The sequence below is a fragment of the Mirounga leonina genome, unplaced genomic scaffold (assembly GCF_011800145.1).
Source record: "Mirounga leonina isolate KUSES-001 unplaced genomic scaffold, KU_Mleo_1.0 Mir_127, whole genome shotgun sequence".
NCBI lineage: Eukaryota > Metazoa > Chordata > Mammalia > Carnivora > Phocidae > Mirounga > Mirounga leonina.
Genome location: NW_023270316.1, coordinates 53,098,428 through 53,237,135, shown reverse-complemented (window position 1 = coordinate 53,237,135; position 138,708 = coordinate 53,098,428). Strand labels below are relative to the sequence as shown.

General features: G+C 39.9%; 1 protein-coding gene across 2 annotated transcripts; it reads left to right on the top strand.

Annotated features, from left to right (window-relative positions):
• The first annotated feature begins 26,289 nt into the window (after positions 1 to 26,289).
• EPSTI1 (epithelial stromal interaction 1) lies at positions 26,290 to 113,621 on the top strand. Of its 2 annotated transcripts, XM_035003313.1 has the most exons (11): positions 26,403 to 26,581; positions 44,758 to 44,816; positions 46,823 to 46,906; positions 50,156 to 50,229; positions 50,868 to 50,951; positions 60,622 to 60,695; positions 77,956 to 78,049; positions 88,221 to 88,304; positions 102,649 to 102,722; positions 106,863 to 106,962; positions 113,163 to 113,621. In XM_035003313.1, exons 1-10 carry the CDS (start codon positions 26,403 to 26,405, stop codon positions 106,936 to 106,938), a joined length of 882 nt encoding a protein of 293 aa, XP_034859204.1. In that variant the 3' UTR covers positions 106,939 to 106,962; positions 113,163 to 113,621. The 2 variants fall into 2 exon arrangements, with proteins under 2 accessions (XP_034859205.1, XP_034859204.1); XM_035003314.1 differs by lacking the exon at positions 106,863 to 106,962 and having other exon boundaries at positions 26,290 to 26,581.
• The last annotated feature ends 25,087 nt before the right edge of the window (positions 113,622 to 138,708 follow it).

Below are 138,708 nucleotides of genomic sequence, written 5' to 3'. Positions count from 1 at the left end.
GTAAGCCATTAAAGATGTTATCACTAGTCCTTAATCCATGGTGCTGCCAATAGAGAAGTCAAAAAGATTTAGTTCCTATGGTAAGCTTTTTATAAAAGACCAACCCTAAAAGCCCTCAGTGGCAACGCTGTCGGGACCCCTCTCACTCCTGAAAGCTTTTTTTCCTGTATCCTTGCTTAAAAAAAATCTATCACTTTATTCACTCTCCTTTGTGAGATTCATTCTTCAACTCCGTGAGACAAGAACCTAGCTCTCCCACTTCAATCTTATTACAAAAATTAATTTCATTACACTGATCCACAACTATCAAGGACACTGATGAACTAAGCAAATGAATTAGATTGGGGTCCACAGGTTATTCATTCATTCATCCATTTATTTGTTCAGTAGGTATTTCTAAGCATCTCTTAGGTCTTACACACTAAACTAGGCATTGGGCCTACAGTGTCAAGTAAGCAAATAAGATTACTGATTCCTTGCATTCCACACTATAGGAGGGTTCTGGTGTCCCCTAGCAGCTAGGTCCTCACAGTCACAAGCTACTAGCCTAGAGCAAGACCCAAGTCAGCCCCAGCTCCCCTCAGGGAAGCTGCTGCCTCTGCTCCAGAGCTAGAGGGAAGTTTTCAGAGCAGAAGTCGAGAAAGGAGAGAAAGGAGAATGGGGCAAGGGAGAGAATGGTAGCTTATGGGGAGGTGAGCTCAGCAGGATTGTGCCTCAGCTCAAACCCCAACCTAGTGAAAGCAGATTGCTGACTGCTTGCAGACTTGTCCCAGTCCCACTGCTGACCGGAGCATCTGCTCCTACAGCAGTAGCCAGTTTTAAAGAAAAACCTTCCATAAAGACTATCAGTTCAGAACTTTTGGTTCTTTGCTAAGGTCACCCTCCCCTCCTAAGAAAGGATGGAAACGAGCAATTAAGTCTTCTCTCTCCTCACACAGATCTCATCCTGATTTAGCTAAACTCACTTCTCTGGTCTCCCTGAGAATGAAGAGGAATGCTTTTGTGAAACCAAAAGGGAAGCCACATTAAATTTTCATTAGCCTATTTTTATTAGTTATACCATTTTAGAGACAGGTCACATTAGGCTCAATAGACTTTATGAAAGAAAGGCAGATGTTGGTAATATCTTAGAAACATCTCAGTAAAAGATGTTTTAAACATTTGTTGTTTAAAAAGACTTTTGGTAAAAAAAAAAAAAAAATTGACCTTTGTGTACCTCAGTCTCCTAATCAGGAAAATGGGGGATAATAATGGAACCTTAGTTGTGAGGATTAAATGAGTTGATTTTTGTAAAGCTCTTTTTTTTTTTTTTTGTAAAGCTCTTAAAACAGTGGTGGATACCTTGTAAGTTCTCTGAAAGCATTTGTTATTATTTTCTATATATTACTTCTTTCACCTATTTGTTTCCTATATATTTTCTTATTGCTGCCCCCTGCCAACAGTTGTGTTGGATCCCCAAGTGGTTGTCTTGTTTTTGAAATAATAAAATGTGATTAGACATTATATAGTGATAAAGTGTAATTGTGGGGAGAGAACAAGTTATTTTTATGAAAACTAAATTAAATGCTTTGGAAAGACTTGATAAAAGCAAGTTTTATACACACATACACATATAGTTTAAGAAGTTGTCAAATGGTAGGCATGGGAATAAAATCATAACAATTGAGTGTGATTCTACATTCAGTTTGTTTTTAAAATGTTTTGTTCCCCTTCATTTTAAACAAACCCAAATTAGGAATCATATAGGATAGATTATCAATGTGGAAGAAATCTGAGGCAGAGGACCCACATCCAAATACAAGGCCTTGACCCTATAGACATACATAGAGTACATGAATAGATATAGAGTGTGTCTGTTGTGGTATTAAAACTTCATAGGGAATGGGAGGAAGGGTGTTACCAGAAAATGTCTAAAAGAGCTCCATAGTAATGGGTGCTTGGCTGGCTCAATTGGTAGAGTATGTGACTCTTGATCTCAGGCTTGTGAGTTCAAGCCTTGCACTGGGTATACAGCTTGCTTTAAAAAAGTAATAATAATAAATAAATAACAAAACAAAACAACACTCCTTACTAAGAAACAGTGATTTGTAAGTGATGTTTAAAAAAATAATGTTTAGGGGCACCTGGGTGGCTCAGTTGGTTAAGCGTCTGACTCGGTTTCAGCTCAGGTCATGATCTCAGTCGTAGGATTAAGCCCTGCATTGGGCTCGCATTCAGTGCAGAGTCTGCTTCAGATTCTTTCTCCGTTCCCTTTTGCCCATCCCCACTCTTTCTCTCTCTCAAATAAATAAATAAAATCTTAAAAATATAATGTTTAAAGTATATTTCATTATTGTTATAATCCCCGATTTAAGTAGTTTTTCAGTTAACCCATCAACCACTATCCTGGTCTGATCAGAAAATAGGACTCTCCTGTGTGGAAAGTTCAGTGGGCATAAAGAAGGATGGGCCTGAAAAGAAAGGAAAGGAGTTAGAGAAGATAGCATTCAAGCTAACTGTGGAAGGATGAATACAGATTGGCTGGGTTGATAAGATTGAGGCAGGCTTGGGGGAACAAGGTATGAGAAAGCATGGCATATGAACAGTACTTCAAGTAATTCAGCTTTGCTAAAGCTTAAAGTATAGAGAAGAGAACATAGATAGATGAGAGTGGACAGATAACCAGAAAAGGGCTGGATATTAAACAGCTTTACTTAATAAGAAAAGGCATTTGGAATTGATCTTATAGGTAAAGCCAAGGCATCAAAAATATGTTGAATGTGATAGTGACATGATCAGATCTACATGCTAAGAAGATCATTCTGCTAGTAATGTGGGACTGTTGGGCCAAAACTAAAGGAGGGAATCAGCAAGAAAGTTATTTCAATAGTCTAAATAAGAAATGTTGGGTGCTAAACCAGGACAGTGGCAGGGACATGGCAAGGAGGGGTGTAGTGACATTTATTGATTTCCTCCCCACATTCAATCCCTCTTGGCCCCACCCAACAAGGACCCAAGGATTGACTCTGCCCCTGCTCTCAGGATGGGCTCTGTTAAACTAAGCCAACTAAGGTATCCCATCATTCTAACCATGGTGATTCGTTTCATGGATGGGCACATAGCCCTTCTTGGACATTGGATTACAGAAAATGCTTGCTGGGTGCTTCTGTGGAAGGAGTTTTTCTCTAGGCAGCTGGACAACAGAGAAGCGTGAAGCCCTCATTGTGGTTGGCAATCATTTGACAATCATGGGCTCGGGTGACCATTTAACTTATCTCAAACTAGGTCACAGTTAAATGAACGTCAGTGCTATATCGGGTGCCTGGGTGGCTCAGTTGGTTAAGCGACTGCCTTCGGCTCAGGTCATGATCCTGGAGTCCCGGGATCGAGTCCCACATCGGGCTCCTGGCTCAGCAGGGAGCCTGCTTCTCCCTCTGACCCTCTCCCCTCTCATGCTGTTTCTCTCTCTCAAATAAATAAATAAAATCTTAAAAAAAAAAAAGTTGGTACTATAAATAATTATTAACTTTAGGATGAAGCAAACACCATTGAAAGCCACAAAGAGATTAAAAAGAAATTGAATCCTTAATAATATTAACTAGTATATCAAGCTTCACTTAAAGTCTACCTTATCTCTGAACTTCTTCGTTATGAATTAAAAATTCCCTTTGTTTTAATTTCTCTTTAAGTATTTAAAAAGTATAAAGATAGTATAATGAACCCTCACATTCCAAAATCCAGATTTAACCATTGTCAAGATTCTGCCACAATTCTTCATCTATTTTCCTTTTTTGATGAAGTATTTTCAAGCAAATCAAGATATCCTATCATTTCACTCTGATTATTTCAGCATGTGTTTCAGTATGGGCATTTTCTATCACACCATTGTGAACCTAACAAAAATTATTGATAAGCTTCTGTGTTGTCAGGGAGGAAGGCCATCCTCTGCCTTTCAAGGTCCTTCTAGCTGGACTTAGAATCAAATTGACATGAGACAGATTAACAGGAGAAAATCAAATTTAATAGGCCTAGATATGGGAAGTCCACACAGACATAAAACTCCAAAGACAATGAGGCAACAGAAAGCTTCTATGAGCTAATAAGAGGGATAGAGTCTGAGGATACAAAGCGGAAGAAGGCCATTAGCAGGAAGATGAAAGGAGATGTTTTGAAGCACAAAGTTTGCCCTATCATGCAGGTAAGTATCTTAGGCAAAGGGAAGTCTCTCCTTTCCAATATGAATTTAGGCAACTGAGGACCAGGAAGAGAGCTTTTCCTGCATTTGCTGGGTTTTGATTACTTTTAACTCAAAATAATGTTCATGCCAACGTGGTCCATCTTGGAGCACTCTGCCCTTGTCCCCTACAGTGTCATCTAATATCCAGTTCTTACCCAAATTTCTCTGTTACAAAAAAAACTTTTTTCTCTTTTTTTTAATTTAAATTGAGTTAATTAACATATGATGTATTATTAGTTTCAGAGGAAGAGTTCAGTGACTCGTCAGTCTCATATAGTACCCAGTGCTTATTACATTGATGTGGTTTTGGAATATTGGTGAGGTTTGGTGGGGTGAGGTCCAGACCAAGAAAGAATTCTTGAGACATCTTTGGTGCAAAATGGTGGTTTATTAAAGTACAGGGACAGGATCCCGGGGCAGAAAGATCTGCTGCTCCAGGGTCTTGAGGAGTGGCTGATTATATACTCCAGAGTTGGAGAAGTAAGGAAAAGGGAGGTTTCAAAAGAACTTTCATATGATAAAGAGGACCAACCTACAAGATACCTACAAGATAACCTACAAGATACCCAGGCCTTGCCATTGTCAAGTTAAGGTTGTTTTCCCCTCTAGTAAGGTATTAACATTAAGACAGTTGGGAGATTCCTGGAAGAATGTCACACAAGTCCCACCCAGGAGTGGGGGGTAAAGGGAGGTTATAGGGTGTCAGCTTATGCTTTGTCTTCTGCTCACTCATCAACATCATGAGCCCTCCTTAATGTCCATCACCCCGTGACTTGTTGGAGAGACTGTCACCCTATTTTTAAACCAGGTTTAGTGGGATTTTCTGTATTTGCAACCAAAGTAGTCTTACTAATCCAAGAGGAGAAATCTAAGGGGTGAAGAGATAGTGTCAAGAAGACATGGGGTTGGGCGCCTGGGTGGCTCAGTTGGTTAAGCGACTGCCTTTGACTCAGGTCATGATCCTGGAGTCCCTGGATCGATTCCCGCATCGGGCTCCCTGCTCAGCAGGGAGTCTGCTTCTCCCTCTGACTCTCCCCCATCTCATGTGCTCTCTCTCTCAAATAAATAAATAAAATCTTTTAAAAAAAATTAAAAAAAAGAAGACATGGGGTTGAGCAGATAGAAGGGATAAGGAAAAGGGAAGAATCCAAGAAATCTTAGATTTCTGCCATTGGCAACTACAGAACTAGGAAAAAACATATAGAACAAACAAACAAACAAAAAGATTAGTCTCTGTGCACACTGAGACTCAAGAAGTGGATGGAAGAAAGCGGGAAGAAAAGGGAACACAAATAAGAAGCCAGAGAAGTAAAAGAGGTAGAAGTCAGGAGAGAGCGGGGTCATGGAAAACAATGAAATTTCAAAAAGGATGAAATAGTGAAAAATACCAGATACCTGCAGGTAAACCAAGTAAGATGAGGATAAAATGTGCTCATTGAATTTGACAAGTAGGTATGATATATGCAGGCCAGATTTGAGGACCCAGAAGCAGTCCTGCAGGACCAGCCAAGAGCGTTCTTGGCTTCACACGGGATAGAAACAAACATGAGCCAGAAGGAAGTGAGAGCAGAGTTTACTGAAGATACAGGGAGAACAGATTCAGATCGAGTATCTGGAAGACTCTGAGGGGAGGGTGAGCCTCTCCTTTGCTTGGGGTCTGGGTTTTATTGAGGATTGTGGTCTAGTGTACACGTCCTCTCAGGCACCCAGGAACTGGTTTAAACAAAGACAAGTGTCCAGGTTTCCTCCGTAAGTCATTTATGCCCTGGAGCTAGGGGTCTGTCTTGGTGTCAAGGTGTCTGGAGTCAGTGATCTGGAAAACATACATGATAATCTCACATGGTCACTCCTTAGAAGTTACCTACTGTGCTTGAAGATTCCAAAGAAATCATTAACTCCTTGATTCTTACAAAGAGGATATATTATAAGGCATGTGTAGGGCAGGGGCACAGGTCCTAGCAAAAATAGAATCAGGAAAAGGAGCAAGAAAGCAATTCTTCATGGAGTCCCTTTAGTTTCCCTGTCTCAGGTACTCACTGGTGACCTGAGCAATGTAGTTTCATCCATACTGGGAGAAGTGATCACCACCCATCACACATTCTAGAATATTCTAAAAAATATTCTTTTTAAAAAAAGTATAAGGAGAGCAATGTGGAATCCTATTCTCTTGTGCATTGATATCAGATAGTTTACATAGCACAAAGAGAAGGAAAACTAGCTAATTTGGATTCTATCATCCATCAGATGATTAGTTTTTTAAAATGACTGTCATTCTGATGAGGGAGCAGAAGGCTAGCTGAAGACAGAGCATAAACTGACACCCTGTAAACTCCCCCTACCCCCCACTCCTGGGTGGGACACGTGTGACATTCTTCCAGGAATCTCCCAACTGTCTTAATGTTAATACCTTGTTAGAGGGGAAAACAGCCTTAACTTGACAATGGCAAGGCCTGGGTATCTTGTAGGTTATCTTGTACGTATCTTGTAGGTTATCTTGTACGTATCTTGTAGGTTATCTTGTACTTTCGTCCTCTTTAGCATATGAGAGTTCTTTTGAAACCTCCCTTTTCCTTACTTCCCCCAGCTCCATCCGGAGTATATAATCACCACTCCTCAAGCCCCTGCAGCAGCTCTTTCTGCCCGGGGGTCCTGTCCCCGTATTTTAATAAACCACCATTTTGCACCAAAGACGTCTCAAGAATTCTTTCTTGGCCGGCGGCTCCGGACCTCACCCCACTGAACCTCACCTATATTCCAAAACCACATCAATTCCATGATTGGATAATTGCTAAAATGTTCATCCCTTGGAACTCAAGTAGGAAAACAGTGAAATGTTCTGCCTTCTTCCCCTTCCTAATATTCACTGAACTATCTACAGCAAAGAAATACAGCTGAGGAGTGGTGACAGGACTGTATTTCTAATCTTACAGGAGATGTTAAAAACAAAGAAATAAGCCTAAAGGAAGTCACTAGGGGATAAGCCACACAAAAATGCATTTTCATTTTTTAACTTCAACATGCATTTTCAGTTGACTGGCTGCCAATGGCTGGAAAGCTGGTTTTGGCCTATGTCAAAGGCAGTAAAAAAGTGCCCTTCAGGGAGGTGTCCACTCGTGGAAAATGGGGATCTACATGGTGTGGGTTTGTCTCCTGGTCACCCAGAGCGGCGTCTGCTCTGCAGGTGCCTGCTCGAGATAATCCCATGAAACAAAACCTGGCACAAGCAGACATATGTTATTTTCTGGAGCCAATTTACATTTCGTGCTTTTGTCTTTCTGAGCCAGAACAGCATAAACAATGCCAAACCCGGTTTTCTGATTATTTCCAGGCTGATTGAATCTGGCACATGACATGGTTTTATCTAATTAACCCACATGTGGTACAAAACAAAACAAATTTGAAATGGAAAGCTCTTTCTGCCTTTATGGAAAGACTGAGGTGAATATATAATTATTTTGACCTTGTCTCTCAGCCAGATTTCGAGTTGAGAGAGGAGGGCTTTTTCTACCAGATAGCAAACAAGTTCTTTGTATTACCTGCCTATTATAATTAAAATTTATGGTGTTGTACATTTTCCCAAATCTAGCCCATCCCTTTTCTCTCTCTGTTCCAAAAGAGAAGAAATGTGTGGAAGATGTCTTCCTAATTGTGGTATAATAAGAAATATAGTTGATCTTTGTCCCTGGTTACTGACACAAATCTCCTAAAAACCTCGGAATTTCTTGATTAATAGGAGTGTCTCTTATTATTCATACGGAGCTTTTTGGGAGCAGCCTGAGTTTATGCTAATGAGTGGCTTAGGGTGGGGTCCCTAGATAGCCTCAGGATGGGGCCCATCACAAAAACCAAGTGATTAGAAAGTTGGAACTTTCAACTCCACCCACCAACTTCTGGAAAGGAGAAAGGGGCTGGGGGCTGCGCATTAAACTCCATAAAATAAACTCTGAAACTATGAGATTTGATGAGCTTCCAGGTTGGTGAACTTGGGAGGGTGGTGCACCCCAGTTCTAAGGGGATAGAAACTCCTGTGCTTGGCACTCTTCTGGACTCCATGCTATGTATCTTTTTATGTAGAGGTTCATCTGTATCCTCTATAATATCCTTTATAGTCGAGTGGTAAACAAAAGTAGATGTTTCTTGGGGTGCCTGGGTGGCTCAGTCGTTAAGCGTCTGCCTTCAGCTCAGGTCATGATCCCAGGGTCCCGGGATCAAGCCCCGCGTCGGGCTCCCTGCTCAGCGGAAAGACTGCTTCTCCCTCTCCCACTCCCCCTGCTTGTGTTCCCTCTCTCATTGTGTCTCTCTCTGCCAAATAAATAAATTTAAAAAATCTTTAAAAAAATAAATAAAGAAGTAGATGTTTCTTTGAGTTCTGTAAGTTGTTCTAGTAAATTAATCAAACCTAAGGAGGCAGTCTTGGAAACCCCCCATTTCTAGCCAGTCAGAAGGACGGGTAACAACCTGGATTTGCAATTGGCATCTGAGGTGAGACTGAGGTTGTAGTCCTGTGGGTCTGAGCCCTTAACCTCTGAGATCTAATGCTATCTCCAGGCCATGTCAAAATTGAATTATAGTACACCCAGCTGGTGTTGCAGAATTGCCTGGTGTAGGGAAAGAACACCCCCCCCACCCCCCGCCACACACACACACACATACATTTGGTGACCAGGAGTGTCTGAAGTGTTTAGTGTGAGTAGTAAAGGAGAAACACAGGTGTGTTTTTTCCTTTATACTAATAAACACATGGACTGTTTGTTAAAAAAAAAAAAAAATCTCAAAATTGGATGACAGAGTCTATCTTTTGGGAAAAAAATGTTAGGCAAAGTAAAAGTTCAGCTATCAATTCAGGGCTGTAATTCTTCCATATTTATATTATAAAATGGTAGTCTGAAAGCAGGCATCATATTCCTCGTTTAGAAGTGCTTCAGAACATCTAACACAGCAGTGAGTACTATTGTACTCAGTCAAGGCTGCTTATGTTGATGGCAGCAATAAAGTTGTTAGAATAGGAAGTGGTACCTAACCACCATTTTTTTTTAAAGATTTTTATCTATTTATTTGAGAGAGAGAGAGAAAAAAAAAAAACACATAATTGGGGGGAGGGGCAGAGGGACAAGAAAACTTCCCACTGAGCGGGGAACTCTCTGTGGGGCTCGATCCCAGGACCCTGAGATCATGACCTGAGCCAAAGTCAGACTCTTAATCCACTGAACCACCCAGGTGCACCATAACCACCATTTTTTAAGAGAGAAGAACTGTCTCTAAAATGATGCTAAAAAAAATAAAATATACTTAAACAGAAATCCTCTAGAGTGGAGGGGCAGAGCATAGGCCAAGTGTCGTAACTTGGCTGGCATGGCCCCCATGGATGGTAAGGTCTGGGTTTAGTGTGTATAATGGGGTCCCGGGTGGTAAGAATTCAACCAGTACAACCCCTGTGCTGTGGGGTCAAGGCTGAGTAGATGACCCACAGGTGAAGTGGCTGGTCCACAGGTGAAGCAATTGGTTATATGTAAGGTTATCAAGCAAATAAGTAAATATCTTGAAGATAAGGGGAATTGGTTATTAATTTTTAAAGGTTCAGATATGAAAAAGGGAAAATTAGAAAAAAGCTGTGCAGTATTCAGTTAGAATCAGTGTAAATTCAGTTTTATCTTTAGAACATTGCCTATCTGTATAAGTTTTCTATTGCTACTATAAAGTTACCACAAATTTAGTGGCTTTAAACAATACTCATTTATTAGCTCAGAGTTCTGTAGGTCAGAAATCTAAGGGGGCTCAGTTGGGTTCTGTGCTCAAGGTCTCACAAAACCAAAATCAAGGTGGGGGTTAGGCTAGGCTTTTATCTGGAGGCTCTGGGAAAGAATCTGTTTCAGTCAGGTTGTTGATAGTTATGTTCCTTGCAGTTGTAAGACTGAGGTCCCTGGGGCGCCTGGGTGGCTCAGTTGGTTGAGCGACTGCCTTCGGCTCAGGTCATGATCCTGCAGTCCCGGGATCGAGTCCCGCATCGGGCTCCCTGCTCGGCGGGGAGTCTGCTTCTCCCTCTGACCCTCCTCCCTCTCATGCTCTCTGTCTCTCATTCTCTCTGTCTCAAATAAATAAATAAAAATCTTTATTAAAAAAAAAAGTTAAAAAAAAAAAAGATATAGAAATATTTGCGTGTGTGTGTGATTCCTATACATGTCTTTGGAAAGAGCCTAGAAATAATGATACCCCAGTAAAAATGAGTACACCTTGCACTCAAATGGTTTCTAAATACCATTCCCCACCAAATGGAAATAGGGTTTCTTGGATAATCCTATGGTTGAAGCAGGGAAAGTATGAAAGCCCTTCTTGTAACAGAAAGTAAGGAGTGCTCAAAAAATGATAGGCCGTATCAAAAGGATCAGGGGCCAGCACGAAGGGATTCTCATTGGCCAAATGTGACAATTTAAATAATTATAGTAAGGATTATAACCTATCGAATCAAACAGTTATCCATGAGTCCTTATTTGTATAAATGGATACATAAGGGAAAAGAGGAAAGCTCTTCCTTAAAGCAGAATGTCATCTAATAAAGGTTGAAGAGATGATGGAGTTAGAAATTACTGTCTTGCAATCACAAATGATTCAGGCAAAAAATATCAGTGGGTGCTAAAGCCAGTGTGTAAAAGTCTGATGAGGAATGGGATATTTACATAGCCTCAAAATATCTTCCCACAATTTACATACCAATTGCTTACTAATTATGCATTAACTATACAGTGGAGAAATCAAGCATGTACTATCTTCACCAAGTGATAATAGCATGAGCAATAATGGGACAAACTGCCATTGTATGTTGCCCAATATGATGTACTGAGGAAAACGGACTATCCCTATGGTGGTATTTCTGCTGAAATGCATAGCTTTATTTGAATCTTGAGGAAACATCAGACAAACCTTTGCAAAGAATATTGAAGAATTACTAGGCTGTACTCTTCAAAAAATGTCAAGGTCGCTAGAGACGAGGAAAAATTGGGAACAGTTCCAGCTTGAAAGAGATCAGAGGTATGACAACTAAACGGGTGTAGATTGGATCCTGGATCAAGAAGAAAGGGGGGAAAGGGAAGAAGTTTGCTCTCTGTTTGTTTTTGTTATGAAGGATTTTTTGACACAGTGGCAAAATGTGAATGGAATTTGTGGCCTAGATGGCAGCATGGATCGATGTTAATTTCCTGATTTTTATGTGGATTCTATGGTTATGTAGAAGAGTGTTTCCATTTTTAGGAAATGCACACCTTAGTATTTAGGAGTAACGGGGCTATGTGTCTATAACTTACGCTCAAATATTTCAGCAAAAATAAGTTTTAAAAACTCTGTTGAAGGTTGAATTGTGCCCCCCAAAAAGATAATGTTGAAGATTTAACCTCATCCCTGTGAATGTGTCCTCATTTGGGAGTGGGATTTTTGCAGATGGAATCAAGGTTAAAATAAGGGTATGACGGATTAGGGTAGGCCCTAAATACAATGACTGATGACCTTATAAGGAGAGAGAGATTGGGAGGCACAGGGATATAAGGAAAAAGGCCATGTGATGGTAGAGGCAGAGTTCGGAGTGATGCAGCTATAAACTAAGGATTTCAAACAAACACCAGAAGCTAGGAGACAAGTGTGGAACAGATTCTCCCTCAGAGCCTCCAGAAGGAACCAACTCTGGTCGACACCTTGATTTTGAGCTACCAGCCTCCAGGAGTGTAAGACATTAGTTTTCTGTTGCTTCAAGCCACCCAGTTTGTGGTATTTTGTTATGACAGCCCTAGGAAACTAAGACAGACCAAATTGCTTGCTTGTTATTAACACCAGCATCTTATGCATATGATTTTCTGAATATTTTAAAAGAGCAACTGAAAGAGCAATACAGTAATGTATAGTAATGTATTTCTATGTACACATAAAAAATATTTGTTATTTTTCTATGTGCATAGCTTTCATCCACATACCTATGGGAGTCTTGCATATGATGTCACTGTGTCTGCTATGGTCAGAATATATGTGTTAGGGTCGAAACCATCACCCAAACGTGATGGTATTACTAGGTAGGGGCCTTTGGCAGGCAGTTAGGTCATGTAGGTGTAACCCTCATGAATGGGATTAGTGCTTTTATAAAAGAGGTAGATAGAATTTCCTTAGCTCCTTTTGCCACGTGAGGATACAAAACAAGAAGTCTGTCATCCCCAAGAGGGTCCTCACTTGACCATGCTGGCACCCTGATCTTGGACTTCCAGCCTCTAGAACTGTGAGCAGTACATTTCTGTTTATAAGCCACCCAGTCTGTGGTGTTTTGTTATAGCAGCCCAAATGGACTATGATACCATCTTTTAATTTTTATTTCCTTATTGGATAGTATCTCCTTTAAAATGGCCAATATGATAAAGCAGAGTGAGGCAGTGGAGAGAGTGGTAGAGAATTGGATGAATTAGATCTGAAGCCTGCTTTTGGAACTGACCTGACACAGGTAAAAATGCCTAACAATGTCTGACACACAGTAGCATACATCCAGTAAATGTATATGTAAATGTGTGTGTGTGTGCGTGAGAATTATTATGCAATAATTCTGAGTAGCTTGCTTTAAATTTAAGATCGAGAAACTAACATTCTTCATAGGTTATGTCAGGATAAATAATGAGATAATAAATGTAAAATTTCTTTTTAACCTCTAAACCCTCCTGCAGAGAACATTTACATTATCTATAAAAATGTTACTATCACACTAATACATGCTTACAATTACTATTGCAGATCCAGATGATCGGGTTTGCCATTGTTAACTTGTTAAATAACAACTAGGAAAAAAAAAAAAAAAACCTTTATAATTTCCAGTGTGGCATGATCACATTTGGCCCTGACATCATATAAAGCCAATGGGTAGGAGAGGGAAACAGGTTCAGATGAGTCGTGTAATTCATTCAAGGTTATGTAGCTTTTAAGAAGAGACAATATGGGTAACTTCCTTATTTAAAATTCCTAAAATACTGCTGTCAGTCATCTCTTTAGAACACAGCTTAGCCAGAAGTAAACATCTGGTTTGAAGCATAGATTGTTGATGGTACCTGAGAATTAATCCACCTATTACTATTTATAACAGAATACATTTGATTGCTCTTCATTTATTTTCCCAGTGGGTTGAAAATTCGTCTTGGCATTCCATAGTCCAGGAGCATGTTTTTTCTTGGATTTTAAATACACCCTACAAGGGAATAACAGCATGGTGATCCAAGGTCATCTGTGTCAGAAAAAGCATTGCTGACAAACACAACAAGGAAATAGAAAACACTGGATTTTTGTTGTTGTTGTTGTTTGTTTGGATCTCAACTTTGTTTTTGTGGCAGATTCAGCGTGAATATGTGAGGTTTTGAGACGATGTCTATTGGATTGTTTTAACCTACACCAAGTAGCAAAGAACCTCTATCTAATACTGACAGAGTACAAACTGTACTATTTTGCTTGCATTTTACTTGTTCTTCCTACGTTATAGCTGTGAAAATTTATTGAAAGCAAAAGAGACTAAGAGTGATGTGGGCTTACTCTTCAAAATACTTTTATTTTTCACAACACTGTGCCACAAAACTCGTCTCATTGAGGTGATGTCCCCGTACTCCAGCCCCAAGAGCAGGGTGACCTCTTCTGGGTCAGCTGCATGGGGTCCAAGTAGAACCATACTCTTGACAAACAGACTTACCAGATGTGTGTTCAGAAGGAGTTTTGAAAGCACTGTCTATACATTTAGAAATTTCTTACATCAATAAACAATTTTTATATCCTTACTTTTTCCTCATTCTCCTAAAAAGTGTCAAGTATTGCATTCACTGCCACAGCCTCTGTTTCAGTACATTCTGTGTACATATTTCATTATCCTGTCCCGCTGATGATTCTGCTCTACACTTAACAACACCTACTCTATCACAAACTACAAAAAAAAAAAAAAAAAAAAGCTCAAATTGATGTTTTGCTCGCAGCCAACATTTATTTGGTCTAGACCTAATGTTCTGAGAAATGACCTACTAGAAGCAATGTAAAATTTAAGTTCAAGACTTCTCCCTAGTCTTTGTCTATTTTTCAGCCTTCTAAGCTGTCATTTTATTACAGTTTAGTATCTTTGCTCTAATGTCTGTCTGCACAGAAAGGAAACTAAGAGCTGCTCCTAAAAGAGCTGATAATGCTGACTTATTAACTGTAGTGCTTCATCTATAGTGCTGATGCTCAACCTTGGCTGTACACTGGAATCTCCAGCAAGCATGTGAAATCCCTGTGTCCATGTTGTACCCCAGACCGATTAAATCAGATTTCTGGGCTGGGACCCGAGCCTCAGTGATTCTAAAGCTGCCCCAGTGGTTCCAAAGATAGCCAACATTGAGAACCACTGAGCTAGAATATAAAGAGCTGGTTCACCAGCTGCTAGTCAGTCAATAGCTATTCTACCTTGCCGGTGACTGTGTTCCTGATTTGAGTTTTGTTTGTTCTTATACTCTCAGTGTTGACCCCACACCACCAGAACATTGGCCTGGCTCACTAATGTCCATCCCTGGATACCTATGCATTCTAAATAACTGACCAGCTTGAACCTGGAGTGAGAAGGGAGAGAATTCTACTTCTTCTTCAATATGGTTGCTTCTCTTCTTCTGTAGTGATAAAATTGCTTCTATCATTTAAAGCTAGGGAAAAGGACACCCAAATTCTCTTTTCTGTTTAAACTCCCTTCTTGGGTAATCTCATCCAACCACTTGGTTTTAAATACATTCTATAAGTCAATGAGTTCCAAATGTGTATCTTCAGTTTGGACATCATCTTAGAACCCACAGTTCTACTTTAACAACTTACTCTACTTGGATGTCTAGTAGGCTCTTAAAACTCAACATGTCCAAAAGTGAGCTCATGACAATACCCTTCCTCACCACCAATACCAGAAACAGCCCCCTCGCAGCCTTCCCCAACTTAGTTGATGGTAACTCCATCTTCCAGCAACTAAAGATGAAAACCTTCAAATCATCCCTGACTCTTTCTCTACAAGTCACATTCAATCTGTTTCTGTTCATCCTTCACTTAAAATCCTGTTCATCATACTTTTAAAATATATCGAGAATCTGGGCATTTCTCACCACCTCTACTGTGTGTGTGTGGGGGGGGCGGGTGGGGAGGTTCAAGCTACTACCATTTCTCATCTGGATTATTCCAACTGCCTCTCAACTTGCCTCCTTGCTTCTTTCCTTGCTTTTCTTCAGTCTATTCTCAAAATACCAGCCACAGTGATCTTGTTAAAACATGTTATATCACGTTACTCCCCTGCACCAAATCCTCCAAATACTTTCCATTTCGTGCAGAGTAAAAGCCAAAAGCTTTACTATGACTTAAAGGACCCTATATGGTCTGGCCCCATGTTATGATTCTGTCCTCGTTTCCTACTACTCTCTTCTTCTGCTCACATCAACCTTTTTGTTGTTTATCCAACAGACATTTTCTTACCTCAGGGCATTTGACTCTATTCCGATTGCTCAAGGCTGAAATTCAGCTGGGTTTCAAAATGAGGCCCTAGGGAATGTTTGTGACTTACATTAGTTTTTATTGGTTTGAGCATATGCTGTGACTGGTCAGGGCCTGTGTCATACTGGTTGTTAAATATTTTGAGTATCAACATGCTTCTACTTGAAATGCTCTTCCTGTGCCCTCTCATCCCTGAGATCCCTAATCGGAGGTCACAAGAAGACATTCTCTGGCTGCCCTAATCTAAAATATCATACAAATTTTACTTCCCATTCTCTTTCCACTTTAATTTTTCTCCTCATACTTGTATTAGTTATCCATTGCTGCATCACATATTACCCCAACATACAGTGGCTTAAAACAATATTAAATATTTATTTTCTCCAGCAGTTTCTGTGAGGCAGGAATTCAGGGGCAGCTTAGCTTCGTGGTTCTTGCTCAGGTTGCACCAAGATGTCAGCTAGAGTTATAGTCCTCTTGACAGGGGTTGGAGGTTACATCACACAGTCCTATTCAGAGTCGGAGGAAACTACTTAAGGGCAAGAATAGCAGAACACAAGAATCACTGGAGGCCGCCCTGGAGGGCAGCTACCACAGTATGCCCGCTTGTCCCCACAGGCTCACATGCAAACTATACTCAGCTCCTCCCAAACCTCATCCCATTACAGCATCAGCTCAAAATCTAGAATCTTGTTATCTAAATCAAGTCTGATGCAGATGAGACTCCACACATGTAGTTACTTAGGTATAGCTCCTCCAGTATGGTTTCCCTTGACCTGAAGACTTACGAAGTAAAGGGTCAAGTTATTGGCCACCAATATAGCCCACATAAAATGATGGGATGTGCATAGGAAAAGCAATATAGGTTTGTTCAAAGGGGGAAATGGGAGGAACATGGGTGTCACTGGGCTATAGTGATTCTGAAATTCAACAAGGTACAGGTTGGCACTTCCTTGATTAGGACTCAAGGCATGGGAATAATTGTTTGTGGCATTTGATTACATACTGTGGGCTTTCAGTTCTGCCCTTTGAGTTATCTTCCCTTTTCCATGAAAGGTAGCCCATGTGTGCAGTTGGTAGTTTTCCCAGCCTGATCCCTGTCAGTACGAGCCTTCATTTCATCATGTGTCTGTCCCTTTCAGTCCAAACTGGTGGCATTTATGAAAATAAAATTCTCTTCAAAAGTCTGAAGCAGGAGGGTGCCTGGCTGGCTCAGTCAGTAGAGCATGCGACTCTTGATCTCGGGGTTGTAAGTTCAAGCCCCATATTGGGTGCAGAGATTATTTCTAAATAAATAAATAAATAAATACATAAATACATAAATACATAAATAAATAAATAAATAAATAAGTCTGAGTGTTTTTTACAAATTTCATTTTGGTTTATCCCGTTAGACAAAAATCACACCTTGGCTTTTGTCTACTTTGGGCTTCTGCTATACTGTTTAAGGACAATATTCTTAAGCTTCTAAAAGTTTTATTATTTGATTGAATGGTTCCTAGAGATATTTATTTCTTAGATCATTCTGATGTCTTAACAAAGGAATTAGTAGCCACTCTCTCATGTTCCACTTTAGATCATGATGGTGCTCTGATTTGAACTCTTCCTGGAGCCATTTCTTAGGAAGCCAAACTAAGCCAAATGTTAGCATAGTTTGTTATTTAGAGAGGTTGGGAACTTCCAAAACCAGCAATTCCTAGCTCCTTTTAGGTTAATAACCCTCTGTTTAGGTTCTCTCTCTCTCCCCACACTTTACTATAAGCAGCAAGAATGAAAGAGGCAGGAACTTCCACATTCTGCCTGGATATCTCCTCAGCTGGTTCACTCACTTCATTAGGTATATTTTCTAGTTCCTGCATTATCACAGGTCACAGTGTTGCTATCTACCTCCACACAATAAAGATCCCTTACAGTGCTCCTCAACTTGGGCTGACATTCTCCCCAGAGTCCTTCCTGCTTCTGCCTTCTGACCAGTTTTGAAGCCAAGCCCATATTTTCAGTTTTTGTTAGACTGTGCCACACTTCCAGGTATTATCATCTATATTAGTTGTTAACTTCTGCATTACAATTTATCCCAAACTTGGGGTAGGAAGCAAGAATCACTGGAGGCCATCTTGAAATCTGACTACCTCCGTATTTAACAATATCTAACACACTACATATCTTACTTATCTGCTTTGTTAGTTGTCCATCTAGAATGAAAGCATGTGGCAGAGGGATTTTTGATGGGTTTATTCACTACTATATCCCCAGTGCCTGGTTTACAGTAGGTACTCAATATATATATGTGTTAAATGACTGAAGTAAGACCACATTTCTTGGCTTCTCTTGTAACTAGGTGTGGCTATGCAACTAAATTTGACCAGCAAAATGTGAGCAGAAGTAATGAGTGCAATCTCTAGGTTGTGCATTTAAAGGTAAACTTGCCCTGCCGTTTCTTTTACTCCCTCCTCACTGGCTGGATTATTTATGCATTCGATGTGGGTAAGAGAAACATCCTAGAGAAGGCAGGGCAACACAGTAGAAGCCTGGACCCTTGACACTGTAATAGAGTAACACCTTCACCGTACTAGCCCTGGCCTGCATATACGGGGATTAGTACCTAAGAGCAAATTTCTAAGCTGTTTAAACCGCAGTTATTTTGAGTCTCTACTATTGCAGCTGAGCCTGTAGTTTAACTAATATGTTACATGAGTGAGAGGGGCTAGATAGAAATACAGTCATGCCTGAAAATAGCCTGAGGAAGTAAAATAAATGGCCATCTAGCACTTAGAGAATGACAAATACAAAACTCCTCATATGTAGGATTACATTGTAGGAATATTCCACCATCTATTATTATTTCTTTTTTTTTTTTTTTAAGACTTTATTTATTTGACACAGAGAGACACAACAAGAGAGGAAACACAAGCAGGGGAAGTGGGAGTGGGAGAAGCAGGCTTCCCACCGGGCAGGGAGGGAGCCTGATGCAGGGCTCGATCCCAGAACCCTGGGATCATGACCTGAGCTGAAGGCAGGTGCTTAATGACTGAGCCACCCAGGCACCCCTTTCTATTATTATTTCTTTTCCTTATTTTATTTTTCCCCTAGTTTTAAGATATAACTGATATACACCACTATATAAGTTTAAAGTATACAGCATGATGGTTTGATTTACAATCCATCCATTATTGATAGGTATATAAGTCATTTCTAGTTTTATACTCTTATGAATCATGCTCATTTGAAATTCTTGCACAGGACTTGGTGAACACACGTGCAGTGGAATGGCTAGATAAGAAAATATTCAGCCTTGGTGGCGCCTGGGTGGCTCAGTCATTAAGCATCTGCCTTCGGCTCAGGTCATGATTCTAGGGTCCTGGGATCAAGCCCCGCATCGGGCTCCCTGCTCCTCGGGAAGCCTGCTTCTCCCTCTCCCACTCCCCCTGCTTGTGTTCCCTCTCTTGCTGTGTCTCTCTCTGTCAAATAAATAAACAAAATTTAAAAAAAGAAGAAGAAAAAGAAAATATTCAGCCTTAGAAGATTCTGCCAATTTTCCAAAAAGGTACTAATTTACAAGCCCACTAGTGGGGCATGAGAATTTTGGTTTCACATCCTTACTCATGGTACTTTTTTCCTTTCATTTTAGTAATCCTGTTGAGTGTATGGAGGTATCTTACTATAATTTTAATTTGCATTTCCCCCCTGACAGATGAAGTGGAGCTCCTTTCCATATATTTACTAACCATTTGGATATCTTTTTTATGTAAAGTGCTTGTTCAAGTATTTTGCCCAGCTCACTTTATTTTTTGAGAATTTGGATAGTATTGATCACTATATTTATTGAGTATACTCTGTTGGATACATGGTACTAAGCACTTTATGCTTACCTTATGTATACAACAACAATGTTCAGTAGGTCTATAACTCATTTCCGTTTTATGGTTGAAGAAACTGAAGCCCTGAGATGTTCAGTAGTTCACCCAACGTCTTTCAGTTGTAAGTGGTAGAGTCAAGATCTAAATACAGGTCGATCTAACAAAGCCTGAAGCTTGCATGACAAACCCATGGTGGATAACATGGGAAACCCTCCCTTTCTTCAGACTGCATGTAACGTCATTATTGTAATCATTTTCATCACCCTCCCTTTGTCAGAGATTGTTTTACTGGAACCCCAGGGAGAAGAGCCACATAGTTGACTGGCTCCTGAGGACTATTCAGGAGAGTCTTGAACTCTAACCTCTATGGTATGCCTGTGGGGAATCCCACCCCCAAATCACCCTCCTGGAAGGATACAAGGCCAAGGGAATTTTTAACATGACTCCGTTTTACAAGTCAAGTCAAAGAGGAAAACCTTAGGTTTTATCCACAGAAACGGAGCTCTTGTTGGCTTCCAGAAGGCATTAGGGATGGAACAGTGTCATGAAACGTCTAGGGAGGACTCAAAGCCTTCCAGTTATGCCAACCAAGTTCCACTTCACTGGGGACTGTACTCTTATGCCAGGCATTTATATATTGGTAGGTAAAACTACATACTGCTTCATTTCTATTCCGAAAGGGATTTCAAGATAAAACACACTGAGGATACAGCTCTGTAATGTTTAGCAATTGAGAGCCAAGAGCTGCTGCAACTGAAGTTAAGAACTCTTTGAGGACAAATTTAAGTATTATTAGAAAACATATATAAAGCGCTTGTGCTGACAGCTCAAAAAAAACCCACAACACAACCTTCCATTTATATGGCATCAAGGTGCAATTTAGGAACCACTTTCACATATGTTATCTCATTTGGCCATCACAAACCCCTGAAGGTAGATTGGACAGCTGGTCTTATTTTTTTTTTTTTAAAGATTTTATTTATTTATTTGAGAGAGAGAGTGAGAGAGAGAAAGAGCACAAGAGGGGGAAGCGGGAGAGGGAGAAGCAGACTCCCCGCCGAGCAGGGAGCCCGATGCGGGACTCGATCCTGGGACTCCAGGACCATGACCTGAGCCGAAGGCAGTCGCCCAACTGACTGAGCCACCCAGGTGCCCCGACAGCTGGTCTTATTATGATTAATATTTCCATTTTACAAACGAAGCAACCAAAACTCAGAGAGTTTCAGTATTTGCCTGAGGTCACAAAATTCTTAAATGGCTCTGCCAAGTCTCAAGTTTGGGTCTTCTGCCCCTACGCTACATTTTCTCTTATATATACCTGGCCATATTGACAAAGGATGTGAATACTCAAGGGAGTTGGCTTAGAGTTCAAACATCAGGACAATTAGGAGTTCCCTAAGAGAGGGCATTTTTGGAAAAGACATAGAGGTGGGGTTTAAAATGAGCAGTGCTGTGCAAAGTTTCTGTTTGATTCATTTATCACAGCTAAAGAAACCCTTCAGGGGAATTTCTCTCCCATGCCACAGACAGAGTCTTCAGAACTTTCCCCAGGGAAGGGAAATTCCTTTCATCCTTGCAGCCCCAGAGGTCTTGTGACAGCTACTATGCAGTGTTAGAACCCAGAGACAGAAGCCACTACCCTTTCCTCAGATAGGAGTTTACAAACAAAGAAATGCAGCCACCTTCTAGAAGATAGCAAATATTATTGAAAGCTTATTTCTCCTCATTTCCCCAAGTGACAGTTCTCATTGTCATCAGAAAAATAGAGCGAACAAATTTGCCTCTTTCCGTTGCTAAGTAGAATTCTTTATGCTACACTATAAAGCTCTTTTTTTTTTTTTTAAAGATTTTATTTATTTGACAGAGAGAGATAGCGAGAGCAGGAACACAAGCAGGGGGAGTGGGAGAGGGAGAAGCAGCTTCCTGCGGAGCAGGGAGCCCGATGTGGGACTCGATCCCGGGAGCTCGGGATCATGACCTGAGCCGAAGGCAGATGCTTAACGACTGAGCCACCCAGGCGCCCTAAAGCTCACTATTTTAATGCTGTTAAAGAAAAAGGAATTCTAACCCAAATTTAGCATGTTTGCTATTCATGAAAATTTGACAAGTTGTGTAAAGCACTGTCACTATAAAGACTATTTGACCATGTAATTATAGGGATGAATGTTGGAGTGCAATGGTTTTTATTAATGTTGATTCTAATAGGTTTAGAGACTTTGACATAACTGTTTTTGGAAAAAAATACACAGCTGCTCATGGGGAAAATTAAAACAAATGAAAAGCATTCCAAATTCTGAATTTTGTCAAAAGATATATATTGTCACAATCATCTTCCAAAATGTGGAAAGCTAGACATGAACGCAGAAGACCTAAATTTAAGTTCTGGTTCTGCTGCTAAGTTGTCACACAATACTAGCAAATCACTTGACTTCTCTGAGTTTCTGTTTCCTCCCACCTAAAATGAGGTGGCTAGATGATCTTAAATGTGGAGTTAGCATAACAAGGTTCAGTCTGTTCCCCACTGTAGCTCCTGGGTTTGACAAAGTGAGAAGTTTATGCTTATCATTCAATAAACATCTATTACATGAACTTAAGGTGACTTATAATTGTAGCATTCCATGATTTTATGGCATAAATTTAAAGAATTTCTAAAGAATATGAAATTGCCACAACACAAATCAGCTTATACACACACACACACACTCATGCTTAAAATGAGGAGATGCCTAGTAGTGGGTGAGGTTTACATAGTTCCTTTGTTGAAGAGAGAAATCAAAGCTTTAAAATAACTGCTGTCCTCAATCTATTGGATTAATCTAACTATTTACTGCAGAATCATATTTAAGGAAGTATGCCTTTTTAGAATTTTCAGAAACTAAGATTTTCATTGAGACACTTTCTGACAGGAACCAGCTGAGAATCTCTGTCTCTCTATGTATTTATTCACAATAATGAAAGAGTAATGGAAGGCAACTAATTTAAAATCAGATATATGTTTTCATTTATTTCCTTGGAAGACAAAGGACATACTTGGACATGTTAGCATTAGCCCAAATTGGTGAAGTTCCTTTTTGATTTCACCTTTTTTTTTTAATTTGACAGAGAGAGACACAGTGAGAGAGGGAAAAAAAGCAGGGGGAGTGGGAGAGGGAGAAGCAGGCTTCCTGCCAGGCAGGGAGCCCGACTCAGGGCTTGATCCCAGGACTCTGGGATCATGACCTGAGCCGAAGGCAGACGCTTAATGACTGAGCCACCCAGGCGCCCCTATCTTTAATCTTATCCTAGTGCATTGGACTAAAACTGCTCCTTGCAGTCCCGAATTGCCATTTCCTATTAATGTCTCATTTTACAACATTTTCCTATGTACATCCTTTTGAATCCTCCTTTTCTTTCCACTCAGGTTCCCTCTTCCCCAACCAAAATGTCTTTTGCTTAGATTAAATGCCTTTACCTAAAGGAATGAATAAATGATTATTTCCTGGAGGCTGTTACATTTTAAAAGAAAACCATTTCCTAAAGGAATCTCTAATTGGCCAAATTTCAGGCAATTTAACAATCTCACTGGATTCCAGGGATTCCCCCATAGCCCTTAAAACATACAGGTAATTGTCTAGTACAATGGTTTGTTGAACTTTTAAAGCCATGGAACCCTTGTACAAACAAAATCAGGCAGCAATCTGGTACATGGAAGAAATAAGGGCTCAAATACTCTGGCTGAGGCAGTGGTAGGGATCCTGAACCTTCTCCACTCACCATGCTTCTCTCCACCAGCCATTGCTCAGAGGCACACAACTCTGAGCAACCCTAGTAAAAGGCCAGCCTACATTCTCACACAAATACACATAATGTAAGAGCATATGTGATACACAAGTAGATGACCCACTCTCAAGTATCCTGAAGGAGCCTGTAGATATCTGTTGCAGTAATAAATCATAGTCACATTTTTTAATACTTTGAGAATGTAGCAAAATGAGAAATGAACAGATTAAGCAATTTAGATTTGGCCTATTATCCTCTATTTCTATCTCTTGGTTTTTTGGGTTTTTTTTTAAGATTTTATTTATTTGTCAGAGAGAGAGAGAGAGAGAGCACAAGCAGGGGGAGCGACAGGCAGAGGGAGAAGCAGGTTCCCTGCTGAGCAAGGAGCCCGATGCGGGGCTCAATCCCAGGACCCTGGGATCATGATCTGAGATGAAGGCAGACGCTTAACCTACAGAGCCACCCAAGCGTCCCATCTATCGCATGCTTGAAACTTTGGTGTGCTACATGGTTGGGTTATAAAATAAATAACGGTCAACTAAGTGTATTCTTGAAGTCAGCATTACTATTACTAGCTGCTTTAGAAGAACTGGTTTTCCCTTATTCAATCTTCCATTTGAATCCAATCACCAAAACAATTGCTTTCTTCTCTGAAACAAAAGTTCCAGTGGTATTTTTCCTAGCAGACGACATTCTGAAGCAGATGGCCTCCAGAAAGACCACCCAGATCCACTTTTTGGTGGGCTCCTGAACTGCCTTTCTCACCCTGCAGGCACCTGCAACCCAACAGTTTCCAAATCAAAGTCTTTCACCTTTGCCAAAAACCTGTCCCTCCTCCTGGTTAATGATCAATGATTCTGCCTTCTACCCACACACAAAACTAAAACCTTATAGTAACCATCAATCAGCAACCATTAAATTACTGGGACTCTAAGCTAGGCAAATTACGTAGATCAGGATTTTTCAACCTCAGTGCTATTGACTTTTTGGGCAGGATGATTCTCTGTTCTGGGAGGCTGTCCTGTCCATTACAGGATATTTAACAGCATCCCTGGCCTCCACCCTCTAGATGTCAGGAGATACACCTCAGTCCCCTTCTAGGCTTCACAATAAAAAGTGTCTCCAGGCATTGCCAAATGTCTACTGGAGGCAAAATCAACTCCAACTCTATTTGAGAAGCACTGATGTGGATCATCTCTTTATTCCTTGCAGTACCCCACAAGGTAAGTATTGTAACTTCATTCCACATAGTGTAGATCAGGAAACTGGGCCTCTGGGGAAATCAGTGACTTGTCCTTGGTCATGGGGCTGGTATGTGGCAGAGCTGAGTTTCAGAGTACTGTAAAAACTGTCTCCCCATCTGTCTTTGCTACCTCTGGAGCTCAGTTCCCTTTTGCATCTAGTTGTGTTTGTTTAAGTTTTTTTTTTTTAATTTTATTTTTTTTTAAGTAATCTCTACACCCAATGTGAGGCTCAAACTCACAACCCCAAGATCAAGAGTCGCTCTTTCCACTGAGCCAGCCAGGCGCCCTGCATCTAGTTTTTTATCTAACCATGTTAACCTTTCATTCAGAATGCCTTGATTTTGCTCCCTGCTTCCTGTTTCACTTGCTATTGCCTTAGTTCAGATTCTGTATTTCCTGCCTAGATTATAACAACCAGGCTCTTAATTTATCTCTCAGATTTCAGTCTCTTCATTTTTCAGTCTCCTTTTCACATTGCTGGTAGAACATTCTCAAACATGTTATTACATAACTTCCCTATTGAAAACCCTTCTGTGCCTTCCACATTGCCCACAGTGGCCCTCTCAAAGTCACAAAGGGTGGTCCAAAGACCAGCAGCATTGGTATCTCCAGGAAACTTGTTAGAAATGCAAATCCTGGGGCATCTGGGTGGCTCAGTCGGTTAAGCATCTGCCTTTGGCACAGGTCATGATCCCAGGGTCCTGGGGATGGAGCCCCGCATCGGGCTCCCTGCTCAGCTGGAAGCCTGCTTCTCTCTCTCCCAAACCCTGCTTGTGCTCCCCTCTCTCGCTGTCAAATTAATAAATAAAAATCTTAAAAAAAAAAAAAAAGAAAAAAGAAATGCCAATCCTTGGGCAAGCTGAGCAGTAGGCAGAAATGATTCTCCAGGCAGCCTTGCTAAGTAATTGATCAGACATTCAAGAAATATTGATTACATAGCTGGTCTGTGCAAGACATTCAACTATGGTATAGGGACTTTCTCATATATGGATTTGCAAGACTCTGTATCTCTAGGTCGGGGAGTAAGTCTCAGCATCCATATTTTTAAAGAGCTCCCGTATGATTCTGATGTGCACTGGGTTGATCATGACTGTCATAATGCCGGCTATACAAAAATGAGAGACGTCTCTCGCCTCCCCAGACCTGCATTGTAGGAGACATGTAAGCAAACGCTAATGCCGCCATGGTAACAGGCGAAATAACAGGAGCTCGCTTCTCCTCTTGTGGGTTTCCTGTGGCTTTTGATTTCACTTTAGTTTCCTTAACTTGAAAGTATTTGCACAACAACCAAACGGCAATCATTACTGATAAAGGCAAAATTTTGTTTGGATGATTTTATTTGTTCACCTGATCTCTGGCGTCCGAAGGTTCATATATGGTTCACGGGCTCAGATACCCAGCAGTAACCACAAATTAGGGTTACCTGTTCAACAGTCCCTAAAGTATCTTGCAGGATTCTAGGTCCCTTGCGGCTGCTGCTCGCTCACAAGGTGTCGTTGGCTGATGACAGTTGTCTTTACTATGCTCTAAGGTGGTTGTGGGACCGACTCACTGAGAGCGGCCGAGCCAGCTCCCCTCCGCACCCGGGGCCCGGGCGGCCCGGGCGGCGCAGCGGGAGCTGTTACCGGGGATAAGGTCAGAGGGCGCCTGAGGGGAGCGTCGATGGGGAAGTCCTTTGGGGCGGGCGCAGCTGCAGCGGGTAGCGGGAAATCGAAACTCAAGCAGTTAAAACCGCTGCCCCTGCCCCTCGGAATCGCATCTCGAGACTCGCCGAGCGTCCCAGCCCGCCTCGCTCCCGCAGCGGGCGCCGGGACCCGTGGACCCAGAGCTATGTTCACCCGCACTCGGGTGGTGGGCTCCGGGCTCGGCGCCTCTCCCGCCCCCGGCCCGGCCCGGGACCCCCCTGGGCGGCGCCCGGAGCCAGGCAGGCTGCAAGGTCCCAGACGCGGGGTGGAGGCGGCGCCCCCGAGCCCCGCGCAGGAGAGCCCGGGGCTCGCGGGCCAGCGGCTGTAAGTACTTCACGACCTGTTTTGGGGGCGGGAGCCCAGACCTCAAACATACTCACAAGCACTCTCTTGATCACTGGAGTTTGAAACCCCCGGCGCCCAGGAAGAGGGTTTTTGAGAGACTGCAGCCTCATTTGCCTACACGAAAAGCCTTCAGGAATTACTACCTTATAAACTGAGCGTGCCCGTCTGCGGGTCTTTACTAAATGTCTGAGCTCCAGTTCCTTGCAAGAACACTGCTTTCTTGATTCTTGTGCCTGGCTACAGGATTGAAAAGATGTATGTAGAAATCGCTAAGCTTCTTACTAACTTTTCAGGTATCTCCAGAACTCACACTCTTTAACTAGTATGAATTTTTTTTTTTCCTTCCTGTTTTAAAAAATCCGGGCCCTAAATGATGCCAGGGTAGGGGCGGAGAGGAATGTGTTAGGGGGTAGAGGATCCAAATGCTGCCTCTGGGAGCACGCTTGCATCTCAACAAAGTTCCCAGATAAACCACCTCTTAGGACCAGAGCCGTGAGGCTGGGTGAGGTCGAGAGTGGCTGCAGGGTTTCCTGTCCTGGCGTGGGTAGGTGCTCTATGCAAGAACCGTTACAGGTAACTTTTATCTTGGTCTTCGGTTCAGGGTCTCCAGTTGGTACCTCGAAACATTTTGCTATGCCTTGTCAGTGATCCTCTTTCTTCCCAATGGAAGAAAATTCTTTAACACAATAGTGTGGGGTACACAGTGCTTTGGAAGCCCTGCCTCTGTGAACTGGAATTGTCCTGGTGGTCTCATTTTCATTCCCCCCTGTCCATCAACTCTTAGTCACACGAAAGACAAGCTGGTTGCTAAGGAACCGCATATGACCTTAGGACCGGTAAACAGTAGATTTTCTTTCATCCTTAACTTTTGAAAGAATTCATAAGTACTGGGCTTTTAATATTATCCAGCTTAGGGTTACCTTAGATGGGGTGGGTGACCTGGGTGATTTCAGTTAGAGATTGCTTCATTTCTCTCCTTTGCAGAATGAGAGGTGTCCTGCTACAATAGACATTCATTAGTTTCAAGTCATCTACATCTCAGTAAGCTGTAGCATTTAATGTAGTAGAGATCATGGGCATACAGTCTCATGTTGATGATGAACACTCTTTATATGTCTTTTTCTTCTATTAAAGAGCATCTACTTAGATATAACCATTTAGTTGCAAGCTCTTACCAACTCATAAATATTAGTGGTTGCATCTATCTGTTTTTATTTGACTGTAAGTTACCCCAGAATCTTGCTGGATGAAATTGCTCAGAAAAGGGCAGTTTTCTAATTAATTGTCCAGGCCTCAATACCTGAAGACCTCACTGCATACCATTTTGTGATTTTTAAGATTTGCTAATAGACCATTAGAGAGCACATGGAAGAGTTCAGTTAGTTTTCCTGGAACTGATTTATTTATAAAAGATTTATTTGAGAGAGGGAGAGAGAGAGAGAGCGAGAAGGGCAGGGAGAGGGAGAGAAAGTCTCAAGCAGATTCCACACTGAGTGTGGAGCCAGATGGGGATTTGATCCCAGAACCCTGAGATCATGAACTGAGCTGAAACTAAAAGTCAAACGCTTAACCAGCTAAGCCACCCAGGTGCCCCTATTTATTTATTTTTAAAATTGAACCAGTTGCAATAAGTAGAGCATTATAAGAGACATTCCCTTTTAGGTGTTTATTTTTATTTTTAAAGATTTTATTTACTTATTTGACAGAGAGAGAGACAGCGAGAGAGAGAACACAAACAGGGGAAGTGGGAGAGGGAGAAGCAGGCTTCCCGCTGAGCAGGGAGCCCGATGCGGGGCTTGATCCCAGGACCCTGGGATCATGACCTGAGCTGAAGGCAGACGCTTGACTGAGCCACCCAGGCACCCCATCCCTTTTAGATGTTTAATATCTAAGATCCTGTTTGGACCACTCTGAATTCTTACATCTCCATCAATCACTTCTATTTACTGTTTATTCCCACTTGTCTCCTTTAATGGAACTGGAAAACCAAGGAAAATGGTTGCCTGGTAAATAACATCTTAGTAAAATTCACACATGCACTAAAGCCATTAAGAAGGGGGTTTAATTTGGGGCACCTGGGTGGCTCAGTTGGTTAAGCATCTGCTTTTGGCTCAGGTCATGATCCCAAGGTCCTGGGAGAGTCCCACATTGGGCTCCCTGCCCAGGAGGGAGCCTGCTTCTCCCTCTCCTCCCTGCTCATGCTCTCTCTCACTATCTCTGTCTTTCTCTCTCTCAAATAAATAAATAACATCTTAAAAAAAAGGGGGGGGGGAGTTTAATTTATTCATTTTTTAAATTTTTGGAGCGGAATTACAGCCTTTTCTGATGGGAAATAAAGAAAAAGGACGTATTAAGTGCTTAATAAGCTTCATTTGTTCACTTTCAATATGAGCTTATTTATATGATAAAGGATTGAGATTTAACTTTGTATTGTGTGCATCCTTCCATTAATTCATTAGGGAAGCACCAGTGTAGGCATGGGAGCATGGGCTTTGAGGACAGACGCACTTGGGTCCACATTCTAATTCTGCCATTAATTGCTCTCTGAACGTCAACACGGTGCTTAACTACTTTATGCCTTAGTTTCCTCATTGCTTAAAATGAGATAATACCAACCTCTGAGGGTTTCTTTGTTTTTGCATGTGTGTATGCATAAAATGTAACGTCATGCCTAGCGGAAAGGAAATGTCCAGTTAAGTGCTGGGTGCTGAGAGCCTTGAATTCATTTAACAAATGTTTATTGATCAAGTGCCATGCTGTCACCCTGAAGTGGAGTGTTTGTACCTTGTAAAAATACACTGATTTAAAACACCTGCTTACATATAAATTAGGTTTTAAGGCAATCTTTTACAATTTTAAATGACTTCTGAGACTCTCTAATGGACTCTAAGGCAAGGCTGTGTTCTGACTATATTTGGATTTAAGTATTTATAAGTGCTAATTCATATCGGCTTTCCCAATTATTTTTAGTTGGTGATTTTTCTCTTCTCCCTAAATATCATAAGCCATCTATACAGATTTAAAGAGAAAAAAGCTCATATATACTTCAAATCCAAAGTAACACTTTCCCTTTCAATATTTTGATTTTTTTTGGTAAATATCTCATACTCACTTCTATAATTCTAGATAAGTATAAGAATAAAGCGTGGGATGGGGCGCCTGGGTGGCTCAGTTGGTTAAGCGACTGCCTTCGGCTCAGGTCATGATCCTGGAGTCCTGGGATCGAGTCCCGCATCGGGCTCCCTGCTCTGCAGGGAGTCTGCTTCTCCCTCTGACCCTCCTCCCTCTCATGCTCTGTCTCTCATTGTCTCTCTCGCAAATAAATACAATCTTAAAAAAAAAAAAAAATTTAAAGAATAAAGCGTGGGTTTTTCTGGAAGGGGTTTTCACCTGACTTTACCCACTTCTGGGCAATAGGCTCTTATCTGTGATAGCAACACAGGGTTCACTTCATTCAGAGGCTAGCCTATAATCATACCTGGAAGTGGTCCTTTAGCGTGATGCCGTTTAAAGGAAATGAAAAGATATTCTAAAAATGAACCTGTAATGTGGAATTTTGCTATACAGTTTACATCAGATGAACTGAATTTGTATATAAATTAACATATTTGCAGCCTACTGTACACTAAGAACTGAAAGACTTAAGGATGGGCAATAATAATAGCAAACACACGAAATGCTTAGTATGTGAAAGTGCATTGTGTATATTCTCTCTTTCAGGCCTCACAAGAACCATATAAGAGGATCTCTAGCTTTGGATATTTAATTAAAAATTTAGGAACAAATAACTACTCAACAGAAGATAAGCCCTTAGGTAGCTTATAGTCTAATTGAAGGGGCAGACAGTGATTAGATAATTACAGGAATGACTCTTCATATACACTATAAAGGAAAACCAGAGTCTGAGCTAGTCTTGGGAGCCTGAGAAGTGTTCCCAAGAAGTGATGTTCGAGCTGCAATCTACAGGATAATTGGGAGTTGTGTGTTTTTTTGCTAACATCATACATTATTCCAACACCAACCAACTTCAATTCAGTTCGGACACTACCCCGAGTTAGCACAGACCCCAAGGATTAGGGCCCAGTCTCACAAGACTGCCCCTGTTTCAGACACCAGCCACAAATGGGGTCCCCAAACTACCCACACTTCTGCCTGACCGACTACAAATGTGGGTGTTTCCATGACCTCTCCTCCCCCAGTTTGATAATTCATTAGAACAAATCACAGGGGGCGCCTGGGTGGCTCAGTCGTTAAGGGTCTGCCTTCGGCTCAGGTCATGATTCCAGGGTCCTGGGATCGAGTCCCGCATTGGGCAAGGAGCCTGCTTCTCCCTCTCCCACTCCCACTCCCACTCCCCCTGCTTGTGTTCCCCTCTCTCGCTGTGTCTTTCTCTGTCAAATAAATAAAATCTTTAAAAAAAAAAAAAAATCACAGAAATCATGGGAACTCCTATACTTACGATTACTGTTTTATTATAAAGGGTACAACTTAGGAATAGCCAAATAGAAGAGATGCATAGGGCAAGATATGGGGGTGGGGTGTTGCCCAGAACTGCCATACCCTGTCTGGGTGGGCCACCCTCTCAGCACTTTGATGTGCTCACCAATCTAGAAGGTCCTCAGTCCTTATTCAAGAATATTTATTCCAGCTTCATTACACAGGCATAATTGATTAAAGCATTGGCCACTGAGTTCATCACTGAACTCAATCTCTAGCTCCTCTCCCCTCCCCAGAGCTGTCAGAGGGGCAGACCTGAACGTTGTAACCCTCTAAGCATATGGTTGGTTTTCCTGGCAAATAGCTTCCATCCTAAAGCATTCTGGGGTCATCTCATTAGCATACAATCAACACTCTTATCACTTGGAATCCCAAGGATTTTTGGAGTTCTGTGCCAGGAACCAGGGACAAAGACTAAGTTTTTACATTTTGTGATGCCCCAGGAGTTTATATAGCCTCTGTGGCAGCCAGGGAAACTTGCTCTCCAGATCTCCTTCAAAAGAACTTACTGTGGGAAGCACAGTCCACTGACGGCCCCAGCTGCAACCCCTTTGTCTCTTATACCCGTTGTACTGGGAACACACTGATTCTGCATTCTTCCAGCCAGTGTCTGAACATTCCGGGGTGCTAGTGTCAGCCTAGTCCCGGCCCAGGTGGGACTCCTCTACTGGGCAACTTTGGCCAGAAGATTCCCATAGACACATCACACCCCTGATTACAATAGCTTAGACACTACATCTGTTGAAGTGCTATGTAACTGTACTGGGGAAACCCACTCCTTTTTCTTATTTCCTCCCTTTGGGGCTCCGGTTTCCTTATTTCCCTACTCAAACTTCAAAACTTTTCCCAGTTTGCTGTGCTCCAGGGAAGGGAATAACCCTGGTAACTGATCCTTTTCTTTCCCTTCATCCTCAAAGTCTCAAGGGACAGTGAAGGGAGAATAAAGATGGCTTGGTAAGACCACTTATTAATGGCCAATTCCCAATTTCTCTCTTTTCCTCTTCAAGAACACTGTGTTACATTAGTATTAAGTATTTTATACATAGAAGGTGGGATATAAAGTGGAATATATGATAACATCATTAAGTTATTGTGTTCAATTTCCGTGAACATCACTATGTAATAATCGTTGAGTATATTCTGAGTCCTGAAGTATAATATCTTATGTCCAAGACAGATCATCAAAAACTTCTTAGGTCATTCTTGATTCACCTCATTTCAATCCGAACTAGCCACATAAAATAGTCTTAAATGAAGTGCAAGTTTTTACAAACTTATGAGAGCCTATAAGAACTGCTTTCACTATTTCTTTTTCACTGCAATGCCCCAGAGTTCTCTTCTGAATCCTCATATGAGTGTGAGAAAATAAGCTTTTGCCTATAGATGTTAAATGGCATGAAAGCATCTGGCTATCACTCCTCCCTGGGGCTAGTGAGCTGAATAATGTCGAATTTCCTTTTAGTGCTATAAAATAATAGTACATAGGAAGAGAAAAATCTATGATTGATTCTGATGAGTAATCTTCTTGACAGCTTAATATAGATGGCTATTCATTAGAGGACTATAACTCAATCTTCAGACAAGGCTCATAAGCATTCAGAAAGTCTGTAAAACAACAGATAGTGTTTAACTCTTAATGATAATTATGTGGCTCGATGAGCTTCTTAGGTGTCTCAGTGATTACTATATTCTACTAGCAACCTAATCAGTAGAACTCTGCCTATTTGACTTATTTTTGAAATGAAAAATGTGGCAAAGCATACCAATACTGTAGTAGCTTAAAGTCAATTACTTGTGACCTAGAATAGTCAAACTGGGTACCCCGAGAGAATAAAACCAAAATAACAATCAATAGCTGGAACTCTTACATCTTGGACTCTTAACCATGTGCTAGACCTTGTACTACACATGTCATGTAATTCCTTTTTCTCATCACAATAAACACTTGGCCACTTTACAGTTGAAGAAACTGAGTCTTGAGAGATTAAATGATTTCCCAAGGTCTCACGGCTTTCTTTAAATGCTAGAACCAGCACTCCAACCTAAGTCTATCTACCAAAGTCCAGATCCTGAAATGAGATGGAGCTGGAGGGAGGAAGTGGCAGTATAGCTGGCTCAGTTCCCATCAGTCGTCATTATTTTCACATCAAGAAAATAGAAATTCTATAGGCTAAAGGGAGTGATGCTATAGAAACAGTGATGTGACATTTACAGCTTTAAAATTCTTTGGATAGAGAAGTAGTTTACAAGAGTCAAGTTTCTGTGGGGATTCTCTTGTCTCTGCTGCTTTTCTTTTCTTTTTTTTTTTTTTTAAAGATTTATTTATTTGACAGAGAGAGATAGCGAGAGAAGGAACACAAGCAAGGGGAGTGGGAGAGGGAGAAGCAGGCTTCCTGCAGCGCAGGGAGCCCGATGTGGGGCTCGATCCCAGGACCCTGGGATCATGACCCGAGCCGAAGGCAGACGCTTAACGACTGAGCCACCCAGGTGCCCCTCTGCTGCTTTTCTTAAATGACAGTTTGGCGGGCTTGAACAATTCTCTCACCATCCCCTCACCATCCCTGTTTATGAGCAACCTAAACAACACCCCGCCTCCTGGTGATCTTTCAGACTTCTGACCATAGGCCAGAGTAAGCAATTCATTTCACATTCATGATATTGGACATGTGTGGGTATATATGAGTTTATATATAGCAGAAAAAAAATTCACAGCTCTCACCCTTACTGTGTGTGATGCACTCTGACATTTTCTACTCTCGTTCATTAAAAATAAACCCATTAAATTGGTTTTATGACCCATTAGTGGGTTACATGTATGGTGTGAAAAAACATAGCTCTGTGCATGGCAGAAGAGATTGCTGGAGTGGATGGAAAGAAAAGACATTTTGGTTTGCTTAGGTCGCATTTATCTTCCTGTTTATACAGGAGGGTAGAAATTATGGTTCTGTTTAGAACGAATTTCCAACTTTTCTGTACTAGATTTCACTCCTCTGTATGGAATGCATTTGCAGTTTGCCAAGTCTTAGGGAGCAATCATTTTTGCTCAAATACAATATCAAAAATGAGTGGGCATTTCTCAAAAAGTCTTTGACAGCTGAAACAGTGAAACAATAAATCAACAGGATGATGAAAGCATGAAAAAACATAATACCTATAATAATCAGTAGAAGCATAGCAGAAATGAGAAAAAAGAAACTTAGTTCAATTACCCAGTAAGGTTATTTAATTCAAAGTCAGTAGAGTGCTGTAAGGTTTTACATATTGTTAAGGTTAATTGCATCTATTCCGAATCTATTTGAATCTGAAACAAAAGCTTAACAGGAAAAAAATCATCAAAGGGAGAAGACTGCATTTGAAGGGTCTGTTCTATATCAGAGAATCAGCTAATGATGATCTTCCTTTGTTCTGTAATGTTTGTAATCCCCCCCCCAAAAATGAACACTTAAAAGGCAATCCATTAGAGTCCTATAGAAAAACTAAAGACATTGATCATCATTAAAACTCAAGGGCTAGTATGGCCCAGTGTTTGTTTTACTGTGGCGCCAGAGAGAGTGGAAATCCTGTACTACCTAATCTTGTAAGAAAATCTGAGCCCCTGCTTGAAGTCTTTATTTTAAATATTTCCTCATTAAAAATCTTCAGAATATTTTCCCTGATTGTAAAAGTAAAGTTATATCTGCTTGTTATAAAAACCCAAACATTACAAAAATAATATAGAAAGTAAAAGTCCCCTGCAATTCTAATCCTTAGAAATAAACAGTTCAAATAGTTTGATATGAAGACATCTTTATTTTTAAAGTGTAAATGTGCTCATTGATTCTTTATGCCAAGTAGAAAGTCTTAGAGCCATTATACTTTTTGATTTCAATTGCCAATAGAAGGTGACAGGCAGGAGAAGATATGTTCTTTTTCTAATCTTTATTTTAAAGTGTGATTGCTCGCTATCCTATAGGCAGATACTATTTTCACATTGGTTTATTATTTAACTGTGCAAGGAAACAACTCTTGTTCTAACAGTGGACTCTTAGATAATATCTTTTATGTAGTACTCTTCCCCAGAATATTTGACCTGAACATGTAATCATGAATAAATCATTTTCTCAAATCCAGATTGTGAGGTGTTCTATAAATTCTCTAAGACAATTTACCTGGTGGGGCACCTGGGTGGCTCAGTCGTTGGGCGTCTGCCTTCGGCTCAGGTCATGGTCCCAGGGTCCTGGGATCGAGCCCCGCGTTGGGCTTCCTGCTCCGTGGGAAGCCTGCTTCTCCCTCTCCACTCCCCCTGCTTGTGTTCCCTCTCTCGCTGTGTCTCTCTGTCAAATAAATAAATTCTTTAAAAAAAAAAAAAAAGACAGTTTACCTGGTGTATTGGTCAGGGTTCTCCAGAGAAACAGAACTAAGAGATTATATATTTGTATACAGACCCAAATATATACAATATATATTTGTATATATATAATCTAATATATAATATATATGCATATATAAAAGTACATATTATAAAGAGATTATAATAAATATTATATATAATATTTTAAAATATATATTATAAATCATTTTAGAATTATATAAATATATAGTATATTTTTATATATAAAGAGATTATTATTTCATATATATACATAAAGAAATTTATTTAAGGCTATAAGGTATTGGCTCACATAATTATGAAGGCTGGGAAGTCCCATGATCTGTCATGTGCAAGCTAGAGACCTAGGAAAGCCAGTGTGAAGCTCCAAAGCCTAAAAGCAGGAGAGCCCATGGTGTACCTTCCCTTCTAAGTGTGGAGGCCCGAGAACCAGGAGCACCAAGGGCAGAAGATTGATGTCTCAGGTCAGCCAATCAGGTCAACATTGGTTTCGACCTTCCTCTGCCTCCTTTGTTCTGCTGAGGCCGTCACTGGTTTGGATGATGCCCACCCACAATGGGAAGGGCCACCTGCTTTACTCAGACCATGGATTCTAATGCTTACATTTTTCAGAAACATCCTCACAGATGCACCCAGAAATCACGTTTAGCCAGGGTACCCTGTTGCCTGGTCAGGCTGACCCAGAAATTAACCATCACACCTGGACTCTCCAGAAATGTTAGTCATGAAAGGTAGGAAAAAGTCAAGGAAATGGTCCTGGATCACTGAAGTCTATAGAGACATGTCAAACAACAGGCATGTGTAATCTGTGATTGGATCCAGGATGCGGTCAGGGTAGGGAAGAATATTCTAAACATTGGAACCATTTAGAAATTTGAATATAGAATAAATATATATTAATATATTTATTAATATAATATATTAATAATATATTATGATAGTTTTTTTTTTTAAACCTGTAAGTAGGGGAATGTCTTTGTTCTGTTTTTTTTTTTTAAAGATTATTTACTTGACAGAGACACAGCGAGAGAGGGAACAAAAGCAGGGGGAGTGGGAGAGGGAGAAGCAGGCTTCCTGCTGAGCAGGGAGCCCAATACAGGGCTCGATCCCAGAACCCTGGGACCATTACCTGAGCCGAAGGCAGACGCTTAATGACTGAGCCACCCAGGCGTCCCGGGAATGTCTTTGTTCTTAAGAGATACATGCTGACGTGTTCAGGGTTATGTTACTGACTCTGCAGCTTACTTTCATATGATTCAGAAAAAACAAAGATGAGGAAAGTGAAAGAAGTGTGGCCAACCATTTACCAATTGGTAAATATAGGTAAATAGTATATGGGTTTTCATTTTACTAATATTTTAATTTTGCTTGTAGGCTTAAATTTTAAGATAAAAAATTGGGGAAAAATAATTTCAGATCATATTCTAAAGTTCATTGTGCCTCTCTTTTCCTTTATTCTTTTGGAATCTGGAGAATTTAAAAGGAAGTTTGTCATGGAGCTGTATGCTTAAGATTTGTACAGTTTGTCCTAACTATATTATAGCTCAATAAATAATTTAGGGAAAAAACCTGGGCTCAGAACCTTGTTATCTTTTACAGAAGACTATTTGCTAATCTTTAATGAACTATTTGTCAACACCACTTTGTTTCATGCAGTGGTCTTATTACTCCTAAGACACAGATTGAAGAAAAGAATCAGGAACTAGGATATAGATGTTAGAGAACAATGCCAGAACCAGGGTTGTAAAAAGACAATTAGAAAAACTAAATCGTATACATTGTGGAAGAAGATGGAGCAAAGAAATTCAGTCACAGCATGAAAAAGGAGATGTACTGTGATTTTGGGCTAGGTGTTATTACATATGGTGAAAGAGGTGGCATATATATGTTATACATAATTCTCATATTACAATTACATATAATAGATATCTGCAAATAGGTATCTTAAGCATAGATGGCTTTATTTGTTTCTCACCTATGAAATAAGTCTGAAGGTAGTTAGTCTAGGGGTGATGTAGTACAAATAGCAGGCAACCATAACAGAACATTTATTTTCTAACATTGTTCTTTTTTTTTTTTTAAAGATTTATTTATTGGGGCACCTGGGTGGCTCAGTTGGTTAAGCGACTGCCTTCAGCTCAGGTCATGATCTTGGAGTCCCTGGATCAAGTCCCGCATCAGGCTCTCTGCTTGTCAGGGAGTCTGCTTCTCCCTCTGACCCTCCCCCCTCTCATGTGCTTTCTCTCTCTCTCTCATTCTCTCTCTCTCTCAAATAATGAGAGAGAGAGAAAGTACATGAGGGGGGGAGGGTTAGAGGGAGAAGCAGGCTCCTCGCTGAGCAGGGTGCCCGATGCGGGACTCGATCCAGGGACTCCCAAGATCATGACCTGAGCTGAAGGCAGTTGCTTAACCAACTGAGCCACCCAGGTGCCCCTATTTTCTAACATTGTTCTAAGGACTTTGTATCTGTACTCTAAGATGTAGATAGCTGTTATCCCCATTTCATAGGTGAAAAAATAGAAAAACTTAGTAAGTTGCTCAAAATTGTAGTTAGAAAATAACAGAATTAAGGTTTAAAACCAGGCAACTTGGCAATAGATTACCACTAATGTGGTGGTTTTATAGTCACAGGGCACCAGATGGCTTTTGTCCTTCTGCCATTTCTCACACATGTCTTCTGTATTCAAGTTGCCTCATTGACCAAGATAGCTGCTTGAGCACCAGCTACCACTTCAGTCTTCCACGAAGACTGGAAAGCAACAGAAAAGCCTTTCCTCTCTGTCCCCATCTAAAGGAGCTTTCCTAGAAATCCTTCTATATAGCTTCCACCTACATTTCAATTTCCCAAACTTAATAACACGGTCATACCTAGCTATGAAAAAGGTTGTGGACTGTAGTCTTTTAATTGGGTACATTGTCAACCTGAATAATATAAAGGTGCCATTAGAAGAAGAAGGTGAAAATGAATGGTTGGGTAGAGTCAGCATTTTTCCTAGTTTGAGAATTGAGGAGAGTCAAACATAAGAGCAGACCTTAATCATTCAAACTGTTTCTGGGATTTCAGAAATGCAAATGGGATATCTCAGGAAGAAAAATTTAAATGTAGTCCACATTCCTGTTCAGAGTATTGATTTTAGAGGACTATTAGAGTTATCTTCTGGATAATATTCTGCGCAAAGCTTTATTTTTTTGCTTTGTACATCCTGCAGGTTTGTTTATAATAGTGAACAATTGAAACAACTGAAATAGTTAAGTGAGAGGTTATATTATGCTGCATCCATGTTCTGAAGTATTATGTAGCCATTTAATATTAAGCTTGTTACATGAATAGTTGGGAAAACCACTTATAACTGAAGACATAAAATTGGACTTAAGATATGATTGCAGCAGTGTAATAATAGGTACAGAATATAGATTGGACTGAAATTCACTCAAATAAAAGTAATCGTGGGGGTGCCTGGGTGGCTCAGTCGGTGAAGCATCTGCCTTTGGTGCAGGGTCTTGGGATTGAGCCCCGCATCAGGGTCCTTGCTCCGCGGGGAGCCTTCTTCTCCCTCTCCCTCTGCCTGCTGCTTCCCCTGCTTCTGCTCTCTATCAAATAAATAAATAAAATCCTAAAAAAAAAAAAGTAATTGTGATCTCTGAGGGGTGGTATTATGAGCGACTTTTCAATATTTAAAAAATATATTTTTGTGCATTTTCATCTATAAGCATGTTTCTTTGAAAATCAAAATCAGAAATAAAAGATGAATTTTGTTTTTAAATGTTCTATGCAGAGATTTAGATATAAATCCCTCATGCCTTATATTTCTGGTTTTGTCCTTTAAGTTATAGATAATCTTGAGGAGCAATGCTTAAGACACGTGGACATAATCAGATCTTAGTCTATTAATAATAATAATAGAAAATGGGGACACCTGGATGGCTCAGTCAGTTAAGCATCTGCCTTCGGCTCAGGTCATGATCTCAGGGTCCTGGGATCGAGCCCCACATAGGGCTCCTTGCTCAGTGGGGAGCCTGCTTCTCTCTCTCCCTCTTCCCCTCCCTGCCACTTGTGTATGCTCTCTCTCTCTTTCACAAATAAATAAATAAATAAATAAATAAATAAATAAATAAATAAATAATATATATATATATATATATATATACACACACATATATATAAAGAAAATGTACAACCATTGGTAAATATGTGGGTTTTATGCAAATGCAAATTTCCTTGTCACTAAGCTATTCTTAAAAGAATGTTTATCCTGAATATTCTCTTGTTGGAAAAGACCGTCCTGCTTGGGCCTCTTCCAACTTGTATGTCTTGCTGGGTGTGCCAAGACAGCACACCAGACCATTTTTTCATCTGGACTATTCCTCAAGGTTGGAAACCTTGAGAGATGAGGTAAGCTTTCCCCAGAATGAAGACCAGGCTTGCTTACTACCTGCTGTAAAAATAGTGGATTCCTCAGCTGTGTTCCTCACCTGCCATGCAAACATGCTGTGTGTGCAGCATCTATCATGTTACCTCCAAAAGACATGGGGCCAGAGAGAACAGACGTAAATATACTGATGCTCATGCTATGTGCTGTGCCATGAGTAATAAAGTCTTCGTTTCTGACCCAGGAGTCTCATGGCTTTTGCCAGTATCTATGAAACAGTAACAGGCCCACTATTAGGCTAAGGGTAGCTTGTTAGGTTAAGGTTAGTTTGCAAGTGATAATTTGGAGCTGAAATACATGCCAAACCGTGTGGCCTAGTGTAGGGTTACCTCCACCCGAAAGAAGGGGCACATTTTTCTAATTTGCATAAACTTACCACATCTCACTAAGTCATGAGCCTACATAGGGGTGCTGGGATGGATGGATGTGTTTATATATACCTCTTTAGACTTTCCATGAAGTTATCCTATGAACAAAGGTACTGATGACCTGTGATCCCTTGTTTATCTTTTCCCCCTGGGTGTCTGTTCAGCCCTCGGGGGTTCTATTCAACTGTCCAACAGAAGCTGTGAATTAAAGAACTGACCTGCTTCACATCAGCCTCTTGGATGTGTAGACAATGTTTTGGACTCTGCAGATTCTGCGACCAAAGAGAATCCATGAGCCCTTCCACACTGGAGTTGTGGAATGCTGGGTCAGAGTTGGTGTAATAGGTTTAGTGGTTAAGGATGATTTGCTCAGCCTGATCTTGTCATTTTTTGTTTTTCTTGGGAATATGGTCTGTTTATAAAAGAACTTCTGGCAACCTGAATGCGTCAAAAGTTTTCACTCATTTTGGCTAAAAGCAGTAGGCTTCAGATGTCCATATTAAGGTCATAAAGCAAAAACCAATATGGAAAGCCATAGCTAGAAAATAAATTTCTATCCAGTGCTTTTGATTAACCCCAAAATCCTTGTTTTTCAAATTCATGCAAGGTTAAGATTTTCTTGAACTATGAAAATCTCAAACTAATTTTTTTTTTTTTTGTAGGATGGTAGACTACATGTCTACTATTCTGCTTGGAAAGATCTATTTGTTACTTAATCTTCTACCTCTTTCTGAATTTTTGCTCTTGACTACGTTTCTTTTTCAGTCAAACCACTGTTGTTCCTAATTAGAAATTTAAATTACATCTGCTGCAGTTTGTACACACCAGGGGATATATTTATGTAATACTTTTAGCCAGCCAAGATATTTTTCATAACTTTAGCATAACATTTTTTCATAAAGTGCTTATTGATGAGACGTTGTAAAAATTGTGCAAGAATGGACACAAGAGAAGCAGTTGTGTAGCTCAGGAGAGACCTCACAGGAAAAACATTCCTTAAATATATTTTTCTTTTATATATTTATTTATTTTTTATGGTGCAGGAACACATTTTCTTGCGCTATTCTTTATATATTCTCCCTTAGTATGTCTCATGGGTGTGTGCTGTTGGAAAATGAAAATAATCTTACACATTGTGATATTTCATTAAATTTCAATGAGGCAATTACGGAAACTCATTTTCAAAGATATACATTTATTTCAGTGACTTGAATGTTGCTTAATCAGGAAATGCCCAGAATACTAAATATAGGTAGGTTGGGCTTGTCTAGATCAGCGTCTTTGAGAGTCAGATTGTTGAAAGGGAAGATATGCAGGTTAAAACAGCAGAGGCCCTTGCTGTGGGTGGAAACTAATTGGCTGAAAACATGAATAAATTATACTTGTTATTCATGTCAAGAGCAAGAGAGGAGAGGAGGGACGGATATTTGTATCTACCAAGGCCTTATTTCTGCCACATGATAAAAAAAAAAAAAGATCCTTAGATGTAGGCTCCTCTTCCTATGTAGCAAGTCAGAGGAATAGAAGCTCAATTTCTTGCCATGGCTTTCTTCTGAATATTATGTTTCAGATTTGGCATGTTCAGCCAAGAAAATGTTACTAAGAAGGTTGCTAAGGAATTCTGTAACATGGAACATTTATTCCTCGGACCTCTGTCCTTGAGCCTGGGGTTGTGTTAAAATGCTTTCAATTAAAAGGCTCTGAATTTAGGGTTGGATAGTTCTTTCCCTCTTTTCATGGTCCTTCACTGTGTCTGGGTACTTGTAGGCTACACGTATTACAATAGATTGACTGCAGTTCTAGTCCTAAAACTAAAGATTATGGTATGATGTTATCAGACTTAAACGTCTCCAGATTAGATATTGTAGAGTAAGATCTTTTACAAACGGATTGATGTTTCTTTCCAAATCTTTCACAAAATTTGCATACGGGAGGCCTATGGAACTTGGAAAATTTTCTTTGAAGCATCTGTTAGTAAAGTCCTACCAAAGAAACACTTCTTGTGCCATTTGGGATCCTGTCTTTTAAACTTCAGCTTGCTATACCTCTCTAAAGATTTCTACACCCCTGGGGCCTCTGTGACGCTCCCCCACCTTGGATCTCTACTTAACATCATCCTACTCTGACACTTGTTTGGGTATTCTTTTTTTTTTTTTTAAGATTTTATTTATTTATTTGACAGAGAGAGAGACAGCGAGAGAGGGAACACGAGCAGGAGGAGTGGGAGAGGGAGAAGCAGGCCTCCTGCTGAGCAGGGAGCCCGATGTGGGGCTCGATCCCAGGACCCTGGGATCATGACCTGAGCCGAAGGCAGATGCTTAACGACTGAGCCACCCAGGCGCCCCTTGTTTGGGTATTCTTGTGGGGTGCTCCTGTGGCTTCATAAATTGTTCCAAACTAAAGTCTAAGCTCCGTTAAAGTGGTTGGTGTCTGTTTTTCCGTATTTCCCCTCACTCTTCAAAAGCCCCTTAACACAAGTCCATAAATAGGTGCTCTAGTTAAGTAGATTACTCTGGAAGTCTATCAAGAGGGTGCGATAAATGACAATCATACTGTATGCTTTCTGTATTGAGCCGAAGAGTTAGCCGCAGATGCGCAATAGGTCTAAGACAAAAGTCCTGGGTTTGAGTCTAGCACCATCACTTAATTAACCTCGTGACCTTTGGCAGATGATTTAATGTCTATGTCTTTATCAGCGATTTAATCCCTAAATTCCCTTAAGTCCAAGGGTTTGAGGATAACTTGATTGATCGAGAGCAACGGTTCTCACAGTGTGAGAACAGGGACATTCCCCGGGAACAGTTAAAAATGCAAGTTCTCCAACCCCACCTCAGACCTCCTGAATCAGGAACTCTGCGCTTCAACAGACCCTCCAGGTGATTGAGGCATGCTGAAGTTTGAGAACTAATGATCTTTGTAGAGTCAAATCCCTGGTATGGCGAGAAGCTCTGTATCATAATGTTAGTGGACATTGAGGATTATGCAGTCATGTCACGGCTGGCATTTAAATCTAGTGCCTGTGTTTCATCTTTAAGGCTCTGTACAACGGCTCACCACTGCATCATAGTCAAGTGTGCAGCTATTACCCACAGAATTGCAGCTCCCAAGCTCCTATGAACTGCTGGCAATTGAGGAGTGAAAAATCTTTCTAAGGTGAACAAAGAATATGCAATGGACAAGGGATTAATTTCCAATAGCAGCCTCCTAATTTTGTATTCATAACGTCGTATGCATGGTGAGGCTACCAATGCAATGTCTGTATATCAATACATTAGGTAATTGGGCATCTTGCAGCCCCATTTGCATGCAAAGGTGGTTGTACACTTCCCATTTACAAGTCTAAAATTAAAGCCCAGTTTGAAGCAGGCTGAAGTCTTGCCGCTAGGAAAATAATGAGATAAGGAAGAAATGACTTCTGTTAATCAGCACTTTGGCCTCTACTGTTCAGTCTTTGCTAATTTGTCCTTTGAAATTGTACATTCTGCGTTGAAGAGACAGAATTCTAAGAGTATCTGGGTTTTTTTTTTTTTTTAAACCCTACGTTTATAAGCTGATAGTGTTTATCCATAGCATTTCCCCTAAAACTGGACCCACACATATGTTGCAATCTGTTGCTGCCCTAGATTTCTGCTCTGTGAAGTATTTGTACTCTTGTGGGACTACATGCATCATCTCAAAGAAGAGCAACCCCCCCCCCCACAGATTTACAGACTGGGTCTGTGGCATCATTTCATTTTAGTTCAGCCCACATTCATCAAGCAGCTACTTTGTGCCACGTATCGTGCCAGAGGCTGGGTGTGTACAGATCAGTCAAGTTTCTGGGTTCTCAAAAGCTCACAATATTTTCACAGCTTCCTGGTATCTCAGTGTTGCGTATTTTTGCTTAAACGAAGTCTTCCCAGATCCCCACCCCATGAATTAAAGTGTTTCAAGCATCCTTCTCTGATTATGTTCTACCTGTGTCCCCAGGAGACAAGGGGACCTAGTGGACCCATGCCTGGAAGAGTCAAAGCCCCAAAGCATAAGATTATGGCCAGAGGGCCACTCATGAAGAGAAGGTGGCTGCTTTGCAAATGGCCTATATTTCCAGGTGGCAGGAACAAAGAATGCAGGAGTGTTTTCTGTACCCCAGTGTGGGTCACAATGGCAGAGAATGCCCATCTAAAGCCCTTTCAAAGGGGCTTGCCCACGAATGCCACCTGGAGGAACAATGGATCCCTACAAAGACAGTTTACCAAGAGCCAACTGTGAGGCAGTCACTGTCCGTCTTCACCAGCTGCTTTATATTTCCATTTTTGGCCATGTGCGTTTGTTTTACTTTGTCAACTAGATTCTAAGCTCCCAGAGAACAGAGCTGCGTCTTAAGAAGATTATCTTCCATGGTACCTATTTGATGGTGACGATCATAAATATATAAGCAGGAAGACTGCCTGGAGGTTTATATACATTAGTAGTTTCTCGTGGTAATCAATGTTTTTCTCTTCATTCCAGCCCAGGTGCATATACTGTCATAGCACCAAATGAAAACCGAAGAAATCAGATACAAAGGAGTACGTATATTTATTCAATCGACATTCAGAACTCTTCTCATCTTCTTATAGAGCAGGATTGGTTTACTTAGGTTTGTAGTATTTTTATGTTCTCATTTGTATAGACTTACCAGATCTTATCAAGTTTTTTTTTTCTTTTTTAACTTTAGCTGCTTTAATTATACCTTTTAAAATTATTCTATTGTTGGTGCTTCTAAATTTGTTTCTCTATGTTAATAGCAGAACTCATAGTGCAATTGTAAATCTCAAATTTCCATTGGCCTAAACTTTTTCACATCTATTGTCCATAAATCTATCTAATTCCCAGGAAATTGGCCTGAGTGCAGATACTTTTACAGGACTACGAACACTTGTGGAGCAGATGAATTATATATGAAATAGATCATGACCTAATTTGTCCCTTTCTTGATCTGTCCTGCCCCATCCCTTCTTAATAGAATTTTTCTTTAACTTCTGTGCTCCCGTAATTTTGTAAGTATCAGAGTCTACCCTAAGCTGTTTTTATTTGTGTACCTCAGTTTCCTTGTAAGATTACAAGCTGTTTGAGGGCAGGGACTACACCTTACTCATTTTTGTGTTCCTTGTACCTAGTGGGTGTGTAACATATTTGGCTGAAATTATATGGTAAAATAAATGCTGGCATTTAAAGTTACAGCATTATACCTTAGAGGTGGATGGAGAACTGAAGTTCCACTAGTTCACGAAGAAGTTATGAGGCTTGTTCAAGTCAAACTGTGGGGCTAGCCCTGACGTTCTGTGCTCTCCTTTATTAGATCTTGGTAGGAAATTTAATATTGTGGCTGAGAATGGACCTACAGCCACAACAGGAAAGCAGGTCTCTAAATTAGAGACTTGGGTCTCCAGCAGACAGGTAGCCCCCTGGGTGGTACACCTCCATCAGTGCTGAATACAATAATCACAACTATGCAGAGTGATGGTGGGTACTGCCGCAGGTGACCAGCGGAATCCTTAAAAGATTTTAAGGATTTTAAGCATTTTACAAGCTTTTGATTTAAATACTTTCCAGGAATTTAAGCCTTGGTGTGGTCTGGAATTTTGGGATGTTTCAGAAGTTTTGTTTTTTTTTTCTAATAGTTAAAAACTGCCATATATGGACATTTGAAACAATCAGGTCTAAGGGGTAGATTCAGACGTTCCCTGGAAGAACGGTATTAGTATTTTTTGGCGCCCCCTGCTGTCACACAGAGGGTATATTTGGGGAAATAGCACCGCTCCACCGAGAGGAGGCTTTCTGCCGGGTGGTATCCAGCTCAAGGAACCCACGAACCCTCACGCCTCCTAGTTGCAGTAAGCTTGGGGGACATTTAAAATACAGTTAATATGGGCATCAGAATTCTCTGGGGATATGTTTACTGTGTGTGAAGAGTTCTTACTGACATAAGAATACTCTCGTTTTGGGCGCCTGGGTGGCTCAGTTGGTTAAGCGACTGCCTTCGGCTCAGGTCATGATCCTGGAGTCCCTGGATCGAGTCCCACATCGGGCTCCCTACTCGGCGGGGAGTCTGCTTTGCCCTCTGACCCTATCCCCTCTCATGTGTTCTCTCTCATTCTCTCTCTCTCAAATAAATAAATAAAATTAAACAAAACAAAACAAAAAACACTTAAAAAAAAGAATACTCTCGTTTTGCACACATTCTCTAGAGGAAATTAAAAAAATTAATTTGATGTAGGGTTTTAAAAATGCCAGAATGAGAGGAAAAACGAAACTCCTTTATTTTAGTAGGAGTTCAGGTTTGTTTGTTTGTTTTTCCCCCTCAAATCTGAACCTTCAGTTCATACTCTTGGAGAGAAAGTGCCTCGGAGCGGGGGGCGGCGCGTTGGGCCCAGGGTGACTCCAAGGGGCGGCTTCCTTTCCTGGATATTTTGTCCACTTGTGCTTGCATGTAGTTAATTGCCCTCTGATGTTTGTTCCTTAGGCTTTCAAGGGACCTGTTTCCTTTTCACATTCTAATAATTGATGATTTGACATTTCTCACCTGGCTTAGTTGCTGAGCAAGAGCTACAGAGTCTTGAGAAGTGGAAGGAGCAACATGGAGCGAAGCCCGTTAACCTGGCGCCAAGGCGGTTAGGTAACCCAGCGAGTGCCTGAATTGGGGAGCACGGGGCCACCCAGGGAACCTGTTAGTGCCTTGCCTGTACTTGTCTTTGGACGCAAGTAATAGGTTTTTGGGTCACCGTGCTGCTTGGAATGGAATGCATTTAAAACTGAAACTCTTAGGTAGGCAGGTATGTTACTGTTTCTGATCTTCTGCAAGAAGCAAACGTATGATGCCACAGTTATGTGGGAATAAAGTGATGTCTTAATTGCTGAATAATTTAGAGCCTCTTAGATGATCAGCTCTCAAGAAAGCTTACCTGGGGCGCGGCATATGCCTTGTCAGAGCACTAGGCAAGAGGACAGTAAACGCTAGTACAAGCATATTAATCCCGGCAGTATTAAATGCTAATGGGGGAAAAAAAGTGAACGGCGATTCAATTCTAAAACTAAGATGAGAATGAGCTGGGGACCCGGTGGTGGGTATAAAGAGAACACCACCTGTGTTTTCATTCTACAGACAGAGAGACCTTTGGGCCTCTGGAGTGCATGCTACTGTGATGAATTGTGTGGGCTGCCTTTGCCTGGTGTTTGAATCATTCAACAGGGATGCCACCTAATGGGAATCATTCACGTCCTTTCTTCTCTTTTCTCTTCCAGCAGCATCTGAGAACTGAAAGGTCTGGATACACTGTTCCCACAGATTCAGTTAATACAAATGCCTTAGAGTCAGGGGCTGCTTATTGTCGCAATAGTTTTAGAAAAGTAGTTTTTCCAGGATATAGGTTAAAATAAGCTAATTTGGAAATCATTTAATGGGTGAAAGTAATGGTATTATCACCATCATTCCACTGTATTTCATGAAAGGGGTTAATCTCAAGTGTCACCCTTATGCTGAATAAGCCACATTTGAGGGGTATGACCAAGAAATAGCTTTGTCCTTCCTAATGGGCCCCCTCAAACCGGCTATGTGGGACTAGTTTTTCCCATGCTCTTTGGATGAAATTAGATCTTTTTGGTCTTTCTCAAATGAAAGCTGTCCAGCTAATTCTAGGCATTAAACAGTGTCATTTAGTAATTATCTTCAGTCCCAGGTACTAATCAAAACTCTGTTACTAATGGAGATTAAAGTTTCTTCCCTGCTCCAGCCCAGGCCTATTCTGGGTAGAAAACTAGCAAAGGAATTGGGACATGGCTGAATTTTTCTCTATTGACTCCTCTGTTCCCAGATTCTGACCCCTGCTGGGTCAAAGGAGGAGAGAGGGAGAAGAGCGGTAGGATCTGAACTGCACAGATCCTGGTTTCTGAAAGTCTTGTTGAATCCTTACTGTGCATTCTCACCCCTGGGGTTCTTGGGGTTTTTCAGAGTCCCCTTGCCTACCATTCATCCCTCACTGGATTTCCCTGACATACTTTCCTGCTGGTGTGCTTGGCTTCACCATTGGCTCTTAACTAGGTAGACATCTTTGTAGGGCTCCATTATTCCTCCAGGTGGCCCACATAGGCAAGTCCTTTAAGATGGCTTTAGATTGGTGTTCTCTTTCATGACATCCCAGATTGGGAGCATAGGAGACAGTTATGCATCCTTTCTTCCCCCAAACTCTGGGAGTACAGATTCTTTGCCATGCAGCCACCTCTTCTTGATGACCTGAGTAGCCACCTAATAGCAGCCAGGTGCGTGTAGGCTTTGACTTTTCTAGGTACAGGTCCCCTAGGTACTTCAGTCTCTTGGGGACGAAGATTGCGTTCTCCAAGCGATTTTCATTAAACCTCTTTTGCTCATCTTGACGTCACTATTCCTTCTTCCCCAAATACGCAGAGAAAATGGAATCCACAAAGACCTCTTTTCTCTGATTTCTACCTTCCTTTGACCTATCCAACCTCTTTTATAGGCTGAAGGCGGTTGCTAGTTAAGGTTCCCCAAACTGTTTTTCAGTTACCCCCTTGCAGATCCTGCTGAGGGAGCCAGGCCCCTCACTTTAGAATTTGCAGCAGTTGGTGCCTATTATCTTGGGACCTTAGCCAATATGAGCACGAGTCTCATTGTAGCTTTCTGTTAATGATATATCTAGGAATGGTCAAGGTTCTATGCATGGGAAGAGGCTGGGGGTAAAAAAGAAAAGTCTAGAATGCATTAAACTTTGAGAAGAGTTTTGAACAAAACCTTCAAATTCATAGGCATCTGACTTTCTTTATTTCTATTAATTCTCAAGTCCTCCCCTATTCCTCTACCCTTTAGAATATTGGAATAGTTCCCCGAGATGCCGACAGTGGCTGTAACACTAGATAAAAGCTTCAGTAGCCCTCACTGTTTCTTTCCCATTCCCCAATTCCCCACAACAGAGACTGAAGGGCCCGAACCAAATAGGTCTTACATATCTTTTGGGACTCAGAAGAAATGTCCCTATGGTATTTTTATCAGTTCAATTACAAAAACTACAGTGAATGCAAATTGTTTTAATGCTTCTTCTGTGAGAATGAATCTTGCAGAGAACTGACACTTTTAGTGACCAAAGCACCAGAGAATTATTTCAAAGGAATTTTTATAATACACATACCAAGCTTACATAAACACTGAGAAATCCCTAAGCAGCAATTCTTAGATGATGGTCAAGCTGCAAGGATTTCTGTCCCCAAATGATTAGAGGTTTAGGAGAGAACATGCAGATAATCTAACATCCGTATTTTTCTCTTGAATACCTAAAGAAAGGATAATAAATAGTATGGATTGACAATCAGTTACTAACTAAAATAGTCCCATTGTAATTTTAAAAAACTGGGTTATAAAGACTATGTATTTATCTAGTGGCAAGACTCCTGAGGATTTCCTGCACTTTGCTACTAGAATACGAGGCAGTAGAGTCAAAAGAAGAAAAACAAAGCATCACTGATCATCATCCTTAGTAGGTTAAGGAATGGTTGTACTCAAGCAGGAGGAATGTTCTAGAATTTCTAAGACAGGCAGTATTATTATTTAGCATGGACCTTCAGGTATAATTTCAGTCTAAGTAAAGACTTGAATACCTACATAACTGAAAACCTTAGTGGGATTGTCCTCTTCTTTCAGGAATATGGCACCATATTCTGTCCAGCTCTGTTTCTCTTTTAAGAAATTCCCATTCTCTAATGTCTTAGCAAGAAAACTGGTTATATCCTTATTTCCTGGGATATGAAAATGTTAAAGAAATTCACAGTGTAGACTTATCATGTATTAATTAGTCTTTGAAGGCTGACATTTCAGCTTAATATTCATGTTTCACATTTGTGACTTTTTTTTCCATAGGTGGAAGCCAATCAGAGGCTGAAGTCAGGCAGAAACAACAACTCCAACTGATGCAATCTAAATACCAGCAAAAGGTCAGATTCCATGTTTTTTAGTTTAATTTTGGCAAGGAATTTGAGTACCAGCACTTTCAGTAACCATGGAATAATACAGTAACTTTACCAAAAACATAAAACCTTTAAATCGATTGCAAAAGGAGACTCTCACAATCAAAGAAATTAGGAAGTGAGAAGTGAAGAGACAGATATCTAGAATTCTTATCCAAGGCGTATGTATCAATCAGGAGGACCCTTGATAAAGGGATTTACTGTTTATAGCTTAACTCTACCATGTTTTGAATGTTTTAGTCCAAGAACATGGATTTGTTCACCTAATGCCTGTCATGAAAGTAGTAGAGAAAGATTTAAGATGCCAGTGACTTTTTTTTAAAATAATGAACTCTATGAATTTTATAATAAGGAAATATTATCTGTTCTTTCTCTCCCCGCAACCTGGGCGGGGGGTGGGAAGACAGAGACCAAGGAAAAAACACAAGAGATTAATTTCACGGGCAGGGGATGCAGCCTGACCATCCTCTGTGATCTAAGTAGCTGGAAGTGCCAACCTATAATCATGGTGAGGTGTATGCCTTTCATCATAATTTTGTGTTCCAGAAGTTCAGACTGAAAAATAGTAACTGTGTTTTGTCCTCTGTAATTTCAATACAATTCAGCTAAAAAGAGAAGAATCTGTAAGAATCAGGAAGGAAGCGGAAGAAGCCCAAATGCAAAAAATGAAGGCAATTCAGAGAGAGAAGGTAAGACGGTAGAAAGGATGATGAGCTACCGTTTACGGAAGGCTTACTGCGTGCCAGGTTCTCTTCTCCACACTGCCCACACACAAATTCATTTAATTCTCACAATAACCTTATGAGTATATGTTATTCTTATTACCTAAGTTTACAAACGAGGAAACTGGCAGAGAGGATAGATAACTTGCCCAAGGGCTCATGGCCAGTAAACAGAGGAAGTAGGATTCAAATCCAGGCAGACTGGCCTCCAAGCTAGAGTTCTTAGTGACCACACTGTCTCACTTCCCAGGCAAGTGATCCAAGTAGGGGCTATGTATTTAACCAGAAGGCAAAGTAGTTAGTAACGATAACATTCGGGGCACTGCCATGTTTATATCCAAATATTGAATTTTCTGGGATGAGTGTATAATAGGTGAACATACCTCTCTTCCTGATAAAAGAAAAAGTGTGCATTTGCATTTCAGTATTACTGATAGGATCTATGCAAAATCTCAAAGTGAAAGATGTTTTTCATTTTGATAACTCTTTCTGGGGCTCGGCCAAAAAAATATCTTAAAAATGCTTTTCGGGGTGCCTGGGTGGCTCAGTCGGTTAAGCGGCTGCCTTCGGCTCAGGTCATGATCCTGGGGTCCTGGGATCAAGCCCCACGTCAGGCTCCCTGCTCAGTGGAGAGCCTGCTTCTCCCTCTCCCTCTGCCTGCCACTCTGCCTACTTGTGCTCTCTCTCTATCTCTCTGTCAAATAAATAAATAAAATCTTTAAAAAAAAAATGCTTTTCTGCTACAGAAGAAGGAAGAATGTAGTGTTGTTCTACCCCCACCTCTCCTTCCTCCTCCCATTCTCCACAAAGTCCTAAGCTGTAGTAGGTTTTAAGTACTGGAGGTATGGGGGGGGGGGGGCGCCTGGGCGGCTCAGTCAGTTAAGCGTCTGCCTTCGGCTCAGGTCATGATCTCAGGGTCCTGGGATCGAGCCCCGTGTCGGGCTCCCTGCTCAGTGGGAAGCCTGCTTCTCCCTCTCCCACTCCCCCTGCTTGTGTTCCCTCTCTCACTGTCTCTCTCTGGCAAATAAATAAATAAAATCTTTAAAGAAGAAAACAAAATACTGGAGGTATGGGGACGTTGGCTCATGATACTCACCACTGAGCATGGTACCTGCTGCAAGTATAAGTCATGGAAACACCGTTCCTATTCTTGCTGTCTGCCTGCCTGTCTGTTTGCCTCTTTCTCTCTCCCTCCTTCCCTTTCTTTCTTTTTTTCTTTTAAAGACTGAGTATTGGTCAAAATTTAAGCCTGGTTACCGAGCAATAGATATTTTTACCAGTTGGAGTTAATGAAGCCAAAATGTGATGGCTTATAAAACACATGCGAGTATATGAGTCTTTTCTGCTGTCCACCTGGCTGGTGAGCGGACTGTCTTTCTTGTAAGGTATTTGGTTATGTTGTATGATCTTGGGCAGCTCCCCACCATGCCCCTAAACTAAGCCCCACCTCCTCCTCTTCTCTCGTGGCTGGGAGCATCTGTAGATGGAGATGTGGGCTCTGGCGTGGAGATAAGACTGGACTTCTACATGAGGAACTCTAATGAAATGCTGGAGGTGTAAGAAGAGTATAAGAACTTTTGCTTGCAAAATTTGATTTGGCAATCTGTTTCCAATTGATCAGCTACTACACCTTCACTGAAAAGATTTTTATTACAATAATTCGTTTTTAACCTTTAAAACATTGTTTGTTTGTTTGTTTTTCCACTTCTCTATTCCCTATCCTTTTTCACCCAACTCCCCCCTTTCATTTCTTTTTCTTCAAAGGAATGCTCACACTTTGGTCTTGTGATTGTAGAGAAGGTTTCCCATTTACATAGTCAGTCTGCATTTCGGGGGGGAATTAAGAAGGTCATCCAGCCATCACCAGGAATTGAATTAAGAGGCTTGCAGATCCTGAAGAATTACTGTGTTGCAACTTCTCCTTCTAAAAGCCATGCATTAGTGGTCATTTAATACCCATCATTGGCTGGCTTATGGGTTATTTATAGCTCATTTCTTCCCGGGGTAAAATAATGTACACTATTCAGAAATGCTGGTGGCTGAAGTGGCTTTCTTTCACGTTGAGTAAAAGCAACATTTTTCTCGGGTGCCTGGGTGGCTCAGATGGTTAAGCATCTGCCTTCGGCTCAGGTCACGATCCCAGGGTCCTGGGATCGAGCCCCGCATCGGGCTCTCTGCTCAGCGGGGAGCCTGCCTCTCTATCTCTGTCTCTTATGAATAAATAAATAAAATCTTTAAAAAGAAAAAAGCAACATTTTTCTCTTTCCAAGTTGTACCGTAGCACTAGATGCATCACAATCATTAACTACAGAAATCTTAATTGGGTTGGCTTTTCTAATGTGATAACTGTAATGATTATTGGTATAATTTTGTCCCCAAGTGAAAGATGGGGAGAGAACATTGGTATGTTGATCCTTCCCATTCAAAATGTGTTCCTTGAAGCAGCGACATTGGCATCACTTGTTAGAAATGCAGAATCTTGGGGCGCCTGGGTCGCTCAGTTGTTAAGTGTCTGCCTTTGGCTCAGGTCATGATCCCAGGGTCCTGGGATCGAGCCCCGCATTGGGCTCCCTGCTCAGCAGGAAGCCTGCTTCTCTTTCTCCCTCTGCTGCTCCCTCCTTGCTTGTGTGCTTGCTCTCTCTCTCTGTCAGATAAATAAATAAAATCTTTAAAAAAAAAAAAAAGGGGGCACCTGGGTGGCTCAGTTGGTTAAGCAACTGCCTTCGGCTCAGGTCATGATCCTGGAGTCCCTGGATCGAGTCCCACATCGGGCTCCCTGCTCGGCAGGGGGTCTGCTTCTCCCTCTGACCCTCTTCCCTCTCGTGCTCTCTGTCTCTCATTCTCTCTCTCTCAAATAAATAAAATCTTTAAAAAAAAAAAGAAAAAAAAGAGAAAGAAATGCAGAATCTTGAGACCCCACCTGAGACCTTTTGAACCAGGACCTGCATTTTAATAAGCTCCCCAGTTGATTCTTAGTGCATAGAAAAGTTGAGGAGCATTAATGTAAGCTACTGAACAAGATAAGGAGCAGCCTGCCCTGGTCCTTCCATAGACTTGATTTCTCTGGTTAATTGCCCTGTGCTGCCACCAGGACCTAGCTCTTCCTGTTGGATACACGTCTGTGGCTTTTCCTACTAAATGTGAGCCTATTTAGTAGCTTGTGTCAGATAAAAATGGACATTAGCCTTCTAGAAATGGCATACTTCACATTGCCAGTGTGGAAATGGCCAAGGGAAGCAATAATGGTGATGCTTATGGAGCATTTATTCTTTAAAATGCACAGCAAACACCCATATGGACAGCAGCCTGCAAAATACCATCCTCCTCTCCAGGCAAATGGCTACTGTCCAGGAACTCTGGGTCAAGTAGAAACCAAGCAGCCTATTGCCACCTGAGAGTCCCTAGCTTGGCCTCTGGTCTTAACCCCCCCTGCCCTTCAGTTCTCCCTCTCCCAGGCGGGGTCACCATGGAACACGGGGTCTCTAATTGGTCACCACCTGTGTGTGAGTGAGGGGAGAGTAAACTATATTCCCTGCTAGCACATGTGAGTGGTCTTTGATTTTTAATAAGCACAAGGGTGTGAAAGGCAGCCAGCTCTTTAGCATCTGGTCATGTCAGTGGGTTCAGGGAGAGTTAGTCCTATAGCTGAAGGGGAAATTTGTAAAGGGCACTTGGATACTCCAATCAAACTTTTATTTCCTGTACTAGGGTATGTTGATGTTATGTGTTCTTCCCCTGGTGTGTACTAGAGCTCCTGGACTTCATCTTGGTAACTTGAAACTGACCATTGTGGGAATATTTTCACCCCAGAAATCAGTAAATGCTACAAGTCAACCTTCCCCTCCTCCTCTTTGCTAGAGCTGGTTGCTAAGTTTATCAGCACGCCACTGCTTTAGCCCTAAGTGAAAGAAGGCCTCCCTCACCTTCCCCTACCACACACATTCCAAAGCCAAGCCTCTGAGGGCTAAGAAGGGCAAAGATTTCGTGAAGTATTGGCATATTATATGTCTGACGCTTACCGATATAAAACTAGATTATAACCCATGTAGTAGGCAGAATAATGCCCCATTCCCTGTCCCTCCACATTCTAATCCCTGGAACCAAGGAATATATTATGTTACCTGGCAAAGGGTCGGGGCGGGGGGATTACATTTGCAGGTGGAATTAAGGTTGCTAATCAGCTTACCTTCAAATAGAGAACCTGCATTATCCAGGTGGCTCCAGTGTAATCGAACTGAAAGAGGGAGGCGGGAGATTGAGAGCTGAGGAGGTGGCAGCAGGAGAAAGATCCACCTGCCGCTGTTGGCTTTAAGATGGAGGAAGGGGCCATGAGCCTAGGAGTGGAGGTGGCCTCTAGAAGCTGGAAAAGGCAAGGAAAGGTTCTCCCCTGGGGCCTCCAGAAGACAAGCAGCCCTTCTGACACCTTGATTTTAATCCAATGACCCCGTCTGGGACTTCCGACCTCCAGAGCGGTAAGATTATTAGAGTGAACTTGCATTGTTTGAAGCCAGTAAGTTTTGGCGATTTGTTACAGCAACAATAGGAAGTTAATACAACTCATGTGGTTTTATGATAATGTATTCGCTTCTCTTTCTGGAAATCTGTAAGACAGAGAAAATATCCCTAAACTATTAGAACATCAGAGTGAAAGAAAATGGTTAAACAAAGGCAGCGTACCAGCTGTAAGTACTTCCTTTGCCAACTGGAACTTGCAGGATAAGTACACAGGTTTTCATAAATCCTCACAAGGCCTTGGCCTGAATTTCGTGCTGTGGGAGTAAACCTCCACCATGATTTTCCCTCATAATTACATGGATGGATTAGGTAATAATTCGATTTTTTTCTCCCCCAGGCTTTCCTGATACCCACACACTTGAAACATGAAAATCTTCCAATTCCATGTTAAAAACCCTCCCTGCCTCCTGGATTCCTCTTCTTCTGCCTTTGATCTACTTATGTTTGAAATGATATTACACAGTGGTAAATAGTTTATAAATAATTTCATTTAATACTGAGGACCTTTTGTGGTCTTATAACCTCAGAAAGGGCAGGAAACCAGGCAGAGACCTGGGCGGTATCTGATGACTCTCCTTCTTTCTAGTAAACTCTAAAGTCCTAAAGCTGAGAGTTACTTGGAGCAATGGAGGTCACCATTTTTTATGCAGATGCTGAGAAGCATTGCTAGTTTTAAAGTTTTTTTTAAGTTTAAGTTTTTCTACCCCCACCCCATCTCAGAGGGAATAAGAAAGTGCTTTTCTTTGTCGCTACGATGGATTCTTCTACTTGTGTTTATTATCTCCTCTTCCCTCCCATCTCCTCAGGAACCTTGCTGCTCCATCAGTTAAGCCCCCTTTTTTCTTGTTACTTTCCTGTCCCCCAGCCCCCAACCCCTCTGTCTCTTGGGACATAATCCTACTCAGTTCTCTTAAAAACAAAGGGTCTCTCTCTGTTCTGGTTTGCTTTCAACTCCTCCCTGCCAAGTATCATGGCCCAACTGCTTGAAAGCCTTTCCACCACATTTGGTTCCCAAATGCCAGTCTGTGGACCGACTTCTAGCAATCACCTAAACCAAAGAATCTCTTGCTTTTAAAAATGTCCCTTAGGTGATGCTGAATGCAGCTGGCCCAGGGACCTGCCTTCTTTGAGTTCTCATCTCTATTTGTTCCTTGGTGGGCTGAGTTTGATTTCTGTCTCTGGTACCCCACTGGTACTGATCTAGCTAAGAGCACCAAAGGTGCTCTTAATTTAAAAAACCTAATGGAGACTCTAATTTCTAATTTATTTAAACTCTTTGTAATATTGTAACTATTAAGTACTCTGTCCTTCAAATTCCACCTCTCTGGATTTCCAGATCCTCCACTCACCCCACATGTTTTTCTACTATTGATGTTCTATCTAGGTCCTATCTGTTGGTCTTCTCTCATCCCTGTACCTATCCAACCACAGTCTTGGGTGAAAGTCCTCACATTTCCACATTTAAGGGTTAGTTAATCCTTGTGCTGGTGATTTCTGAAATCTGTATCTCTAGCCCATATTCCTGAATCCCAGAACCACGCATTCTACTGTATGCTTGATATTTCTCTCTAGATGTGCCACAAGTAGATCTCAAATCCAGTAGGTTCAAAACCAAACTTCTGCTCATTCTGATGCTCTTAATGGCCATCCTCTTGTACTATTCCCCCTTGCCTCACTCATCCTTCATTGATATAGTCTACCTCCTATTATTTCTTTTTTCCCCTCTATTATTTCTGTTCCCTGCATTTTTCTAGAGTTTGCCCATCCTTCTCTGTCCCCGTTGCCTTAATTTGGGACTCATAATTTATGGCCTGGATTATTGTGAGAATCACTCCATTGGTTTTTATATTTGTGGTCCTTCCTGCAGTTTATTCTCCACATTGCTTTCAGAGTGAGCTGCTTACTGTCCTGCTTAAAATAACATAATGGCTCATCATTGCCTTTAATGAAGTCCAAACTCCTTTACTTGGCATATAAATTCCTCTCTAACCACCCTTTCCCATTTCTTCAACCTTATCTTCACTACAAACACATTTCAATTTATCCATGAGCTTCTCAGAGTTCCCTAAACAGGCTTATTCTCTCATGTCTTTGTTTACTGAAAATATTGTAAGTTATGGGAATATCCCTTTCCTATAGGTCCCAACTATAGCCCATCATTGCCTTTGTGCAAATTAGAAGCAGATTCTTCATGCAGGCCGTCAGTTCTGTGGGTGCTCAGGTTGGTGGCTGGTAGTACTCTTGTGGGACATAGAAAAAGATACCTGTGCTGTGCTGAGACACCCCGTGCTGGGATATTGGGCTTGGTGAGCTGAATGCCAGCCCTCTTTTAGCCTCCCCAACCCCTTTCCTGGCCCCCCTGAGTAGTGAGCAACCTGTGTAATGGAGTGAAGTAGCCCTGCTCCCATCAGCTCCTCCTCCTGGAAAACTTGCTAAGATTGATATCTGTCTCGAATTTAGATCATGGTTCTTATCCTTTAATTTGGTCATCAGGCCCTTGGTGCATCTGAAGAAAGCTATGGATGAACCCACTCTCCGTAAAAATGAGCATCCTCTTAACACAGAGTTTACTCATGAACCCAAGGTTAGAAACCACATTCTGAATGTTAATCAACTTGGCTCCTGTACCCAGGATGGGGTCTGCCACTTAGTGGACACTAGATTAATGTTTGTGGAACTGTTGAAAGCACTACTTTATGCTTTTTCTCTGGTCATATTGTTTACAAACCTCTATCCCCCCACATATTTTATACATTGCCATCATTTCTTTCTTGTCTGTGTTCCCAGCTAGCCTCTGAAATTTTCCAGAGGAGGCACTGCTCTGTTCATATCTGTATTCTCAGCATCTAACATAGTACCAAGCTTATAACAGGCATTTGATAAATGTTTGAACAAATGAGATTCAGTAATATTAAATGATTTGCTTAAGGTTACTCAGTGGTGGTGGATCTGGAACTGGTTACATAATTTTTTCTTTTAGAACCCATGCTCTTAGATATTTTAATTAATTAATTAGAGTGTGTGTGCATGTGCAAGCAGGGTGGGGACGGGCAGAGGGGGAGGGAGAATCTTAAGCAAATTCGACACCCAGCACGGTGCCCCACGCTCAGTCTCATGACCTAAGCCGAAACCAAGAGTTGAACACCAACAAACTGAGCCACCCAGGTGCTCCTAGACATTTTACATTTATATATATATAAAGTATGGTTGGATGACTCCTTAATTCTCTGTTATATGGAAAGAAATAAATAGTATGACTAAATGTAAGTATTCAGATTAGCATAATAAACAGCTCCTACATTGATAGATATTGAATATAATTTCTCAAATACTCTGGTATTTTGCAAAATACTTCTCCATCGACTTCTGAGGGATAAACAGATCTTTTTGTACAGAATTTAGCTACTGAGTAACTTTTCATGAGTTGAATTCAATGATAATCTATTAGTGAAGAGATCAAAACTGGTTTTCCAATTTTTGACCTTGCTAAAGGAACCTAGCCCTGGTCTCCAGATGCTTGTGTGGTTTTCTCGCTATTTTCAAAGTAGCATTCCTTACAGAGGTTCAATGAATCCCTACTGCTTGCTTGCTGTCTTTTACTGCCCCCCCCTTTTTTCCAGAGATGTAGGGCCTCATCACAATTGATCATGTTGGCCTCATGAATCAGGATTTTTTTTTCTAGGTTGAGAGCCTGTTGATTTGGTTTCACAATTCTCTATTAGTTTACTTCCTAGAACTTGTTTCATGAATAATTCAATTGCTTTGTATTATAATTGATTCCTTTTGTAATAAACCTCCTTTGTTTTTTTCTGAAACTGAAACCTCCATTTTACTTTACTTTTTTTTTTTTTTTAAAGATTTTATTTACTTATTTGACAGAGAGAGAGAGAGCGTGCACTCGTGCACGCACAAGCAGGGGGAAGCGGCATGCAGAGGGAGAGGCAGGCTCCCCGCTGAGCAGAGAGCCTGATGCAGGACTCCATCCCAACTCTGGGATCATGACCTGAGCCGAAGGCAGATGCCCAACTGACTGAGCCACCCAGGCGTCCCTCCATTTTACTTTTCAAAACGGGACTAGTAAGTGGTTCTGTGTGAATGAAGACTTCCATGGAAATGAACAACATGAACAGTTTTTCCCCTTCTTCAAAAGATGGAGCCAAACTTATGTCAGGGTTTAGAAGTAATGATTTCCATTATTCCCTTTTCACAGGTCTTCCTGCTAGGCAAATCCAGTTCTTTCATTAAAGCAAACCCAGCTGCTTGCTGTCTCCCTTGGATTCATTTAAAACTTCAAGTCTCTCCTGTGTGGTAGCACTTGTTTTAACTCACATTAAACTTGTTCTCTAGGAACTTCACTTGTTTTTCATAGGCAAGTTTAAAAAAAAAAAAAAGACAGTTATGTCATAGTGAACAAAAAGCTCCAGGGTTATTTAAGTTGGATTAAAATATGCCAGAGCCTTGGTGACAGTAATATCAAATATGAAGTCCTTTGTTTTTAGGTTCGCCAAACAACTAATTAAAAAAACTTTTTCCGTTCCATTTTTTATGACATTTGCTGTTCAGTCTCTCAACAGCTTTAAGTATCTGATTCTAAGTCAGGAGGGAGTTGAGTCGGCTTATTGAAACTCTTTTTCTGAATGCTTTAATGGAATGTGGGTGGGATATATATATCTATATATATAGATATATAGATATATAGATACGTATATACAAACACACACACATATATATAATTTTTTATGAACTACTTAACCATTTCTTATAATTTTCATTCAACATACTTGGTGTGGAAATTTCATATTTCCCTTAAACCACCTTGAAAACACTTCTTAAAATATAAATGTTGCCATCATTTGAACTACAGAATAAAAATGTGAATACTGATTCTGTGATTATGCCAATCAAGTTGGGAGAGGGGAGCCGTGGCAGGAATCTGGGGCTCCTGGCTTTCAGCAAACAGTACCCATGGGTTGAGAGGACACATCTTGGAAGCCCTGCTAGGTACCATCTTGGACTACTGGGGCCACTTGAACTTAAGGATTTTGGACCTTGGTTAACTTTAACACCATGATTCTGCTTAAAGCTTCCCTAATAGGTGGCATTTTGATATTTGCAATTTCAGAGCAATAAACTAGAGGAGAAAAAAAAACTTCAAGAAAACCTCAGAAGAGAAGCATTTAGAGAGCACCGGCAATAGTAAGTTTGTATCTTCAGAACTTTGTACCTTTATAGGCATATTGTTCATCTGCTTTTAAGTTCTAGGTGCTGGTAACTGTTTAAGACCTCTGGTATTGGATTATTGGCTGTTACATTAATTATGTAATTAAACTCTGTCATTATGTAAGTGAGGTTCTGAGGTTCACGGAGTATTCTTTAGTAGTTAATCGATTTGAAATAAGACTGCTAAATTTGAGAAATTCCCCATTCTAAATAACTAGGAGGACTGATTCTTTGGTGATCCAAGGTACTTCTGATAATGTCGACTTTCAAAACACTGATATAAAGAAGATGATATTTGAAAAGAAGTACCCAAGCAGAATCTGAACTAACTAGGGGTTTATCTAATGCACTGGGGACTAGTCACACTTGTATTTTTGTAGACAAAAATTGAGAAATAATTTAGCAGTTACTGGCAAAATTCCCAGTTGGTGGTCATCCACCAAGGTACTTTTTCTAGTAGGACTTGTGAATATCAGCAGCTAATATGTATAGGGCAACTACTATGTGCTATATTGTAGGTAATCTACTCTGTTATACAGGCTTTAAAGATAAGCTCCTGTCCTAACTCAAAGTAGCTAGGTTACCTGCAAACTGCTTAAAAGAATAGAAAAAGCCCAAAACCATATTTTTATTATAACTTAGGAATATATATATATAAAATACATAACCTAGAAATTAACCTAGGTTAATTCCAAATGTGGTAGAATTAAAACCAAGCATATCTAGATTCAAAGTCTTAGCTCCATTCCCCAACTGTGACCTTGGACAGAGTATGAAACCTCATTTTTTTTTTTTTTAAATGGGATGACAGTATCTCTCCCACAGGCCATTTGTAAGGATTAAATAAAATATTTCACATAAATGGCATATAAGTGCCTGAATTTTATGGAAATGGAACTATGCATAGGTGTCTTTGTTGAGTGGATCAGACAGCTTCTGTTTTGTAGTGACTATTATGTAGAGATTATTCTGGTCCCACCCAGAACTGGCAATTGGCCTCCACTTTCGGGTGGATTGTTATCTGACTCCCTCCTCTTCTCTCTTCCCGTCGTTATACCTCATTTTCAGAATTTAAGATCATTCTCTTATTGGGGTGAGCATATGTGACACCCTGAAGTATCTTGCGTCCTCTGTTTTTCTCATTCCATGGCAATTATCCTGCCTCTATCCTAAGCAGCTCTTTTGCTTCAAGTCTCCGAGGGAGGAGTGGGAAGGAGTTTCTCAATGCTTTACTTTGCCTCTTAGCAAGTGAGGTACTTGGTTGTCTTCTGCTACCCAGGCCAGAAAAATGGGAGATGGAATGTGTTGGGTAGAAGTGCCAATGAGTGACATTATCTTTCTTAAGTTAAAATAAACGTTGCCCTCATTTGAGTCATAGAATCCATAGCCTGTTTTTCCCTGCTGTTCTTCTAAGACTGGTATGGGACTGAGGGAGCTGGTGGGAATCTAAGGAGAAGCAGTCTTAGAGAGAGAGATGGCAGGAGAGAGGCAGTAGATCAAGGGTGTTAATATATTATTGCCTTTCCGTTCATTGGTATAGGATGGATGAAAGTATTTCTAGGCCAGCCAGAGGAGTTGAAGGAGACAAGGGGATGCCATGGGGGCAGTAGTAGGCTAGAGAGAGTAGGCAGTAGTAGGCTAGAGAGACAATAAAGACAAATGTATTTATCCTGTGTCATTCTAGCTTCACTGGAAAAGGAAAGAGCTGCTTACCAATGAAGGGTCTTAGGTATAGGACTAGGAGTTTGAACAAGCCCATTTACTGGAGCCTTTTAAGCATGGTAAGGTGAAGGATGAGAGATTCTCAGAATCTAAAGAACATGGGAGGTTATGTGACCCACGCGCCTTTCTTTCATAGTCTCCAGCTTCTTGAGTTGTGTTTTACTAAATACTAGAGATCAATCACCCTTTTTCTCTGAAAGAAAAAAAAAGAGTTTTACCCTCAACCACCTCCTATACCATCAGTGGAGATGAATTCAATTACACGCACATTTCACTCTTGCTCTTTCTTCTACTTATCATGAAAGTCCCAGTTAACCAGGAAAAAGGAGTTGACTAAAAATGAGAAGTATCTCAAATTGATTTTTAAAGTCTATTGAGGAACATAAAATATATGTGAGTTTTTTTAAAGATTATTTTGTTTTGAACTACTTTTGAAATTAAAAGACTAATAGCTCTTGAAATGAATGATCATTATCTAGCTAGAAATATGAAAGGGACTTCTTGGAAAACATGGATCCTCGGCATAACAAGCCTCTATCATACCTTCTTATAAGTGGTTTATGGTTCAAAAATTGTCTAGAGGAGCTGTTAGAATTCTAATTGCACAAAGATTTCACCAGACCAACCAGCCTATTCCACATTTCCCAATGCTCCCTTCCTCCACCAAAAGAATTAGATTCTCCTGAAGCTTTCAAACCAAGCAACACAAAATAGAAACACAAGTAAGAAATTCTTTCAAACTAGTCAATACCTCATGTCCTTGCTAGTTTCAGCATGCTGTGAAATGTGGTTCAAATAGCAGACCAGGAATGGTGTTTTGTTTTTGTTTTTTTTTGTACAGAAGTGCATCCATGGACTTGAGCAGACTGTAAATCCAAGCTGCTGGAGAAAAAGCTCATGATAGCATCCTGGGGCACCACCATGAGAATCTTAATGTGCTCTTTTTTTTTTTTTTTTAAGATTTATTTATTTATTTGAGAGAGTGAGAATGAGAGAGAGAGAGAGTACATGAGAGGGGGGAGGGTCAGAGGGAGAAGCAGGCTCCTCGCTGAGCCAGGAGCCCGATGTGGGACTCGATCCTGGGACTCCAGGATCATGACCTGAGCCGAAGGCAGTCGCTCAACCAACTGAGCCACCCAGGCGCCCAATGTGCTCTTTCTTAACACCTTATTCCTGACTTTGTTCATTTGCTTCTGATTATTTTTAGTGTTGTCAATTATTTAGCTAACAGGCAGAAAACTAGGCTTTTATTGACATCCAAAGGGACTCTCCTGAGTGTAATAATGAAGGCAGTTTATTGAATGCCTGTGAGGTTGCTTTCTAATTGTATGCATTAATCTGCCCATGCAAGCTGGCTGGAAATACACAAGCAGATTGTGTGTGCAGATGGAGCACACAGGATGGCTTTTATGAAAAGACCTCTGGAATGTACTTCTGCAGTACTGTCTTTTCCTTAAAAATCGAATGACTGTGACTATTTCAATTGGCAGCTGAGAGCAGACCAGATTAATGGTGCATTAAGTCTGCTACTCTGGCTGGGGACAGATTCATTTCACAATTTAGAATTAGTTCTAGGATTCTTGAGCATGAAAGCAGAGGGTAGAAATAGGCCTCTAACCCTGGTGTAGTTTTCACCATTATTTTTACTCTCTCTACTTAATTACTTATAAAAAGTCAAATGTGGCACTTTTCAGGATGGCCTTTTCTATTAATATTACTGGTGGATTTGAGCATTTGAAATAATAATTAATAAACCTTTGGCTGTGCTTTTTAAAAAAAATATCAAAGGGAGGATGTTGGGATTTAGGTGATTTAAAACACTTGAGTAAAATCTCAGCATTTAGAATTTTGAATGGTAGCTTATTTTGAGGGTTATAGTCATCTTTCTAATAATGTCTTTTGGATAGATGGAGAGAGGGGTTTGAATTCTGAGCCTATTTAATCGGTGGTGGGGGCTCACGTAGGATGGGAGAAAATGGATGCGTTTCTTCCTACCAAGATCTAAATTTTGCCTAGAGTAAGTGAAAGAAAAATTGAGGAAGTATGGGTGCTTCCTCTGATTTTCAACATATATGAATGCCATCCTCTTCCAGGTCTGACACTGAGTTAGTACCACAGTTAAACTTAGGGTCCGTGGGCTTTTGTGATCTCTCTGGGCTGTACTCTATTCCTAGATACTGTTTCTAATACTTCTAGGGGAGAAGGGGCTCAATTCTTGAAACCCCAGCTCAAAAAGCTCTTGGAACCATGTTCATTCCAAAACAGCACCACCTTGAGCTCAGCCTTTCGGTTGCAAGGTTGGGAAGTTTACTTCGTTGCAAGGTTGGGAAGTTTACTTCGTTTCTACCATCAGAGCCATGCATCTCTTTTATTTCCATTTAAATAATAGTATGATTAGTTCCTCGGAGGCACATCTTCATCTATTTTAGTTTCCTAGAGTGGAGGACCCAGGCAGGTCTGCTGAATATGCACACTTAGGCCCCAAGTTTGCCTTCTAATATGCTCACAAAACTTCTAATGCCCTTCCTGGGAGCTTCCAAAAGACACTTAAGGGCTAAATCGATCCCTTATCCATATGGTAGGATTAAATCCAACTTCACATTTTATAATCCAAGTAAGGTGAATCCAAAGTCATCCTGTTCATAACTTTCTATCTTATGCTAATGAAGTGAACTTACAGATAGAAAAATCCCCTATTTTGTTCAGAATAAGACTGAATATTTTATGGGAAATTTGATCTGGGAGAATCCCTGCCTAGTGAATGTTAAATCGTGCTGATGGTTAAGACCGTATCAAAATCTCTACCCACTATTGGTTCTTCCTGCAGATGTCTTGGTGCACGTTAACTCATTTTCATTCCCGCTGCTGCCACCTTCATGTAGGTATTTATCACATGCCACCTGCGTTAGGGCTTCTGTCTCCTTGTCGTCCCCTGTACTCCTGGAATGGCTTCATTACCATCTCTGCCCACTGTCTTTTTCTTCTGGTTGCCTTACATGTTTTGTCGATTTCATTTTCTAAAGCACAACTTTAATCATGTCTCTACCCTATTCTAAAACCCTCAATTATTTCCCATTTTTTATTAGATGAATTCCAAACTCCTTAACCATACCATGGGGGAACTGTGGCCACCTTGGTAAGAAGATATCAGACCATGCTAGGATTTGGGTCTGTGTCAGGTGATTGTAGGAGGCTTTGAGGAAGCAGGGCTTTGTTCTGGGTTGAATGGAGGCAGGAGTGATTGTGATTTGGTATCTTAATCTTTTTTTTTTTTTAAAGATTTTTATTCATTTATTTGACAGAGAGAGAGAGCACAAGCAGGGGGAGCAGGAGAAGCAGAGGGAGAAGCAGGCTCCCCGCTGAGCAAGGAGCTCGATGTAGAACTCGATCCCAGGACCCTGGGATCATGACCTGAGCCGAAGGCAGATGCGTAACCATCTGAGCCACCCAGGCGCCCCTAGGTATCTTAATCTTATCTGAAAGGAGGGAAGACCTGAGTGATTAATTGTAATGGTAATGTAATTAATAAAGAAGTGGCAGTCACACAAATTAGCTAGGAATTGGGGATATTTGGTCACTTTGGTTTAGACAAGGTTCTTGTATCTTTGTTCAGACATGTTAACGAGTGGTCTTCTTTTTGTCAGGATCCATCACAGTCACAGGGTGACCTCTTCTGATGTTGATACTGTGTGAAATTGCTTCCAACAGGAGAACACCAAGGCCTAGCTCTGAGTGCCAGGCCAGCTCCTGGATGTCAGGGCCAGCGTCTAGCCTTCTCAATACGTAATTAATAATTGGTAAAAGATGAAAGTTGACTAGTGTCTTATTTATAAACTAGTTTACTTAATTATCTTATCGTTGGAAGCTGGTCCTGTCAAGTGTTCTCTTCTTGTGAGGGCAGATCTGGGATCAGACTACTTGGGCTCAAACTATAATCCGTCTGCTCACTAGCTGAGCATTATTTAACTCCTTGAGCCTCTGTTTCCTCGTGGAGAGCATGGGGTGGGACTAGTAAAAGTTGCTAACTCAAAAGAATATTAATCAATATAATCCATGTAAGACATCTAGTATTGTGTTTGGAGGGAGAAACTAAACAAAGTCTAAAGTAACTGCAAATTACAGCACAAGAAGTATGAGAGGGACCAGCTGATTCTGGCCTTTGTTCCCAAGAATAGACCCTAAGAATGTCTTTTTGACACATAAGATTTACTAAGGCTGTGGGGCCCAGAAAGCGGTTCTGGTAAATATACGGTACCTGGGGGCATATGTGGCCCACCCCCATCTTGGAGACAAGCTACCTGCTGAGCCAACTTTGTGAATTCCATGTGAATTCTAAGATCCTTACTGAAAAAAATTACCACAAAATGAACTCTGGTCAAACAAATAATCCAAGAAAAAGGAAGAGAGAAGGTATCAGAATAATTGTGAACAAAGAAGATAGTGACATTTATAGTCAAGTATATGATGGATTTTATCTTCTTTTTTTAATTAAGAATCAGCATGATCAAATTAATGTCAAGAGGATTTTAGTGCTACAAAAGGCACAAGGAAGAGAGGGAGATAGGAAGTAACATAAGCATTTTTTTCTTTGCATGAGGAAAGGCTTGTGAATTCTTCATATTGATAGAAGACTAAGTGATACGTGTTTTATGTGTTTAATTATATGTACAAATAGGATAGGATATAGGATAGGATATATAACAGGATTATAAGATACATAACAGGATGTATAGGCTATATAACATAAAAACTTTAGGAGAAAAAAACACAACACTGAAATACAATGAATACAATGAAAATTTGATCATTACAACAGAAGGCAGAAAGGAGGGTGGAAGTTTTATAAACAAGTCAGCAGTGGGGCGCCTGGGTGGCTCAGTCGTTAAGCGTCTGCCTTCGGCTCAGGTCATGATCCCGGGGTCCTGGGATCGAGCCCCACATCAGGTTCCCTGCTCTGTGGGAAGCCTGCTTCTCCTGCTCCCCCTGCTTGTGTTCCCTCTCTGGCTGTCTCTCTCTCTGTTAAATAAATAAAATCTAAAAAAAAAAAATTTGCAGGGAGCAGCACCAGATATCTGCTGACAACGGCATCAGCTAGCGGTTCTGAGAGGTAGAGGCACTTTCTTCACCTTTTGGTGCGCCTGGGTGGCTCAGTGGGTTAAGCATCTGCCTTTGGCTCAGGTCATGATCTCAGGGTCGTGGGATCGAGCCCCCTGCCGGGCTCTGCTCAACGGGGAGCCTGCTTCTCCCTCTGCCTGCTTATGCTCTCTCTCTCTCTGTCAAATAAATTAAATCTTAAGTCAGCAATCACAGAAAAGGTATATAGGCCAAACCTCCTTATTAAAAGAAATGCTCTTGGATCACATAAAAAGATGAAACTCTAGCTGTACACTACTACAAGAGATGCTGCAAAACAAAGGAGTTGAAAGTAAAGGCATGGAAAATATAGCCGTAAATGCTAACAAAAGAAGGCAGATTAATTAATATCACTGTTAGTAGGAGACAGAATTGAATTCAAGGTGAAAACCATTCAACAAGATAAAGGTCTTTTCTAGAGATAAAATATGTAACCCAAAAGATAATGTGAATTATAAATATCAATTTGAAACCTATAAAGCAAACTGCTTAAGTCTGTAATATAGATAATGGGTTTGTCAGAATTTCCTTTTAATTTAGCTAATTTTCTGTTGAAATGAACACATCAAGTGAACAAAAAAATATAAGGAATAGAAGATTTGAATAACAATGGCTTAGTATGATTATATAGACAGTTATAAAGTGTTGTACCTAGTTTATGAAAATACATATTCTTGGGGTGCCTGGATGGCTCAGTTGATTAAGTGTCCAACTCTTGATTTCAGCTCAGGTCTTGATCTCAGAGTCATGAGTTCAAGCCCCATGTTAGGCTCCACACAGGGCACGGAGTCTATTTAAAAAAAAAAAATATATATATATATATATATGTATGTATGTATATATATATATATTCTTTACAAATATTGATGTAACTACAATTGGCCCTGACTAAGGTTTCAAAGTTTCTCAGAAAATCCCCCAAATACTCCCAAATCCTAGAAAGCCACCATTCTTAAGAAAAATCTAATAATGTTAGAAATTAAGCAGTAAGAAGCTTTAACATCTATTCACTTAATTTTTTTAAAATTTTTTTGAAGATTGTATTTATTTATTTATTTATTTGAGAGAGAGAGAGAGCGAGAGAGGGAACACAAGCAGGGGAAGTGGGAGAGGGAGAAGCAGGCTTCCCGTGGAGCAGGGAGCCCGATGCGGGGCTTGATCCCAGGACCCTGGGATCATGACCTGAGTAGAAGGCAGATGCTTAATGACTGAGCCACCCAGGCGCCCTTAATTTTTTTTTTTTCTAATCACTTCTCTAAATGACTGTTATGGTACAAACTGAAACCAAAACTCAAATTATAAATTATTTAGGGATAAAAGAATACAAATTTTAAAGTATTTCATGTTAAAATCTACAGAATATGGCTACAAAATTATTTAGAAAATGTAGAGTTTTAAAAGCATTTAATAAAAATGGAAATAAAAAACCAAAGCATTTTATTAATATAGTATTATAACCATAAAATAAATACAAAGATATGGAAGAGATGGGAGGATAATACAGAAACTTTTTTTTTTTTAGTAAGGTAGAAAAGGAATTTATCATCTGTAAATTAACCCCAAAACTGGAGTCTTTAAAATTCTGATAAAATTTCAGACAAATTTTGAACTTGTCTGATTTTATTTTATTTAATTTAAAGATTTTATTTATTTATTTGACAGAGAGAGAGAGAGAGCACAAGCAGGGGGAGCGGCATGCAGAGGGAGAGGGAGAAGCAGGCTCCCCGCTGAGCAAGGAGCCCAACGTGGGGCTCAATCCCAGGACCCTGGGATCATGACCTGAGCCGAAGGCAGCCACTTAACTGACTGAGCCACCCAGGTGCCCCAGAACTTGTCTGATTTTAAAAGAAAAAAAAAAAAAACAAAACACAACAACAACAAAAACCCTGCAAGGACAAGAAAGGAAGTATAACCAAAATTCTGGAAGAGCAAAATACTATGTCCTACTTCTAATTGTTAAATGAGGAAATCTGGGTGAAAAAAAGTATTTCCATGGAAAATATATACAGTTAGACTTAATGCCTGAATAGAATAAAATGGAAGAGAAAATGTAGTTTGACTTTTACCTACAAAAGTCCCTAGGCCCAGCTGGGTCTTTTCCAGTGAGTCCTACTAAACCTTCAAGGAAGGTATTAGATTTTGTTTGAAATTCTAGGAAGAAAGCCAGCTTCCCCAGTGAAGTCTGGAACAGGATGATGAGAGTGCTTATTATTACCTGCAACTAGAGACTGTTTCTATTTCTAACAAAGAAATTAAGAGCCTAAATATTGGCTCTTTAGAAAGGGGTAAGTGTCTCTGATTGTCCGTCTAAAACATCCCAAAGGGATCAACTAAAAAATTATTAGAGCTGGTACAAATAGTTCAACTAACATGAATCGATCTAAAGCCAATATGCAAACATTTGTCTTTCTTAAAAACCATCAAAAGCCCATTATAAAATATAATTGAAAGAAAAATCCCATATAAAATAATCATCCACAATGTAAATCAGGTGGTTATAAGTCTAATAAATAGACCCTACATAAATGAAATACCTAAAAGAAGATGAACATAAATATACACCATTTACTATAAGAGGAAAAAATCAATATTATAAAGATATTTCTCCTGAACAGACCTTTTGTGGAATTTGATAAAGTTTAAAGAGAAAATACTAAAAAAGTAGATAAACTTAAAAATGAAAAACTGAAGGGACTTGGGAGAGGCTTAATGTACCAGGTATCATATATGTAATATAAAAGTATGGTAGTAATAAAGTGTTATTGGCATTGTAATAAATAAATCTATTCAAGAAAAGAGAGAATTTATAAGTAGGCCCATGAATATATGGGCATTTAGTATTTAGGACTTCAGCTATTGATAAAAGTATCCTTTCAAATCAGTATCAAAAAGATAATTTGACAAACTATTGAACCCACAAAATTAGAATGTAATGAAGAATGTTTTTAGAAATTATAAGTCATGCGCACAACTCAGAAGCTATAAGGAAAAGTACAGACTACAGAAAAAATTTATGATAGGAGACACAGTGAACAAACACTACAAGTCTAGGAGAAAATATTTGCCTCAAGAGTAATGGACAAAGGATTAATTTCACAAAGAACTCTACAAAGTAATAAGAAAAAGACAACTCTAGAAAAACTGGCAAAGCACTCTACCAGGTTACTAGGTTCTAGGTATGTATTATGAATAAAACAAATATAGCCCCATAACCAAATGTGGAAATTCAGATAAAACAAGCTAACCAAGAAATATATAGGATAACAGCCTATAATTCCTGTGGGAGAACATAGTGGTGAAGATAGCAATCTCTACCAGTGATCAAGAATACTGGGACTGGGAGGGAGAATCTCCTTAGCATGATCAGGAAGACCTGAATCTCTGAGAAAATGATATTTGAACTGCAGATGAAAGCATGAGAAAGAAGGACCTCTGCTAAGAACCAGGGGAGAAAGTCCTAGGCTGAGGGATCAGCACACAGTGTATTCAATAACCTGAAAGGAAGCTGGTATATTGGGGTTGAAGTGGGGAATGAGAGATGTTGAATTTGCCAGGATAGGCAGGAGCCAGACTGATCATGCAGGCCATGGCACAGAATCTGGATTTTATTTTAACTAGAGGGGGCAAGCCTTCAGAAGCTTTTTTATTCTTTTTAAGAAGTGATTACCATTTGCTGTGTCAAGAATAGATTCGAGGAGGCAAGAATGGAAATGGAGAAGCTAGAGACAACATTACTGCCGGAGTCCAGGTAGGAGTTGGTGTTGGCTCAGTTTAGAGTGACGTCAGTGTTCGTGAATTTCAAGTGAAGCCAATTGACCCCACCACTCCTCCATCCTCCTCCATGTCTACCATCCCCAACCACCTGATATATTATTTTTCCCCAAGTTTAATTCACTTGCTCTGGTACACATGCAGATGGTTGACTTTATCTGAGAAAGAGGAGGGAGAGAATTAAAGGCATTTGTAAAGGAAAGATTGTAAAAATGGACTGTGGACTCTAAGCTGCCCAATAAGTAAAGATGGGTGGGAATGATGGTGAGAAAGGAGGAAACAAGGGTTTGGAAATCTCAAAGAGGCTAGAAAATTATTGTAGTGAGGATGTTTGTGCAAAGAACATGGAATGACAGAAAGTTCTGTCCAAGAGTGAGATCTGTCATTTCATATGTTGGAGGGAGGATATTTGTTAATGATGATAAAATCTAGGGTAGGACTCGAGAAGTGTTGCTGAGGCAGAATGAAGAGCTACTGGAGATGAGGAAATAAAAACAAACAAACAACAACAACAACAACAAACCCCCCAAAACCAGAGCCTAGGGGCTGGAAGGCAGGGAGGAGATCAAGGACTTCCATGTCACTGACACTAGTTGAGATAGGGAGGAAGGCTAGTCGTAATGAATGAGAGTTGGTTGACCAGATGGTTTGGAGTGTAGCAGTAGCAAAGAGGGGAAGAACTTAGGGTATACTGATATCAAGAGCACTACAGGAACAGACATTCTTTTTTGTAAGTGATGGGGGGGGGGAGAAGTAATGGTCTGCAGTAGCATGGGGAGCAGAGAAGATGCCTGTGTCACCACTAGGCACTGAGGACAATGTAGTATGAGAAATAAAATACCTCCATTTAGGGACCTCGGAGGAAAGCACTGTCTTTAAGATATAGTCTTAGTTTCAGGTAAGGAAGAGATCTGAGGGAGATTTTTTTTTTTCTTTTGAAATAATTTTCAGTTTGGAGAAAGTCACAAAAATAGTACAGTGTTTTGCAGTAAGATCTTCTCCTACCTTCCCCTAATGTTAATATCTTATATAAACACAAACAATGAATCATGGAACACTTCATCTAAAACTAATGATGTAATGTATGGGGATTAACATAAGAATAAAAAATTTAAAAAAATATATAAACATAGTACAATTATCAAACTAGAAAATTAACATTGATACAACACTACAAACTACAGGCTTTATCAGAATTTCACCAGTTTCTCTCCAATGTTCTTTTTCTATTTTAGGATCTGATTCAGGATCACATAATATAATTAGTGGTCATGACTATTTCGTTTCCTCCAATCTGTGACAGTGCCTCATTTTTGCCTTATGTTTCATGACCTTGACACTTTCAGTCAGTACTGGTTAGTTACTTTGTAGAATGTCCCTCAAATGTGGGTTTATCTGATGTTTTCTTATGATCAGATTGAGGTTTTAATTTTCAGAATACTAAGAAGTGATGCTGTGTCCTCAGAGCATCATATCAGAGGATACATGATGTTGATGTCCTCCTTATTGCTGATGTTAACTCTCATTACTTGGTTGTGGTAATCTCCAATGTAAAGTTATTTTTTTTCCCTTTGTAATTGGGGGAGATACTTTAGGGCTATTCTAATATCAGGTTACCCTCAAATTTTTCCCTACTGATTTAGCTCTGAGTGCTGACAAATGTATGAATGGATTTTGTTCACATCCACTTACATGAAACTAACTCAGGCAAAACGGTATCTGTTTAGTTTATCTGATAACCCATATTGCTAAGCACAAAGCAGAGACTAAAGAAATATCTGTTGCCTGCACAAATGCATGTGTAAATGTAAGAATGATTACTTGCTCACCTAACCTTCACGGTGGGGAAGTTCAGGTTTGTGAAGCTATTGTGAAACACAGGAAGAATGTACTGTTAGATAGTACTCATATAGAAGGGCTCCTAAGACACACTGAGGTTTTGTTTTCAAATGAGTGTTATAACATGATTTAATCTTAAGTCAGGATCACATGGACCTAAGAGAATTATGCATATTAAATATCCATCTGTACAACTATAATAGTTCTCAAAATCAACAGGGGTGCTTTTGAGAAACATAGATTCTCAGATCCTACTCCAGGTATGCTGAATTAGAAAGTCCAAGTCTTGAGTACAGTAATTTCCAAGAAGCACCATAGATGATTCTCATGGTTCCAGCCTCACACAGGTCTTCCTATTGGAATTTTGGAAATTATTGTTCAAAGGAAGCTAGAATGGCATGTGTAAAGCTTTTCCCCAGTATGCACCACAATGGTGTGTATGCTTTTTGTCTTTTTGAGAAACATTTCAAAATCACAGAAAATATGTATCAACCACTAAAGTCATACCTAAGATTTTGCTTACATGTGGTTCATTTTTAAAAAGAAATTTAAATGGCATGGAGATGAATGAACCCTTTCACTGTTTCCCCCATCCCTCTGTCATTCTCCTAGCAGTAACAGCTGTTCTGGTATGTAACATTTGTCAGTGCCCTTCAGCCAAAGACCACCAGGGATACACCTGTAGTTGAACATGCTGGGTTTATTACTTGTTGCAGATAAAGAAAACACACCATAAGAAATGGAGGGATAGCTCAGTAAGGCTGCTAGGAATAACTGATTAGGATTTAGGTTTTGGTTGGGTAATTTTGGGAAGGATCTAAAGAAGCAGGGGATTGCTCTGGATTATGTGTTGTCAGCATGTGGGGACAATTCTATGTTTGGGTGTCTCAATAAATCTTACCCAAAGGAAGGACAGCCTAGATGAGTATAAAGCTGTAATTGGTAAGGAAGTCGCCATTCATTTGGCAAGATGGGGGATATTTGGTCATTTGTGAGATGTACTTATGTGAAGTGGATGCTCTGTGGGATCATTTATGTCCATTAGTAGAACGACATGGCTTAGTCAGATTAGTTTGTAATAACATTGAGGTGTAGATGTGTCAGAACAGTTCCCAGATGCGTTGGGCTGCTTTTCTTTTTCTCATCATGTACATTTTTCCAATTTTATTACATATATATGAAACCACACAACCCCCTCTACTCATATATTCAGACTGTTGTTTGTGTCCTTCAGATATTTTGATCACTGTATCATACTTTCACAACTCCCCTCCTCCCCCTACTGGATACTGTTTTTTGGAATTGAACCATATTGATTCTTGATGTAGATCTAGTTCTTTTCCTTCTTCCTTTCCATTCTCATCTCCCCCACCCCTGTCCCACCCCCAGCTCCCTCTATCTTCCTTCTCTCTATCTCTGAGACTCTTACAAATGGTGCTGGATTAAATGACCCTGTTCAGGTGTCTTTAAATACCTATGCAAGAGTTTCTCTAGAGTAGGCACCTAGACATGATACATGTATTCAACTCTACTAAGTATTGTCAAATACTCTCTGAAGCGGTAACATCAATTTTCCCTTCTATTAGCAATTTATAAAGCAACCAGTTTTGCAAGACACCCTCCCTAGCATCTGCAAGGTTATCATACTTTTTTATACTCTGGGCCTAGGTAGCTTCTAGAACTGACAGGAAGACAAAGCTCAAGGATGAACAGATTCTTCCCCTTTCCCACCTTCCCCTCCCCCGATGAAGGTTCTGAAATACCTAAGCTGCCTAGCTGAATCCTTGAGAATCCTTTTTTTCTCTTCTTCCTCAACTCTTCTTGGCTACCTCTTATAGTTTTGGAATTGATCACCTGAATGGAGAAATGATTCTCTTGTATATATTTCTTTGTGTTGTGTTATGAGGGTACACTAGGTGCTGTAATAGACTTTAAAATATATATATAGATTGAGTAATATGGGTTTTTTTTCTTGCTCATTTAAAGCATGGGTGAACAAGTTCGAGTGGAGGCCCCCTCTACTCATATAGGCAGGCCCCAAACCAATATAGGCTTCCCTAACTTCAGTATACAACTTTCAAGTTGTGCTGGGGATTATCTTTATTCCAGCCAGCCAGAAGGAGAAAAACGTGTGGAGGAGCATGTGTGGGAAGTTTATAATTAGTTAGTCCCGGAAGGGGTATGCATCACTCCCTTTCATGTTCGGGGTCAAGACTCGACCCTGTGGCCAACCTCAACTGCAAGGGAGGCCAGGAAATATAGTCAAGTTGTGTGACTAGAAGAGGAGAACATGAATTTGGACATTTAGCAATTCTCTGCTGCAACTGGGTTATATTGAAGTGAGGTTATCCTGAAGACACCTTTTAGGATAAGCTATAGGAATCACCCTAAAAACAAGCAGGAAGGACCCTTGAAGGTCTTAAGTTGGACATGAGTGAACTAAATCTAAACCAAGTCTGAGTTATTGGTAATCCTTTCATCAGTTCTGTGGAGAATAAAGGAAGGAGTCCTCTATTGACGCTTGGGTTAGAGTGATAAAGCAAAACAGGATCATCCCCTCAATAGGTGGCAAAGTCCCAGGATGACAAAGGGCAAGAAACTCCAAGGGAAAAGTGACTCAGTGCTGCAGTCCGGGGTTCTTAGTCTTGTTGGACGTCCCACCAGGAAATTCTACTTTTGCCCTCAAGGAGGTTGTGTATTTTATTTTTATTAAATATGACCACGGTTGCCTACAAGGATCCCAATTCAGTTTAGCCAATATATGGAAATTAAAGTATATACCTAGGCCCTGTACTAATAGTAGAGAAATACCAGTTAGTTTAGTAGCTTGGAACTTGGCTTGTTGGTGTACTTAATCTTGGGGAATAATCCACATTCTGCACAGACCCATACTTGTATTCCTGTGACCATCGTTACGATTTGGTCCTGTGGCGTAAGTGGGGCAGTGATCATTGGCAGAAGGGCCGTGGCTAGTGGTTGGCTCCACAGTTAAGAAGCAACCGTCAGCACGCAGTGCAGGGCTGCCAGTCAACTTGGCCTGAAGTTCCTTCCTTGTTTTATTATGGTGTTTCTTTTTCACTGCATTTCCTATGTCTGAACTCAGCTAAGGATATTCAGGAATCTCATCCCAACTTCTGGCAACTCTCTTCTTTTAACACTTTTGACTGATGACTTCATAAAGCCCCAGACAGTGGGGCAGCTTCCAGCTCTGCGACTTCATTAGTCTCCTTGTCTACTCTGGGCAAGATAAGCAATCCTAGACAAATGGAGAGGCTGTTTGTCTCAACTGCTGAAGCCTTATGTTTCTCAGGGTTATGTACATCGCTTAACTTTTTGCTCTTCCTTTCCTAACTCAAGCTTCTGACCTTGTTCAAACGCCATGTTCTATCTAAGTAATTATTTGAAGTGATGTGGGCATCTCTGTTTAATTTTGAATTCCTTGTTTTGATTTTACCTCCACTGGATACCATTTATTTTTACCAGACCAGTTGTGTTTCCTTTGATGCCCACATCCTAAGTGCTTGATGAATTGGATCCTAGCAGTAGGACTAAAATATTAGGGGGGAGAAGAGGGATAACTGAGGGAAGGAGGCAGGCAGAGAGCAGGATGCAAGGAGCTGATGTGATATAAATTAGGTCTCCATGAGGTATTTGGTTGTGAATGTGAAATAAAGTGGTAAAAATCCCACAAATTACAAGAGGAAAGGACAAAGGAACAGAGATCAATGGTAGGCAGCATGGGAAAGTCATTGAAGTAAGGGCTAGGAAACAATTCTAGTGTGCTCTGCTTGACATAGAGGAGAGGAGAAATTGGGGTGATAGGGTTTTTTTTCTTTTTAAAAAATATTTTTTGAGAGAGGGAGAGAGAGGGCACGGGGAGGGAGAAAGGGGGAGGGACAGAGAGAATCTCAAGCAGACTCCCCGCTGAGTGTAGAGCCCGACTCAGGGATCGATCTCATGACCCTAAGATCATGACCTGAGCCAAAACCGAGTCAGACACGTAACTGACTGAGCCACCCAGGCGCCCCCAGTGGTTTGAGTTTTTAAGGGAAAATCAAAGAACTTCTTATTAGAACTGGGGATATTTCTAGGCCAATCTTTCTGAGCTAAAAAGAGATGTCAGAAATGCAGGCCAGACCAGCAGCACTTCTTAACTTCCATGGGAGGTACAAATCAAATGAGAAGGTGTGTGGGTCTGTCTGTCTGTGTGGAGAGAGAGGGCCCATTGCTGCTTTTAGAATCCCAAAGGGGAGGTGGTCCATAATCCATATGTGGTAAAGAATTACTGCATTGGAGGGGCTATGTATCCTGAGAGCAGTCAAAGCCATGAGGGAAATGAGAGGAGAAAGGAGGTGAAGGGCCATGTGAAACCAGTGTGGAATGACAGTCACAGGGACCCAGTGTAACACAGTTCTGTCGTGAAGTCTGAGTGTCAAGCTTTAAATGCTCAAAAGGGAAGTTAGGACCCCACACTGGAATCTGAGAGAGCATTTATCTCCATGTCAAACTACACAAAGTAGAAAATATGAAATCATAGATTCACATTCCACAAACAATTTTATATTTTTCAGACTAATGTTCTTCAAGAATGTGGTCTTGCAATAGCATTTTGTTTTGGTCTTCTACGCTACCTTGTTCTCAACTCACCTTTTGTTCTACTCAGGAGATTTTCAGTCATCACCCAATAAAAGTCTAGGCTAGTATCCAAAGGCACAATAAATAATATTTCTATTTTCATGAAGGCACTAACACGTATTTGTGTTCCTGCTAGCAAAACTGCTGAGTTCCTGAGCAGACTGGACGCAGAGTTGCCAGACAGAAGTACCCGTCAAATTGTTCTTCATGACCCACAGTCTTCAGCTTGGGTAAGTGGAATGCCATGCAGGGTTGCCATCTGGTACTTTATAAAGAGGCATTTAGTGAATGAAGACTAAGGGCATAGAGTGTCCTTATATTGTAGATTGTTGGGACTAAAGGCAGATGACCTGATCTGAAACTTTGACTTCAACTGTTGCTTCCTTCAGCTATAAAATAATGCTGTACTTGTTATCTACATTATGGGCACCTTTCAGCCTCTGAAAAGCCTTTGATCTCACCTAGTCATCCATCTATTTTTCTATCCTTCAAGTTTTTATGTTTACATAAGGTCTATCAAGTGCATACAGTTTCTGTCTGGAAGGACTTTAGTTAAGTGAAGGAGAAAACCATAGCTATAAAGTGAACAGGTGAGCGTAGAGCATATAACAATTAGAAAGTTAAAGCTTAAAGGATGAGTCAGTAACATGAAGAGTCATTCTGGGTGTCAGGAATTAGAACATAGAAGCAAGAATTAAGGTATAATGGCAAGAAAATGCACAGCTTGTGTTAGGGAACAAAAGTTGTGTAGCTCACTCTTCTAGAGAAGGATGCAAGAACCATGAGGGGCAATTTGGGTGGGGTAGTTCCGGTGGCAATTTGGGTGGGGTAGTTCATCGTGTAGGCTGTCTTGGGTTCTGCAGGATATGTAGCAACCTTGACCCCTGGGCACAAAATGCTAGTAGCATCCCCCAGACATCAAGACTTCCAGAAATGCGTCACACGTGGAGCCTGTGGTGCTCCCGGCAGAACACTGCAGAAATTTGTATGATGATTGGAGAACTTGGACCTCATTCTGTGAGTGCTGAAGGTACTAAACACTTTTAGGGAAGGTTCAAGGTCAGATTTGTATTTTAGCAGAATCACACTGGTAACCATGTGAAGGATGGCTTTAAAGGAATAGAGAGGCAGAGAGGCCTCTAAGAGGCTCTGTGTTAATCCAGGTGAGGAATGATGAAAGCATGAAGTAGGGCAGTGGGTAGGAGGGTGGAAATGAGAGCACAGGTCAGAGAACCACTTAGAAGGTGAAATTGGCAGGGCCTTGGTTATTGACTAGCTAACTGGGGACAAGAAAGTAAGTGTAATTAAGGATGCCTCTGGGAAAGGGTTGTAGTTGAAAGAAAAGATGGGTTTAAGTTTTCAAGAGTATTCACTTTTCCAGAGTTTGGGTAGGTAAATAAGATGTTAGAGAAACCTGATCTTCATTTCCTTCATCCCCCTTTCTCTTTAGTGATCATGTTTTAAAATGTCAAGAACACATTATGACACTCCTTGGGAAAAGGTCCTTATGCTCTTACAAAATTTTAAAAGTTCCTTATTTTTTTGGTCCACTTCTAATGTGTTCCAAAGTCTAGATTTGCCACAGGTCCTGATATATCTGTTATCTCTTCCCTCACTGTAGGGCACTAGAGGAATGAGAAGCTGTAGGTAGTAGAGCTAAATCCCGTGTAGGGACAGTACTTGACGTCTATCCAGATACCCTGTGGCTGTGAGGGAGGGGAGGAAAGACAGGAATTGGATAGCGTTATCAACTGGGTGCTTGGCTGCCAGGATGGGCTTGATTTTGCTTGAGGGCTTCCTGAATCCTATGGTCTGAAACACCTGGCAGAACTGTGTGTGCCTGCTCAATTGATTTTTGGCTCGTTTCTTCAATTTAACAAGATCATCCTGAATTTTAATATTGTTGTCCAAAACATGAGTCATTTCTCCCAGAGCTGTGTTTTCTGTGGATTGATTATTGCATTAGTCACACGATCCTCAGAGCTATTAATAGAAAATAAGGGGCAGCATTGCACCCAGGATGGTTCTTGATGAGCTGCATTCAATAGCTGCTCCCCTTTCAACACCAAACTTATTAACAATTTGTTGGTGTTCAATATACTTAAGTGACTTTTTTTTTTTACCCATATTGTACTCTTCTCATTCTGTCTAATCCATATGCATAGAATGGCTCTGAGAATGCTCTGCAGAACCATTTCTGACGCTTTAGGAACGTCCCACATATACAGGGCACTTTTTGTGATGTGGAAAGAAGACACTAGCAGTTTGCCTCAATTATTATCAACGTATGGAATGTGAACACTGTGTGGTACCCATTTATATGGGTTGTGATGAGCTGCAAGGCTTCAAGTTAAAAAAAAAAATTTTAACATAATGCAACTTTTCTGAGAAAATTGTTCGTATCACACTTATTTAAATGTGGATTTTCCATGGGCAGATGGGAATTTAATAAATACTATGCAATTCCATCAAGACTACAAGAAAATTCCTTTAAGTGATACATAAGAGAACTTCAGACAAAAGATGCAGTGTTTACTTACACATGGATTGATACAGTTCTCTGTAGTGTGTGTGTGTGTGTAGTCAGAAGTCCCAGCATCATCATGCCTTCCCTAATCATTAACATTGAATATTTCTGGTTATACACTAAATGGTTTCCAGTCCACTTTGTTGCCTCTTGCCCCCTCTTCTACAGAGAAGAATAATGTAAAAAATCTCATTCTGTGGTTCCACTGCCCAGTGGCTCCCTGTATCTTCAAAGATAAAGTCAAAATGCTTTAGCTTAAGCACAAAGCCCTTTCTGCCCTCTGCCCTCCTCCCTCCCTGCATGATTCCTTTCTCTACATAGACTCTAGGTCTCTGCCACTCCCAAGTATGGGGTCTGTGGACCAGTAAATACGGGCATCACCTGGGAGCCTATAGAGGTATAGACGAATCTCAGGCTCCACTCCAGACCTGAATAGGAAGCTGCATTTTAACACAGTCTGTGGTGACTTGTGTACACATTAATGTTTGGGGGGCGCTGCTCCATGGCTCATGCCTTTCCAGCCATTTCCTCTCACTTCCGCTCCTTAGAAGCCCTAGTGCAGTTTGGTTTAACTTTTATCCATGTGCCACATGTTTTTAAAAAGTCAACAGGGTGATGGGTATGAAGGAGGGCACGTGTTGTGATGTGCACTGGGTGTTATAGGAATCATTGAACACTATATCAAAAACTAATGATGTACTAGGCAGTGACTAACTGAACATAATAAAAAAAGTCAGCACTTAAAGAAATACCTGTGTCCCTTGCACCCTTTCCACCTCTTCCCCACTCCCAATATTTTAAACTCCTTGCATTAATTTCCCATTACTTCTAAAATAAGTCCTGGGGATGTAAGGCCCAGCATGTGACTCTAGTTAACAACACTGGACTGTGTATTTGAAAGTTGCTAAGAGAGATCTTAAAAGTTCCAGTCACAAGGAAAACATTTTGTAACTATGTATGGTGACAGATATTAACTAGGCTTATTGAGGTGATCATTTTGCAATATACACAAACATTGAATCGTTATGTTGTACACGTGAAACTAATATAATGTTATGTCAGTTATGCCTCTCTAAAAAAACTTCCCATTGCTGCTGTAACAAACTACTGCAAACTTAGTGGCTTAAGATGCACAGATTTGTTCCATTACAGATGTGGAGGTCAGAAGTCAGCATTGAGTATGAAGGGGCTAAAATCAGGGTGTCAGCAGGGCTGGCTTCTCCTGGAGGCACAAAGTGGGGGGTGGGGGGATCCGTTCCTTGCCTCTTCTAGCTTCCCTTTGGCTGCCAACACTCTGGCCCCTCAGCATGTGGCTGCATCTACCCTCTGCTTTCATCCTCACATCACTTCCCTTTGACTTTCTTGCCTTCCATCTGTAAGGACCCTTGTAATTACATTGGGCTCACCTGGATCATCCAGGATCCTCTTCTCAGAATCCTCAATTTCAGCAAAGTCCCTTTTGCTATGTAAGGTGACATTCACAGCTTCCAGGCATTGAGACGTGGACATCTTTGGGGGGCCATTATTCTTCCCACCACACTCTCCTAGCTGTTTGTTATTTGGATTCATCTACCCAATGTATATATTGCTATTGCTTGACTAATCAAGTTTAGATTTTGTTAATTTATTCCTTCCTCTCCATTATCCTAATATAAAACTATTCAGTATTTCATGCTTTCTCTTACTATGACTACATAAATTTTTTCTCACTGCCAAGCCAGTTAGTATACTTTACATTTTCTTTCTTTTACAACTTTTCAAAAATTTTGCTAACATTGGCTTAGTTTCCTCTGAACATTTATTTGAATGCCTTCCTTCAGATTTTGTGACTGTTCCACCAAGTGTTTCTGATGCAAATTTCCACAAAATTTTCCATTTTGTGCCTGTGAGAAAGCGTGTCAGTTTCGGGTTCCTTTCCCTCCTGGAAACAGCCCTCTTGCCGTCTTCTGCCTTAACCGGGGCTGGTTGTTCATTTGGCCTCCTACACAGCTGTTATTTTGGGAGTTTCCTTTCACTGAATGGTTCTCAACCTCATCTACACATGGGAATCACCTGGGGGGTTTTAAAATTCACTGATGCCTGGGTCTTCCCCTCAGAGATCCTGTTGTATTGTGGCCTGGGCTTTAGGGCTTTTAAAACTCCCCAGGTAATTCTAATGTGCAGCCTAGGATGTTTTAAGGTCATCTGGGGAATTGCTCTTATTTGTTTTCCTATGTTGGGTCCCCTGATTTCTGGGTCTCCTATCTTCTATGTTCTTGTTTTATTTCTTTGTTTTGATGGAGCGTATTATTTAGTGGCTTCCCAAGAGAAGATGCATGCTCAGGTCATTGCATGTCTGAAACTATCTTTATTGAGCCCTCACACTTAGCTTGTAATTTTCTAATAAGTATTCCAAATTAGAAATAATTTTCCTTCAGAATTCTGAAGGCATTGCTATTCTACCTTGGAGTGTTGGTTCCTGAGAAATCCAAAGCAATCTGAATTTCATTACTTATACATAAGGGTTTTATCCCGCTTCCCCTGAAAATGTTTTAATATCTCCTTTTTTCCCCCTGGTATTCTGTAATTTTGTAATGATGTGCCCTAGTATGAGGGTCATTTATATTCATTTTCAGTCTGGAAACTCATTTCTGGTTCTAGGTGACTTTCTTGTGTTATTTCTTTGATTTATTTCCCTTCATTTTCTCTAAGGAATTCTTATTATTGAAATCCTAGGCCTCCTGGATTTATTTTCTTCTTTGTGGAAAAAAAATATTTTTCTCCTTTAATTTATCTTGGACCTTTTTTTCTCCTTCTTGGCGTATTGGGTTAGACAAATCTCCTGTCCTTTCCCTCCTGAGTGTCTCCTTTCCTGTCTTGTGACTGCACACACACACTTCTGACAACAGATGTGTGGGAACTTTCCTTACACCAGCCATTTCTGTGACATCAGCTGGGGGTCCCAGAGTTTAACTCAGTTCAGACACTACCTACCTGGAGGTTCCCACAGGGGTTAAGGGCTCAGTTCCACAACACTGCCCTCCCTTCAGATGGCAAATTGCAAGTAGGTCCCCAGGTTACCCATAACTTCTGTCAAACATGGCTACAAATCGGGGGTTCCCATGGCTCCTTTCCTGGGTTCCCTTACTTTGGTAGAGTGGCTCACAGAACTCAGGGAAACATTTATGTTTACCAGTTTATTAAAGGATATGATAAAGGATACAGATGAACAGCCAGGTGAAGAAATACATAGAGTGAGGTCTGGGAGTGTCCTGAGTGCAGGTGCTTCTGTCCCTGTAGGTTGGGATAGGGTCAAACTCCCAGTGTGGATGAGTTCATCTCCCTGGAAATTCCCAGAACCCTCATACTTCTGGGATTTTATGTAGGGATCATGTAGGCATGATCAATAATTAACTCCATATCCAGCCCCTCTCCCCTCTCTGGAGGGTTGGAGGGGACTGGTCAGGAAATTCCAAGCTTCTAATCATGGCTTGGTCTTTCTGGTGACCAGTTCCCATCCTGGAGCCCATCCAGCAAGCCTCATTAGAACAAAGATGCTGTAATGCTCTGAACACTTAGGAATTTATATGGGTTTAGGAGCCCTGTGTGAGGGATGGGGTCAAAGACAAATATGAAACCAAGAGATGCTCCTAATGCTCTTATCACGTAGGAAATACTTAGGAAACTACAAAGGTTTTAGGATGTCTGTGCCAGGAACGGGGGCAGAGATGCACATGTGTGTGTGTGTGTGTGTGTGTGTATACACATATTTTTTCTGTTATCTCACATGTTTTCTTGACTATCTTCTAAATATTTTATGGGCCGCCTTTTTGTGGGGGGAGGGAAGATATTTTTATTTTCCAAGACCTTCTTTCTCTTTTGTTGCTTCTTAAAAATAGCAGCCTGTGGGGCGCCTGGGTGGCTCAGTCGTTAAGCGTCTGCCTTCAGCTCAGGTCATGATCCCAGAGTCCTGGGATCGAGCCCTGCATCGGGCTCCCTGCTCGGCGGGTATCCTGCTTCTCCCTCTCCCACTCCCCCTGCTTGTGTTCCCTCTCTTGCTGTGTCTCTCTCTGTCAAATAAACAAATAAAATCTTTAAAAAAAAAAAAAAATAGCAGCCTGTTCTTGTTTCATGGATAAAATATCACCTTCTAGCCCTCAGAGGACCCAGTGCAGGGAGCAGAGGAAAACTTCAAAGAAGGGGGCCCGGAGGCTCACTACTCAGTATGCAGGATTTTATACAGTCCTTTTACTCTCCAACTGGGATTTGACCACCGTGACCTTCTGTGCTAGGTGTGCCTGGTTTAGTTTATCCAGAGAATACATTTCTGATTTACTGTCAGTGTTGGGAGAATTAGTGGCTGAATTTTCAGGGTGGGAGCAGGAATAGCCACTTTCCCATCTTCCATCTGTTGTCCTCAACAGCTGTCGCATCCTTCTTGGGCCCTCACGTTGCTCTGTGGAGAAACCCAGCTTCTTGTGGGTATCTTGGTTTCTGAATGTAGAGTTTGATTCATTTTCTCCTCTGTGCAGGGTAATTTCTGAGAGAAGGATGGCACAGAAACATTTTTACTCCACCATCTTGAAATGGGAACTTAATTGCTTGTCACAGGTTGAATTGTGGTCTCCACGCCCACCTCAGAATTCATTTGTTGAAGTCCCTCTGTACCTCAGGGTGTGACTGTATTCAAGATTGGGTCTTTATAGAGATAATAATAAAACAAGGTCATTAGGGTGGGCTGTAATCTAACAGGACAGGTGTCCTTATAAAAAGGGGAAATCTGGACACAGAGACAGACATGTCTACAAGGAAGATGATATGAAGAGACAGGGAGAAAATGGCCATCTATAAGCCAAGGAGATCCTAGGTCCTTCCCTCACAGACCTCGGAAGGAATCAACATTATAGATACCTTATTTTTGAACTTCTAGTCTCTAGAACTGTGAGACAATAAATTTCTGTGTGTTTAAGGCCCCCAGACTGTGGTACTTTGTTATGGCAGCCCTAACAAACTAATGCCATGCTATTTTTCATTTGTTCACACAGTGCCCTTCCCCCTGCTTAGTCTGATTCGTGCTTACTCTCTAAAATGCAACTTAGGTCAACCCATTTTGAGAAGGTGTTCTTTTTTTTTAAGATTTTATTTATTGATTTATTTGACAGAGAGAGAGAGAGAGAAAGGGAACACAAGCAGGAGGAGTGGGAGAGGGAGAAGCAGACTCCCTGCTGAGCAGGGAGCCCGATGTGGGTTTCGATCCCAGGACCCCAGGATCATGACCTGAGCTGAAGGCAGATGCTTAAGCGACTGAGCCACTCAGACACTCCAAGAAGGTGTTCTGATCCAGTTTAATTAAATGTGCTTTTTAGCTTCTTCTGTCCATAATACCCATCATGCTGTACTGTAATCATCAGTCATCTTGTCTGACTTCCACACTAGGCTATGAGGCACTTGAGGTCTGAGATCATGTCTTACAAAGTGCTTGCACATAGAGGCTTAAATATTATTTATTGAATGTATGTATTATAAGCATAACTTTTGGGGCAGGGTGAGTAAAAATGTATATTTTGGTTGAATAACAAAAATTTAGTATTAATATTAATATTTAGAGATAGAAAAATCATGGGAATACAATGACAGAAATTGCTGGGATTTAGAACTAAGAAAAATCGTGATCAAAAGTCTCCCCCCCCCCCCCATTATTTTTGAACACAAAACTTCCTGTCCTGCCTGGGAATCACAGCTGGGTAAGCAAGAATTAGGATTGCGAGTAACTTTGAACTCTTCATAGTTGAGGAGCCATGTGACTTCCCAGTTTCTGTGGCCTTTTTAAAATGACACTTTGTGTCTAATCACTGTGTTTTTTTCTGAGTAAAAAACTAGGACCCGTATTCTGATAAAAGACCAATAAAGTGGTTAGGTTTAAAAGGAAGTTATACAAATAGAATTTAGGTTTCTCACTCAATCATCATATCTGCTTTAACTAAATATTTTATTACTCCTTTTAATCTCTTGAGTAGAAGATGTGTGCCCCTGGTCCATTTCCTTCTTTCAGGTCTTATATGGAATACTTGTGATAAAGACTAGCCTTCTCTAATGTAAAAAGAAGGGGTCATTAGAGAACAACTCTTCACCTTCAGTGTCTTATCACAGTTCTCTTGTGTTTAGGATTTAGAGAAGAGAAAATCCTAGGATATTTTTGCCCGTTTAATGAAGCAGGATTTGAATATGTGAGCGCTTTCTGAACACATCCGGAGTTCCACTATTCCAATTAGTAGTGCTGTAGATGATACCATTCCAAAGGCCTGTCTCCCTTCCTGGAAAGTGCTTATTATTTGATGGAATGTGGGTTTTTATAGTGACAGAAATGGGGGAATGAATTAAGAAGTGCTTGAGAAAAATTATAGTAAGGAAAGGCGGGGTGGGGGGGGACCAGCCTTCATAAGCTTTATGGGTTATTAGTCCAAAGAACTAGGCCTGAAATATGTAGTGTCCTGCCATGATGCTGCTGGTAGTTTTATGGGAACAATGGCATTTCCTACATATTAGCTTATCAGGCTGCCCTCTCTGCCTCACAGAGGGTAGGCTACAAATCACTGTGAACAGAGAAAGTGTATGACAAATGAACAGACAAAATACTTAAATCTCATAAATTCCAGGAGGCATGGTCACTATGCCAGTGTGTGAAACCCTGTCGTGCTGGGTCAGTGGGACTGGAGGGCATCCTACTGTGTGTGCTCGTTCTCCTAACGCTGCCCCTTGAGGCTCTAATTCAGCCAGAGGTAATGACTCTTGTGTTGCTGAACAGCCTTTGTCTTCCTTCTCAGAAATAAAAATGAGCTTCAGGTACCAGTGAAGGATGCCAAGACTTAGAAAGAAATGCATCTCTGGAATTCTGTGGTATCAGCCACCAGTTGACAGGCTATTTAATAGGATACCATTAATGAGCAGTAGGTATATCAGTGCTTCTAAAGTCACCGTCTCTATTGCTTGTCTCTGAGATGAACTGATCAGCTACTTAGAGTCTATATAATTTACAGAAGAATATAGCTCTATTTGAGAGCAATATCTTTCCTAGGCAGGGACCACTTTCCAGAATTTACATGTGTAAGCCATTAGTTGAGTTCCGTATATGTTGAATTCCATATATGTTGAATATGACAGCATTTTAGCCGAGCAGCAAAGGAGTAGGAAGTGTTGAAGGAGGGATATTCCAGGCAAGGAGGAGAATGGTAGATTCAGGGCTTCGGAGTCTGATCACCTGGAATTGGAGATCCATTCTGGCCTTGTGGTCCAATCAAGTTATTTCACATACCCAAGTCCATTTCCTTATTCACAAAATGAGGATAATATCTACTTCATAGAATTTAAGGGTTAAATAAAGTAATAGCAATAAATGCCTGGCAATTTAATGCATTGATGCTATTGTAAATGAGGTAAAAACTATAGATTTTCCTCCTCCTTGATGGGCTTATTCTTAGTCCAGTTTCATCTCCATTCTCTCTCCTTACCAGAGTCTAGTTAGAACTACTGTTAGTTAGTTGGAATATACTTGGAATAGAGGAAAGTTAAATACGTTTTTCAAATCCCTATCACTAGAAGAATAAACTATTTTGATTATCTCTGAGGGGATATTTTTAAGCTTAATTAAACAAACATTTAGATCATCCTTTAAAATGTGCTGGATGATTATGCTTATACTAGCCTTGTTTTTATATATCCCCAGGGACATCTTCAGACATATGCATAAATCACTCAATAAGCAAGTGTGTATGGAGAGCTTACTGTATGCTTGATACAGAGGTTGAGTTATTAGAACCAGTCCCGTGGCAGGCAGACTAGTATATTGTGGTGATGCTTTCTCCTATGATTTTTTTTTTTTCCCTATACATTTATAGGCCAGAAGCCGGGCTTATAAGGATTCTCTAAAGGAAGAAGAAAATAAAAAATTGCAAAAGAAGAAGGAGGAACAACATCAGAAGGTATTCACAAGATCCTATTAGTCACTGCTAATTATTTGCTTGTGGTACTAGATAATTTTGAAGGTTTTCTGAACACAAATATTTACATACATGAAAATTATGAAAAAACAAGCATTAAAAATAAAAAGTGAGATCCGGGTGTATTTTAAGAGTATGATGGGGTGTGGTCAAAACTTCTGTTCAAAACTCTCATGGTACTTAGCTTCATAGAGGGGGTATAGTGTATCTGCTGTAGGTGGGCCAGTAATTCAGAAGATAACAGAACACTCGTGAACTTCTGATCTACAATATATATCAATGTCACTGTCATTTTTCAAACCAAAGATATATGAAATTATAAATAGTGTTCAGAGAACACTATAATGCATAACAAATAGCCATAAAAAGTTATGAAACTAGCTTAACTATTCACCTAAAAATGCACATATAAAACGAGGATACTCTACACATGTACACAAATATGTGAGGTATTCCAAATGTTTTGAGAATAGAAATCAGTGAAATGAATGCAGAGCCTCCTAAGAACAGTGCTTAAAGGGTAATTCTCGTTAGAATATAAAATTTCTGGCATGATAACCAAAAACATTCAATGTTGTGACTTGATGGTCATACTTGCCTTTTCTAAATATGCTCAGATGGGGCCAGAAGCTCCTCAGCATGGGATGAGAATGAAGACCAGTGGTTTGCTCCAAGGTGTCTCTTCATTCCAGATCTTTTAAAGAACAAAATAAATTATTTAGCTGGTTGGACACCATTATCTTCCCCATCATTCTCCTTTTCCAACTTCTCCTCTTGCCATATTGGTGGTTGATAAATCCTGTCATTTCTTCCAGAATATCTCTCAAATCTATTCCTTTATTATACAATTAACATGAATTCTAACTCTCATTTGATTTCCTTGAGTTAACTGGTTTAAATTTTTTCTTTATGTCTTTGCTGCACAACATAATTTATTATGGCAATTGTGTGTAAAATCACTTTATGAAATAGACTGTATATACTGATTGTCACTGCTATAATTTGACCCTTTTGAGTGCTATCCTCCTTCCAACAATGGTCAACCCCTTACTCGTCATTTCCATCAGCATACAGCATAGATGACTGTGTCATTCAACTGCTTTGTGCATCGTTGGTAATAATTAAATCATTGGAAGAAATAATGTAAGTTGTACAGTTAGTTATTGAGCCACTATGTAAATAATGAAGAATCCAAAAAACATTTTTATTCCTTTGTGCTTTTTTAAAAACATCTTTTTCTTTTGACAAAGGCCTCATATTGAAATCCTCAATTAAATAATTAATATTACAGTAAGATTCTGTAGTAATTAGCATGTAGCAGCTAAGTCTGATGTACACTTGTGTTGTATTTTCAATAATGTCTGTCAAGTGACATGTAAATGTTGGTCTATTTCTATGACCTTTTAACTTAATATCAAGTCCTGAGGTACTTAGATAATGAGGAGAATGTTGTGAAGTCGGTGTTAAGATATGATTTATATAAAAATAACTTCTAGTGAATTTTAAATAGTACTTTATAAAGTTTGGTGGAATACTTGCAACATGAAAACCATTAAAAGTAGAACATTTCACAAAGAGAATGCTCAACAGATTAGAAAATCAGATCTGGGATTTAATTTTCAGGTTGAGCAGTTATTTTAAACAGTGAAAATTAAGCCTTTTTATTTCTTAATCTTATTTTTCTTCTAGAGTTAGACAAATATTGATACATATTTTCTGGTTATTGATTGAGCATATTTTTCTTTTGCATAAATTATTTCCCTTTACTTACTGTAGCTTTTAGTAAAATGACTAACTTTGGCATATACATAATCCCATCATTAGAGTTTTCAATAACAGTAGGAGAGAGAAGGATATTTACCTTATTATTATTATTTTTTTAAAGATTTTATTTATTTTTTAGAGAGCGAGCGAGAGAGAAACAGCATGAGAGGGGAGAGGGTCAGAGGGAGAAGCAGGCTCCCCGCTGAGCCGGGAGCCCGATGTGGGACTCGATCCCAGGACCCTGGGATCATGACCTGAGCCGAAGGCAGACGCTTAACGCTTAACCATCTGAGCCACCCAGGCGCCCGGATATTTATCTTATTTTTATTTCTCTTCCTTTTTGTTCAATCTGTTGTTTACATGTCCATGAAGGCATTTCCTGATTGGTAGAATCTCTCATTCTGTATCACTTCTAGGATTTAGCTTAAGAAAACAAGGATCATGTTTATGGTAAGAAGATACAGAAAAGAACCCCAGACGTATAATATCACATCTATTCATGTGTTTATTCATTTCATTCATTCAACAAATATTTAGTGAACACCCATGATGAAGTGATTCATGAGCAGATAATGTAAGTTAAGTTGAAGTGATAGTACATTTATTTTCTCTGTGTGTCTTTTTCACATTCTTTCATTACTCTGATCTCTGGACACAGTAGGTTCTTCCTTAAAGTTAACCTTTCAATATTTTACATTTAATTCAGTTCCCTCTTCTTACATAAATTTATTTAATTCCCCTTTCCCCCTATATACTCAATATATTCTTCTCATTTGACTGCTTTTTTGGGGGAACAAGTACACTCACTCTTGAATTTCTAAAGTAACCCCTTCCCTTGATTCTGCTGTCCTTAGAGATACGATCTCTTCTGCTTCTACTGGGGGAAAAAAAAAAAGACAAAGGTAATTTTACTATAATCACATCTTTATTATCCATTTTGCCCTTCGTTCCTTATGTTCTGACTTATATTTAGAAATGCTTGTACCAAAACCTCTCCAAAGGTAAATTCCTTCAATTCAGTGGTCATTTTGCAATCCCTGTCTCCCTGTAACTCTGTAACAGTATTTAATACCACTTTGAAGCTTTCCTTTTCTAGCTTTTTTTTTTTTCCTGGTGGATCTATCTCAGAGTAATCTATTCCAGTATCTGTCCATCCATCCATCCATCCATCCATCCATCCATCCTATCAACAAACATGTATTGAACTCCTATTATATTTGGAGGCTTCTGCAAGATGCTAGAGCTTCAATGAAGAACAGGATAGACAAGATCCCTGACTTCCCAAAGTTTGCTTCTATTTTTTTTAAAGATTTTATTTATTTATTTAACAGAGAGACAACAAGAGAGGGGGAACACAAGCATGGGGAGTGGGAGAGGGAGAAGCATGCTTCCCGCTGAGCAGGGAGCCCGATCTGGGGCTTGATCCCAGGACCCCGGGATCATGACCTGAGCCGAAGGCAGACGCTTAAGGACTGAGCCACCCAGGTGCCCCCCCAAAGTTTGCTTCTCAATGGAGGAGATAGACAATTAAAAGGAGACAAAGAAATAAAACACTGCATGTTTTAATTTATGGTGATCAGTCACTTTGTAGTATGTGGTGATGTAGTCACTTTGTAGTCCTTCTTTCTTGCAAAAGAAGGAAATTGTGCATTGTGGTAACTTCAGGGTGGTGTATTGAATACTGTTGATTGCCTACCTTTGTCCTAAAACCCTGATTTTTTTTCCTCAGGTATACATCCTATTTGGCATAGCCCATCTTTCAGAGAAGGCAGGCACATCCAAATCCCAGGGATCTAATCCCAAAGGGTCTAACTGCTCCTGGGAATTCCAGTCTCATCAACTGTGATTGATTTAGCTATGGACATGGGAAATTGTTCCAACCAATGAAACTTAAGGGAAGCCTGTCTTTCAATACAGATTTTTATCAATATGAAATATACTAGTCTTCCCATTTAATGATTTTCAGCTTGATTCCTTTTTTTGCCCTTTTTTAAAAATCTGATTCTAATATTTTCTCTTCACTTTTTTGTTAGAATTTATATGGCAATTTCTTTTTCCATCATTTAATTTTTAACCTCTCTGTGTCATTTGGTTTAAATTATATTTCTAGTGACAAAAAGTAGCTGTTTTTCCTTTTACCCAGTATCATGATCTCTTTTTTTTTTTTCCAGATTTTATTTATTTATTTGACAGAGAGAGCAAGAGAGCACAAGCAGGGGGAACAGTAGAGGGAGAGGGAAAAACAGGCTCCCTGCCAAGCAGGGACCCCGATGCAGGGCTTGATCCCTGAGCCGAAAGCAGACGCTTAACCATCTGAGCCACCCAGGCACCCCAATCATGATTTCTTTTAATATATTCTCATTTATTGTGATTACTTGTGCATTTGTACATATTCTTGCTATGTGATTTGCTTTATAGCTATATTTTCTTTCTTGTTTTCCATTCTCTATTTTTTTGACTCTCTGAATTTTTTCTGTTCCATTTATTTTCCTTTCCTCCTTTCTCTCCTCTCTTCTCTTTACCTCTCCCGTCCCCTCCCTAGTGGTAATAAATTTCAGTGTTTTTGTTTTTGATCTTGTATGACTTTTGGTTTATTTAATCTCAAAATATATGTTTCACTTTAGGGAAATTTCTAATTCTTTTATGTTTCTTCTCCTATTTTGTCTCTGTTATTTATTTCTGGGATATGTATCAAATGGATTTTGGAAATCTGAGACCTATTCTTTATATCTCTTAATTGTTTTCCTTATACTTTCTGTTTGGCCTTTTTCGTTGCATTCTGGGAGAAATCTTTAATTAGATCATCCTGCTTACTAATTTATTTCATAAGTTTCCATTCTGCTTACTTGGCACATGTATTGAATTTATTTACCAAGATTGCTGACTTTTTCATAGCAATATTATGCTTTATAAGCACCATACTCTTTCTGATCTCTTCACTGATGGTAATTACACAAACATTAAGGTTTTCTATTTACTACTTTAACTGTATTTTTTCCTTTCCATTTTAAGTTTTTTTTATCTCCTGTGGTTTTCTTTCTCAATTGTAGGATTCTTGGTCATCTTGTTTTTTGGGCATGTTGCCAAGTGAGGTAGTTAGGAGCTTGTCTTCTGGAAGTAGTAGCCTCTTTTTCTCCTATAGTCTGTAGGTACCTGGGACGTTGTCCTGTTTCTCTGAGCCCAGACACCCCTCCTCCATTCACTGGTTACCCACTGGCCCATGTCAGTGCTGTCTGCTGTGTAGTGCAAGTGTGGGAGGGAAAAGGGCCCGCTGCCAAGCTGCTCTCCATGAACTTCTCCATCTCATCCTCTTAGTGACTACCTCAGTATTCCATCTTGGAGCTCTTTCAGAGGTACAGCTAACTCAGCTCAGCTTATCCTGCACGTTTGGTTCCCTGTGTAATTTATCCCGTCTCCTTTCTACCATTCGGGAACTTAAACAGATATCCAGTAGGTCAGTTGCACTTACTGATTTTGCATGTTTATTGATTTTATATAGTCATTTGGAAAGTAAAAACAAGCCAAAAAAATAAGAAAATACTGAAATAATTGGGTGACAGAGAAAATTCTTTTAGAATATATAAAAAATTATGAGAGCATTTTATGGGGAATGCCATGCACAGTTATATTCTCAGATGTTGTACTCAGAAAAGAAAAATCATAACTTTTAAATCCAATCAGTACTAAAAAAGAAATGAATTAAACATCCAATCTAAGAATTTAGAACACGAACAATAAAGGATACTGAAGGCAGTAATTAAGATAAGAACAGAAATTAATAACAACTTCAAGAAACAGCTGTTATAAAAATCCAACAGCTTGTTTTCTGATAAGGTCAACAAAATGAACAAATCTATGACAAGACTAATCAAGAAGAGATTAGTAAAAATGCAAATACACAACATTAGAAAGGAGGAGCCAGAACCATAGATTTGGAAAAGATTAAGCTTATATTACTGTAGATAAGACTATGCTAATAAATCAAATATGTGGATTAAGTGAATGATTTTACAGGGAAATATAAAACTCTAAAATGATTCAGAGTTAAAACGCATAAAGACAAATGAAAATGCAAGTGATTTCTAAAGTTTTCTGAGAATTACTCTCCCCTAACAAGGGGAAAACTTGGAAAATTTTACCAGCATGGTCATTGGAATTTTCAAGGAACACATTTTTTTCTCATGCTTTAGGAACAACTTCTTTAAAGTTGTTTAAGAGCAAGGAAAAAGATGAAGTAATTTAGAATTAATATTGAACTGTAATCCCCATGATGTCACAGCCTGATAAAGAGAAACACACATACATAGAAACTTGTAGAGGTTAACTTTGAAAGAAAATTCTAGTTATTTTTTCTCTTACTTAATTTACCAAGGCAAAGTAAGGTTTATTCTAGGAATGTGAAGGTGACTGACTATATATTATAACTTTTTATATCTTTTCACTACAGGATAGGTCATGAAAAAAATCCATTGGACCACCTCTTTAGCTATAGAAAAAAAAAGAGGCATTGATAAATTTTAATCTCTTTTACTAATTTAAAAACAACAAAAACAAATATGGTGAACTAGAAATTTAAAAGGTTGTCTTAGCATACATATAGTCTTCCAAACCAATAACCAACATTAACTCAATGGTGAAATATTAGAGCAGTGAACAATATCAGGACATCTTCAACCCCTACTACCACCAATCAGTATCCGCACCTGAAATTCTAACCTAGTGCTTTGTAAAGTTATTTGATGGAAAACATTTTTTCTTTAAACTGAAAACTCTTAATATAGCATGGAACAAGGTTTGGGAATTATTTTAAGCAACTTGATAAGACAAAAATAAAAAAGGAGCCTTTCTAATTATTGAAAATAAGTACAATTATTTTTGGATGAGAGCAATTTGCCTGTACAACCTAAGAGAATCAACTGAAAAATGATTAGAACAAATGGAATTAAATTAAAGAGTTATAAAATACATACAGGAATCAAAAACTTTCTCAAATATTAGCAAACATCAATTCGAAAATAAAATGGAATAAAAAGACCTTATCAAAAAACAACTATGTAAACACATTGCTCAATTAAAAAAAAAAAGGCCAAAAAACTCCCAAACTCTCCTATGACCCGTAAGTGTCAGTTTGAATAATGTAGAGATGGATGATGATCCTGAATGGTAAAAATCAATATTGTAATCACTGTAGTTCTATCCAAATTAGTGAGGTGTGTGCAATTCCAATAAAACTTTCAGTGTGGAATGAGGTGATTTGAAAAACTGTTTCTACATTTCAACCGTGAGAATAATCACAAGATTAAATAAGAAGCTTTACAAAAATATGGATAACAATTTGTGTGTTTGCTGGGGCAAGGAGAGTGTACAGAATTAGCTATTAAAAAATACCTCAAACTCCTTCGTATTGCTGCTCGTTAGAGGTGAACCGAAGGGCTCTTTGACAACATCAAATTAGAGTTTCCAAAATGTGAAATTATTAGATATAAAAGGTATAAGTTTGTTTTGCAGAAATAATCAGAGATCAGAGATGTATACAAGATGTACGTACAACATTTTTTTTTTTTTAATATTACTGGGAGGTTTGAAATAATTTGTTCAGTGATAGAGGATTTGAGGATTTTGAAGTTTGGAATACCATGCAGCAAGTGTTACTGTGTTTTAATGATATGGGGAATATGATCACCTATATAAAAATGAAAAAAAATTTATAAAATAGACTCTGGGCTTTTGAAACCTGCCTCTTCTTATTGTGCTTTGTGCAAATTACCTCATCCCTCTAAGCTTTATTATGTATGATAGTTATTTACCTTGTGATACTGTTTCTAGGATCAAATGAGAGAAAAGCTTGTGGAAAGTTTATCTTAATGCCTGGCATGTGGTAAGCCTACAAATGTGACCTGAGCTGCTGCTAAGAAGTTATAATCTGTGTGTATAAATCAAGATATGAAGGAAACTGACATGTTATCCCTGGGTAGAGAGATTTTATGGGTGATTATTATGTCTTCCTTTACTTTATTTTTTATTTTTAAAAAATATTTTATTTATTCGAGAGAGAGAAAGTGAGAGCATGAGCAGGGGAAGGGGCAGTGAGAGAGACAGGGAGAAGCAGACTCCCCACTGAGCAGGGAGCCCGAAGACACAGGGCTCCATCCCAGGATCCTGGGATCAGGACCTGAGCCGAAAGGTAGATGTTTGACTGACTGAGCCACCCAGGCACCTCTATGTCTTCCTTTATAGTTTCTGCACTTTCTACACTTTCCACAATGAATAAGTAACTTTTATGAGAAATATTTTTTAAAAGAAGAACGTTGATAGGATATATTTCTGGGTTGGGAGATAAGAGAGCTGGTGATTCAATGCTTATTATAGCAGGAAGTCCATTTCTCTTTATATTAAAGTGGTAGAACTAATAATTAGTGAAAGGAGAATACACATTATTAATGCATTTTTGACTCCCCTACTTTACCCATTAATATTTACTTCTTTTGATTTGGTTGTCTCCTCTTAATTTTTTGAAGTGGTTTCCACTTTTTTTCCTTAGTGAAGGCCATCTTTGTCCTTCTGGGCAAAGGTATTGCTGTGAGGAGCCCCCAAGCCAGGACCTCTCTAAACTGTCCCCTCCCCATACAGCTCCTCTCTTGTATTAAAAAACATTCAGAAGAAGGGGTTCTTTAACATCCGTGGCATCAACTCTCCTGCTTCCACTATCCTTTTCCTCTTGAGTTGAGAGAACACCCTCTCCTGGGAGAAGTTTGTCCTGGCCAGGCGATGGCACTTTAATGTTTACATGAAGCGGTCAAGCTGAACCATGTCGGAACATGCCTCACTGGGATTCTGACATGATTTCAAAATGACCCTATTTTACTCTTCAGTGACTGCACGATAGCCTTGCTCTGGGGCATCCCTTTCACTCTGGCCACATCAGGTTTCTCGTGTCCCGCTTGACCCTTTGATACATTGGACCACAGAGGAGCGACTCCTACATCCTCTAGCAGGAAATGGTGAGCCCTCTACTTTCTGTTGTTAGCTTGGGCCCCAGGCTGATCTTTGGCACTTTCTTAGCTCCCCGGCCAAGCAGTCTGTCCCCCAACGAGAGCAACCCCACCAGAGGGGTGAGCAAAGGCAGAGGCACGGTTTGCTGTGTTGTCTGCATTTACCTACCCCACTCTGGCCAATGTTTACAGCAGGTTCTGCTCATAGCATCTCCAAGATGTTATTTTATTTATCCTATTACTTCAGTGCCCTCTTTGTATGCAGCTCTGTCTGAATGTAGCGAGATGTGGAAAGCAATGAGAAGATATGCTCTCTTTCCTCTGGGAGCCTTCGTGACCCACGTATATTGTTGAACAACACCCAGCAGTATTTGCTCCTTGTTTCTCTGCACCCGTTGCTTTGTAGCCCCATGTCCTGTTGCTTGAACTGGTGTTCTGCAACACATCTCTTTGTGTTTTGTCTCACAGTTGTTTCTGGCCTGTCTCCCTCGTTACACTGTGGTTTCCTTCAGGGTGGAGCTGTGTCTATTTGCATCTGTACCTGCAGCATGAATCCAGGTGTCTGGAAAACAATTGGTGCTTAACAAATGTGTATTGAGTGGGACAGGCTTGATGGTTTCTCAGACGCTGTGTGTCATATTCCTCCTGCTTAAAAGTGTTTTGATGTCCTTAATGTCCAAAGCTCAGTCCTTGGAACAAGAACAACTTATTTGTGTCTGTCCAACTAGGTATTGCACTTCTGGATGAGAAACCAGTAAATGAACCAAGGATATGCTCATAAGGCATGCGGATGCATCTGCAATGGCTGTCAATTCAGCAGAACAAATTAATTAGTTGAAATTATCCTTCGTGGTACCAAAGGAAAACCAGCCTCTCTCTAGTAAATACGCTTTGCTAGATATAGAATAATAATCCTGAGTGCAGCTTTGCCAGAGCCTCCCCTCTGCCATCTGGAGCGATGTTCCTGCATGGTGATGCCTCAACAGCTCTGTCCCAGTTTCCCTCCCACTCTGTGTTTTCTCCTCTCCCTGTCCTTGCTCTGTCATAGGAGGATGCGTGTTACTTCTCTTCCTGCCCTCTTTTCTTCCTCCCTGGCAGTTCTTGGCTTCAGAATGTAGTGTTTTGCTTTTTAACATCTTTACATATAAAAAACTATGTATTCATTAGGATTTTTAAATAGAGGAAAATATAAAGGACCAGAAATGGCCTCCCATGCAGATAAATCTCTGTTGATAGTATGAGGAAGTAATGTATGCACATGGATCAAAAGTTAGAAAGCAAAAATTATATGTGATGTTAAAGCTCCTTACCCTGCCTATCTACCTTCCATGCTTCTCTCCCCAGTGATAATTACAGTTAACATTTTGGTGTATGTTTTTTATAAAATTATTTTAAATATGATACACATCTGTATATAAAAGTTGAAATGGAGGTACATGTATCTTTTCTATTTATATGGAATAATCCCAAGAAAACTGCTCTGAACCTATTTTTCCCCCTCTATTTATTTTATTTATTTGTCTCATGAGAAAAAGTTTTTTGAGTATTTGACACAGAATGTTACACTAGTTTCAGGTGTACAACTTAGTGAATTAACAAGTTTATCCATTATGCTATGTTCACTACCATCTGTCCCAATACATCACTTTTACAATATCATTGACTGTATTCCTTTTTCTAAGTCTTTTATTCCTGTGACTTATTCATTCCATTACTGGAAGCTTTCACCCATTTTGCCCAACCCTCACCTCCCTCCCCTCTGGCAACCATCAGTTTGTTCTCTGAACCTATCTCTTATTACTTAATATATCTTAGAGATCCCTCTATAAGTGCCTCCCCTTCTCTCTCATCTACCTTATTCTTTGTATCTCCTGCATGGTATTCCATTGTGTAAATTGTTTAACTTACTGGTCCAGTTCCTTATTAATGGGCACTAAGACTTTCTCTTGAACTTTTACTTTTCAATACTACAACTGTGACTATCCCTGTATGTGTATCTTTGAACAATTCTGCAAAGGAGGTGTGCATTTTACCTGTTGATGGTTGTTGCCAAATTGTCCAAAAACTAAATCAGTTTTCACTAATTTAGATATGTCACCAAAGTGCTTGACTATACTTGTTTTTCTGTTGATCTTTTCTAGTTTTTTTCAGTATGATAGAAAAATTTTATCTCATTGTTCTGATTTATATTTCTTTGTGCGTGAAGATGATGACCATTTTGAATTTACAAGCAATCTGTACTTTGCGAATTTTCCCTTCCTATCCTTTGGCCCTTTCTCTGTTTGGTTGTTGTTTTTTCTCATTAGTTTATATGAGGCCACCTCCTCAGGCTTCCCCTGAGCCTTGATCTAAAATAGTAACTGAGCTTCACATCAGTGTGTTTAATCCTCCACATAGGATTACAACTGGATATATTTCTCACTTGTTTATGGGTTTCCTTTTTTCTAGAGTAGAAATTCTTAAGGAGCAAAGTTCTCCTCTAACTTGTTCATTATTGTATCCCTGTCACATAGATCCAAGCCTGGCTCATAAGAAGCACTCAGATGTTGTTGAGTGAATGAAAGAATAATTGAATTAGTTTATACGTGTTATAAATTTTTTTTTAAGTTTGTTTTCTAATTTTGTTCATGCTACTTTTTCCGATAGAAGCTTTGAATTTTTATGCAGCCAAATTTACCAATCATTTTCCTTTATGATTTCTGAAACTTCCTTGCTCTATACCTATAAATAAATTTACCCAAGCCTTCTGTGAAAACTCCTATGGTTCCATCTTTTAATTCAAACCTTAGACCTCAATAAAATTTTTCTATTTAAAAAATGTAGTTTTAATTTTTCTCGGAATAGTTAGCTAGTTCTTCATCATTCATTGAATTGTCTCTCCTGCATGCATTTAGCATACAACTTTGTGGTAAACTACATTTCCGTGGATTCCTGAACTCAATCAAATAGTTTAAATTGCTGTAATTTCATGATAGGTTTTAATATTTGGAGAATCTGATTCTCCCTCATTTCTTCTTTTTTTTTTTCATGGCTATGATTGCATATTTTTTCCAGATGAACTACAGGATCATTTTTGCCAAGGCTGAAAAAAATAGTTTGAAGAAATACGTAATAATATTCATGTATAGCCAGTATATATACCTTTTATAGTTTTTGTCTTTGTCTCACGTCTAGAACTGATGAGAATTTAATTTGTTCAGAGTTCATGTTATTTGACTTAGGATGGGCTGGATATCAGAAGTTGCTCCTTGGAGAAATGGGTTAGTGCATGTGAGAAGAATTAGCATCCTTTGACAAGAGAGTTTTTTATTTAAGCTAGATATGTTCTGCTAGAACTTTTGAGTTTAAATGGGGGCTATATTCTGGCATTTATACTTGAGTATGATGAACTACTGACAAGTTAATCTTAACTGCCTATTTTGGATGCATCTTTCAGGAGATTAGACAAAAAAAGTCTGAGCTTTAGTCTTTATTTTGCGACTAATGAGCCATTTAGCTCTTGATAAGTTACTTAAGCTGAGTTTCTGATCTTGTTCCCTCATCTGTAAAATAAGCATAATCTTCACTCATCAATTAATACTTTATTTATCTGCCTATCTTTGGGAATTATTGTAAGGATCAAATAACAGAATTCTGGTAAAATTTTTGTTGGAAAATGTTAAGTTCTGGTTAAACATTGTACCTTTAAAATATTTCATTTGCTTATCTCTAGTCTCTCTCTCCCTAAAGCCCATTGAAAAGATGATAAAGGGAAATTTTTTTTTAAGATTTATTTATTTTGGGGCACCTGGGTGGCTCAGTCGTTAAGCGTCTGCCTTCAGCTCAGGTCATGATCTCAGGGTCCTGGGATCGAGCCCCGCATCGGGCTCCTGATCAGCGGGAGGCCTGCTTCTCCCTCTCCCACTCCCCCGGCTTGTGCTCCCTCTCTCGCTGTGTCTCTCCCTGTCAAATAAATAAATAAAATCTTAAAAAAAAAAAAGATTTATTTATTTTAGGGAGAGAGAGAACACCTTTGCACCCCCCCCCCCCCCCAATTTTTTTTCAAAGCCGTAAGCCAGTAAGAGCAAAAGAACAGGTTGGAGACTGCAGTAAAGAAAAGGAACCAGCAGAATTTTGGAAGTTAAAACATAGAGCAGGAAAAGCCAGAACTCATTTGCAAGAAGTCATAAGGTGTATGTTTTTTCAAAGTTAAGAAATAGAAGAATATGCATACTATTAAGAAGGAGGTAATTGGAAGATAAACCACACACAGGAATTCAAAGTGATTTGGAGGTTAATGGGGGAGGACAGGAGCTTCTTTTATTTTAGTATAAGGCTTGGTAGTACTAATAATAAGTAGCTCTCTTACTTGGTAGACTTTTAACTATGTTCATACATTATAGTGACAAAAAATAAAATGAAATAAATGACTTTATGCCATTTGGACTTTATGTCATTGCAGGAAAGTGAGTCTCTAGCACAAGGCTTGGCATCTAGTGCATAAATGCCTGTAGAATGGTTGAGTGAATATTGTTCAATTATTTAGAAAACTCTTTGATTTTTTTCTCTTGGTGGTGGTGCTGGATAGCAATTAGAATTAAATATGTGCTTTAAGGATTGATGAGTAATATATTTGGGATATCATCCATATTTGGGATATATTTCAGTATATCATCCATATTTGGGATATATTTCAGTATATGAAACAGTCTCTTTGTTTTGGGGATGGTGGAATGTTAGAAGGCCTTTGAATAAAGTTAAAAAAGTAAAATGTCAACTTGAACTTTGAATTTATTTTATATTTTGCATCCAGGACATTTTGTGGTTAAAAATATCCCCTTGCCTTTTCCTGTCTTTGAAAAGTGGTTAAAAATCAGTCAGCCTCAAGGAAGACACTTGAATACTAGAGAAATCCTGGCACCTAGTTCTTTGGCTTAATACCATAAGCAGAGTAACTAAGTTTGGAAGTTACCTCTTCTAGGAAAATAATCAGAATAAGCAGAGATTTAGTTGTAGTAACACGATCTCCTACCCGAAGCAAAGTATCCCCTCTAGGGAGTCCAAAGTTCTGCTGGTATTAGAAATAACTAGTCAATAATAGGTAAGTTGATTATTCTCCAGGATGGAGAACGTTTTCCTAATGGAATTGCACTACAGAATTGAGTCCAACATTTATTTGTAAGCTGCTATAAATTTGTTGGGAAAGAAATGTTAGAGAAATACCAGGAAGTAGTATTGTGTGACATTTCTTGAACAACTGATGTGATTTTTCTTTGGAAGACACAGGTGAGTTTGACTCATGTTGTATTTTCCTCTGTGTATGTTGTACCTATTAGTCTAATATCTTGAGCATGCACATTGGCGTTTTAATCTTACAATTTTATACTCCCAGAGCTATTGTTTGACTCAGGCACAATTATTTTTGCTACCTAATTATATAAGAAAATAATTTCACGTGGAAATGGTACTTAAGTAGAAGTTTCAAAAATGAAATATTATACCAGCTCAGGCTAAATATGTAATTGATTTGGGTATCTTCTGTACAACCATGTTAATTGAAAGCCATATTTTAAAACTTTTATTGTTCTTAGAGTGAATTACTGGAATTTAACCGACAGCAACAGGAGGAAGAAAGAACCAAAGCCCACCAAGCTGAACACAGAAGGTATAAATGGCTAATAAGATAAGCATCCTTGATTAAAATAACTACCTATAAAGTTTTTGCAATGTTTTAAGAAAACACTATAGTCATATTGAATATGGTTTTGGAATCTATATTACCTTTTTAATCTTTGTATTATTGGGGTATGGTATGTATCTGAGGACACCAACTGCTATATACATACACACATACACATACAATATCTGATTTTTCATACATACACATACAATATCCAATTTTTCTGGATAGGTGGCATAAATTCACACTAGAAAATGGAATCATGCTGTCAAGCTATTTGTTTATTTAGGAGATACTTAATTTGCCTCCCATGGGACAAAGAATCTTATTACTTTGAGATGATCTTTTACTATTTGTAGACAACTTTAGAATAATTGAACTCGTATAGATGGTGAGATACTCACACTTGAATATGAAAGGTCAGACAAGAACTATTTTATATTGACTAACATATTAGGAAAAATATCTTAAAATAGAACCATTAAACAATTTTTAACATTGTAAGTACTCTCTTATCCCTAATATCAGACACTGAGAATACCCAGTAAAATATCATATTGATGTTGGGCCAGTGCTAATTACCTCCATATCTATCATTATTCTAGGATTTTCCTGGGGGCGCTTGGGTTATCTGAGTTTATTGCAGTGTGCTTGAGGATCTCAGAAGAATTTAATGTAAAGGCTTTCCTGATCTAAAAGAGCAAATTCTTTTGAAGCTGAGTGGTTTCACTTATACGTTTAACCTTCCCACTATTGCTATTGTGTATTTTTTAGTTGTGGTGGTTTCATTTTGTAATTGAGACTTTACAAAGTGTTAATGGAAGCTCCCAATTCTGCTGGAGCTGTGAACTATGGATGGGTACTCATATTTTTTTTCTTTTTTTGCTGGATTATTCTGCTTCCATAGTCCAGTCAAAATAGTTTTAAAAGGTCAAGTTTATGTGGTTTTCTCTGACTAAAAGACATCAAAATTCTGATACACTGGTTAGGCTATTTTTTGGGGTAAGTGGTAACAGTTACTGCTACCTATTTTTTTTTTTTAAATAAAGTAGGATATAAAATAGTTTAGTCTCTTACTGGTTTTTCTCATTTTCTCTTTAAAATTATTTCTACTAAAAAACCTGATAGTGCATTTCTTTAACACTGGTTGTTAGTAAGTAGCCAGTTATTTCTCTGGATTTCTGAGGACTGATTAGATTGTAAAGCTTTAAGCATCTTAAAGATAGTGAGATATGTTACATTAATAGGTCCTCTTGCTAAGAAATTCATGTTCAGTGGTCATCCAATAAAAATGAAAGTTATTTGATTAGAGGGGGAAAGGATTAATTTCTTGTTGTAGGAAACTTGACCCTCATTCTTTATTTCCATAATACTGGATACCTAAATATTGGTGGGGCTATTTATTTTCTACACCTATTTTCTCTTTTTATTGATTCTAGTTAAATATAGATGCAAATTTAATCTAAGAGGAAATCTCTCCTCTTAGATTAAATTAAATCTCCTCTGCTAATAACCTCAGTAACCAGTTTTGAGGTAACTGATCAAGTTTTTGAACACATATTTTATGCTCTCACTCGGTTTTTGAGGAGAGCATATGTTTGTATTGTCCTTTAGAGTTTACAGTGAGCTTTCGCATGTTAAATGAAAATACTCATTCAGTAGTCTCTTAATGAATAAAATCACTGTGACCGTTCCTGCTGAAGGTAATAGCATTAGCTGTGTGTGTGTGTGGGTTTGTGGATGTGTTATGTGTAGAGGCCATAAGTTAGGTTTTCTCCAGGGACATAATTTTATTAGAGTCAAAAAGACAACATGCTTTCTACTATTTAGGAGTTGACATAGCGGACAACTCAACTCTGTGTTTTATAATAGAAAGCTTGTGGAATTCCTCACAAGCTTTTCCAATGCATCCTATATTGATTGAGCCCGGCTGCACCTGAACCTGACCCATGGTAACTTTCCAAGTAAGAAAAGACAGTTGAAACCTCAAAGAGAAAAGACAAAGCATAGGGGTCAAGGACTTGAAGAGATCTGCTCTATGAGCTGAAAACTGGAGTGAACTGAATTGATTTATTGAAACTTGAACCATCCTTAAGTAGTAGTTTTTATCCATATTAACCCTTAGAAGAAAATCCAGAGCAGTGGTTTGACAGCAATAAAATGTATGCACTTTCTAACACTAGTAAACAAATCTATAAACTGGTACTCTTTCTTCTCTTTGAATTCTCAATAGGATTTGAGAAAAAACAATCTCTTTACCACCTATGATCTCCTGTTGACCCACTGTGCTGTCCTCTTAGTAACTGATGCTCAAAAGCGAATCATACCACCCACGTACATGACAAGCCATCAGTCTGCACAGTGCATGAATAAACTGAGAGCTGTGGACATTGGGCTGTTTTGCAGCCTATACTCACCACCATTGGTGGTTTCATTATGCAGTCACAGAAGTAGGCAGATGTGGGGACCATACACCTGGATGATTCATTTATTCACTTTTTACCTATCAGGACACACTCCATGAGGGATTTGTTCTAGGCACCGGGAATAGGCATAAAATAGCAGAGAACATCCCTGACTGCATGGAAATTACAATCTGGAGAAAAGAAATAGAAGTCAACAAGTTAACAGCAGGAGTATTTCAGACAATGATATGTATGTGAGGAGAGAGACTGGAGGTGACAGTTCCTCCATGAAGAGGTAACATCAAAGGACAAGAGCCAGTCAGATAGAGATTGGGGTCCAAAACATACACTTAGATGTCCCCTATTATTAGGTATATAGGAAAAAAATGCAAAGGCCCTCAAGTGGGAATGAATTTGGACTTTTTGAGTCTCAAGCGGTTCGATTATAGATGGTGAGGAAGAGAATAAGATGAAATGAGGTTGGCAGGAGCCGGAAAATACAAGATTTTGTAAGCCAGTGATTTTATTCTAAGACTAATGGGAAATCATAAGAGACTCTTAACTCTAGGAAACAAACTGAAGGTTGCTGGAGGGAAGGGGGTGGGGGAATGGGGTAACTGGATGATGGGCATTAAGGAGGGCACATGATGGAATGAGCACTGGTGGTTATATGCAACTGATGAATCACGAAATTCTACCTCTGAAACTAATACGCTATATGTTAATTAAGTTGAATTTAAATAAATTAAAAAGACTAATGGAAAATCATAGGAGGGTTTTAAACAAAAGGAAGGCATGATCCCTTTTATAATTTAGTAAGGTGGTTGTGTGGAGAACGAATTACAGAGGGTGGGAGTGGAGGAAGCAAAAGCAACATGAGAGAGGATAGTGATTTAGACTAGAATGGTGGCCATGGGAAGTTTTTTTTTATATATATATATAATCTATAACACACAGGAGAATCCATGAAACAAGTATTTAGAATGATTAATTACAGAGTGAACATCCAAGTAGCCAGCTCCGGAAATAGAATATAACCACCACCCTACAGTTCACCCTTATTCTGACCTCTATGATAATCATTTTCTTGCCTTTCCTTAAGTTTTACCTTCTATGTGTTAACCTTAATTTCTGAAATTGATTGCTGCAAGTATGACCAAACATGGGGAAAAGATATACCCATTCTTTCTTTTGAAAGGTTGAGTTTCCCTTTTCTGATATTTCCCATTTCTTATACTCTCTTCCTATTTTCCTTCTACTTTGCACTTACGGGATTTACTTTAGCAAGACTGGCAGAGGGGTACAGGGCATATGGGAGGGACATTTCCATTGCAACAATAGTGCCACAGAGCTGTTTTGGGTTCCCTTCGTATTTCAGGTCTTGCTGAAGCTTCCACCCCTCCTCAGCCTCTAGAGTTCACACCTGGCATGGCCTGGAGGGGTATGGTTGCTGGGCAGTAAGGCTCTTGCTGAACTGGTAGAAGATGAAGGACTGAAGCTCTGAAGTTCAGAATTGCGCCCCCTCTGGCTGGAGCCATAACTGGCCCCAATTCCAGCAAAGGGCTATTAACAGCACGTCAGGTGGCTAATGTGAAGTTTTCTATAGATAACTTCTAAGCTGAGGGGCCTCACAGTCAGTTCACACAGCATGTTAGGTTCTCAAAAATTTCTCAGCCCTGTAGCAAGCTTTCCACTTACACACATTTTTCATTGTTTAAAGGGTAAATAATGTTTTTCTGGACCGGCTCCAAGGCAAAAGTCAACCAGGTGGCTTCGAGCACTCTGGAGGCCATTGAAATATGAATAGTGGTGACAGCTGGGTGAGTTTTTTCTTTTCTCTTAAAAAAAAAAAACAACTTTCAAAGTTGAAGAGTAAAAACAATGAGAATTTTAAAAATCTGTTGTGGCTTTCTCCCAAGATACTATTTTTTTGGTGTGCTGTTCAGCTGTGTGATGGGCAGTCAGCCAGGGTGATTACTGTAAGTTCCACAATAGTTTCTAGAGAGAAGGAGAAAGTCCTGGTTTCATTGCTGGCCAATCAAAATAAAAATGACACCTGCCCTTTGTTCTCAGTGTGATTGCCTGGACTGTAAAGATTTTTTATCACCCCTTGCCCAGACCTACAACAAAAACAAATGAATTTTTTTTTTTCAAGAGGATTTTAAGTGCAATATGGTTATAAAAATAGTAAGCATTCTCTAGTAATATATTCTTTCAGTGAAACTAGCACATCAAAGAAGCCAGTATTTAATTTTTCACTACAAAATGATTAAAAAAAAAACCCTACAGCAAAAGGCACTTTTTGGAAATGAAATGTCCTTATGGATTTGTGAAGAAAACCTTGCAACTGTGTTGTAATATGTGTTTAATGTGTTTTGTGTGCACAATATATCATTGAACCAGCACCGAATCTTTGGAATGTGTGTATGGCTGCAGGCTTTGCAATGTGTATAGAATCAAAACTACGCTGGGTTTTATAATTTAATTGAAGCCCAAGTGCATATGTACCTACTAAAAAAATGGAGCAGATAGAAATCTTTAAACTGGTAAAATACAACAAAATAATCAAGTGCTTGCTGGAAACTCTACAGATCATGCTTTAATAAATACTTGATGGACAAAAGATAATTTTTGAGAAGACAATCTGCTGGAAATCTTATGCATGTTTTCTTGAAAGGCATTTAGTAGTTAAAAGTGATGAATAGATTTCACAAATATATATATTCAACTATCTTCTATATATATACATATAGAAGATAATTGAATGTAGGCAAATTTGCAAGGAATGATACTGGATGTGTATCCATAATGTATGTTCATGTGTATAACTATGGCATTCAGAATAGGGACAACATGGAAGAGAGAGAAAAGAAAACACAATATTTTTGTATCAGGAGTTACAATTTATGAATTATTGACTTATTCATAAGAATATATGAGTAGGAGTCCTGTGGAAAATGGGGCATTGTGACTGAAGACCTTATCCAAGCTCATGGAATTTATAAGTTGTGAGACATGATTGAAACTTGGATTTTGGACAAGACTTGGAAACTTCACATTTTCTCCTCTACTTACCAACTCTCAAAATTTAGAAAGTACTTAGAAAAATACCTGGAATTGAGGGGAAGATGATGGGGGAGAGTAAATGAATACCACGTGGGCTGCTGTTAAGGGAATGAGGATTTGGAAATCTAGTTCACCACTGACTAATGGTAGGCTTTATGGAAGTGAGCTATAAATCTCTGCTTAGATTCTTCATGGATAAAAAGAAAAGAACATCATTTTCTTTTGATATGTGTGAAGGTTATTAAAGTTTCCTTAGTAGGACGGTCTTGGTCAAGTCCAAGATGGTTATCAGCTCTTCCCTTACTTGGAAGAAGCAGTGACAGAAAGGCGAGAGTTTCCTCAGGGCCCCACCTCCACCTCCCTACAGACATCCTTACCTCTATGTCTGTTTCTCCTTGGGGACTAGATTCTTTCTCATCCACCTACCAGGGGACTTTATTCTAATGATACTCCCCTCTCTCCTGAAAATTCAAATGTTCCTCTGAACTAGAAAATTCCCATCAGCATAAAATAGAAATATAAATTATATTGACACCCTTCTCCCTCTTGCTACTCTCCTGTTTCTTTGTTCCCCTTTCAAGCAAAACCTCAAGAGGTATCTATCCTTTAGCTCTCTGTAATTTCTTTCTTCCCATTTCTCTTAAACTCGTTTAAATCATGATTTAGACTTTATCAGTCCAACCATAATGCTCTTGTCATGGTCACTAATGACGTCCACATTACAAAGTCCAGTGGTTATTTTTCAGTCTTCCTCTTTTGACCTACTGGCATCATTTGTCATGGCGAATCATTCCTTCCTCTCTGAAGCCCTTTACTTGGCTTCTGGGGCATTATACTCTCCTGGGTTTCCACCAATCCTAGTGGCTACTCCTTTTCATTCTCCTTTGCTGAATCCCCTGCATCTTGCTGTCCTCTCAACATTGGAGCACCTCAGAATTCCACCTTGGATCGCCTTCTGAACTTTATGTTCACTTAACACCTTGGTGGCCTCATTCATTCTCATGAATTTAAATACCATTTATATGTTTATTACTCCCACATTTCTAATTCCAGCCTTGACCTCTTGACTCCAGACTTGCATATCCATTTATCCACTCAACATCTCTACTTGCATCTCTAATGGACATTTCAACCTTAACATGTCTAAAAGTTAACCTTTGATTCCTTCTACCTGAGTGCTCCATCTGCACTTTTTCCTTTTATATAGTGGTACAACCCATCTCACATCACTCACAATTGATCCATCGCAAATCCTCTTGACTTCTCCTCCAAATATGTACAAACCAGCAGCTTCTCACTACCTCCATCACTATCATCCTACTTCTAACCTCCGTTAGTGCTCAGCTAGAATCTGGAAATAGTCTCCTAGATGGTTTCCTTGCTTCCACACTTAGCCACATACAGCCTATTCTCAATATGAGTTATCCCTTTGAAACAGAAGCCAGATCCTGTCACTTCCCTCCTTAAAATCTTTCAGTGGCTCCCATGACTCTCCAAATCACATGGAGTAAAAGCCAAAGTCCGTACAGTAGCCTACCAGGTGCTTCCTGATCTAGACCCCACTTTATCCCTCTGGTGCTGTCCTACCACTGCCCTTCCCTTCTTCCTCATTCCTCCCAGTCACACTAGCTTTCTTGTTGCTCTTTGAAAATTTAAGGAGCGGGCAGCTTTCACCTTATGGCCTTTGCACTGGCTGTTCCCTCTCTACTCTTCTCCATATGGTTTGTTCTCCAAGCCTTTTCTTGAATCCCACCTCTGTGAGGTTTCCTTGGCCATCTATTTAATGCTGCCACTTGTGCTCTTATGCCTGGCTCTAGCCATCCTTTTCCTGGGCTTCACTTTTTTTTTTTTTTTTTATGGCACTCTGCAACTTCTAACATTCCTTTCTGACATTATTTACTTATATGTATTATCTACTGTTTACTCTTAGTCTCTCCCTGAGGTAATGTATGTTCCATATTGCATCAATCAGGGCCCTTTGATTGTTTTGTTCACTGATCTATCCCAAGCATAAGACAGTGATTGGAACTTAGCACAGGCACAAGGAAACAGGTGGCTGTGATTGAGGGTTGGCAAAACAACAAAGATTTAGAACCAAATGTTTTGATATACTGAAATGCTGAGATACTAAATTTAAAATAGCTATGTATAAAACATTTGATGGAACAAATATTAGATTTGAAACAATGAGCAAAAACAAGAGACAAAGACAACCAAGAAGATTTGAAAAAGAACAAAATAGAACTTCTAGGAATAAAGAAACATAATCTTTGGAATTAAAGCACTCAATGAATTCATCACAATAAAAGGAACACAAATTAAGAACTAAATCAAAATACCATTTCTCATCTACTATTTTGGCAAAAGAACAAAAGATTGGCAATATACTCTTTTGGCAAGACTGTGGGGAGAAGGGTTCATTCACACATTGTTGGTGGGAATTCAAAATGATACCAACACTATCTAATTTGTCACTGTCTTTGCATAAAATAAAAACCAGGCCTAGACATATTGCAGAAAAGCTCTACTAAATATTCAAAAAACAGATTATTCCAAAAGTCTAGAAAGTTTTCCAGATAAATAAGAGAAAATAATCTCCAAAGAATTAAGCAAGTGAATATAACTTGAATCAAGATCACACACAGACTATACAGAAAAAAAAAAAATGAACATAGGCTCACTCATAAACACAGATTTAAAAAAATCACAAACAAAATTTTAACAGATTCAATAATAAATTTATTTAAAAAGCATAATATATCCTTATCAAATTGGATTTATCCCAGATGCAAGCTTGATTTATCACAAATGAATAAACAAAACAAAACAGAAAAACTGAGATGATTTACCTCATAAATTATAGGAGAAACACCATATGATCATCTTAGTAGATACAGAGAAAACATTTGATATGTTTCAATACTCGTTTGTGGTAAAAGCTGCTAGGAAATTTCTTTAGCTAATAAAGGGAGCAAAAATCTATAATAGAAATACATCAAAAGCATTTCCTTTAAATCATATGCAAGGGTTGAAAGGAAAAGAAACATTTATAAATCACAGATGATATAATTATCTACTCAGAAAATCCAAAAGAATTGATATTTAAGTTATTAAAATAAATAAGAGCACAACAATGTTGGTAGGTGTAGGATCAATCTATAAAAACTTCATTTCTGTAAATTGCAAAGAAACAAAAATTTAATAAAAAGACGAAACCAAAAATGGACATAACCTTTAAAAAAAATTTGTATAGAAAGATCTTAAGGAATAAATGAAGGAAGTTATACCTTGTTAATAGACAGGAATAGGAAGGAGCTCTCAAATCTATAGATTTAATTAAATTATAATCAGAGCAAAGAACCAAGAATAACCAATTCACTACGAAAAATAAAAAGTATGTATGGAGACTTGATTAAACATTTAATACAGTCTGGAATTGGCACAGGCAGACCCAACCGTTTTTGGAATTCTGACATATGACAGAAGGCAAAGTACATCATTGGGGGAAAATGTACTCTTCAACAAATACTATCGGGACAGTTGAATACCCACATGGATTGGTGGATTAAGGTGGATTAAGGCTTATAAGTAGAAAAGAAGACTTCTCAAATTTTAGAAGAAAATAGACTATTTATAAAATTGACCTAGGGCAGATTTTGTAAGATCCAAAGTATAAACCAAAAAGAAATGATAAATATACATTAAAATGAAACATCTGTTCATCAAAGGACACCATACAAAAGAAAGAGGAGAAACCATGTATGAAGATTTTTATCCTGGACATGTTTTGTAAATAACAAGTGGACAAAAGTTTAGTATACAGAATGTATTTAGACTGTGTCATTTTTTTAGAAGTTGATAGATAACACCTGAGCTTCCCCAGGAATGAGAGAGAAGAGTTCACAGATGGGGCTTGGAAGAACTACTGGAATCAATAAAAAGCTGAGGAAGAAGAAAAGGAGGAGGGCAGAAGATACAACAAAACAATGATGAAAGCCAAAGAGAGAAAAACTTGTTTCTTGGAACATCATATGAACACTTAAGTAGTAGGTCTTTGATAAGTGTATTTTGGGTAAACAAATTAGATTGATCTTGATCTTTCATTCTTTTTAAATTTAAATCACATTAGTCTCATATTCCTTTATATCTATCTATAGATAGATATATCTTTGAAAATTTAAAATTACTTTTACATTAAAATTTTTTTGGTTTTCTAGACTCCTCTACTACTTTTCATGATGTAACTAGGGTAGGACTTTGAAAGAATCACTTCAAGTTCTGTTTTCTCTGATACCAGTAGGTGTAACTTTTTGAAATGCTGTAGAAACTCTAAATCCTGTGTCTTCAAGGGCAGTTGCACGTTTGCCATGACCTATGAGGAAACCTGAGATTTTAGTTTCCCAGAATGTTAGAACAGCAATAGTCTGAATCCCAAGTGTAACGTTGCCCAGCATTCTGGGAGGCTTGATGGAGACTTCTTGACCCTTTGCACAGGGTGGGGGGGTGGAGGGGACTCATTTAGTCTAGCTCCCTTCCTGGAGGTCCCCTTAGAAGTCAACTTTCTGCTGCATAATACGATGCCATTCTACTCCATACATTTCCATTTAAATTGCTCCGCTTCACACTGTGTTAGTCCTGTCCTTGCCGTAACTATGGAGGTGGGTGACAGTATTTGTGAACACTTATTTGTGACCTATGTTAACCTATCTCTAAGAACACAGCTGATGAGCTGTCACTCAGGAAGCCATTACATTGTTGGCAGAGACTATTTTGTGAATCAAATGCAATGGGACTTGAAAATTAAAACATGTCACTGGGACAAATCATTAAATAAAAAATAGGCATTTAAGCCCAATATAGTAAAGAGTGTTTGAGGGAACTTCATTTTGTACTTACAGAGGCTCTGAATTTTGTTTTGCTGCTTATATTCATTTTTGTTTTCTTTTTCTTCCAGGATGTATGAGAAATACTTACTTACATCTGTCCTTTGTCAACTGACCTGAAGAACCTCACTTGATGATTTTCCTTAGTGCTCCTTTGTTTATCCTCACGGGTTTTATCTTGACTTCAATTGCGCACCCACTTCTCTGAACAACTGGGGATGACCAGTTTTTCCCTGTCATTATTTACATGTTTGTAGGAGCTGATTGCTGAGCTCATATTTAATTTCTATTGCCATTGGAATGTTACACTATTTCTCTCATTGGTTTCACATCTTATTGGAAGCCTAATTACAGCAATGTTAGTAAGATGAAAAAGGAGGGAGTCATTTGATACTTTCAGGTTTGCAAGAGCTATGGGTGCTGCATGCTTGTCTCTCAAAGCAGTTAATTCTTATGTAATTCTCAGATCACATTTGGGGAAGCTTTGGCATTTTTTAGATTTTAAGCTCTACTTAATCTGGGGTACAAACTTGAGCAAAAGAAAAAATCTTTTACACTCTTTTAAACACATTTATGAATAAATTTTGAAATACTTCTGTATAAGTGGTATTTATTTATTTATTTATTTTTAAAGATTTTATTTATTTATTTGATAGAGAGAGTGAGAGAGCACAAGCAGGGGGAGCAGGAGAAGGAAAGGGAGAAGCAGGCTCCCTGCTGAGCAGGGAGCCCGATGCGGGGCTCCATCCCAGGACTCTGGGATCATGACCTGAGCCGAAGGCAGACGCTTAACCATCTGAGCCACCCAGGTGCCCCAAGTCTGTTTTTATTTTTAATGAAAAGCTCTTAAGTTTTTCTCTTTTGATGGGTCTAATTTTTATATTCATTATAGTCCATGTAGATCAAATGTAGGACTGCAGTCACTATTGGATCTGCCTTTGGTATTGATTTACTTACTAATACTGTTCCTCTGGTTTTTCACAGTGGGCCAGTTAATTGCCTGAAAGGCCATTGTTTATATAAAAATCAACTAGATACAAATATGGATACAATGTGTGGTTTTTAGGTGTTTTGGAAACTTGTCTTTTCTCTGTACAATAGAGAAAAATGTTCTATAGCTAATTCAGTAGGCTTTCCTATTCTACTTTTATGCCTTTAACCAGGTTATAGACCTTAGAGTGCAAGAATATTGGTTTTCCATGCTTTATGCTCTAGTCCCAACTCCATGTTATATAGGAGAGCATTGCATTTAGTCTTAGAATGAAGGTTGGAAGAGCAAATAGTTTTTGCAGCTGGGAAACTAATACTATTTTTTTAATGACATGTAATTGACATGCAATGTTTTATTAGTTTTAGGTGTATAATATAGTGATTTGATATTTGTATACATTGCAAACTGATCACCACTGTTAAGTCTAGTTACCATCTATCACCTTGCAAAGTTAATATATTATTTGGTATATTCCCCATGCTGTACATTATATCCCCATAACTTGCTCATTTTATAACTGGAAGTTTGTGTTTCTTCATCCCCTTCACCCAGTCCCCTACTTCTCCAAAACCTCTCTGGCAACTACTAATTTGTTTTCTGTATTTGTGTGCTTGGGTTTTGTTTGTTTTGTTTTAGATTCCACATATAAGTGAAACCATGCAGTATTTGTCTTTCTCTGTCTGACTTATTTCTCTTAGAACATTACCCTCAAGTTCCACCCAGGTTATCACAAATGACGAGATTTCATTCTTTTTTGTGGCTGAGTAGTATTCCATATAAGGATTATTTGTTTTCTGTGAAAAATTCCATTGGGATTTCTATAGGGATTGCACTGAATCTGTAGATTGCTTTGGGTAGTATGACATTTTAATAATATTAATTCTTCTAAGCCCTGAGCACAGAATATCTTTCTAATTATTTGTATTACCTTCAATTTCTTTCATCAATATCTTATAGTTTTCAGTGTACAGGTCTTTCACTTCCTTGGTTAAATTTATACCTAGGTATTTTATTCTTTTTGATGTGATTGTAAACAGAATTGCTTTTTTCTTTTTTTTTTTCAGAATTGCTTTTTTTGATTTCTCTTTCTTATAGTTCATTATTAATATACAGAAATGCAACAGATTTTTATATATTAATTTTATATCCTGCAACTTTACTGAATTAATTTATACTAAGTTTTTTTGGTAACATCTTTAGGGTTTTCCATTTATAGTATCAAATCATCTGCAAATAGTAACAGTTTTACTTTTTCCTTTGCAATTTGGATGCCTTTTGTTTCTTTTTCTTGCCTAGTTGCTCTGGCTAGGACTTCAATATTATGTTGAATAAAAGTGGGGAGAGTGAGCATCCTTTTCCTGTTCTAGATCTTAGAGGAAAAGCTTTAAGCTTTTCACCATTGAGTATGATATTAACTGTGGATTTTGTATGTTCCCTCTATCCCCACTTTAATGAGTTTTTATCATGAATGGATGTTGAATTGCATCAAATGCTTTGTCTGCATCTGCTGAGATGATCATATTTTAATCTTACATTTTATTAATGTGGTATATTGCAATTGATTTGTGGATGTTGAGCCATCCTTGTATGCTGCAATAAGTCCCAGTTAATCATGTATGATCCTTTTAATGTATTGTTGGATTCGGTGTGCTAATATTTTGTTGATAATTTTTACATATGTGTTCATCAGGGATGTTGGCCTGTAATTTTGCTTTTTTGTGGTGTCCTTGTCTGGTTTGGGTATCAGGGTAATGCTGGCTCATAAAATGAGTTTGGAAGTATTCTCTCCAATTTTTTTTGGAAGCCTGTCCCTTAGGCTGAAGCCCCAGGTTAAGTAAATAAACCTTGTCACAGGAAGACTGCGGTTGTGTTTTTGTCTTCTGTCTATACAGTGCCCTGGGGTTGGTGGCCTTCCAAGAACTGTCTTTCTGATTGTTACATTCCTGTGGAGCTCACAAATGCTAGCCCCCTTGGCTACCAGGGTCAGGTGATTAAGGGGCATTCCTGTATGTCCCCACTGGCTTTAGCTAGGCAGAAAGTGTAGGGGTTGGGGCACACTCTCTGGCTTCAGAAAGGCAGCAGGAAAATATCTTGACCGAATGTGCCCAGGGACTTCAAAAATGCAGCAGCAGAATGTACTAGCTTTATGTTGGGAGTGGAAGAATGCCATGACCGCTACATTTGCTAGCCATAGCCAGGGAATGGGGGAGTGCTGCAGCCTTCCACACTTCATGGACTTCAGCTAGGGAGCAGGAGAATGCTGCCACTGTTGAAGTTTGCCTGCCCCAGCCAAGAAGTAGGGGAATGCTACAGCCACCTGTGTGCTGGCTTCAGTGGGAGCAAGACAGTTCTGCTACCATTTGCCCCTGCCTGTCTTAGCAAAGTGGTGGGAGGGCTCTGTGTCCAGGCGCACCCACGTGTGCTAGCAGGTTAGATGGAGTGTCCAAAAATGGCATGGCTAGTACCTCCATCTCTGGGATGGGGGGGGGGAGTTTCAGCTGTCCCCTACCCCTCTAGCTGATGCTTTTAGATTAGTAAATAAATCTCTTTCACATACAGTTTAGGTGCTTATCAAACTGCTGCTTTTCTGCTGGGTCTTGGGACAAATGAGACTGTATCAAGTCCTTTGAAAGGGGAGTCTCAGTTTCCTACAGCACTTTGGGTCCCTTGGGTGTCAGCCCTGTTGACTTTCTAAGTTGGATGTCTGGGAGGCTCATCACTCTGGTGCAGGTCCCAGGGGTTGGGGTGACTGATGTGGGCACCAACCCCTCTCTCCAGCAGAAGCGCCAGACTGGTGAGATCCCTGTTGTGTGTCCCAGGCTGGGGGTGGGGTTTTTGGTGAGATTGTGCCTCTACTTCTACCTGTCTCAATATTGGTCTTTTAATCCCTTGTTGTGGATAAGCAGTTCATCTAGTTCTCAGATCTTTTTCAGAGAAAAACGATCCATATGTAGGTGTGTTCTTGGGAGGAAGTGAGTTCAGGATTTTCCTATGCTACCATCTTGTGGAAATCTCCCGCAAACTAATAATACTTTGCAGCATTAAGAGATCTTCTGTGTTACCAGTCATTCTGTTGAAATGAACTTTCCAAGTGTGTATTCAGGGAAGCCTTGGGACTTTAGGTTCTGGGGCCGAGACTGAGGGGGCTCACAGAAGCAGGACAAAGCTGTAGTATAGATAGGGCTGCATTGGGTGGGGGTGGGTGGCTGAGAACAGATGGCACTCAGCCAGCTTCTCTGGAGTAAATAATGCCGATACGCTTGGTTTTCCTCTTTTCTGCCAGCTGAAGCTACGTTAGTGCTGTTGACACTAACATAAAATGTTTGGTCCATTGGAAATCTTTGTCGTTGCCTAATATGGGGAAAACGAAATCCCTCCACCCAGATTGGAAACATCACCAAAATGACTGTAAATGTGTGAATGTTGCAGGCATTTTACTGCTGTGGCATGCAGCCATTTCAGCCTTACACCTGCCAGCCTAGCTACCTAGGAAGTCCACAGTTGTGTTCTGGTTGTTGTGTCTAGGCTCAGCATTCCTCACTTGCTGCTATTTCCCAGTGTGTAATCAGGAGCTGATATAGGGGAAAGGGATGCCTTTTTACATTAGTGGATCTCAGGACAGTTGGCATTAATTTCCTTCCAACTGCCTGCCGTATCCTGCCTCCCCAAAACAAAGATTTTGTTCAGGTACCTGGTCTCATTAAAAAAGGAAAAAAATCATTGTGCAGGTATGGAAAATTGTGACTTCGTGGCCAAAATTATCTAGAATATGTATGGTGTTGTAAACATCGTTCTTGAACAATTCTCTATGTAGGTGGAAGTAAGCAGAAAAGAAGCAAGAGTTGCTGTGTAAGGGAGCCTACTGTTTGCTTTTCACATTTAATCTGCCCTGTTGAATCAATTGGAACACAATTTTGACTTGTGGATAACTTTGGATAGGAATCTCAAAGTTTCCATCACAACTTCTATGCTTTTGAAGTGCTTTTTGTCTTCTGAAAAAGAGAATAAAAATGAGACAAATTGTTACAAAATAGGTCTTTATTATAGAAACTTTAGACATACAGATGAGTAATAAAAAGGAAAAAAACAGTGATTTTTCAGGTGTTATTTATAGACAGCCACAGTTATTATTTTGGTATGCACCCTTCCAGATATTTTTCTGTCTGTATGTATATCAAAATCCCTGCAATAGAAATCCTTATAGTTACTTGTCTAATGATTGGATAAGGACAAACACCTTGAATTAGAATTTACAGAGGTTTTAATATATATATAGTCAAATTACTTTCCCAAAAGGTGGCACAAATATTTGTTACCACCAGAAGCATGACCTATCCTTAATACTGTCTGTGGTTTGTAAATCACTGTTTATATGCTGAGCAAAAAGTGTCATTTGAGAGCTTAACCCTTCTTTTTTCCATAGATTTACTGGTCATTCTTTATCTTCGTGTGTGTGTGTGTGTACAGCTGATTTGTAAAAGGTCTATGTAAAGATATTATGTTGTAAGTAATATAATTTTTATATATCTTTTAATACAGTATTATTTAACTTAGTATTGAGTTTTAAATATTTATGTATTTGGATCTCAATCTTTGTCCTTTGTGGTTTCCTCTTGGTATTATCTTGATAGATTTTTTACTTTTAAAAATGTAACTTAATTTTTTATTTGAGTGTAGTTGACACACAATGTTACATTAGTTTCAGGTGTACAACTTAGTGATTTGACAAGTTTATATATTATGCTATGTTCACAAGTGTAGCTACCATCTGTCTCATTATAATGCTTTTACAGTATCATTGACTGTGTTCCTCATGCTCTGCTTTTTATACCCGGTGACTTACTCTTTTATAACTAGAGGCCTATATCTCTTTCTCTCCTTCACCCATTTGCCCAACTCCATACCCCACCCCTACCCTTTGGCAACCATCAGTTTGTTCTCTATATTTATAGTTTTGATTCTGCTTTTTGTTTATTCACTTTTTAAACAAGATTTATTTATTTATTGAGAGAGAGAGTGAGGAGGGGGAGGGGCAGAGGGAGAGGGAGAGGGAGAGAAGCAGACTCCCCCACTGAGCATGAAGTCAGACATGGGGTTTGAACCCACGACCCCGAGACCATGACCTGAGGTGAAATCAAGAGTCAGACACCCAACTGACTGAGCCACATAGGCACCCCATTCACTTTTTTTTTTTTTTAGATTCCATTTATGAGTAGAATCATATGGTATTTGTCTTTCTCAGTCTGAGTTATTTCACTTAGCATAATACCCTCTAGGTATATCCTTGCTGTCTCAGATGGCATGATCTCATTCTTTTTTATAGCTGTGTAATATCCCATAGTGTGTGTGTGTGTGTGTGTGTGTGTATGTAGTATGCATATATATATGTACATTTATAATGTAAGTATCCCATAGTATGTGTGTATATATATTTAGACACACACACACACACACACACACACACACATGAATCACATTTTCCTCATCCATTTGTCTATTGATGAACACAGTTTGCTTCCATGTCTTGGCTATTGTAAATAATGCTGCAATAAACATAGAGATACATATATCTTTCTAAGTTAGTGTTTCCGTTTTCCCTGGGTAAATACCCAATAATGGAATTATTGGATCATATGGTATTTCTATTTTTAATTTTTTGAGGAAACTTGATACTGTTTTCCACAGTGGCTGCCCCAATTTACATTCTCACCAACAGTGCTTGAGGGTTTCTTTGTCTCTCTGTCCTTACCAACACTTGTTTTTCCTTGTGTTTTTGATTTTAGCCATTCTAATAAGTGTGAGGTGATATCTGACTGTGGTTTTGACTTGCATTTCCCTGATAATGAGTGATGTTTAGCATCTTTTCATGTATCTGTTGGCCATCTGTATATCTACTTTGGAAAAATGTCTACTCAGGTCCTCTGCCCATTTTTACATTGGATTGCTTGGTTTTGTTTTTTGGTTTTTTTTTGTTTGTTTGTTTGTTTTGGTGTTGTGTAATTTCTTTATATATTTTGGATACTAACCCCTTAGTAGATAGGTCATCTGTAAATATCTTCTCTCATTCTGTAGGCTGTCTTTTTGTTTTGTTGATGGTTTCCCTTACTATGCAAAAGCTTTTTATTTTGATGTAGTCCCAATAGTTTATTTTTGCTTTTGTTTCCCTTGCCTCAGAAGATATATCTAGAAAAATGTTGCTGTGGCTGCTGTCAGAGAAATTACTGCCTGCGTTCTCTTCTAGAATTCTTATGGTTTCTGGTCTCATATTTAGATCTTTAATCCATTTTGAGTTTATTATTGTATATGGTATTAGAAGGTAGTCCAGTTTCATTCTTCTACATGTAGCTGTCCAGTTTTCACAGCACCATTTATTGAAAAGACTGTCTTTTCCCCATTATGTATTCTCCTTTGTCAGACACTAATTGACCGTATAAATATGGGTTTATTTCTGGGCTCTCTATTCTGTTCTATTAATCTATGTGTCTATTTTTGTGCCAGTAACATGCTGTTTTGATTACTATAGCTTTGTAGTATATATTGAAATCTGGAATTATGATATCTCTAGCTTTGTTCTTGTTTCTCAGTATTGCTTTGGCTCTTCAGGGTCTTCTGTGGTTCCATACAAATTTTAGTATTATTTGTTCTAGTTTTGTGGAGAAATGTTGTTGGTATTTGATAGGGATTGTACTGAGTCTGTAGATTGATTTGAGTGATATGGACATTTTGATAATATTAATTCTTCTAATCTGTGAGCATGGGATATCTTTCCACTTCTGTCAACTTCAATTTCTTTCTTCAATGTTTTATAGTTTTCAGAGAAAAGCTCTTCCACCTCTTTGGTTAAGTTTATTCCTAGGTATTTTATTCTTTTTTGGTGCAATTGTAAAAATTTTTTTAAAAAATTTCTCTTTCTGCAACTTTGTTATTAATGTATAGACATCCTATGAATTTGGGGCATTAATTTTGTATCCTGCCATTCTACTGAATTTGCTTATTACTCTAGTAGTGTTTTTGTGGAATCTTTAGGATTCTATGTATAGTATCATGTTGTCTGCAAATAGTGAGAGTTTAACTTCTTTAGCAATATGGGTGCCTCTTCTTTTTCTTGTCTGATTGCTATGGCTAGGACTTCTAGTACTATGTTGAATAAAAGTGGTCAGAGTGTACATCCTTGCCTTGTTCCTGACCTTAGAGGGAAAGCTCTCAGTTTTTCATCATTGAGTATAATATTCGTTGTGGTTTTTATATATGGCCTTCATTATGTTGAGGTATGTTACCTCTAACCCCATTTTGTTGACAGTTTTTATCATGAACGGATATTGAATTTTGTCAAATGCTTTTTCTGCATCTATTGAGATGATCATATAATTTTTATCATTTGTTTTGTTGATGTGATGCATCACGTTGATATGTGAACATGGAACCATCCTTGCACCCTAGGGATAAATCCCACCTGATCATGGTGAATGATTTTTGAATGTATTGTTGAATGAGGTTTACTAATATTTTGTTGAGGATTTTTGCATCTACGTTTATCAGGGATACTGGCCTGTAGTGTGTGTGTATGTGTGTGTGGCGTCTTTGATTTTGGTATTGGGGTAAAGCTGGCCTCATAGAATGTATTTGAAAACTTTCCCTCTTCTTCTACTTTCTAGAATAGTTCGGGAAGAATAGGTATTAATTTTTCTTTAAATGCCTGGTAGAATTCACTTGTGAATCCATCTAGTCCTAGATTTTTGTTTTTTGGTAGTTCTTTTAATTACCAGTTCAATTTTGTTACTTGTAATCAGTCTGTTCAGATTTTATATTTCTTCCTGGTTCAGTTTTGGAAGAAGATGGTATGTTCCTAGGAATTTATCCATTTCTTCTAGGTTGTCCAGTTTGTTGGCATGTAATTTTTCAAAGTATTCTCGTAATCCTTTGTATTTCTGTGGTATCAGTTGTTACTTCTCCTCTCTCATTTCAGATTTTATTTATTTGGATCTTTTCTCCTTTCCTTGATTGGTCTGGCTAACGGTTTGTCAGTTTTATCTTTTCGAAGAACCAGCTCTTGGTTTCATTGATTTTTTTTTTTCTATTGTGTTTTTAGTCTCTACATCATTTATTTCTGCTCTGATTTTTATTATTTCTTCTTCTCACCTTGGGATTTGTTCTTATTTTTCTAGTTCCTTTAGGGGTAGGTTAGATTGTTTAAGTTTTTCTTGTTTCTTGAAGGAGGCCTGTATTACTATGTACTTCCCTCTTAGGATAGCTTTTGCTCTGTTCCAGATCACTGACACATTCTTCTGCATCCTCTAATCTACTGCTGGTTCTTTCTAGTGTTTGTTTTTTTTTTAAATTTCTGTTATTGTATTCAATTCTGATTGGTTCTTTTAAATGTTTTCTACCTCTTTACTGAAGGTCTCACTGAGTTCTTCCACTCTTTTCTCCAGTCCAGTATCTTTATGATTATATTTCATTTAGTTCCTTTTCTGAGGTTTTTTCCTTATTCTTTCTTTTGGAGTATATTACCCTGCCTCTTATTTTGCTCCACTTTCTGTATTTGGTTCTATGAACTAGGCAAAATGGCTACTTCTAATGGTGAAGGAGTGGTGTTGTGTATGATGTGCCCTGTGCAGACTTGTGTGTGCTTTGTGATTTTTGCTGGCTGGCTGGCTGGCAGGAGCTGTGGCTGTATATGCTATTTACTCCTTTAAACTGTGGCTTTTTACAGAAATAATAAAGAAAAAATAATAACAGAAAAAAAAGAAAAACAATGAAAAAGAGAACAAGGACAAAACCAAAAAAAAAAAAACAAAAACAAAAAACCCCACCCAAACAGTAAGACAAACTTTTAAAAAGTAAAATAACGTAAGGTAAAAACTTAAAAACCCCACAAAATCGCTGCTTGTTTTTTTGTGCCCTGGCATCACAGGGGGGCTGGTGTGGGCTTGTGGACCCTGGGCACGCTGAGGTCCCAAGCTCACAATGAGCTGGACCCTGCTCTGGCCTGGGCCTCTAAGGCTGGAGAGAATATTCCCACAGTTCTTCAGTCCTTTTAAAACTCCGGCTTTTTTTCTAAGTTCCAGTACAACTGGAGCTTGGTATGGGCTTGAAGACCCGGTGCTTGCTGAGGTCGCCAAGCTCCCCGTGACTACTGGACCCCCTAATGATGGCATCTGAACCCGCCCTTTACGGGGGTCACACCCGGCTCCAGTCTGGGCTTTTAAGGTGGGGGAGGGGAGCACTGCTGCACTTCCTTGGCCCTTTTACACACTGGCCTTTTTTCCTGTGCCACAGCACAACCGGGCTTGTTTGGGCCCGCACGCTTCGGACTTCCTGAAGGCTGCAAGCTTTTTGTGAGCTCCGACCTGCCAGTTATGGCGTCAGGACCCACTAATCATGGCATCAGAGCCCGCCCCGTGCAGCGTCCAGACGCTGCTTGGGTCTGGGCTTTGAAGGTGGCGGGGGAGAGAGCGTTCCGGCAGCTCCTGAGCCCCTTTAAACCCCGCCTTCTTTTTCTGTGCCCCGGCGTGACTAGGCTGGGGTGGGCTTCTGACCCCGGGCGCAGCGAAGTCACAAGCTCACCGAAAGGCCCGGCCCTCCGTTGTGGTGTCCCCGACCCTGCTCCCGTCTGGCCTTGTAAGGTAGGACGGGAATGTAAACGGTGTCCTTCTCCAGACCCTCTGACCTGGAGAGCTTTCCTGGGGCTCCTCCACTGCTTGGCAGAGATCTAGCTTTGTCTCTTTTCTCTGCTAGTTCTTTTATTTTATTTTTATTTTTTTTTAAAGATTTTATTTATTTATTCATGAGAGACAGAGAGAGAGAGAGAGAGAGAGGCAGAGGGAGAAGCAGGCTCCCAAGGAGCAGGAAGCCCGACGCGGGACTCGATCCCAGGACCCTGAGATCATGACCTGAGCCGAAGGCAGACGCTTAACGACTGAGCGACCCAGGCGCCCCAAGATTCTGCATTTCTAACAAGTGATGCCAATGTCGCTGCTTCAAGGAACACATTTTGAATGGGAAGGATCAACATACCAATGTTCTCTCCCCATCTTTCACTTGGGGACAAAATTATACCAATAATCATTACAGTTATCACATTAGAAAAGCCAACCCAATTAAGATTTCTGTAGTTAATGATTGTGATGCATCTAGTGCTACGGTACAACTTGGAAAGAGAAAAATGTTGCTTTTTTTTTTTTTAAAGATTTTATTTATTTATTCATAAGAGACAGAGAGAGAGAGAGGCAGAGGGAGAAGCAGGCTCCCAAGGAGCAGGAAGCCTGATGCGGGACTCGATCCCACGACCCTGAGATCATGACCTGAGCCGAAGGCAGACGCTCAACCATCTGAGCCACCCAGGCGCCCTCTGCTAGTTCTTTTAAACCCCAGCTTTTTCTTTTCCTGATCCCACCCGTACTTTCCCTCCCCACTGCCGAGCGGGGATGCGGGTTCCCTTCCTTACCGTGTCTGCATCTCTCCTGCTGTGCTCTCTATGGTCGTTCAGTAGCTGTTCAGTCGGCTCTTAGTTCCAATTCAGCACCGATTGTTCTGTCCGTAGGTGTAATTTGGTGTGTTCCGCGGCGGAGGTGAGTTCAGAGCCTTCCTAGCTGCCATCTTGAACCAGAACCTAGAAGCAGGTGTCTGTGTGGATAGATTTTAAAATGTGCAGAGCCGCAGCCCATCTAGGGACTCATCGTAAGGAAATGAAAAACTGCCTGGAGTGGTTATGGACAATATGGGGCAGGTGATCTTATTACATTCCTAATATAGACCCGAGCACCCACATTCGTTTTACGTGTTTTTACACTAGAGAAATTTTCCCTGTGTTTCCTGAACACTTTAAGTTGAAAAAAACCAAAACAAAACACTTTTTTTTCCTTCCGATTGATTTTGTTAGATGTTATCAAAATTCTGTAAGCTTATTTTTAAGTTGAAGATTTGGTTGTCTTTCAGAAAGCATCTTTGGGAAATTAATCGTACGTACAGTAGATGTGGACGTATATTTCTCCAAAATAAAATTCTTGGCGTTTATAAAGCAATGAAGACGTTAAGTTAAAATCCAAAGTTTTAGTAACTAACTGAAAATTTGTAATTGACTTTAGTTAAACCAACAGTCACAGTGACAGCACCTACAGGTTTAATTTTAACTTTCAGGATATTAAACAGATGATTAGCTGGACCTATGAAAGAGACTGCCAGAGGAGATGGCAGGCATTGTGTTTGAACTGTAATAGGTAGAAGGAAATCTTAAAGGGGCTGTGGATTTTTTGTTTTTAACCCTGTGAACTAGTGCATATAGTAGCTAGCTCTGTGCCGATGTGCATGAAATAAGATTGGGTTGATGTATAATACATTTACATGAGGAAGAAAAATTATGCCCTTCAAGTTATTACAAGGATTACAGGGAGAATAAGTACATGTTAGGCATTTCTTTCAGGAGGAAGCTCTGTGTGGGAATCCTTTTCTTTTTGAATAGTCCACCGTTTAGCAGTGGAGCTTAAAAGGGATCAAAGAAAGATATTTTTTTCCCTCACAGAATTATATGCTCAAAAGTGAGAGTTTTAAAGGCATATAAGGGCAGGGGCGCCTGGTGGCTCAGTCGTTAAGCATCTGCTTTCAGCTCAGGTCATGATCCCAGGGTCCTGGGATCGAGCCCCACATCGGGCTCCCTGCTCAGTGGGGAGCCTGCTTCTCCCTCTCCCTCTGCCTCTCCCCCTGCTCATGTTCTCTCTCTCGCTGTACCTCTCTCTGTCAAATAAATAAATAAAATCTTAAAAAAAAAAAAGGCATATAAGGGCAAGTGGAGGAACATTTTTATTACATTTATCGCCTGGTCAGTGTGCCAATTTCTCGAGCAGAGGATACAGGGAGACTGGCGCTGCAACACTCAACGTTCCCTAGCAAGCTGCTTACCACCCCTTTGCTTTGCCACTCAGAGCTGCGTGCATTTAATTTTTGTATTTTAGAAACCATAATGGTGCCAAAGCAGAAATTGTGCTTTAGTATTGAGACAGCAGAAACAGATAAGAGGAAATTTTGAAATTGAACATTATGAATTAGGAAAAATTGGAAATCAACTTAAATACAGTATTTATATTCTAGTCTGTGGAGACATAAAGAAAAGTGGTACAGTTTCTGTCCTCAGGGAACGGAGCAGTCAGGATAGACCAGGCAAACTTGCTGCTGGCACAAACCAAAGGGCTGGCAAAAGGATGTTGTCAAACCCTGTCCTTTAATGCCTGCTGGTCACTAGCAATGCCTTCAGCTGTAGCATCTTGGAAAAGAAAGGAGAACCACTGGGTTGCTGGGAAATGTGAGAGAATAGCTCTGCTATCCACAATAACAATTGAGATGCTTTCTTCGTTCTTGCTCTTCTTTCTTTGAAAATGTTGGCTCTCCTGCTCCCTAATTTTATCACCACTTTATAGAACACCTCTGACTGTAGAACACCATCATCTCTTGCAGGACTCAACAGTCTTCCTTTTGCTCATCCACACAGAACTTAACTGGCAGGGCTTGTCAAACTTCCACAGTATCTTAGCAATTGTCCCCTTTCTTTCAGTTTACCACCATCCGTTTTACTGCCATCCACCTTATTTGGTCCCTCGATATGTTGTAAAGAGACCATTGTTAGATAGGAGTACCTGGTTCTCCAGCCCCTTGTACCTCACTCCCATGGTAGCATGGAAGTGATGGGAATTTTGTGAGGAAGTAACTGTCATTTTAGGATTTCTGCTAGCCAAGCAGGAAGAAAGCTTGGAATGCTAAAACAAGTACTCAACTCTCAGAGAAAGCAGATTTCAATGAATTCAAGAAAAGATGGTTATAATTCTACTGAAGGGGAGATTCAAAGGGATGAGTGAGCTGTCAAAATTATTGTGTATATTGAAGACGAAAAGAGAAGGCATCTAGAGCTAACATGGCAACACTCTCTTCTGAGAAACTCACATTTAAAAAGGGCATGTGCCAAAAAGTGGAAAGAGAGGCAAGGGAATAACAGAGAACAGAAGGAACAAAGGCGAGAGTGTGCTGAGGCTTTTGAGGAAAAAAAGATTAAGGGCAGATAATGGAGGGCTTTTAACTTCGGAGCAAGAACAAGAAGGAAGAGGCCGGTTGCTTCAGGCCAATGGTGTAATGTTGGTGGATAATGTGAAGAAAGCAGAACTCCTGTCTTCCAGTTTCTCCTGTCTTCTCTGTTAAAGAGAGCTGTCTTTGGACTAAACAGGATAGAATGAACATTGTTAAGAGAATTGTAAACCCAAGATGGGTGAAGAGATTCTGCAAAAGCATGCTTTTGCTCTAAATGAGCCCAAGGTTCTGGCTCTGAATGAACTACAGTGCAGGGCTCTGAGAAAACGTGCCAGTGAGCTTACCCACCTAAGGAGGGGGAGCTTTGAGGGTGGAGAAAGGGAGAAAAGCAGGCTGGCTGGAGATAGGTAAATTCTACCACCTGGAAACTGTAGAATCCAGATTTGTAAAGGGCCTAAATGTCTAGTTTAATCCATATCCAATGCATTATTACATGTACAAGTAAGTGTTTTATGGATATTCAAGGACACCTTTGATAGGCCCAGCTTATCTGTCTAGTATGTGATCCCCTTCCTTAGCACCATAATAAGCCCTTAATGGGGGCATTATTTTACAGTTGTCAAATAATCCATTCCTTTCTCCCTTTCTTTTCTGTTCCCATAAACATTTGTTGAGTGCACGCTATGTTGTATTGTCTAGGGAGATAAATATGACATAGTTGCCCTATAGTTCTTACTATAGTTCTTGCCCTATAGTTCTTACAGTTAGAGGAAAAAAATAAGAATTTAGTTCTTTCTTTATTCAACAAATATTAAGTGGCCCAATGTGTGCTGGGCACTCTTCCAGGTACTAGAGATAGGGTTTTAAATAAAACCAAAGCCCTGCCCTCATGAAGCTTATAGTAGAGGACAGATAGATGACTAGCAATAAATATAGTATTTAAATTATATAGTATACTCGAAGGTGTACATGCCATAAGAGATGTGTCAACAGATGGGTGTGGTGATATGTAAGGCTCTTTGGGGACAGTGGGTGCACAGAGGGAGGAGGAGTAAATTCTCCTTGGGTGCTTGAGGACCTGAATCTTGAAAGATGAATGGTTATGAAAATAGCTAGTTGCTTTAGGGGAGGAGTACAGCTCATATTCCAGGAAGTAGGAGCTATTTGGTCAAAGAAATGTAAATGGAAACAGTGGAATATGTTAGGGGGATGATGTCTGAGTAATCAGCATCATTTCATTTGATACCAGCAGCTAGAGGTAGGGATATTTTTTTCCTTTTCCTCTTTTTCCTTCTCCCTCCTCCTCCCAATTTATCCCCCTGCTCTTTCTTCTTCTTGTAATGATTAATACTGTTGACTCCTATTGAGTTTACCATTAGCTAAAATCTTTAACCTTTCCACTCACTTTATTCCTGAACCATATCACCCTAATCTTTATTTGTTGGAATATTTTGTATTCTCAATAACCTTGTATGAGTTTATGTTGTGTGGGTTTTATGTTTTGAAGAAGAATTGAAGTAACTAAAGTAATTAGGCTGGAGAAGTGAAAACTCCAGAAATGGAAGACCAGTTGTCTCCCCATATCTGAAGGTCCATCACAGTGAAAAGAGCTCCATTTTTCTTCTTTGTGGCTATTCTTAGTACTGGGTGGGACTTCAGGGATGTAGATTTCAACTCCAAGCCAAGAAAAGCTTCTAGAAGTTGATCTGAGAATTGGCCAGGTACATTTCTCAAAGTGTGGTTTGGATCTCCAGGAATCTCTTGGAGAGATGGGGAGGTCTTGGGCAAAATACAGACTCCAGGGCCCCATCCTGGACTTTATGAACAGGGGCAGGCATCTGCATTATAATAGGTTCCCAAAGAAATCCTTATGTACACTGAAAACTTTAGGGAAGAGAGTTAATCTTTTCTTTGAGAGGCCTTCACATCTTGGAAGCCTTTGCTCCTAGAAGAAGACCCTAGAAAGGGGAGCCAGAGAACACTCATTTTTTTTAAAGAGCTTGATGACTGTAATTAGGGTGACCATAGAACTTACCATTCAAACCAGAACACTCTTTGGAGAGTGAAAGGAGGTACTAAAAATAACTATATACTTTTGAAGTGTTTATTTAATGACTGATAAAGTAGTTTCATTATGTTGATGGACCCATAAAAGTTATATTCAAGAACTACTTAAACATAGTTTTTTCCTAGAATGTATAACATCTATGTGTGTACATTAGAATAAACTTTAAAACTGCTTTATATTGAAAAGTAAACATTAAAAAAATCAGAATCATTATTCACTCCTTTAAATCAGTTCTTTAAAACACATTTATTTCACATACCATGGCACTGTGTTTTTCTGAAGATGTGGGCTTTTTTCTCCCATATGATCTTGCTATTTAAACTACAAAAAAAAAATTACCTGAATTTTTCTTTAAAGTTGCATTTTATGGCTAACAAATTTGAGATGAACTTTCAATTAACATTTCTGTAGACCATATTATGTTGGAGACTGTACTTTCTCTAGCATACTTAATAGGATCAGAATAAATTCTAAGTGGGTGATAGTCTCAATTCTAACGTAGTTTCAAGGGTACTTTTGCTTCCATTCAGAGTACCTTTCTTCAAAAGGTATTTTTACAAGGCAGAGCTTGTCAAGTTAGCTGTCTCTATTTTGCCAAGTTTATATTTTGCAAAAATTTAATTCTTGATTTTATCCTAGTCTGGTACAATGAAAGATAGAAACTCTGTAAAAAAATTCTTTCTACAAATCGAGGTATTCCAAATGCAATTCTGGAATTTAATAATTAAGTCTTACACATCATTTGAGTTGTCAGTATTTAATTTGTTCAACTCTTTTCTTGCTTTTGTGGGAATGAATTTTAGTGTCTTGCTGTTACTAGACCTTGTTACCAATAATCCCAGTTTGCTGAGATTCTGGGAAACTGAAGTTTGATCTTGCATTCACTGAAAATGTTGATAACAAATTTTCTAAAACTGATTTGGAGAAATATGGCCCAAATATAGAAGGCTCTTTTGTAAAGAGTTCAACACCATCATCAGACACTTAGATTGATTTACAAATTATTTTTTCAAAGAATCAAATTTTTCTTTCTTTTTTTTAAGATTTTATTTATTTATTTGAGACAGAGAGCATGAGAGGGAGGAGGGTCAGAGGGAGAAGCAGACTCCCCGCCGAGCAGGGAGCCCAATGCGGGACTCGATCCGGGGACTCCAGGATCATGACCTGAGCCGAAGGCAGTCGCTTAACCAACTGAGCCACCCAGGCGCCCAAGAATCAAATTTTTCTAAAATCCTACTTATGGCAGCTGGCAAAAAGAGAAAATACATACTGCTTTGTATTCAGAATCAGACTTTTCACCAACAATGTATAGTTATTCTAAGTATTATATATACACAAACACACACACACATACACACTAATATTTATAGACTCTTGTAGCCACTGCTACTCTTTTGAAATGAGTGCAAGTGTAAATTATGTTGTACTACACCTAATTCTGAGCACATTTCTACTGCATAAGTTTTTTTTTTAGAGAAAATGTAGTTTTACCATGGTACTGCGCTCCATCAAATTTGTACTTGGGGTGCCTGGGTGGCTCACTTGGTTAAGCATCCGGCTTTTGGTTTAGGCTCAGGTCATAACCTCATGGGGTGTGGGATCGAGCCCCGTGATGGGCTCCGTGCTCTGCAGGGAGTCTGCTTGAGGATTCTCTCTCTCCCTCTCCTTCTGCTCCTACCCCTGTGCATGCATGCGTGCGTGCTCTCTCTTAAAAAAAAATTGTACTTACATTATTATGCAAGGATAGCTTTATCTTTAGTTTGGACTAAGAACGGAATTTACAGCAGCAGTGATTCATTTAACTGAGTTTATTTTATTTATTTGAGAGAGAGAGAGAGAGAGAGGGAGAGAGAGAGAGCATGAGCAGGGGAGGGGCAGAGGGAGTAGGGAGCCTGACGTGGGCCTTGATCCCAGGACTCTGGGATCATGACCTGAGCCGAAGTCAGACTCTTAACCGACTGAACCACCCAGGTGCCCCACTTAACTGAGTTTATAGTGGCATCTCACTTTTAGTAATGTCAGATGTTTACCTTCAACAGAATAAAATCCCAAATGCTTTACTTTGGTACCATGAATTAAAATGTAAAAAAAGGAATCATTATTGAAAATAACTGTTGTTTTTCAGTTTATAGCATCTGATTATATTTATATAAAAGTGGCATCATTTAATTACTTGAAATGATCTTCTGCCAGGGGAGCCAGCACATTAATATCTATCTACACTTTTTGTATGTGCACAAGAAAAACAGAATGAAATTAATTTATTAAATTGATTAATAAATAGAAATCAATAAATTAATGATAATAATTAGTAGAATAAAGTTAATTTAGAACAGCAGTTATTTGATCTAAATGAAAATCTTGCTTTCCTCCATATTTTCCACAGCTGTATGTATCAGGTCATTGTGTTCTGGCACAGTCTTGGGAGCTAATCCAGATACTTTAGCAGATTTGCATCTTCTGGTTTATGTGGGATCAGTGATATATGACCCCCATAGTAGATGATAAGTGTCGATCAACATTTGGAATTGATAGGTTTGTCATCGACTTTCTCCTGAATAGAGTATTTGATTTTCCATTATACAGTCCCTTTCATTTTTTGAACTAATTAATGCCAAAATATTTGGTGCCAGTTTTTAAAGTGTTACCAGATAATAACAAAATTTAATAGTTGTAGATGCATACAGCATACCATTAATGTTAAAACCACTGTAGCAAGAGCATTTAGATTTGTTTCCATACGCTATGTGATAGGACTACTGTGTCTGTTACCCATATTTCATGTACATCTAGACTAGAAGTTCCCTGGTTTCCCACTGCTGACTGCACTGACATGGTGACCTGCTGACTTCAGGCATCTCTCAAATTAAGACAAGGCTCACCCTGCAACTGGCTGGTGTGTCAAGGGGACAGCAGAGGCAGCACCAAACCTCAGGTCATCATTATCCCAGCTGGATGAGAGCTCTTCCCAGCTGCTAGTGTTCTGGCACTTTCTTTGTTAAGTGAGCACCTCACAAGCTGTCCTGGAAAGGGGGGTGTTACGTGGTGCTGCAGGTCGAATTATCCAGAACATGCTGAGAGGGAGTTTGGGGTCTATGATGGTCTTTTGGGGGATCAAGAGGAAAGGAAGGGGGAAGAGCAGGATTGGGAAGAGGAAGGTGTCCAACTGTGATGCAGGTTTGACAAAGCCTAGGCTAACCTGGCTGGGAGCTCTGGAGCCAGGGTGGCCCCTCAGAAGTGTCCTGCGTCGGGCCAAGTAGCTGGGCTTTCACACCCGCTTCTTACTGAGTGTGCGCTGCCCTGGAAGGTGCATGACCTTCGGTGGGGCCACTCTCTGCACCTGAGCAGACCCTGAAGGAGCCGACAGGTGGAGGCTGGCTGTTCACTGCGCTGCCCACAGCTGGGCAGCAGGTCCTCCCTTGAAGAGGCATCTGGGCATCACAGAGTCTGGCACACATGGTGTCTAGATAAGACTGGGAAAAGTGAGATAGGTTACCTCTGGGCATCCTCTGATCTAACCAGAGAAAGGACTCCGTTCCCTACCTATGTGTCTCGTGGACGACCAGAGACATCTAATGTCAAAAGTGAAAGCACCCAATGGCGCCGGTCGGAGGCTGTGAGCTGCTCAAAAGGCGCCTCTGAGATGGAGATTGGTGCGCAGGACTCTGTGGGGAGTGCTCTTGAGACCACCAGCTCTGGGAGAGGAAGGAGGGGAGGCGGCTGGGGCCGAAGGAGAAGGCAGCCTTGACACAGAGCAACCCCATGGGAGCTCTGAAGCTGGGCAGGGCCTTTCTACTTCTCCATAAACAAGTCATTGAACATGGGTGCCCTGGGAAGAGGACGTGGCCATGTTGAGAGGACACTTTTCGTCTGAAGCAGTTCTGCGGCGGGCGGCCAGCGGGGCCAGCTGCAGGACCATCCCCACAGCTGGTCCTGCAGCCCTGGGGATGGTCCTGCAGCCCTGACAAGGTCATCCCCCCGCCCCTGGAAGTGAACTGAGCCCGTCCTGGCTAGCTCAGGCCACCACTATTCTCGCCACCACCGCCCGCAGCACTGCCACTTGCCTCACAAGATCCTGCACGGATGCCGAAGGAAGGACCCCCCGAGACAGCAGCGGTAAACTAAGGCTGTCCCTCAGCACGTCCGGGGGCAGCCACCCTGGCCCTAGAGGAGCGCGAGGCGAGGTTTCCCCAAGAAAGGAGGACTTCCACTTCACAGCCTCGGAGGGGGAGCTGCCCGTTCACAAATTTCTGGAGCTGATTGGCTTGAATTTTCACTTCGGTTTCCCTTAAATGCAAAAAGGGTTTAAGTGGATTATTTCCGCCATTTGTCGGGGTGGAGTGTGGCAGTGCTTATTTATGCTGCAGTGTTTCCTCCCATTTTCTGCAGTCCCTTTGTGATCATTGTGTCTGCTGCCCTGTGCTGATCACTCAGCAGACCCTGCCGCCGTCCAGGGCCGCCTGCCCCCAGGTTCCAGCAGGCCCGGTTGCCTGCACGGTTTGGCCCCCACTCTGCACACAGCCTTGCTGCCCCTTAGGCTGTGAGCAGAGGATTTTCACAACAATCATAAAGCATAGACAGTCATCGCCACCAATCCTTTCAAAGAGCCCAGGGACCCCCCAAGCTGTTCCAGATGAGATGCTTCTGCCAAAAGAAGGCAGTGAGAGCAGCTCTCGCTACGAGAGGGAGGCTGTGTATTTTGTTTCATTATGAACTCAAACCAGGGTCGAGAGGAGGTTAACATATCTTTATTCAGCTCTCAGTCATTGTCCTGGCTGGCACACTGTGCGGTAGAATCATGAGGAAGGAGGACAGAGCACAAGGAGCTCTGGACTAGACGTCAGGAGGCCTGGGTCCCAGCCCCTCTCAGGCCCTGACATTCTGGTTCTCTATGGATCAGGTCTTTTTAAAGATTTTTATTTATTTGACAGGGAGAGACAGCGAGAGAGGGAACACAAGCAGGGGGAGTGGGAGAGGGAGAAGCAGGCTTCCCGCAGAGCAGGGAGCCCGATGCGGGGCTCGATCCCAGGACCCCGGGATCATGACCTGAGCCGAAGGCAGACGCTTAACGACTGAGCCACCCAGGGGCCCCATATGGATCAGGTCTTATTCACTCCATTCCCACTGCCTAGGAAAGTGTCAGGCTCACAGTTGGTGCTCGGAAGTGTGTGCTTTTGTGTTTAGAGCTCCCCACCCCTGGACATTGCTTGTATAAAGAAAGAATAGGCATGGAAAAAAGCTAAGGAGTTATAAAAGATTTCCATCCTTTGCTGCACATTCTTCTACCCCCACCCAAGGCACAGTACCTTCTGACATTGTATCTTGCAGCCCACTGAAAAGATGTCTCCCAACCTCATCTGTCCGCCCTGTCAATATCTGGAATTGTCAGTGTGTGCTCACCCTTGGAGAACACTTTATGTCCAGGAGAATAGAGTTCTGTGATTAGTCAGACTGAAATACTGCTTTTTCAACATTCCCTCTTGTTATTCTACTAGATCTATGTCCAGCTTTTCCTCATGTTCTATGTTTCTTAGTCCCTCCTGCATATTTTATATTCCTTTGTATTTGTGCTGCAGTTTGTGCAATTTCCTCAAATATATTTGGGGTTTCCTAATTTTCTCTTGAACTGGTTCTCATCTGCTATAATCTATTCATTGAATTTTTTAATTGTAATAAGTAATTTTTTGAAATACAACAGCTTATTAAAATGTAGACTTGTTTCTAATACCTTTATTGTGGTTAAAAAACACATACCATGAAATCTACCCTCTTAGTAAAATTTTATTTTATTTATTTTATTTTATTTTATTTTTTTTTTAAAAGATTTTATTTATTTATTTGAGACAGAGAGAATGAGATACAGAGAGCATGAGAGGGAGGAGAGTCAGAGGGAGAAGCAGACTCCCTGCCGAGCAGGGAGCCCGATGCGGGACTCGATCCCGGGACTCCAGGATCATGACCTGAGCCGAAGGCAGTCGCCCAACCAACTGAGCCACCCAGGCGCCCCTATTTTATTTATTTTAAAGATTTTGTTTATTTGTTTGACACAGAGAGAGAAAGCACAAGTAGGCAGAGCGGTAGGCAGAGAGAGAGGGAGAAGCAGGCTCTCCACTGAGCAAGGAGTCGGACGTGGGGCTCAGTCCCAGGACCCGGGGATCATGACCTGAGCCGGAGGCAGCCGCTTAACCGACAGCCACCCAGACGCCCCTCTCTCAGTAAAATTTTAAGTGCATAGCACTGTATTGGTCGTTTATAGGTGCAGTGTTGTATGGAAAATGCCCAAGAACGTTTTCATCTTGCATGGTTGAAACTTTATAGCCATTGAACAGTAACTCCCCATTTCTCCCTCCCCCAACCACTGGCAACCACCATTCTACTCTCTGCTTCTATGAGTTTGACTGTTTTAGATAACTGCTATAAGTGGAATCATGCAGTATTTGTCCTTCTGTGTCTGGCTTATCTCACTTAGCTTTTTGTCCTCAAAGTTCATCCATTTGAAGCATATGACAGGATTTCTTTCTCTTGAAAAGCTGAATAATATTCCATTTTTTGGTATATACCACATATTCTTTATCCATTCATCTGTTCACAGACACTGGGTTGTTTCCACCTCTTTCATGTCGTGAATAATGCTGCTATGAACATGGGAGTGCAGATAGTCTCTTTGAGATCCTGATTTCAATTCTTTTGGATAAATACCCTGAAGTAGGATTGCTGGGTCCTATAGTAGTTCTATCTTTAGTGTTTTGGGGACCCTCCATACAGTTTTGCAGCTGCATTGTTTTACATTTCCTCTAATAGCACACAGAAGTTCCGGTTTCTCCATATCCTCACTAATGCTTGTTATTTTTTGTTAATTCTGTTTTGATTTTTGAGAATGGCCATCTTAACAGGTGTGAGGTGCTCTCTCACTGTGGTTTTGACTTGCAGTCTTCTGGTGATTAGTGATGTTGAGAATCTTTTTCCATCTTTGAAAAAATGCCTATTCAGGTCCTTTGTCCATTTTTATAATCGAATTAATGTCTTTTTTGCTAGAGTTGTAGGGGTTCCTTATATATTTTGGATTTAACCCCTTCTCATATTTTTGGTTTGCAAATATTTTGTTCCATTTTGTGGGTTGCCTTTTTATTCTGTTGGTGGTTTCCTTTGCCTGTTTATGCAGTCCCACTTGTCTATTTGTTCTTTGTGATCGTATCCAAGAAATCATAGCCAAGACCAATGTTACAAAGTTTTCCGCTATATTTTATTCTAGGAGTTTTATTTATAGTTTCAGGTCTTACATGTAAGTCTTTAATCCATTTTGAGTTGATTATTGTGTGTGGTATAGGATAAGAATCCAATTTTATTCTTTTGCATGTGGATATCCGGTTTTCCCAGCATCATTTGTTGAAGAGACTGTCCTTTCCCCATCATATAGTCACGGCACCCTTGTCAAAGATCATTTGGCATTCTGTATGTGTGGGTTTATTTAGGGGCTCTTCTGTTCTACCACACTGTTTCAGTTACTAGCTTTGTAATATGTTCTGAAGTCAGGAAGTATGAGGCCTCTAGCATTGTTTTGTAGATTGTTTTGGAATTGCTATTTTTTTTTTTCAAAGTTTAAAGGCAGTATGTGTTTTGTTTTTGTTTTTAACTTGTCTCTTCTTTTTCTTAGTTCTCAGCTCTTCCATTTTAGTTTGGTTCTTATTTTATGATCTCTTTCAGAGTATTTTGTCAACTACCCTAGAACATGTGTTAAATCTACTAATGGTTGTGTCTGCTCTTCTCCTTCAAGTAATTTCATTTCATGTGTGTTTTGTAAATTTTCACTGCAAGCTCCTGTTAAACTGGGATTGTTTTTCCCATGTAAGTCATGTACTGCCTTGTGGCTCAGTTTTTTGCATTTACTTTTGTTTGGGCTTTCGGGGATCCCTAGTACTAGAGCAGTTTTTATAATATTCTCTTGGTTTGAATTTATTATATTCCTTGGGCATTATAACTTCTGATACCATATCTGGTATTGGGTTTCAATTTCATGGAAGATTTTGTTTGTTTTCCACCCAGATTCCCAGCAATTTGTAAGCTTTTTTCCCCCTTTACCGAGCTGATGGGTGGAATTTGTCTAGTCCTCTGTCTCCAGAGAAGGAAGTCCTTCCTAGGACTTCACTCTATGTAGAATTCTTATTTTCTTTAGTTTCCTGCCTCATACTGCCCCAGGACATTATCTCCTTTTCCCAGTGCAAGGTAAAGCCTCGGCTCCGTAGCTTCCTGGCTGGCCATGCAGACCAAGCCTCCTGTGGGCTCTTCTCTCATCAGTGGTCACAATTACCACTTTGCTTTTGAGTTTTCTTTTCATCCTGCTTTCTTAAGGTTTCTCTCTCCTCTTTGCTCTCTTCTTTCCTTCTCTCCCCACTTCCCTTCCTTCCTTCCTTCCTTCCTTCTGCATTGATTATGTGTTCTGTACTATTGCTCTATCCTTTTACTTGGCATTCCTGTGTTTTCCACAGGATCAGTAGTGCCTGAGTGTGATGGTAATGGCCCTGGAGGATGCAGATGAATTCAGTTCCATGTTGCCCAAGGATCGTGGGTGATCTTTTAAAAATGAAATAAATCCTGTAACTCCTGAGGTTAAAGCCTGCTGATGACTTGCTGTTGCATTTAGATAAATAAACTCCAGGGGCGCCTGGGTGGCTCAGTTGGTTAAGCGACTGCCTTCAGCTCAGGTCATGATCCTGGAGTCCCGGGATCGAGTCCCACGTCGGGCTCCCTGCTCAGCGGGGAGTCTGCCTCTCTCTCTGACCCTCCCCCCTCTCATGCTCTCTCTATCTCATTCTCTCTCTCAAATAAATAAATAAAATCTTTAAAAAAAATATTAAAAAAATAAATAAATAAATAAACTCCAAACTCCTGATTTTGGCTTGAAATACCCTATAGGAGTTGATTCCTATCTCCCTTTGCAACCAGAGATCATGGTATTTCCCCTTCTCCCCTTAGTCAAACCAGTTTTCCGTCTTGCCTTAGTGTCATTGTTCCTTCTGCCTGGAATGGCTGGCCCCTAGATCTTTGCATGCACATCTCCATCCGGACATCCAGATGGCAGAATTGTCACCTTCCTAAAAAGGTTTTCCTTGCTGCCTATCAAAAGTAGGACCCTTCTACACCCCCCTTTGGTGTTGGAGCCACCCAGGCGCCCCACATGGAATGGCGGGACTGCAGGCTGGGGCAGCCCCTCTGGACAACAGTACGGAGGTTCCTCAAAAAGTTGAAAACAGAGCTACCATACGACCCAGCAATTGCACTACTGGGTATTTACCCCAAAGATACAAATGTAGGGATCCGAAGGGGTACGTGCACCCCGATGTTTATAGCAATGTCCACAATAGCCAAACTGTGGAAAGAGCCAAGATGTCCATCGACAGATGAATGGATAAAGAAGATGTGGTACATATATACAATGGAATATTATGCAGCCATCAAAAGGAATGAGATCTTGCCACTTGCAATGATGTGGATGGAACTGGAGGGTGTTATGCTGAGCGAAATAAGTCAATCAGAAAGACATGTA

Coding starts and splice junctions, on each gene's coding strand:
- EPSTI1 (XM_035003313.1), top strand. CDS start 26,403: ATGTTCACCCGCACTCGGGTGGTGGGCTCCGGGCTCGGCGCCTCTCCC. Junction 44,817..46,822: donor AAGAAATCAGATACAAAGGA/GTACGTATATTT, acceptor CACCTGGCTTAG/TTGCTGAGCAAGAGCTACAG. Junction 78,050..88,220: donor ACCCACAGTCTTCAGCTTGG/GTAAGTGGAATG, acceptor ATACATTTATAG/GCCAGAAGCCGGGCTTATAA.